The sequence below is a fragment of the Aulonocara sp. 'chitande type north' Nkhata Bay genome, linkage group LG23 (genome assembly GCF_057382095.1).
Source record: "Aulonocara sp. 'chitande type north' Nkhata Bay isolate Kocher_YH1m ecotype deep benthic linkage group LG23, A_spYH_male_GT1.1, whole genome shotgun sequence".
Taxonomy (NCBI): domain Eukaryota; kingdom Metazoa; phylum Chordata; class Actinopteri; order Cichliformes; family Cichlidae; genus Aulonocara; species Aulonocara sp. 'chitande type north' Nkhata Bay.
The window spans coordinates 28,391,295-28,535,473 of NC_141365.1; positions in this window are offsets into that span (position 1 = coordinate 28,391,295).

Here is a 144,179-nt window from a genome sequence, read left to right on the forward strand (position 1 = left end):
ATAAAGAAAGAGTTGGAAGTGTGTCATTAGCTTCTGGATAAATGAAGCAAGGAATGAATGCAAGATTTTGAGAAGCGCACAACTCCAGGGCTGGGAAATAAACCTAATGTGGAAGTGCTCAAATCTGCAGTTCCTCTGATGGCCACTAGAAGCTGCTTTCAAAAGTGACTCAGTCTCCATAGACACCCAAGTCAAAACTTTACAGCAGACTTAAGCATGTCTAAAACCTGTCACATTAACAATAAACTCCTTTACAACAACCACCGAACCAACCATTACCTTCCGCTGGTCCGAATCATGCTAACGGCAGTCTAAGTGGGGGACATTATTCTCCATAGCCACACTTTCCAGTTCCTCCTGAAGGTGTCTCCTCCCAGAACACCTCCAAAGGTGACATCCCAACCAGACGCCCAAACCACCTCAACTGGCTAAGGGCAGGGTAACCTCACCTGGAAGCTGGAAATCAGGGCCCTCTTTTGAAGCCAGGGCCAGTAGAGAAGCTCGAAGGTGAGCGACTGTTGGTAAGGCCTGTCTTCATTGGGCTTGGTCTACCACTCATTGAAAAAATAAAAAAGAACATGGCTCCACCAACATGTATCAGTTTGTGAATATGGGGACTGGGCATGTAGACTCTCAGCAGATTCTTCAATTTTTTTTCACATTTTTTGGTAAATTTTTATGTAACCTACTAAATTTTACAGGTGCATTTGATTTCACTGACAAGTGGATGCTAACACAGGTGACTGGAGTTAATTCTCAGCCATTTCTCATGGAGCTTTTGGGGACATTGGTGCCTTTTTTGCAGTCGTTTGACAAATAATAGATTGTGTTGTGTGGTTAATTGTACAAACGTCCTGTCTGATAGGTCTGTGCTCCGGTTTTTAACATTTTTATTTATTTATTAACTTTTTTTGTATTGCACTAATCAGCAGTCACACACAGTCTGTGGATCTACCCTGCTAACAAAGCTTAGTTCACTGGCCGCTTTCTGGCTCCAAGATGGCATTGACTAATATGCTTAACTTGAGGCTTCACAAACATTGTGATGTCAGAGAGGCCATGTCCCTCTTTAATACACAGTTTATGAATTTATTCATTTGAATAACAGAAAGAGGGACTGGATGGATGAATGATTTTGCAGATGCAAAGGAGCAAAGATGGGGAGAATGGTGGACGGATGGAAAAAGGGAACAAAGAAAGTCAAAAAAAAGTTTAATAAACTGTGGGCAGTGATGTAGGTGGGAAGGACGGAGAGAGGGGGTGACAGAAGGAAATGAACCTGCTGACAAATAAATGAGTGAATGAACAGACAAATTAATTTGGGGGCAAAAAGAGGATGATTGTAAACTAGTTTCTGGCTGTTAATCAGCTTCATATGTGAGATGCTTATACCAATCTGTATCGGTGGTGGCATAACCAAAGGCCTAGTGCTCCCAGAGCAGTCATTCAAGTTGATTGGCCAGCCGCTGACCCATTCAGAGTTTCCACCAGTCACAGTCAGGAGTTTACTAAGCAGCATTTGCTCCATCCAGTAACTTTTTGTTTTAATTGTGCATCCCAAATATTTAACATGTAAGGAAAGGTACGTGGCCACTAACAAAAAGACTAGCTTCAACGCTTTACTTAATAATTGACCACCAATAACCACCTTTATTCTTCAGCACAGTCTGAACTCTCTTAAGCAGCTTTCTTGTCATTTCTTTAAGTAGTCTTCGGGAATAGTTCTCCAGGCTTCTTGAAGGACATTCAAAGCTCTTCTTTGGATGTTTCTGTCTTTTGTTCTGTTCTCTGTCAACATGATCCCACACTGCTTCAATAATGTTGAGGTCTGGGCTCTGGGGAGGCCGATCCATGACTGATAGTGCTCCACTGTGTGTTTTTTCTAACCAGGTATGATTTTACTGCATTGACAGTGTTTGGGATCATTGTCATGATGAAAAATGAAGCTGTTGCCAATCAGATGCTTTCCAGATGGTATTATATGGTGGATTAAAGCCTGGTGGTATGGTCTGTGTTCATAATTCACCAATTTTGACAAGATCTCCAACATCACTGACTGAAATGCAGCTCAAACCATGACAGACCCTCCACCATGTTTTACAGATGGCTGTAGACACTCACTGCTGTATCTCTCTCCCGGCCTCTGTACGTGGAGGATCTGAAGCAAAGGATCTAAATGATCTGAAGCAAAGATTTTGATTGATTGATTAATCACTCCATAAAACCACAAAATGTCATCCCTTGAGTTAGATGGCTTTATTGTGGTTAGGTAATTGATGGGCTAGCATTAAAGTGTTAAAGTTAAAGTGTTAACAAGCAAATAACATTCCTCTTCTTCATTACACCAGAAATGAAGAAGTTTTAAAAAGGTTTGCCTCACCAATGCAGCCAACACATTTCAACAGAATCGACTTTTTCTTTCTTTCTTCAAACCAACTGCTTCTTTGTAGCAGTTAGTTTGCAGATAAGTCTCCCTCTTCATGCAAACTACTTGGTCGCTATTGTGATTAAAGCAATTGCGAGGAGATTTTCAGCACTGTCTATCTCTTTGTGACAAATATCAACTAGTGACAGCAAGCAGCTTCCCACAACCACCATCCAAGGGACACACATTATTCCCTGGCAACCACTGGTTACCAGGGGTCTTTGACCGGTCTCTAGTACTTCTATCCATTTGATGAAGAAAAACATATTTTATGCTTTAGTAAATTAAGTTTAACAGCACATATCTGTTTTTTGTTTTGTTTGTTTGGGGGGGGGGGGGTGTTTTGGGAGGGGGGGGGGGGTATTAGAATCCAGATGGTTTTCCTGGAAGCCTCGTTTTTTGGGTGAGCTGCATGTATGTCTACACTGCTATTGGAAATGTTTAAAAATCAGCACACAGAACCTTCAGTTGATTAAAAGGTATTCGGTCTCTGGTCCAGCCTCCGTGTCAGCATCCTCATCACCTGCTTCGCCTGGCCCAGCTTCCGTGTCAGCATCCTCATCAGCTGCTTCGCCTGGCCCAGCTTCAGCATCCTCATCAGCTGCTTCGTCTGGTCCAGCCACTGCTTCGTCTGGTCCAGCCTCCGTGTCTCCATCCTCGTCTGGTCCAGCCTCCGTGTCTCCATCCTCGTCTGGTCCAGCCTCCGTGTCTCCATCCACGCCAGCTGCAGCCTCGCCTGGTCCGGCTTCGCCTTCAGCTTCGCCTTCAGCTTCGCCGGGTCCAGCCTCCGCATCCGCTTCAGCGTCGTCTGGTCCAGCTCCCGCGTCCTCATCCTCGTCTGGTCCAGCTCCCGCGTCCTCATCCTCGTCTGGTCCAGCTCCCGCATCACCAGCTTCGTTTGGCCCCGCCTCTGCATCAGCCTCACCTGGTTCGGCCCCGCCTCTGCATCAGCCTCACCTGGTTCAGCCTCCGCATTCGCTTCAGCGTCGCCTGGCCCAGCTTCGGCTTCAGCCTCTGCCTCATCTGATCCAACCTCCGCTTCGCCTGGGGCTGCAGGGGCCACGCAGCCTTCGGGTCCCCTCCTACCACCTCCACATTGTCGGTCATCTGCCAGGCCGCTTGTTGGGCATCATCACCACCGTGGCCGCCCTCCGGACTTCTGTTGCCGCCACTGCCTTCTGCGTGGCCGGCCTCCAGGCTTGCATTCCCGCCGCCGTTGCCATCCGCACGGTCGGCCCCCAGAACTGCTTCCTCGCCGCCGTTGTCATCCGCACGGTCGGCCCCCAAAACTGCTTCCTCGCCGCCGTTGCCGTCCGCACGGTCAGCCCCCAGAACTGCTTCCTCGCCACCGTTGCCGTCCGCACGGTCGGCCTCCAGAACTGTTCGCACGTCGCCACCGTTGCCGTGTGCACGGTCGGCCCCCTGGACTTTTTTGTAGACTCTTGGTGAGCTCTGGTTTCGTTTTGTTTTTGATATGCTTTCCTGCGTTTTTTGGACTCTGGTGCTCCTTGTTTTTTTTTGCTTGGGCCTGTCCCTCCATCCTGGACCCCCTCCGCCCGCCCTGGCCTGGTGCTTTGTTGTGCTTTTTTTTGTTTGGGGCTGTCGGGAGCCAGCCCTTAGAGGGGGGGTACTGTCACGGTTCTGGGTCCGTTGGACCCAGTATTTTGAGTTTATTATGTTTTGGTTTATTTCTGCTTCATGGATTGTTTTCTTCTCGTAGTGATGATGATGATGATTATTTCTTGTTTCTGTTTATCCGTGCTTAAGGATTTGTTCTCAGTTATATCTCACGTTTAGTTTAGTTCAGATTCCATGTGTCATTCTGTCTGTCTCTCAGTGTTAAGTCTGCATGCTTGTTTTGTAATTCATGTTTCCTGTTTTATTGTGAAAGTCTTTGTCTTATGTTAGTGTGTGCAGCTTAGCTCCCCCGTCTCGTTAGCCCTGATCTCTCCCAGCTGTGTCTCCCTCCTGTTGCCGATTCCCCCGTTACTACCCTGTGTATATAAGCCCTGTGTTTTCCCATGCTCAGTGTCGCGTCGTACCCTCAGAATTATGCCTGTGTGTCCTTGGTCTCAGTGTTCCATCCTCACTCCATGTTTGTTTTTCTGCCAGCAATAAAGCTGAGGTTTTTTGAGTTTCAATTCTGTGTTTGAGTCCTGCATTTGGATCCTCATCTCTGCTTGCCCGCACACAGAGCCCTGACAGTATTTGGAAATTGGTGTATTGTTTGGTCTGCTTAAACTCTGATATAATGAGAAGACGTTAGCTGATATTATGCTCCAGAGTGAATGCGATTCCAGTGAATCAAGCCATCAACCTCCATTTACCGCTGTGACTCGATGACTCAGGTAAGTTAAAAACAAAAGGCAGATAACTCTGAGTGTCTGTGGGTTCACGGGGCGTCACACATTTCAGAATATGTTGCTGTCAGTTTAATATTCCTGGCCTGCGGGGAGGTGAAGATCAGGTGACTGGGGTATAAATAGGCCATCGGTTCATCTCGGCCGACTCGCTGACAGGATCAGAGTGACTGAGGACTGACTCTAATGTCACTCGAAATCAGGACAGTTGTCGCTGAGGGACCCTTCGAGTCGGCGGTGAGCTTTCGGCGTGTCCCCTGGATGCAGACGCGGAGAATGAGGTTTACATCTGTTTTCTCTGAAGTGATGGGGAGGTCACCGGGATCGGGCCCGAGGGAAGGTCAAAGGGCCAGCAAGGAGGTCTGGAGGTACGGGAGCAGGCAGCCGTTTCACCGCTGCTGCTTGAGGCGGTGCATACCTGAACAGATGTAACTGCCAGACTCAAATATACATGAATGTTTCTGCAGGGTAAATAAACACAGAGTACGCTTCAGTTTACAGGAAATCACAATCCCTGAAGTGCACGCCTCAGATCTGGTCTGCCAGTTTAGCATCTAGGTAAACAACTACCCTTCTTTTAATTCATTTTTAACCACTTTTTAACAAGGTACATGTGAGCAAATCCACATCCACAGCGTTGGCCTGGGGAAATATTTGCAGGAGGTGGGAGAAATACACCGTTACAGCTGGAGGATACGTATGTTTACCATGTTTGCGAGCTTCAAACAAAGTACTGCTGAGGGGGAGATTGGGGAATTCAAACTGCTGATAAAAAGATATAATACTCTAATGTTTAACACCTTTTAAATGTCTTGATTAACATACAAAGAAACCTGTGTGCTCAACCCCCCCATCCCTCAGTTTATTGCTGTCTCTAAAGCAGCGTTTAGATAACTGAGGGACAGTAAAACTCTCCAATGAATGCTGTTGAAATTTACTTAACAAGTCCTTGATGCAGGCATCTTTGCAGGTTTTACAGACTATCCCTTTGAAGGTTTTACTCACCATAACATCCTGAGAAATCACAAGCATATATAATAACAGTGCAGTCAAATAACACTAACTTTTTTATTTTTGAGAAAGCTCATTATTGTAGTCTCTAACCTTCTTAGCTGGAGTAATTTTGTTGAAAAACAATAAGAAGATACCCACACTTTGCTTTCTCATAAGTAGTTTTCCCTTAGAATGAAATGATCTTTCGAATTAAACAAATTGGTTACAAGACAACAGAGAACAGGTGTGTTTTTTTGCACTTTTTCTGCAGTAATTGTTATCCATGTGCATGTGCCTCTAGATGATTGTGCTGTCTTTATTAAAATATGATATAATCACTTGCAAATCCCTGCTCCCAAAGCAATAACATACCATGAACATCTTGATTCCTCCGTAAAAAAAACCCCCAAACATCTCAGATACACCTACAGTGTGTACTCATAAAAACTCAAGAAAACAAGCGGAATAATAACTTATTCATAGAGATTACAAAACGTGGTTATGCTGCATTTTTAACAGCAGCTAAAACCGAGGTCCTTTGCAAGTCTGATATATCCTCGTGCGTTTCAGCGATCTGTCAAGGTAATGTTAGAGCCGCAGTGACAGCATCAGCTGCTCAGCGCTGCTTTTTTCATTTTTGGAGGCGCTGCGAACAGGAGAAATGGTTGGAAAAGCAGGTGTCTCTGCCAGATTATTGAGGCAATAATCAACAACAAAGGTGGTAATTTATAACAGTGAATCCTTTAGATTTTACATTCAGCTGGAAATTTATTACCCTTTAATTCTTGGCTTACCGTTTCCTGCGAATTTTAACTGTTTATATTTTATGTTGACATAATGGCTCAGTCACAGTAGAGTAAAAGCAGGACAGCAGCCTCATTGCGACTATAAAAAATTGGTGTTTGCCCAGCTTTTCACTGAACTGAATTGCTACTAGTTGCAGCAACCACCTGGTCACCCAAAGGCTGAGCATGCAACACCCCCAACATCTGGGCGACCACTTTAGATTGTGCCGGTCGCCTGGTTGATGGCAACCTGACTGTCAACAAACTGCATTCAGTTGAGAATAACTCTTGTGCAATGCATCTCTTTACAGCAGAGATTTATGATGATTTGCCAGAGTTTATTGTTGTCTTATCACCAATAAATTCCCAAAGATTTGATGCTCAAGATTTAAATTTTACTTTGAAAAGACATTAAATTAATTCTATGATGTTATGGATCCCTCTACAGTGCCTCTGGGGTGGTCCACTGCAGGGTATTTAGAGGGGTTAGGATGATGCATGACTCATAATGAGTGATAATTGGTTAGGTTCTGACAGGAGGAGTGAATCAGAGGCACAGCAGTGCCAGAGCCATTGACTAAGTAACTTAGTTTTTTTCCCTCGTCTTATCCTAATTTCAATTAAATGAATAATTCTTAATGTTGTTTTATTATTATTATGTTATTTGTTGTTTCTTTATCCTTCATTGTTTTATACACAACACTAATCTTCCATATTTCTATATACAAAGTTGCTCCTACAAAATAAAATCATTTAGAGTTTTAAAACTGTCTGGTTTCTATTGTGGTGGAACTGTAGTGCCTGGGCTCCTCACATTAATTCATTTCAGTTTAGTTTTATTTATATAGTTCAAATCACAACAACAGTCACCTCAAGGCAATATACATCGTAAAGACCGTACGATAATACAGAGAAAACCTCAACAATTAGACAAACCCCTGTGAGCAAGCACTTGGTGACTGTGAGAAAGAAAACCCTCCTTTTAACAGGAAGAAAACTCTGACATTAATAACATAAATTCTAGACCTCATTAATTTCCAAACCCTGGTTACCCTCAACATACATGTCAACAATTATCTGATTTAATCATGTCATATTCTGAGTATCTGGTTTTTTATCTTGTGCATCATTTTTAATGAATTATTCACTTCCAGTAACCTTTTTATTAAATTAATTAAAGATTAACTATCCAGGGCACTTTTTAGCCTGCATAGAAATGACTTAGGACAATATGTTTCACCGGATCAGCAAACAGCATTTTAGCGGCACATGTACTGTAAATAACACAAACCACTTTACTGTTTTGATGCATAAAGACAGAGTTCAGAAGACGTTAGATTTCCTTTCCTATTTCTCTACATCTTGGCTTATAAAATTCTTAGCGCTTTATCCATTATGCCATTCTCCCGGAATCCCTTGGAAATTCACCGCACCCTTTATAATTACTGCACCAACTGCCGACTGACAAGGCTCATTTGCCTTCGCTGGAAGAGGTTGTCTCTTTCCTTAGGTACCTCTGTTGTGCTGCTGCCCTCCCCTTGTCACTACAAATTCCCATCTTTACCTACGCAGCCGGTGGCATCTTCAAATATGGATACTCGGCCTGTTAAAGTGAGCGCTGTCAAGATAAACAGGGGTAGGGATGCTCAAAGGGGATTAGATTTCCAGGCAGATTTTCTTCTGTTTAAATTGATACCGCACAAGCAAGGCTCGCTTTGAGAAAGATGGGCCTGTTTCAAATAGTGAGGAATATATCAGAGGAGACACTGAGGAGGAATCTATTTTCACCATCATATTTGCTGTAAGACATCTGTCCACATGTTCAAGGAGCTTGTAGAAATTAATATTTACCGTGTGGAATATGATGCCAGCACATATGCCCCCCTTTCATATTTAATGTATTAAAGGTACAATCTGTGATCCAGATGCAAACAAAAAAGGCTGTCTTGAGCAATAAGAGTGAGAGTCAGCAACACGAGAAAGACAGAATTTTTTTTTTTTTTTTTATGTATTCGCTATAAAACCAGCCCTAACTTTATTTATTGGGTTTAAAAGGACGTGGCCTTAAATGCCAGCCAATATCAACAATCTGCTTGGATTAGTGCTGTGACAGAAGAGGTAAAGGGCACCAAGTGAAGTGCAACCTACAGCATCATGTGTCCAATATTAGCACATCAAGGTTCAAGTGCTGTGCAATCTGCTCATGCTGTCGACATGTCGCGGTACATTACGGTCACCTGGGAGGAACACTCAGCTGATAGCTCATACATTAGGCATGAGCTATATCATGTTTAATGTATGATGCTGGCTGCAAACATGACATTTCATGGGTGTCAGTTATAAAAGGAGGATTTTGGTTTTGTTCTGGGTTGATGTGTTGATTTTTAAACATGGCCAAACAACATTGTCACTGTTGCGAGGAGCCTGGCCACAAAGGAGTTGTAGCAAGGGTCAAGTTGCAAAAGTAACCTGATGACAGGTTTATCAAAAAACAGTTGAATTTAGCATGATGTGGTCATTTCCAGCTTCTTGTATTTGTGTCTGGTATTAGCCCTCTATGCAGCCCCTCAGCACCCAAGTGTTTAAATCTTTTTATGGTCTCAGTCATATTGGCCTGGAGGCCAGTCAGCAACCCCTATCAGTGCAGGAAGAAAACACCCACTTCATACTGGGCCCTTTTGTCCAGTATAAAGTTGCATGACCAAACACGTGGGGGTGGGCGGTGGGGTAGGGTCCAGACCCACAGCTCTTTCTGTGACTGAGATGACCACATCAGATCTCATGTCAGCCAGGTCCATTAAGAGCGGTCTTAAGCGTGAGCTTTGTTGCTCATGGAGATTATTTGTACCTATCTAACTGTTTATTATGAGCATTCACTGGAAAAGAGGAATAGGTCTGATGTGAGATCTGCGAAAAATGACCAGAAAAGAAACTCATATAAAAAAAATATTCTTTATGCATTTTTTATTTCCATGTGGTCCTCCAAACCTGAGGTTTTTAGGCCCACTGGATGATCTTTTTATCCAGTTGGATAATTACTCTGCTCATTGTCCATTTATTGCCCCTTCTGTCTTTACCATGTTCCTCATTTTTTCATGACAGATGGCTGAGACAGACAGGTAGCTGGTATGAGGACAACAACAGAATATGTAATTTCTACCCCTCCCTGTCGTCTGTGTTCCCCCTGCAATCACAACAAAAAGAGGATGTCTTCCCATCCAGTGTCTCCTCTGTTAACGTCGGCTCCGTCTGTCTCTGCAAAGTGAGCACATGGTTCATGCATAAATCAGCAGCACGGTGATCCCAGGTTGTCCCCTGATGCACCGCCTCCGGTGATCTGGCTACCGGAGCCGTGCCATTACGCTGGCGCATTGAGCCAGCCGCCACTAAACAAATATGAAACCATGCCACTTTGTGTCACAATTTTTTACATCCAACAGAGGTCACGTGAAACGCGAGGGAACCTTTTTCGCCCATCTGTGAGCTAAAAACGTTAAAAAGGTGGGCGAGCCTCGCGGGAGGAACGCAGAAGCAGGAAGAGCGAGGATGTGAGCCATTACGGCTGTGCATGTGACACCGCTATCTAAGATGCATGACCCCCGTAGCCATTTCAAATATTTACACTCTTACCTGTGTATCCCAAACCACAAAACGGGGCTTCAATTTATAAAATATGGTGACAAAATGGGCCTGGTTGTCATTGCAATAATTCGATACTGTTACTGGCAGCCCCTCAACAATCCACACAACAGGTCAGTGCACTCAAATCGTATTTTGCTTAGAAATGAATTAAAGTGGAGCAGGTGTACCAGTACTCTATACTGGTACATCTGAAACTGGGTTGAGTTTGCCATAAGGTAATTAAACTTACAATAAAATGCCTTGTTTTTACTTTACCATATATCTGCTTGACAGGATCCATGTAAGTACAGAATATAAATTCAGATCATAAATAGTTTGTCAGCATCAGCATCATCATGTATTCCCTTTTCATATCTCACTAACTGTTTAGTGTTATTTCAGCTGCTGTTCGATCTACTGGTTTCAGTAAGGTTGCATCTAAAGACTGATACATCTCTTTTGGGGCCACAAGGTGTTTTCCCAGTTGTTCCACTTGGTGGGAGGCAACCTGTCTCCAAATGACTGGAGACTTTGAACAGCCTGGTGAAGGTTTATAACAGTTTACTAACAACTGCAATCAATCAGCAGGATCAGTGATTGAATGGAAATTGTTTGTGTTACATTGGGCGATCAGCCGCAGACTTTCCGGGGATAAGTTGATTGCACATGTCACCTGGTCGGCGGCAACCTGATTGCCAACACATCAATCCGAGCCTCAAATGAGTTGTGTCTTTTTGCAATAAGGGATTTAACTCAACTTGTTGTCAACTAGTTGTATTCTGGTAATATTCCTATTCATAAATGTCATTTTGGAATTAAATCACCATCCTGCATCAGCTATGTCACTATCTCTGGATTTCTCTTTTAAATCTACGAGGTTCTGGCTGTCACAGCAGTCTGTGTCGCTGTATTGATGCACCAAAACTATTTCGAAGACAACAACTGACTGTCAGTGGCTGTAGACTCAGTCCCTGCCTTAGAAGGGACCATTTCAAAGTCAACAAAATCCCTCACACTCAGTTTCAACAATTTTGGCCATGTGCCAGTTGCTGCTTTGCTTTTGTGAGTGTAGCTCAAAACATTAATACCATCATTATTACTCACACCTGTACCAGTGAACACAGAGAAGCTCAGCCATTAGTTGTTATTGAAGAACATATTTTTTGGTTAGATGCATTTTTCCCTACCAGGAGGCTGATCAGGACCCTCTTGGGTCCCCAAGTTTAACAGACTCCAAGTCCACCATCTCAGACTGCAGCTGGTGATTAATTTCTGCTATCCCTGTTCTACTCTCTGTCCTGCAGGTGGAGAACTTGGAGGTAGCATCAAAGCTGCACAGCAGACCAAGGACTTCTATCTCAAATAGTCGAAGATGGTGGAGTTTGAGTCTGTAAACAGGATGAACTCAAACTCAGTGAGAGCCCTCTTGGGATGTTGGGGGCTGGATTAGGATCGTCTGGGCTTCAAGATGGATTCTGTGAGATTGTCAGAAAACTCTTAATTTCCCACCGAATTTCATGGTGGTGGCAATAAAGAGTCACAAAACTAATCAAAGAGTGAATGGAGCGTGACTCCTCTTAACCATCCAGAAAGATGGATTTTAGTTTGTTTTGGTCTTTATTGACTGCTGTTGTTGGCAGGTTTGTGAGTGAGGAGTAGCTGACAATGCCTTTACTCCTGTGTATTCACCCGCAGGGAAATCCAGGAAATTGATGAATGCAGGGTGGGCTCCAAGTGATTATCCAGACCTGGACCTGTTCTCTAATAAGCATTCAGCATCACACCTTGGCTGGCCTGAACCTCCTTTTGCTGTGTTTCAACCACATCAGCTGTTAATTGGTTTATTTTCTCAAGCAGATGAAACTTGTTTCAGAGTAAAAGGAGAGCCGGTGAATGAGCTGGGGAGGAAGGAGGGTGTGGGGTACTGGAGGTTGGAGAAGTCACTTTTGATGATATTACGTTTTAATTATTTCTGTAAATACAGGAGGCTGGGGCTCCTGGGCGACCCTGTCAGTCGATTTTTCATTACACGTGTGGTTGTAAGGTGTCTGGGTCCAGCCAGCCGTCTAGCTGACGTTCCACCGGCGGCCATGAGGGAATAACACCCCCCTCCAGCACACACACACCCCTCTCTTCTTTCATCTTGTTAATGGACATTCCTCCACAAACGTCGGCGAGTCTACCTGACTGCAATCCTTTAAAGTTTAATTCACTCTACATTTAGCTCTGGTCATAAATACCATATTAGGTAGCAGCAGCATGTTTTATGTGCTCCCTATGGTCGTGCTTTTGTTTTAATGAAGCCATTTGCAACTTATGAGCAAAAAATAGGGAGAGAAAGTCGCATATTAGATGGGATAGATCAGTCAAACCTATTCCCACTCTGTGTTTTATACATGGGCTAGAATAAAATGAGGCCAATGCCCATCCACCAGTGAGGAAGGAGGACTCTATTTTGACATCCTTTTCAGTCCTTGATGATTTAAAGGGCTCTTTTATCAGAGAGTGACTGGTGGTTTACTGCAAATCATTGACTCAATCACATTATTCATCTGCTACCATAAATTATTAGAAATTTGTCTGGCTGATGCTGCTGTACTTATGTAATATGCCAATTGTTGGATATGGGAACTTCCTCCGTAACTGTACACACTAAATATTTGGTTTGATTGAGCCTATTGAGACTTAAACCACAACTCTGGCTGTATTTTGCTCTTCCTAATATAAAAACATGCTTACTGAGAAGAAAGAAAGCCTAATTTCAAGGACTTCTATCACAAATTGTAGGTTTCCTATAACAGCTTTGAACAATTTAGTCATTTAGGTTGGGATAGTTGGCACAGTTGTCCTTTCTCACATGTAGAACACAACAGGAAATAGTCTGTTTGAGATATAGTCAACTACAGGGAACACTCTGTGGGGTTTAGGCAAGATAGTTTCCTGGATAAAAATCAAAAATCATTCATACCAACTGTGAAGCACGGTGGTGGAGGTGTGATGATTTGGGCTTTGCTTTGCAGCCACATGGCCTGGATATCTTGCAGTAATTAGCTCAACCATGAACTCCTCTGTATACCAAAGTATTCTAGAATCAAATATGAGGCCGTCTGTCCAACAGCTAAAGCTCGGCCCAAAATGGGTCACGCAACAGGACAATGATCCAATGGCTTTGGCTGCAATGGTTCGGGCAAATTCCAGACTTCAACATTACTCAAACATGGTGGTGGGACCTTAATGAACTTGCCCGCAAACATCCCAGTACAGCTGTCCTTGATGAAGCAAAGCAACACTGTGCAGAAGAGTGGGCCAAAATTCCTCCACAGTGATGTGAGTGACTGATAAAGTCCTACAGAAAAGGTTCTTCTACAAGCTGCTGAATCATGGTGTGAACTTAGTTTTTCACAGGACTGCATAAAGTTGAGCATGAGTGTATATTCTGCTTGCAAGAGATAATTGCACTAGACAATGAGCACTTTTCATTGAAGGCTCACATCATGTAAACTCTGTATTAAGGAGCTGGCAGATTGAAGACCTGCACCTCTATTGTTTAGTGTCTACAAACAAACTCTACTGCATCAAAAGCATCTCAGTGACTTTCAATCAGTGTCTGTGTACAAATCTTAAGTCAAGGCATTAGTGACTCTATTCAGGAAGTGCGCTTTCAACGCTAATCATCACAGAGGCAAATCAATCAATTAGCAAATAAAATGACACAGAGCAGAAAAATCACCCCAAACAATTCAATCTGTTGCGTTTGTGTTTTTCCAATCCCACAACCCTAATGTGTTCAAAGTTACATCAAATAACAGAAACTGCAATTACAGGTTCAGTTTTATCTGTTGCTTCAACATTAATATGGAAAACTGTAATTCCATCTCTTTAAAACTCTCTCTTACAACTTGTGAATGAAACTGGGAATGCACAGAGCAGAATTAAGAAGAAAAGTAATTATATGACTTTTACTGCATTTTCTAAAACAATGTATAGATTTTGCATGCCATAGAGATCCACAAATACCATAGAGAGCAACAGCAACAACATTAATTGCACCATTTAAATCAAATGAATCAAACAACGCCTTCAGAACCTGTCAGAAAAAATCCACTTCCCAGTTTATTTCACCACGGCCGATGATAATTAACATGTAAGCAACTGCAGAGGTCATTCTGACACCTACTTTAAACTATAAATACACATCAAGCCAAGTACATATATTTCTGCTTTATTAATCATATTTGTAAGTCTTCAAAAATATTATGTCCAGTAGTAAATATTTATTAATTTATTTTTATTTATATATTGATTTTTTGTATAATTCTTCAACTCTTGTATCTTATTTTGAAAAAGTATTCTAATAGATAAATACAAGTTTACTACTTCAATAAGAAAAAAAAGTGTGAGATTTTTATGACACATACAAACATTTAAACTATAATCCCTCTCTAGAATTTCTTATATTTCTTTTCCATATGGGGTTGCCTGTCGAATGCAGCAGCTGTAGTGCAGGATCTCTCTTTTCACCCATCCTTGAGATCCTGTTGGTCTGGAAGCGTGCCGTGTCATCTTCTGTTGTGATCCTTATTAGTTTGCCTACGAGTGTCACCGTGACAAATGCCTTACATTTATTTGTACATATGCTGTGTGCTGGGGAGACTTTTTGTGAACCCAGACTGTTTTGGAAACTGTTGAGTGAGTAAGCAAGAAAAAAAAAGTTGCCTACACTTTCTTTTTCCTTTCAGTTGGAGCCATGTGGAAGACATCTTATCGCCACAAACATGCAATCTTTACAGCTTCAGATCTCCACATATTAAGAGAGGCGGGTGCTTATTGTGTATGCTAAAGACGGCAATAACAAATGCAAATTTATGGAGTGGTTAAGTGTCACCTCACTTTAAACGTAAGGAAGGCGTCCAAAATACGCTCCCCACACCCCCACCCCCTTCTTCACTTATTCAGAATGAATCTTGCATCAAAGTTATCGGGTGGGGCTTTGAACGGTGGGATGTCACATCTTTTGTTTCCTCTAATATCCCTGGAAAATCTGGTTAAAATTGGAGGAGACAGCAACGAGCTGGTTTTCTCTGCCGGTTGCAGAGATTCCTCACTGTTTTCACAGCTGTCTTGCTTGCAGGACGCGGTTGAAGGTGGTAGCGGAGGAGGGAATCAACCCAAGTGTAAAGATGAGAAATGAGAAGCAAAAGGGATAAACCAATACAATGAGTGTCTCACACCAGCGGCAGAGGCAGAAAAAAATAGAAAAGTTAGAGCGCTGTGGATCGTCTGCAAGGAGTTATAAACTCATGAGAGTCCTAGCAGTGCAAACAGTAAATAAAGACAATATGTTATCATCAGACAGGAAGTGACCAAAGGTTGCAAACCCAAGTTCAAATGACTTTAAACCAAAGACGCCAAACAGCTCAAATGATTATTAGTGACTCCATTCACATCTGATCGGTTATTGTTGGGCATGCGACTGGATGGCAGCTGCTCGCAGGTAATGTCCCCCTCATGTCGCCGTTATTAGGCCTCTGGTCAACAGCCAAACACAGCAGCTGTCCATCCAACACCAACCTATAAACCCCCGCCACTGCCCCCCCCCCCCCCCCCCCCCAGTTCCTCTTCATAAACAATAATATGCAGGCAAATGGGGTGGCCAATGTCAGACGTGGCCAGACAAACACGTCGAAGGTCATCGCTGCCACCCAGTTGTTATTCCTCAATGACTCAATTTTAAAGCTCTGCTTATGAAAGCAGGAGAGCAAAATGCTCACAGGACAAGGCTTCACTCGGCAATATCAAAGTGCACCAAAACTGAAAAAAATTATAAAAATAATAATAATTAAAGTAAATAATAAGTATACAGGAAACGTCTCATACCTATCATATTAGTTTAATCAAAAGGTTTTGATACACATTGAGAGTAAATTATTTTATTTTTTATTGCTGATTAATCTGTTGATTGCTTTATCGGTAACTAAAATGAAATGAACATCCTTCCCAAGGACCAGAATGAGCTCCTGAAATGCTCTGTCCACAACCAAAAACATCAAGTAACCATCAACTTTTTAAAAACTATGTTCACAGAACCTTTAACCTTTAAGAAATATAAAAGTTGAGTCTTTTATGACCTTATACTCCTTTCTCACCTTTCTCGCGTCATCTCTATACTTTAAAACATTGTTAACTTCAAGACTGAGCTAACTCAGTGCTTCCCAATAAACGTCCTTTAATGTTTAGTCACATTAGAGTAAAAACAGAGTTGAAACCACGTTACAACTTGGAAAAATTGGTGATGGCCATTGATTACACTGAAGTGGTTGCATTCAGGGACCAACAGCTAGTAGTTGTGGTAATCAGTTTCAATCTCAAGGTGATACCTCAGGTTGCCTAAGGGGAGGCAATCTGTCTCAAACAACTCGGACTGAGCGGATTCTGAATGTAAACAGTTCATGTGAAAATCTTTTTTGATGTCTTGAGGAACCAAAGTCGCTTTACAGACAGCAACTGACTGCAACTGCTTGCAGACTAGAGGTAGACAGATATCGATCCAAATATCGATAGACCGATACCAACTTTGATATTGGTATTGGATCGATAGTAGTGTGATAGGATCTATACTTTGTTTCTATCCCTTTCATTTCAGTATGTAACCCACTGAATTGTATTAAATTAATCATTTTGGGGGGAATTAAAAAATATACCTCAGACATGCACTATGAAAAATGTCTGAACCTTTTCGTGTTGACTGTTCAGTTTGACTGTTATGCTGATTAAACTGGCCGAACCATCTAACCATTACTGTTAGCTTACTTTCTATACCATCCATAATTACTGTTAGCTGTTACTGCATTTAACAGCTATTCATTGTCTTCAGTGACTACTTTTAAGCATTTACGCACTGATTTTAGCTCACAATTGTGCTTATTTATCAAAACTGTTACCTGTTATCCACAATTACAGGTAGCTATCTACAACCATAATTTTTGTTACACAGTATTTTAGCTAATACAGGGATGTCAAACTGAAGCTGTAAAGCTTATGAAAATACAGTTAAAAGTTCAAAAATGTGTGCCCTTCTTCTCATTTTCAAGTCATCCAGTGGGCCAGACTGGAGTCTTTCCCAGGCCAATTCTGGCCCATGGGACTTATGTTTGACACCCCTGAGCTAGCAGTTTCTATTATTAACAATTTCAGATGTTCAGTTTTTTCAACAATTTTTTTTCTAATTTATGCCTATAGATCTTTTTTTATATAACTTATTCACTGCTTCAATTTCTGTTGCTTATCTATCACTTTTGTTTTATTGTTAACTTTTACTCAAAGCTACTCCTGTCCATGGAAGTATTTAATTTAATTTAAATTAACTGATTTTTTTGTGTATAGTTTAGCAAATCTGTCCACTGACTCCTAAAGCATCCCTCCTGGGTACTTGACTTGTGACTGGGAGTCACTGGGTTAACACATTAGCCAAAGTAGATAATACCATTATATTAATTGGATAATTCTTTTAACTGGGTCTTAATGGCCGGCCTTTGGCTCACGCCACAAATAAAACATACATAAGTGTATTAATGGGATTATTTTCTATTATTCTCTTCTGGACAGAGAAGGTAAACACAGGTCACTCCAAACTGTCATGCCTCTGGTTATTTCCCATTTCCCTCATTCCCTTCTGACTCATGTACCTTGAAAGAGCTGCACAGCTGTGACAGGTTAGCACTCCATGTGACAAAGTGCCACCCCTGCTACCTTTTTTTGCCTTGAATAATCTGGGGACATTGGCCTAACGTGATGTGACATTTGAAATGGGCATTGCAGGTTTCTGTTGATAAATGATTCACGCAGGCGGCCCAGGAGACCTGGAGTTAATGCCATCTCTGTGGCGGCGATCTAAAACTTTGACTCAGATCCAGCTCCGTCCTCCAGGGGATGGACAAATGGACATGGCCAACGTCTCTGTGATGCCCCCGGTCTCCATTACCGACCCCAGAAAAAGGAAAATAACAGACATGAGAGACCATAATGATCCAGTGTCAGAATGCAAAGTGCCGCATAGCTGCTTTTATGTGTGTGTTTTCCCCCCATTGCAGGGAGGAGGAAGTTGTGATTCTTTTTACTGCCACACAGCTTTAGGTGCACTAACAGCATCCGAAGGTCCCTTAGAGAGGCCTAATGTGAATTTAATGACCTGACGCTGGGCGAATGACAAGTACGCAAGGTGAAGGTGACAACCTTTTTTTCCATCTATATGATTTTTCCCCCCGTCCAACTCCCTCACCGCTCCCCAGGTCTTGTTTTCCGAAAGCCGGGGTGATGTTACATCTATTATACCACTGTGCATCGTTGGCAGTCACCGCTGTGAATTTAAACAATAGTGAGAGCTCCCTCCAAATCTACATGCTTTCTGCATTATGCAAAAACTTCCCCTCTCCTTTGTCCACAGTGACATTTGCTTAGAGACAGCCTCACATTTTGTGGTTGTTTGCTTCTGCCAGCCACTCATGTTGCAGTTTACATCCATGTTTGTCCAGACTTGACCTGTGACCACCAAATTCTGCTCGGCTCATCCTTCAGCCCAGCATTTTAACATTTGTGCCAAACCTGAAGGACCTTTTAGAGGATATTCCTGAGAGGGAGGTACACGAGTTACATCCAGAAACATGTTTCATGAGGTTAAAATGACCTTGACCGTTCACCACTGGCAACAAATCAGTTTCTTGGGTTATCATGTTAAACTTTAATACGGTGACCTAAGGCCAAATATGTGTTTGCTGGTGTCATGGTGACTTTTGACCACTAAAATAGATTCAGGTAGTTTGTGAAATTTGCAGAAATTATTGTTTAAAGTTGTTCTATACAAGTTGAGTTATGGCAATCATGTGTCTTTTGGGCTCATAGTGGACTCCGCCCCCAAAATTCTGTTCAGTTAATCCTTTAGGCCAACATTTAATGTTAAAGAAACTCTCAGAGGTGATCCTTTTGGCTTTTAGCTATCTTGAACTTTTCAATCGAATCACCTTGAGTCCAAATTAAAATTTGACTCGTGGGCAAATATGTGGTTGGTGGAGTCATGGTGACCTTTGAAATCGAATAAGTTCATCTTGTGTTTGACCCCATGTGTTTAATGACCATCTAATTCTAATCAGCTTCTCTTTTATTCTGTATTTAAACACTATAAGGGACTTCCTTTGAGTCACTAGATGTTAGTTGAGGTTAAGTTGATCTTGACCAATAAAACCAAATCAGTTCATCCCTGAAATCAACTAAATATTCACTAAATTGTCCAGAAAAGCCTCTTTGATGTGCTCAACTTATGGCCAAGTAGGGCTACTTTGAGTCTTTGAGTCCGCCTAAACATTTGTACCAAACTTGAAACCCCCAAGTTGTTTAGGGGATATCACAGAATTAAATAGGACAAAGACAGGAAGTAAAGCAACCCATCGCCTATTGTCAAACACTGAGATCTTGAAATCTAAAAACAAGAATGAATGAATAACTACAACACATCCTCAAAATAATGGCATGTGCTTGTACACGTTTTGGAAAGATCCTATTCTATAATCACAACATCAAAAATCAGGACCCTAAAAACTGATTTTTATCCATATAGGGAAGCAACTGCCAGCAGTCCACAAGCGTACCCTCTACTGCTTCACTGACAGCCATTAAATTTAATTACAGTAATCCCTCCTGGGAACAAAGAACTTAGGGAAAGGTTCTTAATTTTTAAGTCAACTAAATAAAAGATCAGCACAGACTTTTCCAATATTTAACTCAAACCACAATATTTTTCTAACTTAAATCCAATATTTTAATTACTTACTACGAGACTTGTGCAAAAAGTGTGCATGTGAAAGCTGAGCCAGGCTAAGACCACCTATAAACTGTAATTTACTTCTACCTTTGATGTCATACAGCTAGAAATTGGGGTTATTTGGTTCTGCCAATTAGGTGTAAAACAATTATCGTAATAGATATTCCAATCTGCTAAATGCAATGTCAATAAAATCCACATAATATATAAGGTGAAGCAGCCACTCCCGAGAATAAAATCCCCGTCCTCTGACATGCTTACAGAGATAAATTTCCCACTGAGCATTACAACCATTAAGTGCATATATGGTCATTGAATCTAATGGTCATCATGATCACATAATGTACTTCAGAGGGCTCCCGGCAGCACAAACAAATTTATTTTCGACAAAAACTCTTTTCATACTTCTACAGGAAACCTTGCATTCACATAACACTTAGCCACGACCAGCTGAAATCTGATTAATGCTTAAACCAATTACAGCTTCCCCCAATTAGAGGACATTACCAGGTTAAGAGCTCTAATTTATCTTGCTCGTTTTTTTTTCATTAAGTATCTGTGGACATTCGTCAGCAGGTTTATGGACATACTTTGGTCTGGGGGACAACGCCGACACCCCCCATCACTTCAAAACACGTAAAGAAAAAAATGCTGGTGTGATTGTTTGGCTGACATCGTGATCCAAGTTTCTAATTAAGAAACACGGAGCAGCGTGTCAAGCGCAGATGCATCACTCTGCTCCTCAGCCGTAATGTTGCCCTGTAATGCCCTGTGTGGTCTCAATTAAACTTTCCATGATGTAGAATAACAGCATTACAGCAAACCAAGACACGCATTCATATACTTGTAATTAAATAAAATCCAAATCAAGATCAGAGACGAGTGAGCTTGAGCTACATTCATTTAGACGGATGGAGCGCTGACCTCTTGGTTGATTCTTAAAGGGGCAGAGCCCAAAGGTCACTGTCATTGTTATTTTAAGGCAGAGCTTTACATTTAGAGCCCACTTTGCTGGTTGAAGAAGAGCCTGTACGGGTCTTTTTAGGTGTTCATTCACTTCTTTTTATCTCTTGATCCACACAGACAGAACCAGGGATCGATACCTCACAGCTGGCACGAATTATATAACTGGCAGAAAAATATTCTTGTTTGTTTTAAAAACCATACATCAAACAGAAAGAAATAACAATAAAATAAATAAATAAATGAAAGAGATAAAAATGAATCAGTAAATATTAAAACATGAAAAAAATAGACAATAAAATACTATTAACAAAGTACAGAGGATTAAGAGCGACCAAAAGCTGACTAAAACTGCCTACAAGCTGACTCTGGTACTACTCCTAAAATGCCTTGGAAAAAAACGGTGTGCTTTAAAAGTGATTTGAAAATTTCAAGTGTTGTGGCCAGCCTAATATGGTGGGGCAACTTATTCCATAATTTGGGGGCCACAACAGCGAAAGCTCGGTCCCCCCGGTGTTTCAGTCTCAACATGGGGACAGCAAGGACTGACTATACACTCCTTTGTGGAGTGTATAGTAGAAGGTCTGACAGGTAAGTAGGAGTCAGGCCATTTAAACTTTAAACTTTAATAGGAAACAATAAAATTTAAAAATGAATTCTAAAATGGACAGGCAACCAGCGTAAAGAGGCAAGAACACGGGCAATGAACACAGGTCTGAGTTCATGATAGTTAGTTTTGAAAGTGCATTTTCTGAATAGCAGCACAAGTTGAGAAACTGATGGGGGCTGTGGAGGCATTTTGGACCACTCTTCTTTACAGCGTCGCTTCAGTTCACTGAGGTTTGCACGGATTCATTCATTGAACAGCTCTCTTTAAGTTCACCTACAGCATTTGAATCAGGCTTAGGTCTGGACTTTGACTGGGTCCCTGCAACATCTTGATCCTTTTCTCTGTTTTTAGCCTTCCTGTTGTATCCGAAGGACATTGTTCCAGAAGTCTTCTGGTTTGTTCAGATGCACTAAAATTTTGCTATGCTGTCATGTTCTTTTAAAAGAGAAGAGGCTTACTCCTGGCAACTTTTTCATACAAGCCATACTTGTTCAGCCTTTTTCTAATTGTACTGTTATGAACTTAAACATTTAACATGCTAACCAATGCCTGTAGAGTCTCAAATGTCACTCTTGCTTTGAATTTTTTTGGGACGTCTACTCCTGGGAAGAATGTGGTGACACTTGCTAATGATCATTTAAAAATCTCAATCTTGAAAATTTGCTAAGACAATATTTCAGTCTTTATTAACATTGAATTTATCGCTTTGTTAAGCAAATAGAGATTGAAAATGAAAAGAAAGAAAATGAAAAGAAAAGTTGCTGCACACATCTTTACTACAAAACAGAATATAAAATCCTGAGCAAGAAAAAACATGTAATTTAACCCTTTAAGACCTACCATAGAACCAAGTCCGCCAGAGCTTATATTATATTTTTACATGGTGTGGAGCCATTTTTGGGAGCATTTCAAGTTGCTATACATCAATACAACAATTATAGCCCAAATTTTAATAATATGTATTCATTAAGTGCATAGTAATTACATAAATTGCAAAAAAGTGCAATAAACTACAAAAAAATTGAAAATCGTTTTTGTTTTTTTAACATATATTTCTAGTTAGAGAAATTCAAGAGGCTTATCCCTCAAAACTGTAAATACAAAAAAGTTGCACAAAATAGTTTCCCACCACAGGAAATTTATTTTAAGTGTCTTCATAGTTTTATTTTTGAAATACACCAATTTTTATATACTGCAGGAAAAACGAAAATAAATATTATACTGCAAATTTGCAAAAAAGCAGCATATGCATCCAAATAAACTATTTCCAGCAGTGCAATATGAGTCCTAAGCATCCCAGAAACAACGCAGAAAGTCATAAAGTCAAAGATAACTTTTAAAAACACCAGTATAGGCCCTGAGGCCCTGATGGTAAAAAAAAAAACTACATTTCCGCGAAAATTACGTCACATCCGGTTTCGGGCAGGAAATGGCGGACATGCAAAAGTTCGCGCTGACGTCTATTCCAACATAGGAAGTGTTTCTGGAATATTATGTTTTTGTTGCTGCAAGTGCTTTTTATGCAATTTTTGCAAAGCTATATGTGGAAGGAAACTGTGACCTAGGACAAGCTGATGGCATAAGATGTAAGTACAACTCCTCTGGTTTCATATGCAAAAAAAATTATTGCGCTAGCTTACGTGGTTGCAGAGCTACCGGGATTTAAAAATAGTTATGCAAAACAGAGCGTGCCCGCTGACCGGCTTTAAAGGGTTAAGCTGCCTCTAAGTGTTCTTCTTGAAATATTAGCAGCAATATTAATGTACTCAAATTGTATGCAACAGGTTTTCGGGGAGTTATTTATCAAGTTGGTAACACAGATGTCTCATGTATCAAATATGACACAAATAAATCTCTTAAAACATGGCCAAGCACCGCAGAATGCACAATGTGGAAATGTGGATGGATAATAATGGAGTGGGGAGTGGATTACTTAGAAACTAAACTGTGTTATGGGTGGTTTTATGACACTTTATACTATTAAAGCATATATAATAGGGGGGACAAAATCTCAGTTGTGGAAAAGATGTCATTTAGTAAACAAGCGACACACAAATGGAAGTTAAAAAGGCAAAAAGAAGAATGAGTCCTCTTGTGTTTCCTTTCATGTTATCGAAGCTGTTTTTGGGTTCGTTTTTGCAGGATTTAAACAGATAACTACACATAAGGCCATATTATCTGTCAGATGTCAGATGTCAACTATTAAAAGAGGTGCCAGAACCACATATAAGACTAAACACAGCTAAAGTACATGCAGCAGTGACATCAAAACAAACAAGTTTGATCAGAAAAACATGGAAAACAACTGAAATTGTCCTTCGTGTCACTCATCAATTAATGAGAGCCATCTGATCGTGCTTCGGCTCCCCTGTTTCATTTGTAAATCATTTGTTGACACCCTCCCAGCAGCCAATGCGCAGAGGTCAGGCAGATGGAGAGCAACCACTACCGCCCTCCCCCTCTCCAATGCTATCTACCTGCATGGGACCCCAGCCCCATGGTCGTTGCCCTGGATGGAGGTTGTGATGGTATTGGGGTGGTGTCAGTGGTGTTGTCATTTGCCCCAGCATGTCGTGCTGATGCTAATGGACTCACGCAGGAGTCCAAGCTAGATTGGTTATTTCGGTCTTAATTCAGCCATTAACATTTCATTAATGCACTGTCCTACTGCTCGCCTGCACCCCTGCCTGCTGGCTGCTGCCTGCTGATGACTGACACAAGCTGCAAAACACCACTTTCACTCAAGGTGGATGGGATCTTCTGTATGCATTCTATGCTCCATGGGCACTCCCCCTCCGAAAAAGTATGTATTATATATGAGACAGGCAAAGTTTAGGTTTCACTCAGCAAAAACATAATCATCAAATGCTGTAAAATACACACTCATGGAGACAGTTACAATATTTGACGTTATCATTTATGATTCATCTTTTGTGAACTAATTTGGGTTTCTTTTTCATTAAAGCTAGTGTTAGTTAAGGCACTAAAAGACACCCGATTAGGTTTAGACAATATAAACTAATCAAGTTTAGACAGTGTAAACTATTCTGCTGGCTTTAGGCGCTAACAACGACTTGGCTAGGTTTAGGCGCTAAAAACAACTAGGTTAAGTTTAGAAGATTAAGGTTTTGGTGAAAATACAGCAGTTGTTGCTTTTTCCGTAGCTTACCGTAGTTTGCTTGGTGGTCAGAATAACACGTACCTTATGAAGCCTATGGACAAGATATGTGCTGCAGCTAGCAAATATACATTTTCTGGAATAAATGAGTTCCAAATTTGGAACTCATTTATCATTACACGCAAAGGCGTGTAATGATAAAAAAAAAATACACAGACAATAATAAAGATGTCATGTCACATTATTTTGCAGATGATGTGGTTCTGTTGGCTTCATCGGGTGAAGGCCTCCAGCTCGCACTGGAACGGTTCGCAGCCGAGTGTGAAGCAGCAGGAATGAGGATCAGCACCTCCAAATCTGAGGCCATGGTTCTCAGCCGGAAAAGGGTGGAGTGCCCACTCCGGGTCGGGGATGAGTTCCTGCCACAAGTGGAGGAGTTCAAGTATCTCGGGGTCTTGTTCGCGAGTGATGGGAGAAGGGAGCCGGAGATCGACAGACGGATTGGGGCTGCAGCTGCAGTAATGCGGACGCTGCACCGGTCCGTCGTGGTGAAGAGGGAGCTGAGTGTAAAAGCGAAGCTCTCAATTTACCGGTCGATCTACGTCCCTACCCTCACCTATGGCCACGAGCTGTGGGTAGTGACCGAAAGAACGAGATCGCGGATACAAGCGGCAGAAATGAGCTTCCTCCGAAGGGTGGCTGGCCTCTCCCTTAGAGATAGGGTGAGAAGTTCGGCCATCCAGGAGGGGCTCAGAGTAGAGCAGCTGCTGCTCCACATCGAAAGGAGCCAGCTGAGGTGGTTCGGGCATCTGACAAGGATGCCCCCTGGGCGCCTCCTGGGTGAGGTGTTCCAGGCATGTCCCACCGGGAGGAGGCCCCGGGGCAGACCCAGGACACGCTGGAGAGATTATATCTCTCGGCTGGCCTGGGAACGCCTTGGTATTCCCCCGGATAAGCTGGAGGAGGTGGCTGGGGAGAGGGAGGTCTGGGCCTCTTTGCTTAGGCTGCTGCCCCCGCGACCCGGCCCCGGACAAAGCGGATGAAGATGGATGGATGGATGGATGGATGTCACATTATTGTGACTTTAACCTTTGACCTGCATATCTGCAAATGTAAATTTTCCTGCTGAGCCAGGTATTAGAGCTTAGTCTACACTTGTACTATTAGTTTCTACATACACAGTACAGGAATATTTGTGTATGCAAATCACTCTCACTCTGTTATGCTCAAGGCAGTATCAGTTGCTAAGGTATCCGCCTGATAATGAACACAGCACGTCTGTGAGTGTGTGTGTGTGAGTGTGTGTGTGTGTGTGTGTGTGTGTGTGTGTGTGTGTGTGCAGGCTCCATCCAACAAGTTTAACACAATATTCTAATTAGACATCTATGTTTATTTAATGCGTCCTGAGTAAATTAGTTGTATAAAATTATGACTAATTAAGTGCTGCATTAATAACTGAAGCGCAATGGCAGCCTTTCTGCCGCTGCACAGAGACGGGCACATAGGTAATCATCGTATCTGTGCCATTCATTAAGCTTTTTGATCATCCTGACATGACATATGATAATTCACACTCTCATCTACATGCCGAGGCTGCTGCATATTTTAGACTCGGTTTGGAAACATGGAATATTTGAACGCAGCAACACCTACTCTTACCTAGTTTTGCTTCTATGATTTCTGACATACACTGTAAAAAATTGACTCGATAGTAAAGATTAGATAGTAAATCTCATTTAGCTGGGTTTTCCAGAAGAGCCTGACAGGCCAGGTTGGCTTCCGCTTTCTATAAGAGAGAGCGCTTTTACTTGTATAAAATTGTGTTGGTTATCTTTAAATGTCTTTATAGTAACACATTATGCATTTAGAAGCACAAACTAAAGGACTCACCGACGAGCTCCTCAACAAGGCCTGGTCCTGATAACCTAATCCCATATAAGGTGACATAGACCTGAGTGATTCCTCCAGGTGTCTACTACACAACTGCCGCAGCAATACAGTAGTGATCTAATGAAAAGGATTCTAGTTGTAAAGTGAAGCAGGTGGAATGTTGCAGAATCTGCAGTAATGCAAATGTTGTAGCGGTCTGCTGCGATTTAAAGATCTACATTCCCAGCCTGTTCTGTGGTCTTGAGCTGTAAATAGTGACTGAAAGAATGAGATCGTGGATGCCAGCAGTGTTAGAGATAGGATCAGTCACTCAGACACTGGTAGAACTCGTAGTCCACTTTAGGAGTAGGTTGAGGTGGTCCAGCATCCACTTGAAAGCCTCCAGGAGAGCTCCTACGTGAGGTGTTTTGGCCATGTCCAACTGGGATAAGGCCACAAGAAAGACTCAGAACATGCTGGAGAGATTACATCCCTTGGTTAGCATCCCCTAGAAGAGCTGGAGAAGGTGAACGTCTGGCCATCTGCAGTTAGACTGCTGTCCCTGTGACCTGGACCCAGGTAAGTGGTAGAAAATGCATGGATCTTCTTCTATGTTCATGAGCTGTGACCCATAGAAAAAGCATGATGAATTTCTGATCAAATCCTCTTTAAAATGCTTTTTATATGATGTAAAGTTACTAAGAAGAACTATATCAACTCTTTCATCATTTCTCTTATTCACATATGGACTGCTATTTATATTTACTGGTCTAACTCGGCACCCCGACTACTCCACACTGCAAGATGAAGTCACCCTTTCACATACTCTGAAGTCCCTATAGCATTAGCACAGTGGTTCCCAAACTGTTTTTGCTGGGCACACACACACACAAACACATCCTCCAACCACACACACCCGTATTTTGTTTTCAAACTACATTGCGGTTCATTTCACACCTCAAACATTTAGTAAACAATTAAACAAATAAAAGTAAACTGCAATAAATAACAGGTAAACTACTAACTCTTTTATGCTACGGCCACACCTACACGGGTATTTTTGAAAACGCAGCTGTTTCTATGCATTTGGACCTTTCGTCCAAACGTAAACGGCGTTTCGAATCACCGAAAACTGCGATTTTTAAAACTCAGTTTTTGCGTTTACGTGTGGGCGAGGAATACAGAGTTCATCACGCAACGTCAAAGGTATGTGCCTTTTTTAACGTCACGCTGTTATTGTTTACATGAGATGAATTGCAGAATGACAGATAGAGACAAAATACTGTTACTGTTAATCTGACTATCTTCAGGTTTTACACGCTTACATATACACACGCAGTTACTGTTCCTCCGTTTACAAAGGCAGAGGCGTCACGGTGTGATTATTTTACGTGTAGTTTTTTTCCTGTGTAATAATATTCAACATTGCCATCAATACATTTTTCAAAAAATGACTCTCAAAATGGGTTAAAAAACATAAACAACTGTGGGATCCTGTTTGTCCGTGATTTAAACCGGGGGAACAAATCATGGCAGGATCAGCCTGATATTATTTGTATCCCACTGTAACTTTACTGTATAAATAGCTAACATCTCCAAAATGTCTGGAGTAGTTAGTTATTATGAGAAGTGTTTGTGAACTAAAAATCAAGAATGTGGGATACTGTTTGTCCGTGATTTGGAGAGCCCAGCGCCTGCTCCCGACGCAAGGAAAGCTAATTCTGTCGGGGAGACCTACCTTGGCACTTGTGCAGGTGAAGCCAAAGGGAAGATATGCTTCACCATATTTTCTAGTTTTTGGCTTGAAAGGTTGGTTTGGAAACATATTTGGCGATGCTTTATCTCCTGCTTTGCGTTTGTGTGGGAGCCCCGTCAAAAACCTGTCCATTATGCTAGCAGTGTCCAAGCATTCTTTCCCCCCCCCCCCCCCCCCTCAACCCCCTCTGCGCCCGCCCCCTCCCCCCCAGGGGGCAGGCCCTACACTTTGGGAACCTCTGCATTAGCACATGCAAGCAAAGTGACAGGATGTAAACTTCACACATGAACTGTTTTAGGACTGACCGTCGGACCTGTGGGTGCCATCCAATCATCGCAGTTTACTCTCCACACAGTGTGTTTGCCTCCAACCAAGGCCTGCGCAAAAGTGAGGGCTATTCTGTCAGTGCGCCCCAGGGCAGCTGTGGCTACAACGTAGCTTGCCATTGCCAGTGTGTGAATGTGTGTGTGAATGGGTGAATGACTGAATGTAGTGTAAAGCGCTTTGGGGTCCTTAGGGACTGAGTAAAGCGCTATACAAATGCAGGCCATTTATTCTTGCATCAGTTCATAGTCATTGCAATTCCTGCATAAACAACCACAAAGGGATCTAAGGGATTCGTCCAGACATAATGAAGTTCTGTACTTTTTCTTCAATATTTCAGGCATGTTTTTATATCTCTACTCAACACCTTCCAAGAGTAGGAATGCCGAATGTACTCCCGCTGTCTTATCTGTCGTGTTTAGGTTTTAAACTGCAGGAACATGTTTTGAAAAAGATGAGAAGTGGAAATAATGTGAAAAGTGTCAAATGCAATACTTCCCCAACCAGCTTGTAACATTTGGGCCTCAATGACAAAAAGACAGACTATTGGCACAGTCCTAAAACACATTTGATATTTCTGGATCAGTGAAGCTGTAGGTAGGCTGTTCATCTGTCATTACTTAACAGTGAGCGCGGGGAGAAGGAAAAAAACAAAGTGCTACACGAGTGATGAATATCCGGCTTTATCAGATATGTGTGTGATATATGAGACCGGTTGATAATCGACACTTAGTTCTGCCATATGGTTGGACCCGCCTGCCAAGGTACAAGGACTCAAAATATGGAGGTAAGCTCTCGGAGGGGAGAGAATAGGCAGCCTGTTTCCAAACGGATGGAAGAGAACGCGGCTGTGTTTTAAAACAATGACCTGAGTAGCTCTCGCGTCCTTTTCAAGGACACGTGAGCAAAATATGTTAAAAGACACACATAGACTGCTGAGATAATAGCTTAAACTGCTGTTTAAAAAAATAAAAGCACCGTATGAAAAGTCAGCTATGTCAACTATAGAAACCCTTTCAAACGGCTTCAATGGTACAGTAAGTTTTCATATAAGCCTTGGAGGTAATTGTCAGGTAAACTTACAACACAAATGATGTGGGGTTTTTGTCCATATGGAAAACATTTGGAAAGCTGTTACATGAGCGTAGTCACTTTACCTCGTGTCAGACAACTTGGCTGTGCCAAAGATGGCAATCAAAGCGCTCTTTGAGCACAGAGGGCTCAGGGTTTAGTGATGGATGAAGATGCTGGAGCCAGACGATTCGCAGAGTCCGTCACCAGTTTGTTTATTCGGAGGCAATTTTGTTTTCTGTGTGGGATTTGAGAGTTGGAAATTCTTATTGCTGTATTGTATAGCCAATATTAAGTCCTCTACCAGGTTTCAGCCTGCTGGGCCTAAGTTGACCCACGCTCATCATCAACACGAGAGATTTTTGCTCTTTTTAAACAGAAATCTACATCTCTTTAGTTAGGTACCCTATCTTATTATCCTACTCTTTGCTTTAACTGTTTTTATGAATAAAAATGTTATGATATAAGTAGATGTCTAGCCATCATAGTAGTCTAATTAAAGAACCTGACAGTGCATATGTATACATACTGGTGGCACAAGCTAGCACAAGCCATAACTAGCCAATTTTTACCCACGTGTGCTTGAGGTGCAAGCTATACTCTACATATTACACTTAATTTTGAGCTAATCAGTATAATGCGTCTATACTGCATATTGCTACCAAATATACCTACACAGCTGGTGATGCAGATTTAATGCAGTACCATGAATTACGGGTGTAACTGTATCCAGCTAGCTCATAATGCTGATACAATAAGCTTGTATTCTGTCAGTGTTGACATGCTGGTTTTAATGGTAATCAGTTCTAAAACATAAAAGTAAAAGTTACTTTTGTCCATGATTTATCAGCTCAGTTTCTCTCATGATATGAAAGCAATGCAGACATAACAGCACACAAACATGTATGCAAACAACAACCTCCAACACAACGAAGCAGGCTCAACACAGGGATTTGACACTAAAGTTACACTTTACATGTGATTTGCACCCTGATCATATGTCACCACCACATTTAGAACCTAGAAGGTGTGCTCCATCTGGTTTCTGCATTTGCTTTTCTTTTCCTTTATTCAATAAGTGATGTGCTTCGATGAAAGTGCTGCACGCAGATCATTGATTAGTTATTGGATGGATGGAAATTTATAGCCCTCTGCTCAACCCTGGGTGGGTACTATGATCCGACCACCCTGAGAGTGCTGTCATGTCCATTAAATGGTCCCAGTTTTGTGACTGACATGCCAAAATAACTGACACACATGCAGGTACGACTAACATTTAGAGACTATTTTTCTTTAAGAGCTTTGACATTTCTTGGACTTCAGGCCCTGAGGCAGCTCGGTACTGGAGGGCAAATCTCCAGCTGTCTGCTCCTCCATCATAAGTTATTCTAGATGAAGTGAAAAAAAAATACTCGAAATGTTTATCATGTGACTGAAGAATTGGGTAATTTGAAGAAAAAACCTCCCCTCCCGTGTCTCATGATGTTCTCAAGACTTTGCCGCTGGCACCGATCAGAGCTGAAGCTTTGAACTCAGGGAGGATTCATCTTTGTTGGCTTATTATTCAAATAATTACCACTGTCTAACGAAGACCAATAAACAGTCGATCAAAAAAGAGCCAGGTCTTCCAGAATAAACACAAACGCCAGAATCTTGTCATCCTACACTCAGGCAGCGGGCGGGGGGGGGGGTCTTGTGATAGGCTCAATGGATTTCAGATGGACAGGAAGTGTAGGCTTTGAAATCTCTGTAATTCCAGGTGGCCGGGGAGTGTTTTGGCAGGCCAACCTGCGCGAGGCCCGCAGATTCGCCAAGAAAAGGGGACCTGGAGTAGGTGGAATGTTAATCAGAGAGGAGAACATGTGTGACAAAGGGAAAAGGATGGAAAACACATGTCCCATTTCACACTTATTTACCTTCGACTGCCAAACCCCTGCCAGATAAAAGGAAGAAGGGGGGGGGGGGGGCAACGGCAAAGGTGGAACCCTTTAAAGTTTACCTCTTTGATGAAGACGCCAACTCTTTGGTAGCATTTCAAACAACTCAGGGAGAGAGGAAAGAGGAAACCTTGGCGGGATTGAAAGTTGGGCCTTGGCGGTGCAGCGGTCCGCTGACAAAAAGCTATGTGTAAAGACGAGGGGAGGGGATTCCGATAGGCTGCCATTAAAGACAGACAGAAAGGCATTGTTCTGCACGCACTGAGCATCCAGTGAAGTGAGCTGACGCTCTTTCCTCAAATGGTGTCTCACAGTTAAAAAATTTAATTGATTTATTTAATGCCTTGAAGTATCAGTAGACGCCCCCCCCCCCCCCCCCTCGTAGGTTGAACACACAGCAATTATTCAATTATTACATGTGCACTCCTGGTGACACACATTGCAAAAAATATGATGTGGAAAATAAAGTCATAAATTCTTTTTAATCAGTGTGTAATGAGGCAGCTTCATGTCTTCCTATAAGATGTTTGAAGCACGTCTTCTGTTGTATTTTTAATGGCTGCTGCGAGGCGAGTTTCCCCTGAAGGGACAATAAAATAAAGTGAGGCAAAGTGCAGCATAAGCTGCGCTACAGAGGTGCTACTGTGGGCTCTGCTGCAAAAACGGACCGTCTCTTGACTCTGTTAATCAGTTTCTGAGCAAAACCGCCCTTGTGCATCCCACTTTAAGTCATTGTTTTTAACCATTCGTAGTCCCAACACCTAAAATCTCTCAGATCTAAACAAGTATTGTCACCACGTTTTATGTCCAACTTTCAAGAAGTTGCCAAGAAACAAAAATAGGGGCGATTTACCCACTCACGCGCCCCATCCTGCGGAGACTCGGGAGAAAATATGACACCAGTTTTTGATTCCCCTAGCGTCTTTCCCCACCCCACTGCCCACCCCGACATCTCAAACTGGAGAACATAAGCGCACTTTGAAAAGACTGTTAAAAAGTGAGCGTGATTGGAGTTGAAAAGTTTGCCCGCCGTAATGGTGGCCGTTTGAGATAAGTGTAACTTATTTCATTTGTCGGCGGTGTCACATGCTCGCGCCGCTTTGAAGTGGCAAATTAATGACAAGTGAGAACAGTAGCCATTCTGCAAAGAGAATGACCTCTTTTCTAATGGCTGCGTGGCACAGCGAGAGAGTCATCTGTCGGCCCCATCTCATTATGTGAATCGAGCAGTTTGAAAAGTGTCTTAAGGCTGTTTAGGAATAAAAGGGACATTTAAATGCAGAGCACTTTGAAAATTACAGATCCTTCAAAATACTTTCCGCGGACGCGTCGCTTCTCCGCCACCGACTCCCATTTTTTTCTTCCTCTTGTTAACTCTGCTTTGAGACTATGCCGGCGTGGCATTCGGGGAAAAGAATTTGGAGATAACCTCCCACTCTTACCCCCCCCAACCACCACCCCCATCCTCCCTCTCCTCATACACACACATTCACACAACCTCCCCCCAAGTTTCCACTTTTCTATAGTAAACAGGATTCTCCTAAAACTTTGCCCCCCTTCTTCTTACTTCAGTGAAAAACCACATTCAGACTGGAAACAGTGCATCTCTTGTTCTAATTGTATGTGTGATATCCAAACTGCCTGCCATCTATCTCGCACTGTCCTCGGGCCTTTTTTGGGCCCTTTTATAATTCATGATTGAGATGATAATGGCTGACACTGACGATTCTGTTCCTTATTGAAGCTGCCAGTCCTGAATTTGTCATGTATATTTAAATTTGACTGAATCTCTGTTCTGAGACATATTAGATTTTTGAGAGTGAAAATCTTTTGAAACTGCATATTTACCAATGCGGGGAGCTTCTAATGAATAAATACAATTTGCAGAGGAAATATGATTGTGTAGCCGAGCTTGCGGATGAATTCTGCAGCAGCGGGCAGGAGTCGCCGTGAGAGACGGATGCCTTGCTCCATTTGCTTTGTGTTAAAGCGCGCTGGTCGCATCTGCTTCTTCAGCGGTGACCTATCAAACTTCTGTTTCCAGTGGACTGTGATACTGCAGCTCCTCACGCACGCATAGGCGTGAGCCTTAAATTAATATTCAGATATAATTCCACCCGTACACGGCTCTTTAATAACGCTGTGCATGTGCAGCATCGGGCTGCGCTTTTAAAAAACACACACACCACATCCAGCGAGGGCTTGAGATTAGACAGAAACAGTCCATCCCAGGCCACTTACACTAAACCGGGATGTCACCATATCAGGATTTATAAAATAATTCACTTCAGTGATATCACTGGTTGTCTTTTATTTAAAAAAAATTGAATGCTGTGTTATTTTGGGACTTTTTAGCTAATTTATTATACTCATAATAAGAGCAAATGCACATATGAAGCACAAATTTCACTCTCTTTGTTTTTAAAATGAATTTTCTGGCCTTTATTTGACCGTTTAGCACTGAAGAGCAGAGAAGACATGCAGCAAAGGGCCTCAGGTTGGTGTAAGGATGCCCGTCTGCTCAACCAGTGAGCTAAAACTCGCCAGTCAACCTGAGTCAATCTGTGCCTGTTGGTATGCATCGTCAACACATCTCTTTGCCATAACTGACTCAACTCAACTGGTTTTATTCTGATTATATTCCTATATAAAAGCAGGTCTGCTGTGTGGTGCTGTGTGTCTGTTCACACTGATGCCGTTTTTATGCTCACACTGAAAATGATGTCATATCTGTTGGCGCGAGTCACTGTTTGGGTCTTGCTTCAGCCGGTTTTTAATGATTTTCCACTACAGAAACTCAGAGGTACACAAATATTCAAAGGAAGCTGTTGGAACAGTTTGAAAACAGGTATCGGGTATACTGGTGCCTTGCAGGTGCCAAGCTCAGAACTTCACATTCACAATAATTTTGCTTGTGCCACAGTCTCCAACCTCTGTTCCCCCTTGTATGACTGTAACATAAGCTCCAATACAAACAGTGTGGGTGTTTTTAAGCTAACTTTCTTGGCTGACTTGGTCACTGACAGACATTTAGCACCTACACCTCTCTGCTGACAGTTTGTACATTCTGTATGTTACATGTAGACACGCAGATAGTCATCCCAATCTGAAGGATGTGGAGAGAGCGTGCATGTGGTGAGTGTATAGGCCAGGGGTAGAGGTCTGTCAGGCCAGAACAACCCTGAGGTCACTGGGAGATATCCCACTGTGTGTGTTTCTACACTGTTCTTCCTACCATGAGGACACTCTGATTACCAACGTGCACTTTCTTAATAACAGTTTAATGCTCACGCTGAAACTTAAGACTTAAAAAAGACACTGGCGGCTAATTACGTGAGCCCTAAGATGCAGATAGACAGAAGCCTCCCTTATTCTGGCTCGAGGATCCTATATGACATTTTCCAGGATCTGTGACAGTGAACAGACTCCTTGCTGTGACGTGACGGATGGTGACCTCAACACTGCAAAGCTGATTGTAAACGAAGAGAAGTTACAGGCCTGTCTGACCAGATTATTAGAGTCTTTCTGGTCTTTTTCCTTCCCTTTGCCTCTCAAAAACACCTTCTCATGCCTGCTGATTTTCTTTTAAATGTATGCAGATGAAGAGTCGAATGCATTGGGACTTTTAATTACATAGACTGAAATATGAGTATATTCCACCCAGCGCACCTCGGAGTAAGTCAGTGAAAAAAACTTCCTTCCGACTTATTTCAGAGGCCAACCTGAACATCTTGTATTCAAAGCCTCGCTCTTTCTCCTCCGCGTTTGGTTTTCCTAATTATTATTTGATTGCTCATTAGACGCTGTGTTCGCCGTGCGCACATCTGCTCATGAAACCTTTTTTTGTGTGTGTGTGTGTGTGTGTGTGTGTGTGTGTGTGTGTGTGCGTCTAATTTCTCATACGCGAGAGAAACAACCGTCTCCCTTTAATTACACCGCCGTGCCAGCGTTTGTTAACGCTCCTCCGAGGATGCACGTGGACAAATGTAATACAAGGCCGTTTACAAGACGACGTGTTTCGGCGTGGACTTAACGCCGGGCTCAGCGCGTGTAGAATATTTTGGGAAATGCAGAGTTTTCATTAAACTAACCCCGACCCTCTCATTTCTAGCAGCTGTCCCTGCGGATACACACCCTGTTTCCCTTTTCTTACAGGGTATGATGTGTGGATGAAGGCTCTTTCCAGCACCATAATGACTGTACACCAAGATTTTCAAGGGCCCGCTCATGACAATCCCATTTTCTGTGTAATTTCATGGTTGTCTTCTTGAATGAAGATATTGGCTGCTCTGAAGCACGAGGTCAGAGTCTCCCTGCTCCGTTTTCTGGATTGTTCCGGAGTATGTTTCCCTTCACTTGATGAAAAGTAATTCATCATTTACACCCCTGAATTCTGCCACTTTTTTCCTTTTTTTTCTTTCTCTCTCCCTTTTCCACCCCTCCCTCCTCACCGCGCTATCGTCTCCCTTTCCAGTAACAACTTTCTTCACCTCCCCTCCTCGCCCCTACTTCCTGTTCAGACTCCCCAGCGGTACCTATGGCGGTGTTGAGAGATAGATAGGTTCAACGACGCCGGCGGGTCAGCCATCCCTGGGAACAGGTTAGCCCCCGCAGGCCTCGGCGCTGCCCTCCACCCGTGATAGAGTTTGTCACCTCTCTACCTCTGGAAGTCAAATCCTGTCAACTCAGGCATCCTTCAGTATCCCCGAAGTAGCTTTGGCACCCAGTGGGGCATGTGAGCTTAAAATTGATTTCTTCTTTCTCTCCCACCCCCCCTTCTCCTTGCTCTCTGTGTTTTTTCTTCTCCTCCAGATCTGCCAGGTTCCCTTAAGGGAGGCGGTTGACAGCCAGCTGAAGGACTCAGCCAATCACGAGGTGGCAGCGGTGTAAGAGACACCTAGGGAAACTCCTGGAGCCAGAGGGGGCAAAGGTTTCTGACATGTTTGAGGAAGAGAAAGAGTTGGTTTTTCTTGTTTTTTTTTCCTCCTTTCAATCCCACCTCTCTTCCTGCGTGGCCTCCTGACTTGCTCCGCCAGAGTGAAATTAATTGACTCAAGGGACCTCCAAACTCACTTTTAATTGTTTTCATTCCCTCGCTATCATTCCTGCCAAAAGAAAGTACAAACATGTTTCTTCAAGACCACCCCCCCTACATACACACACACACACACATCTTTTGCAAACATTGTGTTTTTCATGCAAAGCGAAGTTTAGATTTCTTTTAATCATTCTGTAATTGGGTCGATCCCTTATGCAGCTTTCCCTCTCTCTCTCTGCCTGAATATATGTAATCGTGTGTATGTGTGAGCCCACGTTTATTAGCGTTTTTCAAAGCAGCTAGCACGATGAGAGCTCACGTGACTTCCCCCAGTTTTTTTTTTTTTTTAGTTTTTTTTTTATGCCAGCTGGTAACATCTGCAGGGCGTCCAGAGTCCAATCAGGGAGTCTTTAATACTGAGAAGAGAGGAAACCCTTGAGACTTAAGAGAGACGGAACCTGATCATCCTGTCTCATCAAGGCTCGGGCTCTCCTGTGACCCTTCCACGCTGAATAAAAACCTCCCTCCACAGCTCCTCAGAAACTAATTCCCGGGTACTTAAGGAAGTACAATGAGCTCAGATTGGTATCATCAGTAAATTACACCTACAGCTCAGGCACCGCTGTCTGAATTCACAGAGCAGATGCTCCTTCACGGTGACAGGAGATTATGTTAAGGTACATATGTTAAGGGCATGATGACACACCTCCAATAGCTGTGTAATGGGACCTTTAGACTGGTCACTTCAAAGGCTTTTTTTCCCTCCTCCGAGGCATTGCGGGATTATCGCTGCTCTGCAGGAGCTAAATTAGGCAGCGACTACAAAAACAGTCAGGGTGTATTAAGTTGTTTTTACCTGGGAAGTGATAAATAAACATGACCTTTTAGCTAAGAAGGCATGACGAAAACGGCTCAACTTTGAATTGAAGAAAAACTTTGTATCTTTAGTTCAGATTAATTTCCATATTGATTAGGCTTACTCTAAATGTTTCTCCGAATGGGTAAATTGGATTAAAATAGTTGCCGTTTATCTACTTCCTGCCCTTTAACAGAAATTTTTCCAAACATAAACTGGAAAGAAAGCAAAATATGACAGAATCTGATATCAAAACAACCACAGCACTAAAATTAGCTTGAAATGAGCTAAATGCTCTTGGATTTTCCCCTCATTAATTCTGCCGTTTGCTTATAAGGTGACAGTTTGAAGGTTTTGTACTGATACGAAACACAGGAAGGTCTACGTGCCTGCTTCAAGTCCTTTCATCTTCCTCTGAAAACATGGCTCATGCCCTCAGCAGACAAACTCAGACGCACACGTCTTGCACATCTTCGCCTCGGAGCCACTGGAGCTGCACCCAGGTGGCGCAGAGCAGGCGAAGCAGGGCATCAGGAGAAGGGGGATATCTGGAGATCTGTGCGTTTGCCATGGCTGAGCGAACTGAGTGTGGCTGCGCGCTATTTGAAAGAAAAAAAATATATGCACAGATGGATTTTCAGGGTTGCAGGGGCGATAAAAAATGGGGCAGAGTCACATGTCCCTCAGCGATGATAAAGACAGTTGGCAGAGATAGTCGCGACTGTGTTCATGGCCATGGCTGCGAGTCAGGTGTCACTCAGGTGATGCATGGTGACATTTATAGCATCCTGTCAGATTAGCTTTATTTATTTACTTGCCTCACATTGTTTATGACATGAGGATATTAATGAACTCCTGATCATACTCTGAGGTAGCGTGATAATATCGATGGAAGCAAAAGAGAGAAATGTAGTCTGAATTTCCACAGAGCTGCAATTTACACTTCAAGCTGATTGAAGTTTTACAGAGAAGTGATTCCCTCTCAATTTTTCAAATTAAAAAAAAGAAATATTTTTTTACTATTAATATTTTAATATTATTTTACCTCACAGCACCCACAGTATGTCAGATTTACCTGAAAAACTTCCAGAGGAAAGATGAACTTCTAAGGCCTCAATCAACAGATCTAGAAACTAGTCAGCCATCCCATGGCAACCTCTGGTCACCAGAGGAATATGTGTATTCCCTGACAGGTTAAAGTAGGTCACAAAGAGGGTGCTGTACACAGAACAGAATGCTTTGGTTGTCAGCTGGTTGATGCGGTCGCCCATAGTTCACATAGACGAAGCTAATTTATCTACAGATACTCACAAAATGCTCACCAAAATGCTACTGAAACTGCAGAACATGCAATGGAGGCCGTTCAAAGTAAATGTTGGGCCTCATTAAATGCAATTGTCGAATCGATAAGGACCAACATTTACTTTGAACACAAAGTTCTCTATTTCCACTTCCACTTTGCACTTTTCACAGCAGCTCACAGAGCAATCAGTGAGTCTTTACAAACAAATCTGCAACTTTCATTCAAATTACAGGAAATCACGATAATCTGCTACCAAACCAGTTACAAGGAGGTTTTCAGTGCACCCAGCAAACACCCACAAACTGGTCCTGGGTGAACTGTCTCCCGGCCAGTGTGACTGGGGCCTGAAGTAGCTTAGTTAAAATAAAATAGTTTCATCTAAAAAATGCCTAATTTTTTAGATGAAACTAATTTCAGCTTTAGAGGGGTGAACTGTGGGGTGTTCATTGTGTATTACATGAGGCAGTCAAGAAAAAGGAACACTGACCTAATTTGAAGTTAAATTAAACACTATTATAACAAATAGGTAAACTCACAAAAATGTCACTAGGAAAGGACTAGGTTTTCTCTTAGAAAACTAAGAGTACATGTTAACAATATTTAACATCTAACCTTAACCCTAATAAACTATTAAGACACAGAGATGCCAGCTTTTTTCACATCAATGTGCCCCATACACCGCACAGTTACAGGAACCCTGAACAACGACAACAACAACCAGGAGTTATTGATCACCACAAGGGTCTCAGTCAGAGTGGCCACTCCGTTGCTAAACCTTTACAGTGCGTTTAAGCACACAAACACCAGAAACCGCATCACATAGCCACAAGAATCAAGGCCAAACATCTAATAATAAGAGTACTAAAATAAGGATTTGGTTATATTACCTTATAATAGCTAAGTATAATAAGTTATTATTAATCTCTCTCTCTCTCTCTTTCAAAGCGTGTCTTTGTTCTGCCAGAAGTTTCTTCCCGTTAAAAGGGAGTTTTTCTTTCCCACTGTTGCCAAAGTGCGAGGCGGTTGTCTAGTTGTTGGGGTTTGCACTTTACAATATAAAGCACCTTCAGGTGACTGTTGTTGTGATTTGCTGCTATATAAATAAAATTGAAGTATATGTAACTGAATTACTTTTTGTATTTCTTTTTTACTTTTTGTATTTTTAAAAAATTATCTTTTATTTATACAGGTGATCCCACTGACACTCGGTGTGTTGATTAAAAGCCAGACCTGTTTCAGACACTTTTAATTAGTGTAACAATAATCTTCCCAAAAACGTGTTTTTATTCTTATTGTTAAACATCAAGAGCCTTTGTGGATTTTACTTAGAAAACTAAAATTCTAATTATTAATTGAAATGAGTACACATATCTATCCTGGTCAATATGTGAGCAAAAAGAAGAGATAGCTTAAAATCATTAAGGAAAAAACAAGTGAAAACACCAAATTTAAATGACTTTGGAACAATATTTGCATTTAGATTGGTAATCATGAGATAATATTACTTTTCAATATATAAGAAATGTTAGCTTGATCTTGTCCAGTGTGTCAAAGGTGGAATATACCCACACAATTTGAGTCGAAATTGTTTTATTTTTATTGAGCAGATCGTTGATTAGTGTCTATATGTTTGTTACATCAATTTATGAAAAGGCACAAAGAACAGATTTAATTAAATATTCTATATCTCTGAATACTTACCTCTAAAATTGCTGCGCGCTGAAAGGAAGAAAATATATTCTGTGATGATGTATTTGCCACTTCATGCCTTCACCTCAGTTAAGATTTTACTGCCATTCTTTCATTTCTGGATGTTCCCTTACGTGACCACTTATGTGTGGAGTAAATTTCCTGACCTTTCACGACGCCATTTATAAATCTCGCAAGCCTGGCTGCATTTTCCCGATTTCGAGTTTTTCCCCCACGAGAAAATTTGTTCCACAAGCATCGGTGCTACCTGTTATAAGAAGTGTAAAGTTGCAGGTAAATTTTCTTCCCCTGCATGATTTTAGGAGAGTCTCTCTGCTACAGAGGCTTTCACACTGTCTCGATGCCCATTAGTCCCGTCCACCCGGCCAGCCACCTCTGCATTACCACCTCATTTCATACACTAAAATGCTTTACCTTCAGGAGTGTGAAAGCTGTCGGGTTATCTGTCCTCCCCTCCGTCTTCGCTGCTCTCACACCTCTGCCTCGTGCCTGCTTTTAACCGCTGTGAATAGGCTCGCAGTCCACACTCACGGTGTTTTGGCCCTTCAAATGAGATTGGACAAGAGTCATATTCTGATAAAAATGATCCTTAACCCGGCAGTTTACAGTTAGCTTGCAGGTGCAGTACCTTCCTTATCCCTTTAGTCCTTAAAAGCAGGGCCAAAGTGCTGCTAGGCTTCCATCAGCACATATTCTGCAGCCTTTCACTCCAAATGTGGCCAATACAACCAACACTGCTGTGTGTCACTGACCCTGAAATAAAACTCCCCATTAGATTATGGTACTTGAATTGATTGCATTAAACTTTTAGTAGGTGACAAACTCCACTACCGAGGAATAATATGTTTGGTGATTATATCTGGAGGCTGACTTGGAGTTTTCACTTTCACAATATTCTTATATAACAGCCAGGTTGCAGAGTGCTTATGTTATTTTGTAGTTAAATGGTTCTGGCTGGACTCTGAATGTAAGTAGTTCATGTGAATTTCTGTAAATGCAGATAGCAACAGACTGCAATTTGATTCCATTCAGTTTCAAACTGATAACAGACTGACTCCATTTTACTGCAATTTTATCGCTGTTGATAAACCAAAGTTGCTTTTAAGACAGCAACTGACTGCATGTGGTGCCAGACCTGATCCTCATCTTCAAAGCAACAATTTCAAATGTAACAAAATCACAATTTCATTGCACACTAGGGCTGCCACAAATGATTATTTTGATTTTCGACTAGTCACCGATTATTTTTGCGATTAGTCGACTAATCAGATCATGCATCAATTGGATCAACCAGCAGCATCTGCTCTTATATAACTATCATTAGCTTACAGCTTTAAGTGTTTAAGGTATGTGCTAACTAAAAATAAAGACAAGATGATAGTTTATTAAATTTTAATGAAATTTGCAGATTGTTTCGGTGAAGTTTAATAAACTCCTTGCTATCTAAAATATAACAGGACACCGGAGTATATTCTCGAGCATCTCACACTTCTGATAATCAGTTGTCTGCTTGACGTTTATTCAGCTGTGTAAAAACTATAACTTTAATCTCAGCCAAACCGATTTACTCAGGAATAAATAAAATACTAAAAAAAAGCCAAACAATAACATTTTAAGTTATCCAAGTGACTTATATATGTTTAACCTGAGTAGCGAAAGATGGCAGTGGGTTTGAAAACGATTTGCCGGGAGTCCGGTGTTCTCACGGGCTGTAGTGAGCCTTGCCCCCGGCTAGCTATCAAGCTAGTGGGTAACAGACGTCTCTGAAAACATCGGAGCAGTTTTGAAAATATGTGATGTCTTGATAAACTGAGCAGATATTTGAGGTTTACACAGCTACATTCTCACCTGAAAATATGTTAAACGTTTATTTTGTGACCCAGAAAGAATAATAAGAGTAATATTAAAACTAACTAGCTGCCGCCATTGTTGGAAACTGAGCTGGGCCGCGCTATGAATTCTGGGACAGAGCTACTTCTTCTTTTGGGTTTAATGGCAGCTGGCATCCTTGTACATGCAGTGCTGCCATCTTCTGTTTCAGTCCGTTATTACACTCTTAAATCCTACTACTTATTCCTGCGTCTTTTGTGATCTTACAAAGCTTCAAACGACGCGTCGACTATTAAATTAGTCGTCGACGATTTTGATAGTCGACGTAATCGTGACTAGTCGACTAATCGCGGCAGCCCTATTGCACACACAGTTGCAATCACATTGGTTGTGCTGCAGTCTCCAATGTTTTCCCAAAATGTGGCTTTACAATAACTTTCTATCTTTAAGAATAAGAAGAATGATAGTTATATGTCTCCATTCTGGCTTCAAAGCAGCAACAGAACACAGCAGCCATCAGAATAACAGACATGAGCTAAATTAAGCAAAGAGAATAAGCTGGGGTCGAGTTGGGTTGCAAAGCAACTTGGACAAGTAGCAGAAACTGTAGAAAAAGTAAAGCAACATAAAACCCAAACCCTGCCAATAAGATTCTGTGGTTTGGTATTGAGATGAACTGTAATCAGGTGATGTACCAAGATTGGACACTGTTGTCTTCGTAGGCTGCTTGATATAACGGTGCAATCAATTTTACAGTAACTCTGCTTACAACTTCTTCACTTTCTCCAAAGTATAAGATATCCCCTGGGCTGTGACTCCAAATCATTTTGAAAAGCATAAACCTTTATTCCCTCATTCATTTCCATTTCTTTCCACCTTCCTTTCATTTTTACCCAACTACATTGTAACTGTACCACTGAGCCTGCTTCCACGGTTTCTACAGCTGTTTTACTCCACTCTTATTCTCCCAGCTCGAGAAGCCTTCCCCCCGCCCTTGGGTGAGGTGAACGGGGTGCTGGGTTGGTGGGGGTGATGCATGGCATAGGAGGCGCTCTGGTGCGATAAGCGAAACCTCGTGGGACGACAGTGAACTTGTTCGCAGCGGTACGCCGCTATCCCGCAGCCACTGATGAGCCTGATAGGTTTAATTGGGGTGGTCCATTTCCCATCCAGCCTTCTCTACCCCCCACCCCTCCTCACCTCCTCCCACTACTCTTCGGATCCACTCCTTGTCATTTATACCGGAACCATGACTGTAGGCGGATGGCAGGGAGGGAGGGGAGGTGAGGTGAGAGGGGGGGGAGAAGAACAAGATCCCCCTACAAAACAGAGATAAAGAAAAAATGTAATACTTCCACATTTTCCACTGCTCCTTTCATCATTATTCAAAAATTAGTTTTTAATGCAATGAGTAGCTCCAATCATGTTAAGGTCTGCATGATTCAGATAGTATCATAATTACAATTAGATTACATTACCGCAATCAGAGAAAGGGAGGATCGTTAAGAGAAGGAATATAAATTGCTTTAGTTTTACAAGTACTGAGCAAGCAGAAATTTGAATTAATCTCCACTTAAACATCTTCCCCCTTACAGAACTGCAAAGCATGCTGGTTTCTTCTAGGCCATCAATACAAATTAAGAGAGAAGTATGATTTTTTTCTCCCCTCTTTTTGAGGGTCTTAACATTTGAAGTTTTGCATTGAGAGCTAATGTTCACTTCACACTAGGAGAACATGTTTGGGTTCAAAACTTTCTTAACAGGGACGGACTGCTTCGCTTTCAAGATGAGACTTGTGCAAATTTACATGTCAGCCTGTTTATCTTTGTAGAAATGCGAAAGTTTACACACAGAACGGGATGTGCCATGGCATAAGGCAGTCAGCTGGACTGGAGAGTGTGTGAAAGACAACTTCTAAACATCTGAGAATACATCATCGTCTACTCTATATGTGGCTGATAACTGATACAGCAGATGGAAACACGTATTTGAAACGTCACAAACAGCAATCAGTTGATCCAGCAGAGTCAGGTAGAGCTTAAAGGAGCAATCCACAACTTGTGACAATAAAACAAGATTATTTTTATACTGTAATGTCATATTATCATAAAGAAGTGCATGTAAAAGAAATATCTTAGAAATATATTTGTGTGTGTGTGTGTGTGTGTGTGTGTGTGTGTGTGTGTGTGTGTGTGTGTGTGTAAGAAAAAAAATTTTTTTCATATATTGGATTTTTCAATCACCAAATATCAATATCGCTCTTAAAAATCTTATATCGGTTCAGCTCCAGTGTTTTCTCTGCACCACGGTCAGTCTGTCAACAAAGACTTCCACTGTAAGTTTTTGAAGGTTTCAAGGGACAGCGTTCAGTAGAAAGTACGTGATTTGTTTGCATTTGGACACACCTGCCCTTAGTGCTGTGCGATATGACCAAAATCTCACATATAAGACATATATCGTCCTGATAACGATATAAATCACAAAAATGTAACATTTTCTGTAAATTCTGTGAATCTCGGGCAGCTCCACTTGCGTGAAATGTTTCCAGCTGGGCGTCGTGTACATGGAGTCGAGTGTTTTAACTGATGCATGAAACTATACATTTTTAGACATAAGTTGTAACGGCCGCCATTTTCTTTGTGAGTATTTATTACACAGTGTGCTGCGGGGAAAAGCCTGTTCTAACGTTTGAGTCTAAGGTTTATTTTTAGCACCTGGCGGCTCTTTTTGCTTCTCATCCGTAAACACTCTGCATACTCTTTCACGTGATTCAGTTTATTTTGAAAAGTTTCAACGGGATCTTGAGCTTTATTGTGAAAGGTTTATGTGGAAAATAAACAAGCGGACACGCAATGGTTTTACCATTGTTGTTGCAAACGGCAAACGACAAGGCATAAAAACAGGCGCTTCTCTGTCTGTAGTGTGGTTATATTAAATATAAGAGAAAGAGAGAACTTTAAGACATTAATATAGCCACTACAGTGACCATCAAAACCATGAAAAAATATTGCCGTAAACAGTTTATTTTGCGACACCACAAAACAAACAATACAAACGATGAAACTATAGACGTTTTTATATCGTCATCCGATATATATTGTAACGATGGTTAAGTGTTACTGGACAGTGACATGTTGGTTTTCTCTGCACACTGTTGTTGTTCCTTTAAGATTCATGTTTGGTTGGGCTGCAGGAAGTAGTGAGGGTGGTGTACAGGAAGGGGTGGGGGGACCTGGTTGTTCTGTGTGTGTGCCAGGCTGAAGAGAGGTGTAGTTCGAGAGCGCTTCCCCCTGAGTTAACAACCCGCTGGCTTATGTGCCGAATAAACGGACAAACTGAGACCCCAACCGTCTGGTTCTTGTGAACGTTACAATATCGTTATATTGAACAGCCCTACCTGCCCTTCTCGCCAGATCGACATTACTGTGACTGCATCTTCTCCTTGAAAATAGTATAAGGAATATCATGTGAGGGAAAATGCAGCTCATCTAATGGCCACTTGAGACCAGTTCCAAAATTGAGTCAATCTCCAGCTTCATACCAGAAATTAACATTTTTTTAAAAAGCAGTTTTGGTCTCTATTCACCTTTGTTATCACTGTATGGGGGTAATTTAGGGAACATGTTTAGACTATTCTGACACTGATTTTTGTTTAGCTGTTAATTTTGCCACCAACTGGCCCAGTTTTGAGTGAATATGCATGCCTGAATGATGGCATCTTAACGGTCTGTATGCCACCTTGCTCATTAAGCTTACTAGCGTTAGCTGATAACTTCGCCTTGTTGTCCAAATACAGTAACCTCTGGCTTCAAGAAAGTGTTAACTGTGCAATGACTGCATTATTTCACTTGAAACTGATGAGACAAACCAGAGCTGGAAGGTTAAGGGAGTTCTCTGTATGTAGAAAGTGCTTATATATACATGCGTACATGTCAGCAGACGTAAATGCACAACTGTCCTTCTGCAGTGCATCACTGTGCGCCCATTACACTACCAGAACTGACAGTCAATGTCCTCGCTGTCCTTTCCAAGTGAGAATGTGTCTCAAAGCCTGTTTGGTCACATTGTGTGGGATTATCCCCCAACTGCAGAATACAATGCAATACAAATCACTGAGAGACAGAAATATAAACCATCAGTGGGGGATGATTAGGTCTGAAGTTAGCAAATCCCTGATCCACTAATGAATTAAGACTCCAGTAAAGAGCAGCATCCCTTTCTTGGTGACAGTTTCTCTGAGCTACTCCGTTCACTTTCCTCACAAACAACAGTTTTGCTTAATCGTACTTAACGCATGAATGACGAATTGAAACAAAGCACTTTTCCCTCTCCTGTTCAGCTCGCACAATTTGCAGTTTGTGCAATTAATAACGCACATGATCGCCTTAGTTATATCTGCATACACTTTTTGGGAGGTCTGCCCATTTGCTGGATATCAATTACCTTTTTTTCCCTGCCTCCTATTTATTCCCTTCTTAAGCCACGATTGGAGATTAATGTGCACTTCTAAATTACCACACATGCCGGCCATTTATCAGCTGCGAGAACAATCCTGCAGATTCATCCCAACGCTAAGTGGCGGAATATTCATGAAATAGTGGGGAAAAAAGAGTAATTTCGTACACCCTTTGATGATTAAAAAAACGGGGGGAATTTCTCACTCTTGCTCATTTACTTTGTGGGGTTTTTGTCATTGTTTTCTTGTGCGGCCACTCAGAAAAGGACAGGCTTCATTGTGGAGGCAAATCCTTCTTAATTTAGCTGAAAATATGGACTTATATTTATGGGTGTGAGGAGGGGGGGAGAAAAAAAAAGAAGAGGCGATACATTACGGTCAAACAATGTGATAATGGCGATAGCACGGTGCATTGTGCTTGTTTGTAAAGCCGTGGTGCAGAGGCCCATAATAGACCAGCATTCAATCCCTGACTTCAGTAATGACTTCAGTAAACAGAGCTTTCAAAATGAGTTTCTAAATCAGTGCATAGAGGCAGGAGGAAAAAAAACAACAACAAAAAAAACAGGGGGCTGGGGGCTTCTGGTCCTCGACACCCTGGCTTTAATCAGGCATTAGGAAAAGGGAGTGAAGATGTTATGAAAATGCGGCGCTGGCCTTTGTTCAGCGTCTGTCATGGCATTGACTTCCCTGACACAATGCTACAATGCATGACGGATCAAAGTAATTAAAGTTCCAATAATTTACCTTCCTCTGTTGCGTGTCAAGTCTGCCAGACTGGCTGCTCTCAGGCCCTTCATTGATTTCCTCACCGCTATCAGAGCGCGATCCTTAAAGACAGAAAAGACACGAGGGCAGGCTGTGTGTGTGTGTGTGTGTGTGTGCTTTAATAACTTTCCATGCTCATATAATAGCAACGCTTCAGATGTTTAACCATTAATGATCACAGACAGATGACGGAGATAGAGAGACAAGTGCGTCTGAACCCTCCTCACCCATTGCCTCCCTGTCAAATCACTCTTCTTCTGCTCCTGTTCTCTGAAGTTGCCTGTCAAGCGTGCACACGCGCATTAAGTTTCCTCACCGGCTCAGAGCGGTCGAACTCGGAGTCTCGTCTGCTTCACCTTGTTAAAACTTCGGAATCTGGGAGGAAACTCGGCTTTATCCGCAAATCCGCGGGAGATTCAGACACCGGTATGCGAGGATTGTGAAATCATTATCGGTACACAGAGGAGTAATTCTGTCTGCGGTCTAGGCCCCAGATTGATGTGTAATGCTTAGGAGAGACTCCCCGTGTCGATGTCGCCGTCATCGTGGCAGCCCTGTTTCACCACAGCAGTCAGAATAAAAACTTCCCTCACTCATGTTCTTGAGGTTACTCTGTCTCTGTCGTTCTCCCTCCCTCGTTTTTCCCCTCTAAGGCACGACAATGTGTCATTGTCATCGCGGTTTTTACACTGTGGCATGAGGTGCTAGTGGATGGAGAGAAGAAGACGGGGGGGGGGGGGGGGGGGAGGGGGGGGGGAAGGGGGGGGTCCTCTTTTGGAGGCTTACCCCCCACCACCGCAACCACCACCACCAACCATCTCTCCTCCCTTGACGAAAGTTAAATGGTTGAAGTATTCCTGTTCTGAGATGTGATTAGCATGTCACACATTAAAAATGCCATATTAAATAATCCCATCCTTCAGGCTTTACTTCCTCACCAGGTATTAGCTTAGACGGAGAATAATCCTAAGCTATTTGGAAGTAGGGAATCCACATAAAGATCTTGGCACTCGGTGTTTGAATTTTTTCCATCTGCCTGGTAGGTGCGATGCTCAACCGACTTACAGTGCAGACAGCGGAGGAAGCCGAGATGGGGCGCTTAGAGCTCACCGCCACGCCGCCAGGTTTTCTGCTTCTAATCTTGTCTCTCTTCTCAGTCGAGACTTCAAGATTTTCCCCCACAACTCGAGGTTCGGTGGTTGAGTGCGTTTATGCAAGTGACGGGTGTCTGAATTGAAGCTTTTCATACTGTATGCTCAGGTCAACTATTATTTTGAGTGTTTTAAGTAAAGAGAGCTCACCTTAAGACCTAATTCATCCCAGTTTGGAAGATATCATCTGTAGGAACAAAATATTAAGGCAAACTTCTCATCAGGGGTAGGTGGACACTTCTTTCTGTCCAGTGATTCATTTAAAGGGTGTCATTCGGTAGAAAAGAAATAGTTCCTGTAGGGCTTGAGGATTTCTGGGAAGGTAGGCAACACCTCCAAAGCTGGGTAAGTCGCACTGAATCACTCTAGATGACTACAGGTCAGAGGGAAATGTGTGTAACCTCAGTTTGAGGAGAACTGTTACTGATACTGAAGCAATAAAAGCTTAAAATCATAAGTAAGCACCTTTCAAGAACAAAATTCTCCAAGTAATCGTGAAAAGGCATAAGTGCAACAATTAAAATACTGGATACAACTGAGTCTTAAACTTTAGTATCTGCAGATCTTTAGTCCAATGACAGTAAGTTCGGCAACTTAGGAACCCCAGCCTCAAAAGTCTCCTTAGCTTGGACTGATGTACCACCAGCAAGCGTTGGTCAGCAGACATCAGGGGCCTGATAATTATACATGGATGTAAAAGCTCACTAATGTAGAGTGGCTGAAGGTGCTCACGAAAACATGTCAAGCAGCTTTTTGATAATGATATTTATCAAGATGAAGAAGAGCTACTGGGAAAAAATATTTTCTACCTGGGATGTCACACCAGTTATAACTTTACCAGTTACTTAAAGCACTCCTTTTCTGCTTTGTGACCGTGTTTGTTCTCCCTGTCAAATGAACGATATCCTGGGGCAAGTGTGGCTCATACTTTGCAAAGTAATGTGATGTACTGGCAGCTGTTGAACTCTTTTAGTTTATCAGATATGCAGCTCTCACTCTCAGACATGCCCAGGCTTATGTCATTGTTTTTAGTAACTTTATACTAGTATAACTGCGAACAATTTGATATGGCAGAGCCCTAGCTGGCACTGATAATAATTTATGAAACAAAAGCTGGCCTGTAATATATCATATGAACGGGCATTGAGAGAGTTGTGCAACACACTTTTTATTTTTGCAATTTGGCGCTCTAGTCACGCTGACACCATAACAATCTGAAGTCAGCACGTTGTAATACAAACATCATAAAACATCAAAGCTGTTGCACTCTGTCCTGGGTATACCCCACCTCTCACTCAGTCACAGCTGGATAGGCTCCGGTCCCAGACCCTGACCACAAATTTGATAAGTGATTAATAAAATGGATGAATGGGTAAAAAATAACGCCACTCAAAAGTACCCAGAACAGATTTGACTGTTGATTCTTCCTGGTAACTACAGAAATGTAATTACATTTAGATAATACTCTAAAACAACTCCCTAAAGAATGGCCTTGGGTTGTTGAATGATGGCTTTGAGCACCACAAGTTTAAAGTGCCACTTAGTTATACTGAAGAAGAAGGCAGACATCTCTACAAGTCACCAGCCAACCCACATAAAAAACAATCAATATAGAGATCCTGGCCCTTTAAAACTCTCGCATCACCAAAATCCCAAACATATATAAATAAAAAAAGAGTCAAAAATGAAAAAGGTGACACTTTTTATTGTAAGATATACAAATGGCAAGATAAATTGCTTTTTCTAATCTCTTGCAATCAAAATACAATTCCAATGTCATGATTGCACATTTGATGCAAGTCAAGGTTATTAAGGGTTCTAACTATCTGGGTAGATTTCTTCTTTTTGAAGTGATTTAAAAACCTGATAAGTTCATAGTTCATGTGACTTTATGAAGAACTCATTTACATCTAATGGAAACATAAACAGATTACACAACTGCAGGACAGAAGTCTTTATCTTCTGTCGCCCGGAGGAGAGATGAAATGATGTTGCAATCAGAAAGTACACAGTGTTCTCCCCATGTTGTTTTATTGTATCAAGAGTGTGATGATGGTAAATCTGATCAAAAGGGGCCCTTAAGGTCGATTCAGCTGATGGAGACTGATTGGTGTGATAATTTGAAATTTGCCAGACATCGTGGAAGAGTAATTTCAGCTCATATACTGGAAACTATACAATAAATTTAAATATTTCACACTGAAGCATGTGAACAAGTCAACGGGCGCGGTGTCAATGTCAGACAAAGAGAGCTTTAAAATCGGTGGGTTTGTTTTCGTCTCTGCTTGGAGGTCATCGCCCCGTGGCTGTGGATGGCTAATTATCATCCTGCAAATGGGTCACAGTTGTCATTACTTTGGGTCACATGATTGTATTCATCCAACATGTTTTTCTGTCTTTTTTTAACTCGCGATGACAATGGAGCTACAGTGATGGGGAAACTCCTCAGAACTTCCCCCTGGAGTTAAACATTTGTTACGCGGTCACAAGTCACGTCAGTTCAGCGGTACGCTGCACACACATCAGGTCACAAACTAGTTTATTTGTGTAAAATATACATTAGCTGGGCTTAAACTTATGAACTGAAAACAGTTTCATGACATTAAGAGACCGTATGTCACGTCTTTTATGTTATAAACTACACACTAAGCAGTACTGAAACAGTGAAGAGTGCAACTAAAACAGGAAGTGGAGAACATTCACCTTTAAATTAAAAGGTGCACCTTTTGTCAGCTGCAGTAAGCCATAGCTTTTATTTTGAAGGTGACGTTTGCTGTTTCCAGTTTGCAACACACCTTTTCAATGTTTCAGTGGTACTTAGAAACTATTTGGCAAGTTTTTAGACACAAGTCATTTTGCATTAAAACTACAGGCAACTACAAACGATCACACAGAGTTTTTTGTAACCACTTTGCAACCAATTTCACCAAATGACAGTCAGCAACCTCCAACACCCACTTCCCAGTGGGGAATACCCATTTTTTCCTAGCAACTGGAGGTTGCCAACTGGTCTTTAGGCCTGTGTAACTGAGGCCTAAAACAGTACACTATCAATGTGTGATGCTTTGGTGACTATGTCCCAACAGATCAAGACATGCCACAGTCAAATGCTGTTAAACTTTTGTTTTCTCTCTTGGTTTGGGTGGATTCATTCCCAAATACTCATCAAGTGTTCAGCCCTATAAGAGAAAACAGGCTGTTTACTTGTACTCTCTAAAAACACAAGTGTTACTAAAACAATTGGTATGACAACATATGTTTACAGGATTTAGGTATCATTGTCACTTGGGATCATAGCGAGCTAACATCCACTGTGGGTACAGTGGCTTTGAATGTCAAGCCATCCAACCAGACCGCATCCCAAAGAGGACATAAGGATTTACGTGGTAACGTCAAGCTTTGCTCTGGAGAGCCAGCAGTCATTGTTGGTGTGACCACAAGAGCACACTTATAATTATACTCTTAGCCATTTGAGGGAACAACAGATGCTGATTCTTGTTAAGACAGCCCCCAGGTATCTATTAAAAGAGTTCAAAGACAACAACAAACGACCTATAACACTGTATCACAACCTCTCCCAAATATGGGTCTATTATGCAGCTAATTATAAATGGACAAATGAGCCTATTTTCTAATTTTTGTGGATAGTAAGTCAAAAATGAAGCTCGGAGCAGAGTTGGAGGCAAACATGGAGAACAATCTCTACTCATTCAGCTCTCCGAAGCAGAGATGTTGTGAAAGTGTAAAAATAAGAGCATAAAATCATAGTAGATGATGGATAAAAAAAATTTCTGCACAGCTGTTTCTTTCTGCTTTTCGTAATTTTTGGAGCCAGAGCGAAGACTGTGACCTCAGGGAGAGCGTGAACACAGAGACAAAACAAGGCATTTTACTACTGAGTTTAGACTGTCCACGGGCACAAGTGCTGACAGGATATAAATAATGTTGACACACACACCATCGTTTCAGTACTGGCTACTGCGGCTGTGCTCGAGTTTTCATAGTGAAACTTTTTTGCTTCTGTCTGGGAGGAACAAAAATCAACGAGGGCCATCACAGTGAAATTTAGCAAACAAAATAGTAAACAAACCTATAAGAGATTTTTACTAATAAATGAATCAAGTGAATGGGATTTATGCTTTAATGCTTCTATTAATTCTCTTCGGCTATATTCATAACTAAAGCCAGGTGGCAGATGATGCTTGAAGGAAAACAAATACCCATTTGTGTTTGTTGCATCGGTGAACATTGTCCATCCACCGTGGGCTTTTTATGACGTGACCCAGGGGAAAAAAAAAACCTCCTTCAGTGTATCTAAATGCTAAATCCAGGCTGGGGAGGGTGTGTGTGAGTTTTTTTTCTTTTTCCCTCCAAAGTGCAAACAGAAGAGCTCTTTTCAAGGGATTTGATTACAAAGAAAACCAGGCAGAGTTTAGATTCCCCGCACTTTTATTTGTGTAATTCAAGAGGCGTGTAATGCTGTTAATACACTCGCTGTGGCGAGTGTTGCACAAAGACACTGGAAACGATGCTCCCTCTTCTATTTGTCTTTGACAATGTACGGATGGATTACGCCCAGAAACCATGAGTTATTCAATTTCCACCTGGAAAAGCTTAGCTGGCGTTCATCATATTATGAGCGTATCTGCTCGATTGGATATAATTCACACCTCAACGGAAGCTTACACCTGCTTGAGGGAATTAGGGCTGAGGCCTTTAATAAACGTTTAAACCTGTCAGACAAATGAGATAAGTGCATTCATGACCTGTTCCTCCCGTTCGCCGCCTTAATTCCGTCTGAGGGGATCCCGCGCCATACCTGAGGAAAGCGTGGCTCTGCGCTGCTTTAAGGAAGGAGCCCTTCGAAGCAGCGGGGTGCCAATTCACCGTCAAAAGCAATTAGGAATATATTTGACGAAGGTCACCGGGTGTCAAGGAAAGTGACAGGAATGACGGTATTTAGAGAGGAGGAAGAGAGGGGAGGTAAATGCTAGTGCTACTTTTTTTTTCCTTCCTCGTCATCCATTATAAAGGCCTCCTCTAGAGCGAGTTTCTGTGTGTGTGTGTGAGGGTAGAGGGAGGGGTAAGGGCCATGAGTGGGGCCCCGCCGAAAAAGACAGTAAGCGGATGCTAACTTCCCACTGAGAGAATTTCTCCAGGTCGAATGCAAAACGTTCCCGACTAATCATCCGCGCAGTGGAAACGCCAGCTGCGGCCCGTGGTAGGATTATCATTCTCATAGACCTCTTACCGAGCTTTTAGCTAAATGAAAAATCTGCTCCATAGCCTAGGGAGAAGGCAGCGTGCAGATAAGAAGGAAGAGTGTTTACCAAGAGGCAGCGCCGGTGAAAAACAGAACAGGTTTTTTCCTTTCCTCTGCAATGTAAAAATGGTAGGGGAAGAGATCATTAAGCTGGGAAAGAGGGAGGGGAGCAGGGTGAGGAGGGGGGAAAAAACAGCAACTGAAAGAAAATAGACTCGAAAGGAGAAAAGATCAATGTATTTACACGATTCATTTGTGACAAAGTTCTTCTGGGCTCATTAATTTAATGTTTCTGTCTACCTTCTGTCCTGAGGGCAACATGCAATTTGTTATTCTATTGTTCCCCCCCACACACACACACACACACACTCCTTTCCCCTGCTTCCTCGCTGCTAATATTTTCCATTACAAAGCTGACTTATAATCCTTGATCTCAAATGGCGGTGGCGGCGGCGGTGGTGGCGGAGGATAATCAAATCGCCTTCTTCATCAGGCCCGCTGCCGGACCGGCCGCCACCTTTGGGCGTGATCAAATGAAATAATCAGTTTTAAAAGGAGGCAGAGGTCAGCCACGAGTGTGGTAATCTTATGAGGCTCTTTGCCCTCCCCCAGACACACACACACACACAGAGCCAACCTAAGGGTAATGGATCTCTATTAGCGCTCTATTACCGACATCTGTAACAACGGAGCGGTGCGCCAAACACTGCTAACAAGGGCAATGTATTTGGAAGTCACTAGTCTGCTCCCTCCGGACGCTGCCTCTCATTACGAAGCTATCAGGACCACTCTGTTTGCCCGGACACTGCGGTGGGCGGGGGTGGGTGGAGGGAGAGAGGAGGAGTGAAGATGGGGCAAAAGAGGAGGGAGGAGGGGGGGGGGCACTGAAATAACAATTAAAGGCCTCTGCGGCAGTCCCACCACGGAGCTGTTAGGGGGTTTTGGGGGGTGGGAGTCCCCAGGGTGCCCTAGAGGTCCAGTTGCTCTTGACCCTGCCTCCTCTGATCTGACAATGCCTAAGCAGGGAGGTTAGTTTATTATTACGGGACCTAAGTCACAATTGACTGTGAGGTTTGGAGTCAAACGTGAGTGGGAAAGTGCATAAATGATTTACAAGCCGAGGGATTCATATAAATATTAGTGAGGAATGCCACTGAAGTCCCCCTCCCTGGCTGATTTCTCATGCTCCGCTCTAGCCTTAATCAAATAAACCTCAGAGTCTTAAAGGAGACCAAACCAATTTTGCTTTGGAAAATAAAGCAGCCTTTCTGTGAACTAGTTCAAAGTGATTACTCTGATTATAGCTCAGTGTAGAAGCATTAGATACGCTCTCTGTCAGTGATATTTTGATCTTGACACGGGTGTTTTTTGAACTGTAGGATCAGGGTGACGAGAGTCCCGATATTAAAGACATAGCCCGAGGGCGAAAGACGGGGCCTATCTTAGGAATAAAAGGTTACGATCGCTTCCTGGCAATGAGGAAGGCAGCTGAAGGTGTCGCTCTAAAGCCGCAACTGAAGTTAAATAAAGGAAAACACTAAAATGCTCAACCCTGCTGACACTGTCGGTCACAATGCGTTTAGATAAACACACACAAACACACACGCACTTGAAAAAAAGAAGGATTTAGAATAAGTCCATCACAGCAGTGCTCGGCGCCTGATGCTGACCGTATGTAGGCTGTCAAACAATGTGGAAATATCCCCAGCACGATGAGGCTTAATCCAATTGGCATTGGAGCCAAACTTGTAAACTAATCTAAGCATTAGCCCAGCTGGCACCGCGCACCCAAACACTCCTCTGGAACCTGGAGTTTGGAGCTGTTTGTCGCCCGTCACTGATAAGAGCCCCCTGCAAGCCCTCTGAAAAAGTGGGCTTAGCCCCTATTCTTTTCAGCTGGAATCACTTTAGTCCATTTATCACTCTACCTGTCTCTGAGACCTATTTAAGATTAAGGTCAGCGAGAAGGGGGGAAGAAGAAGGGAAAAAAAGGCTCCCCTCTCTCAGTTCTTTGGGTACTTTTAAAATTCATAAGTCAAGAGGCTTAGGCTTTCTCAGCGCAATTCTTCATAACAATGAGATTTCTAATATTTTATGTAAGAATAGCTGACAGGAGATTTTTTTTCCACCCCCCGCTCTCCCCTTCTTTGCTCTGTTTCACCCTATCAGAAGTATAAACACGCCAGCGGTTTGACAAGATGAGAAGACGAGCGCGCTCCCTCCTGACGGACACAAATCCCGCCCAATCACATCACATGCATATCCCAACGACGGAGCCGGAGAGGTGAGCTCTCCTCCCGCATCTGTGCAAATTTAAGTAGCGATAAACCTTTTCAATATGCATCCAGATTCCGTGTCTGCTTCTTAAGATGCTCTGAGTTACACAATCTTTGAGGTCTAACTTAAAGCACGGCAGCTGCCACTTCTTCTGCTCCTGCTGTGGTTTTTAAACACTGAATTCACTATAGTTGAGCTCTTAAGCTCCGGTACAGATACAGCAGTTATTGATCACTTATGCCAATGTTGTTCCTTATCATGGCTAGACTTCTAAAGTCGGGAGTTGCGATGAAATGATGCTCAAGCACGGCACTGACTGACACGCTCAGTCATAGATATATATAAACATGCAGATGTTGTATTGTGGCCACCATATTGTTAAGGTGGAGCTTGGCTTTGCAAAATTAAACATAACACATTTGTATTTAAATGCTATACTACATGTATTTATGAAAGAGGATACTTATCAATTCAATAGTTTTTTAAAAATTTAGTAATTAGAAAATTCTTTTTAAATTTACGTTTTCATACACAGTAAAGGAAATTTTATAGAAAGTGCAATGGTCCAGGTTTAAAAGGCAGGAATTTAACATCCATATTTATTAAACCACGCAATGAATCTTACCATTTTCGAAAAGTTCCATAAAAAATGGATAATATACTGCCAATAAATTACTGCTCTGTTTTTGGAAGTTGTTTTACAGTGTAATAAATGTGGCGCTTTTTTCTTATTTGTGCTGTAAAGACTGAATGCAAAAATACAACAAATGTGATCATTTAAGTTCATTAACTGCTGTCCAGTCATGTCAAAACTGAACCACTCTCTCATTCGATGTCTTCTCTTTAGTGCAGCGATCCACCGATTTATATTTTAAAGAATCGACAAAAACATTAAATCCATGTGAGCAACGCTATTCAGCTCGAAATACTCTTATAGCTATAACTCAGGTACATACATCAGTTACCTGTTATTCTATATGTTTTGTTAGTGAAATGAAACATTTGGATGATTTAGATCGACTTAACACAACACTATAGACAACTTTGTGACTGACAAATTTACTCAAATATATATAAAAATAACTTCTTGATTTAATCTAAAAAATTCGATTCTGGGCTGATTGATAACTAAAGTTGCACAAAATCTGAAAAATCTAAAAAACAATTATTTCTTTTTCGAACTAACATAAAAAATAGGATTATTTCCAGCGACGAGTCGAGTTGAACGTGTTTGTATTTATGTTTGTTTGCATGTCTGTAGCAATAGAAATGAAGAATGAAGCTATTTGAAATTAAACTAATCTGTAGATCAACGGATCTATTCCACCAATCCCTTCCCAGTGGTTATACTTAAGTGCTGTAGAGTTGTGACACGATAGCTTTAGGCTACGCCCACATATACATGCTTATTTTGGTAAACACAGCTTTTTCCTTTTCCTTTGTTCACATGTCAACTGTGTTTTGGATGCCAGAGTTGCAGGTGAGACCAAAACTTAACTTACCTTGACTTTAGTCTAGAAGGCTGTGCATTATTATGACATCCATCCATTCAGACCTTCAGTCAATGGAAAACAGTGCATTGGAGTGAATGTAATGGTTTTACAGTTCCTTTAGCTTTCAATGATTTGATGCTTATCCAGGGTACAAAAGATGTAAAAATAAAAATGCCCGTTTGGATAATGGTTGCATTAAAAAAAGAAAACTAACAACTACAGTTTCTTTTCTTTTCTTGTTCCCTTGTTGTAAAATATTCAAAATACTGTTAAATTAAAGGTTTATTTCTGGCTTTTTAGTCTATACTAGACAGGAAAGTAAAAAAACATCACGCAGGATGTGTTTCTTTTTAAAAGAAAGTTACTACAGCCTGTGAGATTCTGAATTTTTAAATAAAAAGGGGGCTAGATCAGGTTCCATTTTAATGAATGGGGTGGACTGAACCCAGTTTGATCTCAAGTGGGGGAGACCAGGAAAACCAAAATAATAACTTAAAGAAACTACACCTTCTTCTTTTTTTCTTTCAGGCATGTAAACCAAATAAGTTCATCCTGAAATCATTCTCTTAAAACAGACAGGATATAAGACTGCCTCAGACGAGGCTGTAATTGCAAAGAATCAGCGCGGCCCTTTGGCTTGACCTCTTTATTTTGTACGGCAGGTCAAAGGTCATGTCTCTGCCAAGGGGTTTCAGGCTTCTGGCTGGAATGAAATTAACAGTTTAAACAACCATTGACCTGATGTGATCCGTTCCTAATGGCTCGTGAGATACTTCCTGTTTCAAAATAATCCAGGTGTGATAATTAGTGGACTTATTCTGGCCACATGTTTGGTGTCATACAGACTGAACAGTTTATTTATTGTTTCAACTGTTTAAAAAAAAGTTTTCAAGAGTTGTTTTGTACATCTAAGCAGTTAAATAAATCTGTAACATTCAAACACTGCAATCTGAGCGAGATTCAAATCAACCAAAAAAAAAAGAAAAAATAGGATGAAAAGTACAAATTCAAACTCCAAGGAAAAAAGGGGGCGCTAGCTTACGCGCCCACACACTCATCCTGTTAACAATCTATACTGCAGTCCATTCCTGTAATGCAGAGTAAATCCCAGAGCAGTTCAGCAGTGCAGTTAGCCTACAAGTAAAAGCAAATGCCTTGCAGTCTTGGCTGCTCGCCACCAGCTGGTGCTCCAGTCAGCTGTAGGTAAAGGGAAGGAGGGAGGGAAAAGGGAAAAAAAAGAACATGTTTTACATACTTGCAAAGCCAAGGGATTGGTTTTGGACCGGTGTCAAATTTCTCCGAAAAACTCGGGGAATCTCTGAGTGCTTCTCGCAACTCGGATGGCGGTGGATGTCTGCCACGGGGTCACGTACAGCTCGAAGTGCAGAGCGTGCACGCACATACACACACACAGAGTACAGTGTGTGGTTTGGTAACACATGAAAAAGATTTTAAGAAGTATTTCTGCTGCAAGTTAGAGAAGTAATAACACTGCATTAGACGTCTTTAGCTACCTCTAGGAATGCAAAACAAGCTTGATTCGCAGGTGCTTTAGGGGCTGTTTCAGGGTCAGAAAGCATATTTTCACCTACATCAGATCGTCCACACGTTCTTTTCTTTCTGTCAACTTTAGAAAACAAAGCTGTGTTTAAAAAGTTTGCATTAAAAAACCTGAAAAAAAGGTCATTTTTTATCCAGGTCTGTATTTGGGTCGCCGTATTTATGAGAGATTCAGGGGGGCAGTAGGAGAGGAGGAGGGGACACTTGGTGACGTGGTGGTATCATTCTATTTTTTATTTTTTTGGGGGGGCACCAATAAATAAATATGCCAAGCTGCTTTCTCCCCCCCTTTTTAAAGGAAGAAAAGAGAGATTTACATGACCAATAAAATATTCGTGTGTAGGTGATATTTGGGCCGGGGCGTGAGAGAAAATGCCTCTAAGATGAATTGAATAATCCCCCCCCCCCCCCCCCCCCTTATTGAAGCTAAATAAGAAAATTGAAAGCACAAATGTAGAAATTAATTTCTTCTCTGTGGCTTTTTTTTAGCTTTCAAGTGGGAGGAACGGAGATCTTCTGTTAAGCATTTTGTCTAATTGAATATTTTTGAATCAGGGCAAACTTTTTTTTCCTTCCTTACACTAATAATCGCTTCACTTTAACACTTTAAGTCTTCCCCCCCCTCCGCTTTTATAGCCATCTAATTCTGAGGCAGAAGTTGCTGTTGTTTCCCATTATGCCTCAGTAAATTCTTGGCAAGGACACGTTGGTAAATCACACAAGTCAGCGTTACCCTGCAGTCCTCTACGTGAACAGTTCATCCCTCAAAATTCCTAATTTCATGTCTAATGACGCCTATTGTGGCAGTTGGCTTGTAATTTTCCTGCTCCATCCCTTAACCCAAGCGTCAGTGTCTTGTGTAAGGTGCGGCGGGCTGGCCTCGGCTTCATTTTCGACACATAATGTAATGAATGCCACTTCAATTAGCGCAATCATTTCACGTTCCAAATGGAAACGCTTGCCGGCAAATGACAGCCTAATCTCGGCCACGCCGGATTTTCTCCTCCTGCCGTAAGAAAAAGAGGTTGGGGAGGGGGAGAAAAGTTCATTTTGAGTAGAGTAGTTAACAATACCTCCTCATCACCTTGAGGCCATATTTAAATTTGCCATTGAAAACTGAACCCTCTTTCTCTCCTCTTTCTTCCCGTCTCAGTCGTTTGGTTTCTCCCCCCAATCAAAATGAAACAACCTAGGCCCCGGCTAATTAAGTGTGTGAATATCTGGACCCTAATTAACATATTTGTGAGACAGGCAGACGTAGGGAGGGCCTCCCGTGTTTGCTCACAGCTTGAGCAGCGTCGCTGTGTCTTCAGTTAAAAAGGAAGACGAGGCGTTGCTCGGGCTCCAGGTCTGCCCAGGCCCCTCCGAACATGGAGGGTGAGGCAGGAGGGGGGGGGAGAGAAAATGCCAGTAATTGGATGACCGTCTTATTATCCCTTTGTTGGTTGCAATTCCCTGATTAGCATTTTGGAATATTTTAAATTATAATCCAGGAATTAGGGGATTTTTCTTCTTTCTTTTTTTTTACTTCCTCCCCCTTACCAGCTTTCTCCAATTAGCTCTGACGCTAAGCAGGAGGATGAGCCCGCTGAGGTTTCTAACACATGCAGCCAGGTAGAAGTCTCTTTGTGTTATTAAACGCTTCGATCCATAACTACATGGGGAAAGCTTTTGGGGCTCAGAATTGCCTTCACCTGGATTTATTTATCACCGGCGAGCTCACGCAGGGCTTTGTGTTTCACATAACAGCGCAGACTATTTAAAACACTTCATATTTTGCAGCCCTGTACGCCCCACGCCCTCTCATCCATCAAATATTTACGCATTAAATTGTGCATTTCACAAAGTCTCCATTGTTGCTGAGAGGTGATTATCTCCACTGATTTCTGACTTCTCCGTATTTCTGGGTGCTTCCTGTTTATTTGGGTCAATGGAAAGCTCCAAACTGCAGCTGTTTTTTTCTTAGCAGTAAACTCGCATCTCTGAAATCTTTTGTTCTGATTGTTTCGGTGACCCGAGGCATTGTGGATGCGTGCCTGAAGTTTCGTGACTCGGTTAGGTGGTTGACGGGTGTGTGCGTGTGTGTGCATTCCTGTTTGGCTCATGTGGATGTAAATACAGATGTATGTGGGCGTAAGCGAGAGGTTCTGCACAGCATGCGCACTTCTACACGCTCAAGAGAGGGAGAAACTGTGTGTGTGTGAAGTGTATACATATATATATATATATATATATATATATATATATATATATATATATATATATATATATATATATATATATATATATATATATATATATATATGTGTGTGTGTGTGTGTTGTGGGGGTGGGGTGGGGGGTTGCAGAGCAGCGGCCCATGTCGTCCCAGGCCTCCTTCAGTTAATTGGAAACGTAAATTGTTGAGTCAGCGTCAGCGCTCTAATCAGGAGCTTGTCTCTAAAACTAAGGGGACTAAATTTAAATCACAGCCAACCAAACTCGTCACTGTTTGCAAGGATCACGTTGAAGAGAGAGGTGTGGAGAGCGTACATTTGTTGTGAAGGACACAAGTCAATTCAAGAGGATGGAGCCGAGTCCTTAAAGTGAATTATACAGCCGGGCAATCAGCTCGGCCTTTTACTGCAGCATCTAAAAATAAGTTCTGTGGATGAGCAGAAGAAGAGATGCATTTCTTTTCTAGCTGTGATGGTTTAAGAAGGAGGGGTTAACCCTTCCTGTGGCTTCTCGAGGTGTCAGCTCAATCGCCCTCGCAGCAGGGGCACTTCCAGGATTTTTAAAATGGGGTGCCACCAACCTACTTGAGGGGCTAGATTAGAAGTTTTATTTCTTGTGACACTGACCTTTTACCTTGTGGTCATTCTAGTAATGTGTTTTCAATACTGTAATTTAGTTCATGTTTTGATTTTTCTAAGTAGTAGTAGTTTTAGTTCCATCTGGATTTCTATGAATGTTCCTCACTCTGTCTGAGCTGTTAGGGTCTGTTACCCCAGCTCCTCTATATGTATGGCAGGTCTCGTCTGTGTTTTGGGTTTGTTTTTCGGTTATTTGCTGTTTTACTTTTTGTGCACCATTCCCCACCGGTGTCCCATTGTCAGTCAGTTTTCTGTGTGTGTATAGTCCTGAGTCTCCCACTGAAAACACTACGTCCAGATGAACAGAATCAACTTTTGGAGATTTACTTACCTGGATGATTGAGCATCAAGACGATATATAGTCCTGTATTTCTTTCTTGTATGTTCCTTCAAGTGTAGCTCCATTGTTATTTTTGGATTTATCACCTGGCCCTGGTTTATTGTTTGGGTTTTTAGGTTTTACTTTTCTTTTCTTTCTTTCTAAGTATTACTTATCACAGTGAGAAGTAATACTTACAATGATTATTCATCACTTTTAGAGGGCAAAATTGCACATTTTGTGCCACATCTTCACAAATACATATCAGATGGAAATTAGAGACATTGTGCGACATTCTGATATTTTCTTGAGATCGTCAAGACAAACTTGTTTTGCATGCTGTCAGTTATTGTTCTTGGGAGATCCAAATGAGGCCAAACTTTGAATGAGGAAGTCAAAATTGTCAGTTATTCTGCCTTGAACTGATTGATATTTTTAAACAGCCTTTTTGCATAGCTCTGTGCAGATATACATAGCCCATATGCTGTCCAACATACATAAAAGCATGTGCATTCCTGTCATTCTTTAACAATAGGACTCATCACCACAATGGCACCCACAATCCCTTGACAGTACTGACATGCATTCAGTGTGATAAAATGGGAAATATTATGTGACATTTTAAACAATGGGAACATATTTCAACAAGTCAGTGGATCCAAGGTTAAGACCTTTCTTGGATTCTCTCTGCAGGATGGCAAAAGGAAAGTCGCCGTTCCGAGTTATCCCATTTGAAAATGTGCACATATTTACACTTACGCTCCAGAAAAAACAACTAGCTCCAAGTAGCCACTCTCTCGATGCTGCTCCGGCTCTCCTGTAAAGCCTCTTAAGCCATTTTTCAAACACCAAGAGATCCTCACATGGCTCTTACCACACGTATGATTTATTACATTCACCTAATACAAGAAAATGTCATCCTTTCTATGGCAAGACGTGTCCTGACAATACCAGTCAACGGCGCTTTGAATCGCACGCCTTCTTTTGTGGCGCTCCCCGATGCCAAATTGCATTTGTTCCAAGTGTCACGTTAATGTATGAAAAGTTTAAGATGTCACTGGCGTAATCTGACAGCAGAGGTTTTAGTTAAAGCAAACGTGTCATATTGTACTTCTATTAGCAGGTCGCCATTGCACTATTAGTGACATCCCCAAGTCACTGGCGTGTCACCTTAATTTAAAGTTAAGCACTGTGACAGTTTAATATGCCAGGGAGATGAAAGCCCCCTCTGTTTCGGCGCCACGTCAAACCTTTTTCAAATGGGCGATAAATAGGGCTTATTGTTTCAGCAATTGAGAGGAACTGTCTGTCTAATGTGCCTTTATTCCAACCGCCGCCACCCCACCCTCCTCCTTCTCCTCCTCTGTCGTCCTCCACCTCCTCTCCTCTCTCCCTTATGAAGATTTTGTTTTCAAGCTTGAGCGGCGCTACCTAGAGGTTGAAGATTACGCTTTGAACACAGGCTGAGTGTCTGTCAGCCAAGGGTCGAGCGCGGCTAAGTTGAAGAAGAATAAGAAGAGAGGGGGGTGGGGGAGGGGAGGGGTGAGGGAGATGACTTTAAACTAGAAGACAAATCGCTGTGTTGTCTCTAAGCCGCTTCCTGTCTTCCTCTCTTCTTTCACTCCTCACAGACCTCTGAACTTTGACTCAGTTTACGAAGGACAAAAGTCGACCATGCTGCCAAATCCAGATCAGTCCTTCAAATGTGCTTCACTCGCACGAAAACTGACCTGGCAGGGTTTGCAGGGAGCTTTCTCCACCTTCTACCAACTTCTGCCTGGCTTTTTACCTTGAGGCCGCTTCCTTCCCCAGTGACTGCCGAATCGTACTTACAAACGGCCGCCAATAATTTCGGCAGCGGCAGCGGGCGGCCTCTTTGGAACGTGGAAACGCCTCGCCGTGGGTGTCCTCTGACACATCATTAGTGCTGGCGAGCTGAGAGTGACACAGGTTGCTCGCTGAAGAGAAACCAACTCCCCCATTAGAAGAGCAGCAAAGGCCATCCCCTCCTTCCCCCTCCTCCTCATCTGTCCTCGGGCTACAGGTGGGCAATTTTTGATGGCTGCACAAAAAAGGAGCCTGGGGGATCCTGGAGCTGAGATAAGGAGGACTATTAGACCAGGCAACAGTGGAGGTGTTGGGCAGCGAGGATGTGGTGGTGGGGGTGGCCACGTCAGGCGAGTCCGTTTGTTTTTCCACGCTCCCTCCTTTCCCTCCTATACCCCCCCTCCCTTTCTATCTTTTTATGCGAGGTGGAGGAAAAACGAGGTGCCGTGAAGCTTGAAAGAGTGCCTGACATCTGAAGTCTTCTGATAGCTCCCCGCGATGCTCGGGAAAAAAATTAACTCTGACGCCCAGATCAAGCCTCAGGAGCTTAATTACATCAAAGAGAAAAGGATCCTTGTTAGATTCAATCCAAACAAAAAGAGAGAGAGAGAGAAAGAGAGAGAAAATGATCAGTACTTTTCAAGGCTTTGTTTGACATTGAGAAGACGTGAATGTAAAAATAAGAGAAAGTGTGTGTGTGTGTGTGTGTGTGTGTGTGTGTGTGTGTGTGTGTGTGTGTGTGTGTGTGTGTAGGGGATAGAAAAAGAGGAAGTTTGTCGTGCAGAAAGGCTCAGAGGAAGAGAAGAAGAGCAGGGATTATCAAAAGAAGACAAGTCATTTGAGGGGCCGTACATGACGCCGATGCAAGGACGCGTCAAGTTGAAATAAAGTGACCAATGTGAAGGTCCAAAAGAAGACAAAAGAAACAAGTAAAAAGGAAGAAAAAAAGGTAGTTTCACAGGGGCCCTCTCCTCCCCCTCGGCCATCCTATTGACAGGGATGACAACGGTCCCATGACGCACCATTATCCTTGACCGTCAAGCCGACATCAAATGGGCAGGGAGCTGTCCCTGTCAAGGCCTCTCAAAAAGTACAGAGAAAGAAGAGATGGAAGAAGAAGAAGAAGAAGCAGAGACAGAGGAGAACAAGAGGAGAGCTCGTTACATACGTTCCTTTCCACCTTGCTTTGTCAAAACAGGCTTATTCAGTGTGTACACAAGCCTTGAGGGATGTTTCTTTCAAAGGCGAGGGAAAGAAAGGCGGGAGACAGGATAAAGAATCAGACATTCAGACACGAATCCAATGACTTGTTCCCTCTTCAAGGGGGCGATGCTCTGCATATGTTTACGTAAACCTTTACTTCACACTTGAAATGATGGGGGGGGGGGGGGGGGGGGGCTTGAAGGGGGAAAAAAGTGTGGTGGGTTGTGATGGAGGGAGCTTTGAAGCGAGATAAAACACGCCGCTCCTCTGCAACGCATGTCGTCTCATCTTTGTGATGTTAAAAGCAAATTGATAAACAAGGGCTCTCGCTTTCAAGGGGTCCTGTCACGAATTCAGGGTGCAGAGGCTTCTCACTTTCATCAGCTGAAGAGTCCCCACATGAGTAAACTCTTGCTTAGCCGCCGTGCAACTTTCCTTGTTCTGATGCCGCTCATTATTATATACCATTTTGTCTCAAATCAAAAAGGTCTCGCTGGCTCCAGGCGGGCACTTCATAGCCATAACCAATCACCTTTCCAAATATTTGCGCCAGTTTGAAAAAGCAAGAAATTGAGGCTCTTGTAGAAAATGAGTCTCTGTGCCCCTTCAGGAAGAAATGAACACTGAGAGGCTTATACGAGCGTGGTGGTGTTGGTGGTGGCGGTGATGATGTGTGTTTTTTGAGACACTCACAGTGCAGGGACCTGAGGCTGGTAGAGCACACAGGCAAGAGATGATAAAACGTGAGATAATTTGGTTTAATTTGGTGTATAAATTGTGTTATTCCTACAGTTTATCCAAACACAAAAATTAGTTTTGCAGAGGGTTATCATCTTCTTCTATTCTGGGCAATACGATGAATAAATCCTTATTACTTTAATTCATAATTTTCACCACAAATCATAGTGTTAGAGTAATATTAGCTGTGTTATTTTCTAAAGGTTTATGGTCAATTTTGAAAATGTTAGCTGGGCGTATTGAAAGTCACAATTACATAAAATAATCTATTCAAGATAAATACAAAATCTGTATTAATGATCTCTAATGTGTAGCTTTCATGTCCAGTATAATCTAAATGTACCTTACAAAGGCTTAGGTGGGTGTGCAATCATTTCTGATCATCAGCCTACACACAGCCCCACACACCGCCTTCCCCCAGCCACCCTCGGGCTGATGCACTCTTGTCATTGTAAGAGCCTTAACTCCCCTAATGGAAGATTATCCACTGCTGCAAGGTTAAAATCAATCAGTATTACACAGGGAAAAAGTAGCAAACACAGACGCCCACACTGTACATGGATTATTTCCACACTGCAACTTATTTAGTCACATGATGGATGCCTTAATAGCTGAGTGAGACATAAGAAAAGAAAACAAAATGAAAATGTAAAAGAAAAGTAAAAGAACCTGTGGATACCTAACCTACACTGTACTTAAATGCATTAAAATGGTCACTTTAGGAAAATATTAGACTAAATTCTGAATTTAATAATACAAATGAATATGCGGGTGACCTTTTGACCTTAAAGAATACATTGCAATAAAGATGGACAGACATCGTAACGTTGGCGCCATATTCATGATGACTTTGTAGACCCAAAAGCTGGACACCAGAGATGGTAGTTAAACACAAACCAAACCTTCAATGTGAAAAATATCAGATTCAGTTCAAATTCTATTAATTATTAAGTGGAACAGCAGGGAATCCAAATATCGAGGACATTTACGAAAACAAGTTTGGGAAAGATGGGAATATACAGCCAAGGACACAGAGCTAAGTGGACAATAACAACAAATACAGAAGAAATAATCAGGCAGATCAAATTTAAGGTTGAATATGTTTGAGCGTACTGGTCAGCCTCTGTTGCCATGGCAACGTAGACTGATTTGGTATGGTTGCGCTGGTTGAGTAAGCAGACTAAGCGACACGCTATGAGCACGTGCGCCAAAGTTTAACAAACTATCCTCCTGTTCGGATAAGAAACGCCAGTGCTGTAATTATTTTGCGTAGAATACGATGAAATACAATAAAAATAATCAAAGATAAGAAGACAAGGAAAGTAAAACCTGGAGCAACATACAGAGGATAAAACAGGTAAACAGCCAACACAGAGACTTTACAACAACACTTTTTAGCTGAGCAAACAACTAGCAGCTACAGCTGCCTATTTTAGCATCAATCTGTCAGTCAAAGTAGCCAGAGCTAATGAAATATAAACGGGTGAGTTCTTTAATAGAATTCAGTGCAGTTTATATTAGCAGGGAAATCAGCACTAGAGACCAAATATGCAATTGTAGCAGACTATAAACAGGTTTATTTCTGCTATAAACTAGGCCATTTTCACACAGGAGTCTGTGGGGGTCGATGTAAACCTATTTTAGATTTCTGTGGGAAATCTGCGTCGTACCTATTGGCGTAACTGAAAACCACTTTTAACCCTGCGCCATAACCTGCCGTGCATCTCCCGAGAAATGTAACTGCAAGTCGGGTCGACAGAGCCCGCAATGACTGAAGGACGGCTCGGGCTTAAAATGGGTTTCGAGTTACATCATAAGTTACATCATAGATTTCCGGCAGAAGTCTAATTCACGCTTTACTTTTGGAGTCATGCTCTAGTGGCCATCAAAGGAACAGCAGTTTTGTCACTTTGACGTTGACAGTCTTTTTGTCCTTGAAGTTACAGCTTATTTTGAATTTGCTTTGATAAGAACAAAATTAATGGGTAGATAGGAGCTTCATATCTCTCTGAACATATATAATTTATCTGCATAAATTCTTATATTTGTTTGTTATCCTCATATCAGTGAGGCTACCTGTTTAAATGACGGATTTATCACTAGTAATTTAAAGAATTCATAAAAATAGACAAAGATTTGTTTTTGCTCTGTTTATCATGCAGCCCTGCATAGTGCCCCAACACCAAGCTGAATTACAACAAACAACTCAAATAATAATAAGGTTATGGCGTATGCAAATCAGAGGAAGTTCATCTGTCATTTCTGTCACCCTCAAAATGTAACTAATAAGAATACAGACAAACAATGCCAGTTTTAACTGCTGAGCACAAGTTATATGCCAGTCCTGGCTGCAAACACCATCTGAAAACCCTCCAAGTACATTTCTTAAGAAATGCCTGACTTGAGCAGTAGTGCGTCAGAGATGCAAACCATTTGGGTACCCAGACAGCCTGAAGCAAATGCTCTGAGTAATTAAGAGTTGGGATTTTAATTTGGCCGTGGACTGAGAAGAGTGAGGCCGTCTGCTCCCAATCTGGACACTGACACCAAAACTCAGGATGAGTCAACATCACAGTTTGAAGCGCCACAGACGATGATGATAATGGCATTTCGTGACATCCAGTTTTATTCGGCTGACAGTTTATGCATCGCATAACTCCCTAACAACACCGCAAATAGGTATATACACATGTTTTAACTGATATTAAGTTGTTTTTAGCACAGAGGCAGAGTTTGGTGAGAAATGCGTGCAACTAGACACAAAGTGTACCTTATGAACAGCTCAAATGAAATCCTTCTGTGCAACCTTATGTCAGCCGTGAGAGGGGTGATGATTTGTTCATATTTTCCAGGTATTTGCCCTCTCTCTTTTTTGAAGTCATATATGAAGCCTGCTGGTTTCATTAATATTTCATGTAAAGGTTCCATAATGGTATGAGAAAATTACCCGAGCATTCGAGGTATTTGATTGGCCTTTTGGTCAACGAATTATTTCGAAACTTTTCCTAAAGGGTAAAGTAACTCCCATCCTGCTCCTGGACTCATTAAAGTCAGTAACTTTTGGCGTGTGATTACCTATCAATGACACCAATCAACAGAAATCTGGGGCAGATTTGGCTCATTTTTTGGACCTGTACTACCTACACCGCGACCACAGGATTTTGTACTCTGCAGAGTAGGCCCCCACTAACAACCTCGTTGGCATTCAGCTCTGAAAGATTCATGAGAGGGCCAGTGAGACGGGCCGGTCTAATCATGGAAAAAACACCACAGGCCATCGGCCCGGCTTGCAGCCACTGAATTCAGTGAGACACCCTTAATAGTGTGCTTAACCTTTGAACGAGACGTGTGAGGCCAAATCCTGTCAGGGTCCCATCTAGCCGACAAGGCCTCAGTCAGTGAATGAGCTTTAACCATCAGTAGCCAGATCAACCACAGGCCTCCGGGTGTACAGGCACCCTCACTGGGCGTCACACTGGACACACTCCTGCTAGATGGAGCCTTCATCCCCCTCAGATCCTCAGATGAGGGAGGAAAAGAGCAGTGGGTGGTAGTAGCATCATGGTAGGGTGTCTGTCTTTGTCAGAACCGTTGTGGTCTCCTGGGGAATTTCACACCACCCTTCGAGGCAAAACCACTTGTACCTACATCTATTATAAAAAGATGGTGAAGCTACTGGTCCTGCAATAAGAATATACTGAATAGGATCATGCTTCTCCTACCGTTATGGACCTTTTCTCTAACCAAAGAAAGAAGTGCTAGTAGAAAGCATAGCTGGGCTCATGTGGGAGCTCATTTATAAAAGTATTAATAAATTTATACTAGAACTTAGTCTTAAGATTCCCGATGGTGCTCTTAGGCTTGAATAGTAAAATATGCTGAGCATATATAACACTGCTTAAGTGGATTTCAAAAATCCCATTTGTAAGTTACACACCTGTAATCTGTATGTCTGACAGCAGCAGTGTTGGGATTTTCCTTCCTATAATGGCAGCACAAAGGAGAATGCAGTCCTTTAAGGCTATGGACAGAAAAAGCATGTATTTGGTAGACTGAATTGTGGGTTTGCACAGCCGATGAAGCAGTAATCAAGGTGATGCAAAAAGACAAAAGTACAAAGGTCATCAGAGGCTTGGATCAGACTGTAATGTGATTTGATCCAAGGGTGTCAAATACTGCCTTGATACAGTCCTGTGACAGACTGCCATCCTGTCCTCTGTCTCCCCCTATGATACCTGGGATAGGATCCAGCTCCCCAGTGACCCCGATTTGAGTAAGAACTTTGCCAATGCAGACTCGTTGCAGTTCATCAAATACTTGTGTTCCTGTTTGCACCCTTTGTAAGAAGACGGTCCATGACATCGGTGTATTTCTAGAAGAATTCCTCTGCACATTAAAGCAAGCAGAAAACAGCACTGAAGCACCTCTGATACAGGATCACTTTCATCAGAATACCTCAGTGTTCTCTAAAACATAATGCAAATAAACTGCTGGAGGCCAGTGACCAGATCTGTGGAGCTCTGCATGGGAAAAAAAAACCCTCTGTAATTGCAGTGTTTTGTTTCAGGGGTCATATACTGCGCTGTATCATCCCCCAGGCCCCCCACACTAATCGTATTTTGTTCAGTTAAAAACCTGTTGTTGTTCGCCCTTCAGCGGCCCTGAGTGAAGAGTGCACTGTCTGGCAATTACTGATGAACTTTTCAAAGTATTCATAATTGGATTGGGCGCAGTATAAAGTTAAGATGGTTATTTTTGTTGTGCATATTCAAGGAACAGGCTGTGGAAAAATGATGTTTATGGCTTCTGAAGAAACATTTGGCAGCCAACGGTCATTAAGAGGAGTCCCGCCAAGTGAAAAGTTGCACTCTTTACCAAAATACACACGAAATCAAGACATAAATACTCAGAGGGGAAATGCTGCACGCTTGCCTGAACTAACTCCAGCTCTCTATCATAATTTCATTAATTGCTCCTGAAGTCTATGATATAGCGAGCAATGCACCAACTGTGAAGAGAGCAAACATATTTCCTGGGCCAAATGTGCACAGGAAAAAACAGTTTTATTTTGAACATATCCAGTCATATTGTATCCTGTGTCATTTGTTGAGTTAATGCGTGCAGCAGAAAGACACCAGAAAAATATATTTTTCAGTTTATTCACTTAGCAAGTCCCGGTTATTATAAAAGCAGCGCAACGCTAAAAATCATCACATTAATTTCTAAGAAAAGCGATACAATTTAAGTCTCATGGAGTTGGATATTGCAACTCATTATTTTTATGAAAACTGTCCAAAACACGTTCATAGCACTGACTGCTGAAATTTATCAAGAGACACATCCTGTCTTCATCTCATTTTAAATTCCTGATTTAATCATTTTTGACTGCAGTTCATCAAGTTTTTGTACCCTGATCCGTTAAAGAGTGAAAAATGTCAGGATTTGTTGTTTATTAAAGTACTAATTTATCTTCAGATTTACCTGAAATAAAGATAGAAAATCATATTGTTATTAGTGATCTCCAAAGGAAGAGGGCTGGCCGGGTGGATAGGTCATCAAACAATGTGGCTTGATGAAGATGAATATATTCAGGGATGCTATTTTTCATCAGAAAGGGAAAACTACATACTTTCATTTATTGCACATTTAAATCTGTCTGTTTGGTTCTCAGTATTTTAGCCGTCAGTTTCACAGCAGCCCTCAGCAACCCCTTGCAAGGTACTCCTAAATGGTCCACAAGGGCTAAAGCCCCATTCAGTCAACCACTAGAGTCCGGTCAGTGAACCTCTAGCAAACAAGTGTCACTAAGGAAAGGTGTGAATTACACAACCGGTTGGTGAGTGGTTGCTAGCGGTTGCAGGGAGTTGCTATCAACTTACAAAGCTCTCAAGACCGTTTAACATTCATGTCATGTCATCTACATTTTTAGGAAAGAAGTTACAACAGAAAAGTACGTCTACAGACCCTGCTTAGATTAAGCAATTCTATCTTCTGTATCTGGAAGAAGAGTACTGTACAGATTAACCATATCATTGAACCTTGCTCGCCTTGCTGTTTATTGATACTGTATTAATCTGGACCCTAAGCTTCACACTTTAATCACTTTGTAAACTTCTGTAAGGCTGAGATGACAATAAAGTTTACTTTAACTCTGTTTTCCCACAGATTGCCGTAGTTTGCATGGAAGATGCTGACTTGTCTGCAAACACTTGCAAACCACCAAAAGGAGGTTTTTGGTGCTGCAGCCTCTTTGTGATTGAGTTCACCTAGCAACAGCCAGCAACTTCTAATTGGGGAATTCACATTTTTCCCTAATTGGAGGTCGCTAGGACATCGCCTCTCTAGGCCCACTTGATGTTTTTGTTTTATGTACTAACTAGCCTTCTGCTGCCTGCTCTGTGTGAGAGTCAAAGTGGGACGTACCCAGCACCACAGCCAAGACATTTGATGCTGTCATGAGGTTTGACCCCCTGCTTCCAAGCATTTGTCGAGCAGATTTTTGAACTCCATTATATTTGCTTCATCTCTGGCCATTACTCTGTCCATCGTTTTGCTCATTTAAGTATATGTCCCATTTCTGCTGCCTTCAAAGATGCCAACTTGCCAGCTAGCTCAGCATTTCTGCTTTTATTTCCTCTCAAAGAGTGGATACACTATTTTTTTGATTATGTCATAATCTTCGGATTTATTTGTATTAGTGTGTGATTCAACATTATGCTGGGAGAGTAGATGCTACTGTACAAGCAAAAGAAACGTGCAACCAAAGATAACTGCAGAAGTCCATTGTAGCTCACATTTAGATTTTCAGCACAGTGAGCTAAAACTAACGTGTCTCATTTCTGCCGCAACTATTTTGCGAGCAGTTTGGATGGGTGGAGGAACAGCTGAATAATTTCCAATGCCTGAAATGCTCATCCTCCCTTATATCAATATTTCTCACTATTTATCAGAGGTGGGTAAGTATTGCAGAACAAACTTTTACTTGTTATTTTATTGTAAATATTTCAGGGAGTTTAATTAAGTAATTGTTTTCTGGCAACTTTATATTTTTACTCTCTACATTTTAACACAAATATCTAAAACTTTTTTACATAAAAAAAATTGTACAATAATGCAAACGGGAATATAGGTGCGAATATAGCACTAAATTCCTGTTTGCATTAAAGTGGGCTCAACAAATATCAGCAAACACACATACTGTTTCTGTGTCTGCTATCTGAATGTACAGCTGCTGTAGTTACCATCAAGAGAAAAAAATTGAAATAATACCACTCGGAGACGGAGAAAGATTTGAGGAAGACGGGAGAGTGGATGAAGAAGAGAGGGTATATTTAAAGGTAAGGACAGCTCAGTGGTGTTTCGATAAGCTGGAAATTTAAAGCTTACATGTACAGGGAGTGCAGAATTATTAGGCAAATGAGTATTTTGTCCACTTCATCCTCTTCATGCATGTTGTCTTACTCCAAGCTGTATAGGCTCGAAAGCCTACTACCAATTAAGCATATTAGGTGATGTGCATCTCTGTAATGAGAAGGGGTGTGGTCTAATGACATCAACACCCTATATCAGGTGTGCATAATTATTAGGCAACGTCCTTTCCTTTGGCAAAATGGGTCAAAAGAAGGACTTGACAGGCTCAGAAAAGTCAAAAATAGTGAGATATCTTGCAGAGGGATGCAGCAGTCTCAAAATTGCAAAGCTTCTGAAGCGTGATCATCGAACAATCAAGCGTTTCATTCAAAATAGTCAACAGGGTCGCAAGAAGCGTGTGGAAAAACTAAGGCGCAAAATAACTGCCCATGAACTGAGAAAAGTCAAGCGTGCAGCTGCCAAGATGCCACTTGCCACCAGTTGGGCCATATTTCAGAGCTGCAACATCGCTGGAGTGCCCAAAAGCACAAGGTGTGCAATACTCAGAGACATGGCCAAGGTAAGAAAGGCTGAAAGACGACCACCACTGAACAAGACACACAAGCTGAAACGTCCAGACTGGGCCAAGAAATATCTCAAGACTGATTTTTCTAAGGTTTTATGGACTGATGAAATGAGAGTGAGTCTTGATGGGCCAGATGGATGGGCCCGTGGCTGGATTGGTAAAGGGCAGAGAGCTCCAGTCCGACTCAGACGCCAGCAAGGTGGAGGTGGAGTACTGGTTTGGGCTGGTATCATCAAAGAGGAGCTTGTGGGGCCTTTTCGGGTTGAGGATGGAGTCAAGCTCAACTCCCAGTCCTACTGCCAGTTTCTGGAAGACACCTTCTTCAAGCAGTGGTACAGGAAGAAGTCTGCATCCTTCAAGAAAAACATGATTTTCATGCAGGACAATGCTCCATCACACGCGTCCAAGTACTCCACAGCGTGGCTGGCAAGAAAGGGTATAAAAGAAGAAAAACTAATGACATGGCCTCCTTGTTCACCTGATCTGAACCCCATTGAGAACCTGTGGTCCATCATCAAATGTGAGATTTACAAGGAGGGACAACAGTACACCTCTCTGAACAGTGTCTGGGAGGCTGTGGTTGCTGCTGCACGCAATGTTGATGGTGAACAGATCAAAACACTGACAGAATCCATGGATGGCAGGCTTTTGAGTGTCCTTGCAAAGAAAGGTGGCTATATTGGTCGCTGATTTGTTTTTGTTTTGTTTTTGAATGTCAGAAATGTATATTTGTGAATGTGGAGATGTTATATTGGTGTCACTGGTAAAAATAAATAATTGAAACGGGTATATATTTGTTTTTTGTTAAGTTGCCTAATAATTCTGCACAGTAATAGTCACCTGCACACACAGATATCCCCCTAAAATAGCTAAAACTAAAAACAAACTAAAAACTACTTCCAAAAACATTCAGCTTTGATATTAATGAGTTTTTTGGGTTCATTGAGAACATGGTTGTTGTTCAATAATAAAATTATTCCTCAAAAATACAACTTGCCTAATAATTCTGCACTCCCTGTAAAGTCCTCATTCATTTCAGGACTTGTAATCACATACGCCTGACGTGCTGCTGAAGCTAATGTCTTTATATTGTAAAACGTTTGTGAAACAAACTAACACTGTGTTATTTAAAAGTACTGTGGTGAACTGGCGTGCTGGCCTGGAGCACAGTAACAATAGCTTTTGTGGTCTGGGTAACACATCAGTTTGAATTTACCTGATGATTCACTCACACCTTGTGAGGTTTCTGTGCTGCTTCCTCATTAGGCTTGAGAGAGGTCGTTATCGTTCTCGGATATACAGCCTGGTGTTTCTTGGTGTTTGGGTTTGTTGGAGTTTGGTTAGCATCTCACATCCGGACACTGAACACGCAACTGACTCCACTGATCTTTTAGCTGCTTTAGTTTTGCTATGTTAAATTAACATTTCGCTTACATATTACTTTTACTTCAATAAAGGGTCAGAAGTGCAGATACCTGGGTTAAGAAATACTCTAGTAAAAGTTGAAGTACTAAGTGAACAATGCCTGTACTTTTGCCACCTCTGCTATTTATCTGCATCTCCTAAAAAGCCTATTCGTGTTGCACTGTGAACCTTGCCTCACTGGTATTTCCATAACAATAAATGCTCTTCAAATTACGACCAAAGCTCAGCTCTGTGTTCTGTTACTTTTGTGTGCTCATTTGCAGAGTTGCATATAGCAGAGCAGCTCTCGGTCCACTCAGAAGGAGTTGGCAGGATGTGTGCCAGTGTACAGGGAGGATCAAACAAACAAAAGAGCAAAAAGAGAAGAAAAGTTTTCAACACATACAAAAAAAGAAACAGAAAGAGACGTGCCCTGACACTGGCTCTGCACTGTACCCATCCAATTTGCTTTGTTCCCAGTTACCTGCCCCTGCCATCAGAAGGGGAGCCACTGGGGGCCATATTGAGGCCATCTTTGCTCCCATGGCCCCCTTTCTCGCCACAGCCTTTAAAGTCCTGCACTGCAATGTGCATGGCCTTGATGTTTGCCTTGTACCCTACATGCAAAGCTATCATTATCCATGCCTCTTGACAATCGCAGGCCCTGTCTTTGTTACATCTGTAGCTCTTTGCCTTGGGCTATGACATGACTGTACGGTTGATCTCTTCTCTTTTACATATTGCTCCCTGTGTCTCTCTTTCTCTGTTTTTCTCTACTCAGACTGTGTACCACGGCTGAATCCAACTCTGATTTGACGACTTGTAAAATCTTTTACCTCTCAGCCTGTGTGACACCTCTGCTGCTTTGATCTGTTCGGCAGTTTTCCAGATAACTCGCACTACAGTCGGGCAAAAATGTCTATTGATGTTCGGCAAACGTTAGCTCGCAGGTTTGCTTTATGTGCTAGTGTTTTTCACACCATCTCTAAAGGCATTTCAGACAATAACAACCCTGACTGAAAAGGGCATAAAAGTAGAAAAGATAAAAGTAAAAAGAAAGGTATATTATCCGTAACATCAAATCAACCGAGAACTGAGCATATGAGGAATTCGGTGTTAAAAGCAATCTTTGAAATAGCCACAAACTTTCTAATAATAAATACGGAACAGAATCTGCACATAACAATAACTGGACAGCATTTGTAAACTGTGAACCGGCCAATTTTTGTCTTTGATCACGCCTTCTCAGGATAATCTGACTCACAAGCACAGAGGAAACCGGAGATGGTGAATTTCTTCAGAGACACACACAGATGTGTGTTATGCATGTTATCTGGTAGTTTCATAAGCTAAACAAAAACTTTTAGGCAGCAGAAGCATTTTAACAACTGAAGACAACATGTCCAGGTTGAAGACACGCTAAAAAAACCCAACAACAGACGAGTATATCCTCAAAACAACATTAGCTAAATGGATTACATGAATTTAGAACATCATTTGCAGATGAAACCATCTGGAAGCCTGCTGTATCACAAGCTTTCTGTACACCCTCTTTGTTGTATTAGATTCTATCTTCGATGCAGACATGACTGTCACCCACTGGTTTCTCAAGTCCCATTCTGAAGCCGTAAAGGAAGCATTATAGCTGTTACAGTCAGAAGTGACCACATTTGGATGACCAGGTGGAATCAGTCGTTACCTGGTAGAAAGCTTGGCTAACAAGGTGTATTCATAAATTGTATTATTTATTTCTGCTAATTAGTGCTACTATGATTTCACTCATCAAAAATTAACCCTCAACTTCTTGGACTAGCAGGAAAGCAATGCGACAGTCAGATAACTGCAGAACATTGACTCTTATTAGCCAAGGTGAAGCCTAATGCCTCAGTCACGCTAGAGGAATTTGGAGACTATAGCACAAACCAAATGATTGCGATCATGTGCAAAGAACTTGCAATCTTGTTGCCTTTGAAATAGTTGCTTCAAAGATGGGGACCAGGTCTGCAACCACTCAGCCTGTTGCCTGCAGCAGATTTATTATTTCTGCTAGTTTATCAAAGTTAATTGATGTATTGTCACAAACAGATTGCATATAATTGCCAAACTGACCTCATTCAACTGATGGCAGACTGAATGTTTTTGTGCGCCATCTTTACGCACCAAAATCACAAATGAAGATAGATGGTGATAAAAAAGTATTAAGATCAAGTCAGTCCACTATCAGTTGTTATTGGATGAAGTCAAGGTGGCAATTACCTGCAATCTGTCTGTGATAATAAGACAAGTAATGGTGATAAATTGCAAATTTGCACCATATACATGAATTCATATAAACTACTTAGGTTCACAGTTCAGAATCTCATACATTTGATATAGAAATTCCTTGATAAATAGTTTCATAGTTGCTGCAAAATGGCAATTTATTTTCAAAGTTATACAGGCATTCAGAAACCTTGCCTAATGTAGCAATATAACCAGTACAACAATACAACCAGTTGGCAACCACTCGAGTGGAGTTCCCTATTGTAAAGACATGCGTGCAGACTAACTCTGATTGATTACAGAGTGTTGACAGTCTGTCAGCATTTATAATTACAGACTGATTATTTGCCAGCCTTTCACCATCTGACTGTGAATGTTTACATTCAGTCCATTTGCATTGTTCAGCTCCCACCAGGTCTTGCAATTGAAAAGGGTCACCATAACTACTGGCAAAAGGTCACCAAAAAAAAAAAGCCTGTAAACCTGTTTATTCCTGCTATAAAGTCTTAACATGGAAGTCTTTGGACTGAGCACCAAGTGGTCACTAGAAGACCTGCAGTTTTGGGGCATGTCTACCTCGAATAGGCATCTTTTTAATCTTTGATTTCACTGTGATGCTTAGAAATTTTGAAACATACATGGCGTGGAAAGAAGACTTGTGGAGAGACAGTACCACAGTAATGTGGCATATTTCAAAATAAGAATGATCCAGTCAACCAAATTACAGCTTTAAACTTTTTGAATCTTGTGTTTAGGTAATTAACAGACACTACAGGAAAAGAGCAGATAAAAAACTGGTTAAAGCTATATAGAGAGCTGTTTTTTTTCTATTATGGAAGTCACTGGATGCACCGAGTACTCGAAATCCAAGTCCAATCAATTATACACATCTCCAAAGTCTAAATCTACCCCAGCGTGCAGTCATTTACATTTTGTATTTCAGCCCAAACTCTAGAGCTTTTAATTAGTTTAGCGCTTATAGTCTGCCAAAGCTCATGTGACCTTCACTCTCCTCCTCTGCTTGACGTCTGGACTGTATTTTTGTTCCTCAAAATTCCTCAAAACACACCAACTAATACACGTACACACGCAGTCTAACCATACATTTTCAAATAGTTAATTCTTCTGTCAGCTATCTGGAAGTATTTTGTAATGCATGAAGCACTTTTTAAACTTTGTTTTTCCATAAATACTCTGTTTTGAAGCCGTCGCTGTTTCTGTGTTTTGCACCAAAAGATAACCCCTCACCTCCTACAATCACCCACCCCAAGTATCACACAAAACCATGTCATAGGAAGTCAACGGCTCCCTTTCTCATCAACCACAGGAGGTAGCAGCTCACTGCGTTTCTCAAGCCCACCAGTGGTCTTCAGACGAATGACCTGCAGCTGGCAGTGCTCAAAGACCTAAACGCTGCTCTGTTCTCCATGCGAGGGGAGGAGGGATGTGAAGGGGAGTGTAACCGATCGACAATTTCACATAAAAATGATTGCTGAAAATTTCGGTCTGAGCTCAGCTCTGCACACCTACTCTGAAAGGCATTATTCAAACTAGCACCAGGCTTCAAGCTCAAGCTAATCATCCTGACTGACCCATTCTTGAACACGCACTGCAAACCTAGACTTTTGTAGATATTACCTGCTGGAGATGGAATGGGTGAAGTCTGCTAAAGGTGCAGAAGTCCTTCTGAAACAACGCCCGTTAAAATATGTTTAGAGACTATTGTACAGCTGGGCTTCCTAATCTTTAGGTATTCTCTTTATATTGTTCTTCTAACTGATTATTCGTTGGCTGTGTAGGTATTCTGTTAAATATTTACTATTTTTTATTGTACCATCCAAGATACCACTATATGTACCATACCAAATAATTGCACTTTTAAAATGTATTACCGGTATATGCTTTTTATTGGCAAAGTCTAAATAAACAGCAGTATAATTTCACCATCCCAGACTAAGGATGTTGTGGGACCCATTTCAACAGCTGTTTCAAAATTATGCAGTTCACCACAGTACTTTTTCAAGAATTTTATTATAGTCCACGTAGAGAGTCTGGGCACCTGGAGGAATCCAGTAACTCTCTCTGTGATACTTGAATTTTATCGGAATGCCACCGGATAGCAACAGCTGTTGTTGCAAAAACAGATTTCTAGTCTCACATGTTGAATGAAAAATTAATGTTTTAAAATAGAGGATTATCTGTGGTATGAAACTGCACACTCACTGGCTAACAATCACAAGTTAGCCAATCAGTGTCCAGATTCACAGTCAGAACCACCTCTGGGTGATGTCACAGTTGATATCTTTTATACTCTCTGTGTCAAGGGTGGGCAAATAACTTTAACTCAGAAACTGGGACCGTTGTGGTGGGTCTCACCAGTAATCTAAACTCAACCCTGCTTTATTAGTGCAGCCCTTCTTCACAGTCCCAGTTTCTCATTTCCCCTTATGAAGACTTCGTGCTTTACCCCTTCAGTGATCCACTGAGAATATATAAAATATGGACATGTGTGGTGGGCATCCTACACATTTCACCTTACCTACAGAAGCTGCTGGGCTTCTGTAGGTAGGTGAAATGTCTAATCTGTAGAAATCTATGCCATGAAGCTCCTGGTTCACAGTTTTTTGTGCTGATTTTAATGCTAGATGAGATTTGACGCTCTGCAGTCATTCAATCCGCAGAGCGCTGGCAGCTTTAGCACTTAGTGACTTTGCTCTGTAACTTCACGGCTTAGATGCCGTGGTTCCTGAATGCTTCCATTTTGCAATAAAACCACTTACAGTTTTTGACCAATCATATTTGAATGCGCTAACTCAGCTATTAGCTAGCTATTTGTCAGCTATTAGCTACCAAATATTTAGCATTTTTGTTAGCTGTATTTATACCCAAAACGGGAAATGCTGATCTAGACAGGATTTAAAAAACTCAGATTTTAAGTTATCAAAATGTGCTCTTACTTTTTCGATTGTCTCATTCCAGCCTGCCACGGAAGATGGCTGGTGATCTCTTCCTGTTAAAACGCAGTATTTAACAGATTAAGATGTAGGAACCAATACTTTTGTCAATATAGTATAAAAATACTGAAGACAGAAGCTGTAAATACATTACTTGATATCTACAAAAATAAAATGTATTTGATGTTCTCATATATCTCAAGTTTCCATTTTTTAAACTCCAGTATGATTAAGGATGTGGTATAAGTATCATACAGGGAATATAAGGAATACACGGCCTTGCTACTGAAAGATGGCATCGGGAGAGGAAGGTTTTACTTTTAACAACAGGATGAGACAGACATGAAACAGAACATGCAGTTTCACGTAGAGATGAGAGGGGTTTTTGGCACGCCGTACATCCAAAGCTGCAGAGAGAGACAGAGAAGAGGAACACAGATGCATGCAAAGTGCTTTGATTAACTTGCATTGTCTTTCAGTGTTGCTTTGCTAACACTGCATACGGCATTTAAATGAAGTCCAAGACAGGGAGTGAGGGTTGACGCCAGAGAGCTTGTGATTCTCTCGCTCTCTCTGTCCAATGTCTATTTCAAGACCCCCAACCCCCAGTACGGGAAATTAATAATGAATGCATCCTGTCCGATTTAATTCGGCACTAATTAGGTCAGGAAAGTTTGGGAGTGAAAGGTACGGTCCAGGCCACGTGGTCGGGTCTCTCAGCGGGCAGCCACTTTCATGTGGCGAGTAAAAAGTTGAGCGTGGAACAGAGGGATGGCAGGGGCAAGGCCAGTGCCAACAGCGCCAGCACAGGGACGAAGGGCCAGGGCTGGAGACAAAGATAATAAAACCAAGAAGTGGCAGCTTCAGAAAGCCGCTGAAAAAAAAGGACATCAGGGAGATATCAACCGTGGGCCTTCGCTGAGTGGAAGAAAAAAAAAGAAGAGAGCTGTCAGTCTGTTTGTTTGGACTGCGACCGCTGAGAAATAATTATTCCCTTTTAATTACAATTTGGAGAAAAGAAATGTAGTGCTCAGGCTTAGGATGGCTCCTCTAGACAGGGAGGCTGGTGCGAGGCAAACGGAAATGCCAAGACCGCAGAGCAAAGTGCCCGAGGACTCACAAAGCAATGTTATCACCTTTACCACGCTGCCGAGCAAAAGAATAAACGACTTTGATACGACTGCGAGTGCACTTTGGCCAACTTGGGTGGCAGTGTGCAGTTAAAGCAGAAACTCTCCGGCAGGAAGAGTTCAGAGCACTGGGGGGAGGAGGAGGAGGTGGCGGGGAGGGGGGACAGATGAAGGTGACAGCTTTAGAGGTTAACCTCGATTTTAAGTCCCAGCAGGGTTGGAAAATCCCGCAAGGCTAGATATCGCTCTGATCTTTCACATCTAGCTCACAGATATTGTACCAGACAGTGCCAATAATATCTCTTCAGGACAGACTGACAGACCTAAAATGTACTTCAAAAGGTTCCCCGACATTCTTCAACTCTTTACTGAACAACGAGCTTTACTTCCGACATGTATTTTTAGCTGATAAAATAAATCTGAATAACAAATTCCTCTTCTGTATGAAGACTGGCAGAGAGTAGCAGCTCCCCTGATTCAAATGATGCCAACCTGCTTAGTGGAGGCGATCCAGATGGAGTATCAGTTCAAGTACTGTAAATCTGCCTGATTGGAGGGGTTCAGACATTTGCTGGAGAAGGGCGACTTAAAATCAAATCTAGCTGTGATGTTTTTACCTGAAAATAACTTTGAAGCCATCTCATAAAAATCAAAAAACAGTGAATATGCAGCTCTGTGACAGTCTTTGTCCCCTTCCTGGTTTCTTTTCTTCTTCTTTTTTTGCATATTTTTCATATTTCAGATCATCAAAAAAATGTTAATGCTACACAAAAATAACCTGAGTAAATACAAAAAACAATTTTTAAATGACAGCAAGAACTGCAATCAACTGGCAATGAGTCTTTCACATCTCTGTGGAGGAATTTTGGCCCACTCTTTTTTACTGAATTGTTTTCATTTAGACACACTGGAGGGTTGAATGGCATGAATGGCCTGTTTAAGGTCATGCCAAAGCATCTCAATCTGATTTAAGTCCAGACTTTGACTAGGCCACACCAAAGCCTTTTTTTTTTTTGAGCCAATCATAGGTGGACTTTCTGGTGTGTTTCAGACCATTGTCCTGCTATGTAACCCAAGTGCTCTTGATGGTTGGACATCCTCTTTCAGGATTTTCTGGTAAAGAGCTGAATTCATGGTTCCATCAGTCACACAAGTCATGCTGAAGCAGCAAAGCAGCCTCAGAACATCTCCCTACCACCACCAGGTCTGACTGCTGGTATGATGTTCTTTTTATGAAATGCTGTTAGTTTATGTCTTGGGCATCATCAACATATTTTTTGGCAAATGTGTGTTCAGGCCGAGTGAAACTGAACTCCAAAAAAATACAATTTATCACAGTTAATTCATAATTTAACGAGGAAGCAATTACTTTTTAACAGTATTAAAGCCTAAATGTGGAACATATTTTCTATTGATTACTTATTAGTGTTTTCAAGAGTAAAAAAAGATATATATATATATATATATATATATGTATAATAGAAAGAGAAAAGCTCTGTCTTTTTCCTTCTTGCGCTGCTTTAATGATATATATATATATATATATATATATATATATATAAGCTGATCTACAATACGGCAACAGTGATCAGTGAGATGCTTGGCTACAAGTTGAACAGCGACAAGGGGCAGTACCCTCCATGGAGAAGGAGGCTAGAGGGCAAGATCAAAGTAGCACGGAGGGAGGTTAGCCAACTAACGGAGTTGCAGAAAGGTGCGACAAATAAGGTGCCTAAGAAATACAGCAAGCTGTCCATACCTGAGGCCTTGGAAACTGCCAAGCAAAGACTCACAGCCTTGGCCAGCCGCTTGAGGAGGTACACCAGAGAGATAGAAGGCAGGAGAATAAACCAGCTGTTCTCCACAGAACCAGCAAAGGTGTACTCTCAGTGGCAAGGGAACAATAAGAGAACAGCACCACCAAGGCTGGAGACGGCGCAATACTGGAAGAGCATATGGGAGAAGGATGCAACCCATAACGGCAATGCTCAGTGGCTAGAGGATCTGAGGGCTGACCACAGCGACCTCCCTGAACAGGGTCCAGTAACCATCACAGTGGCAGATATCCAAGAAAGGGTCTCCAGTATGAAGAGTTGGACAGCACCAGGGCCCGACATGGTTCACGCCTACTGGCTGAAGAAGCTGACTGCACTCCACGAGCGTCTGGCAGCACAAATGAACCAGCTGCTAGTTAACGAGAGACACCCGGAATGGCTAACTGAAGGCCGGACGGTCCTGATCCCCAAGGACCCCAAGAAGGGACCGGTCCCCTCCAACTACCGACCAATAACCTGCCTCAGTACTACATGGAAGCTCCTGTCAGGCATCATGTCGGCTAAGATGAACAGGCACATGGGTCAATACATGAGCGGGACACAGAAAGGAATTGGCAAGAATACCAGAGGCGCAAAACACCAGCTACTGGTAGACAGAACAATCAGCCGAGACTGCAAGACCAGACTGACCAACCTGTGCACTGCCTGGATTGATTACAAGAAGGCCTATGACTCAATGCCCCACAGCTGGATACTGGAATGCCTAGAATTGTACAAGATCAATGGGACCCTAAGAGCCTTCATCAGGAACTCAATGGGGATGTGGCGTACAACACTAGAGGCCAACTCCAAGCCCATAGCACAAGTCACCATCAAGTGCGGGATCTACCAAGGAGATGCTCTGTCCCCACTGCTGTTCTGCATAGGCCTGAACCCCCTCAGTGAGATCATTAACAAGACTGGCTACGGATACCGACTACAGAACGGAGCAGTTGTCAGCCACCTCCTGTACATGGATGACATCAAGCTGTATGCCAAGAGTGAACGAGACATCGATTCACTGATCCACACTACCAGGCTATACAGCAATGACATTGGAATGTCGTTCGGACTGGAGAAGTGTAGTCGGATGGTAACAAAGAGAGGGAAGGTAGTCAGAACTGAGGGGATTGAACTACCAGAAGGCAACATTGCAGACATAGAGGACAGTTACAAGTACTTGGGGATCCCACAGGCGAATGGGAACCATGAAGAGGCCGCTAGAAAAGCTGCAACCACCAAGTACCTGCAGAGGGTCAGGCAAGTCCTGAGGAGTCAGCTGAATGGTAAGAACAAGATCCGGGCCATCAACACGTACGCCCTGCCCGTGATCAGGTACCCTGCTGGGGTAATAGGCTGGCCAAAGGAGGAGATAGAAGCCACTGACATAAAGACAAGAAAGCTCCTTACCATGCATGGAGGGTTTCACCCCAAATCCAGCACCCTGAGGCTGTACGCTAAGCGGAAGGAAGGGGGCCGGGGACTGGTGAGTGTCAGCACCACAGTCCAGGATGAGACAACGAACATCCAAGAATACATTAGGAAGATGGCCCCAACTGACCGAGTGCTCAGTGAATACCTCAGGCAGCAGAAACCCAAGAAAGAGGAGGGAGACGAGGAACCATCATGGAAGGACAGGCCCCTGCACAGTATGTACCACCGGCAGATAGAGGAGGTGGCTGATATCCAGAAATCCTACCAGTGGCTGGACAAAGCTGGACTGAAAGACAGCACAGAGGCACTAATCATGGCAGCACAAGAACAAGCTCTGAGCACAAGATCCATAGAGGCTGGGGTCTATCACACCAGGCAAGACCCCAGGTGCAGGCTGTGTAAAGATGCCCCAGAGACAATCCAGCACATAACAGCAGGGTGCAAGATGCTAGCAGGCAAGGCATACATGGAACGCCATAACCAAGTGGCCGGCATAGTGTACAGGAACATCTGTGCCGAGTATAACCTGGAAGTCCCGAGGTCAAAATGGGAGATGCCCCCAAGGGTGGTGGAGAATGACCGAGCTAAGATCCTGTGGGACTTCCAGATACAGACGGACAAAATGGTGGTGACTAACCAACCGGACATAGTGGTGGTAGACAAACAGAAGAAGATGGCCGTAGTGATCGATGTAGCGGTTCCGAATGACAGCAATATCAGGAAGAAGGAACACGAGAAGCTGGAGAAATACCAAGGGCTCAGAGAAGAGCTCGAGAGGATGTGGAGGGTGAAGGTAACGGTGGTCCCCGTGGTAATCGGAGCACTAGGTGCGGTGACTCCCAAGCTAGGCGAGTGGCTCCAGCAGATCCCAGGAACAACATCGGAGATCTCTGTCCAGAAGAGCGCAGTCCTGGGAACAGCTAAGATACTGCGCAGGACCCTCAAGCTCCCAGGCCTCTGGTAGAGGACCCGAGCTTGAAGGATAAACCGCCCGCAGGGGCGTGCTGGGTGTTTATATATATATATATATATATATATATATATATATATATATTAGGGGTGCAACGATATTCGTATCGATATTGAACCGTTCGATACAGTGCTTTCGGTTCGGTACGCATATGTATCAAACAATACAACATTTGTAATTTATTTTATCAATTTTCCTTCTGACGATGCTGTCTGTGTTGAGCGCTCAGTGAATCTGTGTTTGACTACTCCGCCTAGGCTGCACTGTCCAGCGCAGATCCACTGAGCGCTCAACACAGACAGCATAGTCAGAAGGAAGAGCGCAGGGCAAGCTAGCGAGACAGAAGTTAAGCTCTCCTTACAACAGGCAAATTGAACGTCATTCAGATCTGGTGTTTGGAATTATTTTGGTTTTCATGTGACGTATGACCCTGAAGGTAAGCGAGTCATGGACTAAAGTAAAACAGTATGTTGGATGTGCCATGCAATGCTCAATTACATTGGTGTGAACTAGTGTGTTAGCGCAGTTAGCTCGTTAACGTGTTGGCCGTCTAGCCCCATGCACGGAGTGATCGGCGGTAGCTCGTTAACGGAGATTTGCCGTGTTGTGGCGTTAAGGTCATTTCAACGAGATTAACCTGAAAGCACTAGCGGGAACACAACGAATATGACTGCACATTTACGCTGACATCATCGTAGTGCAAAGACAAGTGGAAGCAGACAAAAAAAAAGCAAGCATGCTACTAATTTTAGCCGAGTCATTTAGACAGCTGTTAGCACATGATTCTCCTTATGCTGCTGAGAATATAGCCCAGAAGAAGCGGATAGTATAGCTTTTATTTTGGAAAGAGACATTTCTCTGTAATAAACTCTCTTTTCCAAAGATGAGTGATTCCTCAATCAGATACAGGGCTTGCAATATCGCTAGCCCGACGTCCTGGAGCTAGCGATTTTTTCAGTCGGGCTACCAAAATCTATCTCTGCCCTGCCCGTCGGGCTATTGTAGGAAGGAAAAATATATGTCAATGCTTTTGCATTCTTTCAGAAATGTAGCTGGGTAATTATGTCATTGGCATCGGTGAGCCGCTGTCAATATGTGACATATTGAAGTCGCGTTTGAATTTGCGCTTGTTTTTTTGCTTTCACTTTGCAATCGTGCGAACTGTGTATAGAGAGCGACAGCACTGATCTGTGAGTGATGATAATTTGTGCACCAATTCCTCTGACATCGTCTTATTAATCGTTAGCTTACTATGCAAACATGACAAGTGAAATCTCCCGCAGCTTAAACATATGAGAGGTTGATCGTGCAGAGAATCGCTGAGCTTATGTGAGTGCGTGTGTAAAAGCATTTCAGTTCTGCTGAGCCAAATAAGACAGGTCAGGGTGAAGAAGTGACAGCCAAAGAAAAGCTTACCACAAAACGGAGAAGTTATGACAAATCAGACTATAAGGCAAAAAGAAAGTGCAGCTTTATGGTTTCATGGACAAAAGAATTTCTGTGGCTGCAATATGACGAGCTAAATAACCAGGGCTGCACATAAGTGGTCCGCAGGTGCGCATTCGCTGTCAAAATAAAAAACACGCACAAGGGTTAGGGTTAAATTTAAAAACTGTACTTTTGAGTTAAAATATATATTTATAATTTTAATAAATGACAAATTAAAAAGGCATGAACATTTTTTTTGTATCGAAAAAATATCGAACCGTGACACCAAAGTATCGAACCGAACCGAACCGTGAATTTTGTGTATCGTTGCACCCCTAATATATATATATATATATATATATATATATATATATATATATATATATATATATATATATATATATATCATTAAAGCAGCGCAAGAAGGAAAAAGACAGAGCTTCAAAATCAAGATTGGGAATGATCAAAAACAGTAAACTGAAATTAATTTATGATGGAAAAAGCAACATTACCAAAAATCATCCTGGTTAGTAAAGACAACAAGAAAAAAAATAATAAAAGAAAAACAATTACAGCAAATGTAACTGGTTTATTGTAACAAATAAAGGCAGTAATAATGAAAAAGCAGATATCTCCCTGCATTCATCCTGAAAAAAAACTTAGCTTAAAATTTTGAACACTTTTCTCTTTCTATTATTAATTCACACACTCACACTGATGGATTGTGTATCTTGCCCAAGGATACTTCAACATGCAGACTGGAGGAGCTGAAGATCAAACTATCACCCTTCAATAGTGGCCAGCCCGCTATACTTCCTGAGGCACAGCTTTCCTGTACACTAAAAGAAACTAATTTAATGCAATAAAGCAAATGCTGAATCCCAGACTGTGTTCAAACTATCGTGTACATGAAATCCATTATGAATATAATAGATAAATGTTTAGTGTGAGACCACCAACCAATTTCCAGCTTGAAGAAAAGGTAGTTTGTGTCATGAATAAATAAATAATAGTCATAAAAAAATATTTTTATGGTCTTGGCAACAAACTGTGACATTTTCTAAAGTCAGTAAAAACACATTTCTTAGTTGTTCATTTTAGAAGAGTTAAAAGCCTTTGTATTTAACCCAAAAGGCCACATTTTTTCATCACATTTCTCTCATGTTTTCATTCATGTCAAAGGAGATGAATCAAAGGGAGAAAAGAATTGCAGTTAATTGCATTAATACAGATATTCAGGTTTAAGTTACACTCACCAGGTTAGATAGTTTTAAGCAATAAAACTATCTCGATAAGCTCCAAAGGTTAGAACATTTTGTTTAGGATTAGAAAAAGATGGTTTTAGTTAAAATGTGACGGTTGTCAAGGTGCCGTATACAGGTGTGTATATGATTCCTTTGGAAATGCATTAGCTGCAATATGATGGAAAACAAAACAAAAAAACAAGAAAAAAAACAGAACATTTGTCCGTGTGCATGAATTTCAATGAGACCGGGTTGTCCTGAGTCATCTTTAGAACAACACTGCCAAAACCTTTTTTTTTGTGCCCTACAATAATACAACTGTGGGGGCAGATTTTCCTGCAGCTCACTGTATGTACAAGGCCAACAGTGAGGTAAAAATCCTAAAACACAGTTTCTAAAGCACAGTTAGAGAAGCTTATCAATAAATCGAGTTGTCAAGAAACACGTAGGTAAGCGGAAGAGGCAGGAATGTCTGTTAATGTCCTGCTTTGATATCCTGCCAGGTTTAAAGGATGTGATTTCTGCAGCAGAATATGAATCAGCGCCTGGGAAACCTCTCCCTCCACTGCCAGCCAAACAACACTTGTGTTTACTGCTGCGCTAAAATAGACGGAAACTGAGGAGGTAAGCAATACGTACTGTAAGGAGAAGTAAAATTCAAATCTACATGATAAACGTGTTTTTGTTGTTTTTTAAATCTGATAAAATATCCTTAAGTTCCTTTCTTTTTTTTAAACTAAATATTTCTTTCTATACAAAGCATAGATACTCATCTGTGCTTTCCTCACAAGTCAAATGAACCCTTTGTGAATTAATTTAAACAAGAGCCTACAGGAAATTGACCTCTATGGGGGGAGCAATTTTAAATGAATGAAGCCAGTTTCAATCAAGTGTGCAGTAAAAAAAGAAAATATAATAATAATGGGGAAAAAGGTTTGGAGAGCTGTGGCACGAAACAGTCGACAGTTCAACCTTTTCCTTTTACTCTGTGCTGTTATTCAAGCCCAAACCTGCTCTCAGGATTTTAATACCAGCAGACCTTTCTCCGTCCTTTGGGAGCAGAGAAAGTAGAGAGATATAATCCTTTTCCCTGTAGAAAACGCCTGCAACAGAGAAGACTAGCAGCGAATCAAATTATTCTCATAAGATGGTATGACCTTAGCTACACTTTATTCAAGGATTCTTACCTCCACAATTTAACTGCTGTTCTTTTTTTCCCCTCGACAACTTCTTGCCATGCATGAATCACAGGTTAAATGCATTCCTTTCAACGCCGCGACGGAAATATAATTATGTTTTACAAGTCGACTCTTATCTGTAGCCTCCTTCATTTCCCTGCCGACTCTCGGTGTATTTTGAGGGCTTTTCAGAAGTACTTTACGGTGTGTCAGGTTGCTGTTCCTCCGTGTAAATGCACTATTGTATCACTGAAAAGGTCTCCCCTCTCCATATCAGGGAGGCAAAAACATGGTGTAAATAACCTTTATTGCGCACTTCACTTTCTTCTAGCAGTATGAAAACTTCTATTAATAGAAGTTAAGTGGTTTTCAGCAGCTTTACAAAACCCGTAGGTTAAAATACACAAATATAGCCACTTCTATGAATACTGTACTGTGTGATGTTTAATGAATACAAAGGATTTGTAGATGCTAATCTGTAAAAGATCAAGCACATAAGATCAAAGTATGAAATCATGGTTTCTCCTAGCTCAAAATGGGTGTTTGGGGACTGAACAACAATTGGTCTTTATATAGTTAAGGCCTGAATCAAAATATGTTCAAATAATCCCTGAGAGCCTGTCTTCCTGAGTATGAAGTAGGTAGGGTAGGAGCAAAAATCCCTAATATTGGCCCTTCACCTTTTGTTTGCAAAAGGCAGCCGATCAAAAGGAAGTCGGGCGCCCTTAAATGGTCCAATGAATATTAAGCACGTCTTCAGGTTATTAAGTATGAACATCTGCTGTTCTGAGATCTTCATACTGTCATCTCACCCCCAACCGGCCGTGGCAGATGGCTGCCACTCCCTCAGCCTGGTTCTGCTTCAGGTTTCTTCCTGTTAAAAATAAGTTTTTCCTCCCCACTTTTGCCAAGTTCTTACTCATAGAGGGTTGTGCAGTTGTCGGGACTTACTCTTCTTCTCTGCTCACAGTCAGAGTTGTGTGACTCAAATGAACATATTAGGAGTACAAAAACTGTTTTGAAATTTAATATAAAGAGGTATGAAAATAGGAAAACGCATTATAGATCTACTTTAAATTTGAAAAACTGAAACAGAGCGAGTATAACCAGTGCTGTCACCCAACCTAAAGCATGCCATACTAGACAAATTAGATAATAATCACAAATGCCATCACACCACACGTTTCAATTATTTAAGGTGTTTTTGTCTTTCAGTGCTCACACAGCTGCTTGCTCCTCATAGATGGAGTTTCTCTGTTACCAGGACACTATGTCGTTGATGTCAAACACCAATACATAGCCGTTCTGTTGGTGAATGCTTCACCGCTCCCAAATTGCTCCAGCTCAGCTCCCAGTGGCCGGCAGCAGAGGGCTGCGACTATACTGGGCAGCTCCCATGTGCACACAGAGAGAAGCGGAGCGAATGCGAGACAGAAACAACACCTTCTCTGGATGAATAAAGATAAATGAGACGGGGGTCAGTTTGAGTGAGATAACTCCAGACTGTTTGTGACACATGGAGATAAAAATACTCGCGGGTTGATTCACATCTCGACTCGTGACACAAATATTATTCAGTTTCAGAGTGTGAATGAAAAAAATATATATACTTGTTTAACCGCATCGCTGCGTGCAGCAGAGTTGTGACTATGTTATAACTGCTGCAAAAAACCACAGAAAAATAAGAAATATTCATATTAAAAGGATGATTAACTGCCACAAAGCTTCAACAAAGCTTTACTCTGAGCTCCAAGAAACAAAGGATGTGATGACTTGACTACAATTATAACAATTATGCTCCTTCTCTGTGTGTGTGCAAAAGACATAAGAGGACAGGTGTCTTCAGGTAGAGGGGCCCCGACTGTGAGCTCTCCTAAGCTTTATCAGCCTGTCTTTGTCTAATCAGCTCCTATTGTTAATACTGCTGTATTCCTCATTAGCTGCCATTGTTAACAAGCACGTTTAATTATGCTAGTTACAAGACTGTTGGCAGAGCTCAAAACAAAATAATAAAATCCCCCTCCAACCCATCTTATTAAAAAGCCAGGAAGACAGAAGGGTAAGAAGAAAAGCAGGAGGAAAATAAGAAACAGGAATACTAAATGGGGGGAGAAGGGGAAAAAATGAAATACAGAAAGAGGAAAGAAACAAAGATAGACCGACAAAAATAGTCCATGTGAAACAAAACAAACACTCTTTGTGTGGGAAAATACCTGCCGGGCTGCTGCCGCCGCCACCACAGTTAGTTACCGCTGATCCTCCGGAGAGCTTCTCTCCTGGGCCGCTCCTAAAACATGACAGCAGAGGAGGAAACAAAACACGGGCGTCAGGAGTCTCAAAGCACAAAACAAATTATCCCCCAACTGTTACATAACCCGTTCAAAGGCCTTCAAACAAGGTGAGAAGAACATCACACGAATCTCAAAGTCTTTCGAGTGACTTCAAATGCAAATTTTGAAAAACACCTTTAGCAAGTCTAGCTCACTGCCTTATTTTCAGTTATTAAAAACAACAAAAGACAAGGGATCACACATGCAAAATCTGAAATGTAATGTTTATATTTAACCAACTCAGGGTGGAATATGATTTTAAACCCCTAAAATCTACATAAGGTGAGGGAAAGGGGAATCACAAAGAGATAAAGTTGCTCTGAAGTCAAAAACGCTACAGATTGGTCTAATTTAAGAATAGCACTTTCTCAGGCTGGGCATAAAGTTCAGCTCATCTAAATCTTATTTGCTGATAACTCAGCTGATACATTTCTATCCATCCAAATGGCAACTCTTATTTATGACCCACCATTAAAGCTACTCCAGCCTGACTCGAGCTGCTGTGCATCTGCAAGCCTATTGGCAAGCCACCTCCAGCCTAGTTCCTCTTTTTCATCACGTTTCCTAATCTGTGCCCTTCCTGCTTTCGCTTATGTCTGTTTCACAGGTCAGAGCCATCAAATTTAAGTGGAAATAATGTAGAGACAATCTGCTTTCGACTATGGGGGTCCTAACTGTACTGAATATTTATTGCAGTGCACATTGTTTGGATTCTAAAGGGCTAAAATGCAAGTGGTGTATTGTTCTGAAGATTTTTCAGGCTGTTTATCAACTCTTTCATAACTGTTCATTCAGCTTCATTAAGGTGGGACAGGCTCCAGCCTACAACAACCCTTAACTGAGTAAGTGTTAGAGGATGGACAGATGGATGGGCTCAGTTATAGGGAACATTTTCAAAATAGTATAAAGTACTAACATTTTGATGTGTTTTATAACAGATTATTCGTTGGTTTGACCCGTCCATCCCGTTTTAAATCAAGCTGAGCTGCGTGTAGCTAAAATGAGATTGACAGAGTTTATAGAAAAGAAAAGATTAGTTTACCAGCCCTATGTTCTGAATTTTGGCACTCCCTGTGACAAGCAATGGGTTTGACTCAAACCAAAGACACTGGACAAAGTCACTTGTTAATCACAAGACAGCCACACACAGATTTATCATCTATTTCACTCAAGTTGGACCATAACTTACCAAATTAACCACCTGGTGTACTCAAAAAGACTTAAAAGTAGGAAGTGACGCCAAAAACTCATCACAAAGGTGTCATAAATGAAGACAGCAGTGGGGTCTAAACAATTTCCCACGTGTGGGACTAATAAAGGTTATCTTATCTTATCTTATTACTCAGTCCTAGAAGCTGCCCCCTGGTGGACACTGGGGAAAATGCAGCTTTAAAGTACTTCGAACCTTCCAGGCTGAGGTTTGCCACAGCATATGAGGCAATTCCTTCCTCTGAAGAATATTTTTAAAGCTAAAAGTCCGATCTACAGGCACGTTCCCCTCTCCTGCAGTGACAGGGGCAGGATATTGTTTTGTTTTGGTGGGGGCATGCAGGGAGTAGGTGTGAATTATGCAAATGCATTCTCTGACACAAACTTGGACGGGGATTCAACGAGGAAGAAATTGGCTGAAGGAGGAATATGGCGGGTTTGGTGGCGGCAGGGCCCCTCTTCTCCCTCCTCCCCGCTCCTTGCTCTTTACCTTGAGGCAGGAGCTTATCTTATTTGCCGCCTTTTTTTTAAAGAAGTGTCAGGATTAACATAAGCACCTCCACCATTGTGCTTCCACTCAAAATAATTTTTATCCGCCTGCACTCTCAGGGGAGACAATCAGCGTTTTATCAGGTAAGCGAATACCTCTTTCTTCCCTCCTCGTGCCACAACCACCGCTAGAAATGTGCCTTTGAGGACTGCCACCACCAAGCCCCTCTGTTTGCCGGTTTATATTTAGAAATACACCACTTATTTTCCCGTCTCCAGAAAGGAGGGAGGATGACACAGAGAAGGCCTCGGGAGGGGTCTTCCACATAAACACCAGCTGGTTATAAAGGTACAAGTGAGGATACAAAAGGCAACTCTTTTCAGATTATCTCACTGCAGTGAACGCGAACCTGCTCAAGTGTACCTGTGTCTGCACCCTTCCCACCACGACGAGCACATTTTAAACACTCCCTCTTGGTTTCACCCCTTTTGCCCCGTGGAAATTGCCCATTAAGGGGATTTTTTTTATTCTCTTTTTGGCAGCTGAGGTTGACAGGAAACAGAGCAGGAAATGATATAATGGTTGCAGACCGGAGTGTTTCTCCCATGCCCAGCTGCTCCCCGTATGACCTCCGAGGCTGAGAGCTGGAAGGAGGAGGAGGAGCTGGCATGCCTGGCATTGCTGTCTCTATTCTTAACAATGGAGGGTTCAGAGTTTTATTTTCATTTCTTTGGCTGAGGTTTCTGTACGGGTGAGTGTCTGTCCATGTATGGCAACAAGGAGAGCAGAAGACTTAAAGGCTGTAGCGGTTTATGACAGTCTAACTTGGTGGTTGATTAATAAACTGATAATGACATGGTATATGCTGATGTAGGTTTACCAACACTTAGAAATAATTAAAGCACATTTCATTTCAGTTGCTCTGCTAATAAAAAATACTCCCCTCGCCCTCCTGAGAATAATCTTATCGTGGCCCTCTGGACTTCTACTTTCCAATTGCTCCCTGGAAGTCCTGTTCTGAGCACACAGAGTGTAAACATGAACTTCATTGCCAAGCCAACACAACTTTTATTAAAGGTGCTGGAAAAGTACTGGAGAGGAGATCTAGGTCTCCTGCCTCCAAAACACCAGTTCATAGCATAATACGACAAGAATGAATTTCTTAGGGCCAAATTGTTAATATGTTAAGTAGAGCCTGACTGATATAGGATTTTTTAAGACTGATACCAGTACCGATACTTGGTGGTAAAAATCAGATATATCAGCCAATATTCTTTTCTCCTTTCAGACAGAGAAAATACTGATTATTATGTGTGTTTATTAATGAGTCCTTACTAAAATTTATACTGTTTAAAAATGCTCACGTTTTAAAGTCACAATAAATCGATTACACGATGGCTGACTCTCCTCAGATCAGCTGGTTGTTGTTTGTGCTCTTCCACACTCAGGTGAACAAATTCTGCAAACATTAACTGTCTTCTGTAGTTTTTAAATTTTAATTTATTGGTCGCTATAAAGGCAGCTACCAATATACCCTCAAATAGCTAATATTGGTTGATATATCTGCAAGGGTGAGCTCTAGTATCAAGGATTTGAGTGAGGGCCATACAGTGGGGCAAAAAAGTATTTAGTCAGCCACCGATTGTGCAAGTTCCCCCACCTAAAATGATGACAGAGGTCAGTAATTTGCACCAGAGGTACACTTCAACTGTGAGAGACAGAATGTGAAAAAAAAAAATCCATGAATCCACATGGTAGGATTTGTAAAGAATTTATTCGTAAATCAGGGTGGAAAATAAGTATTTGGTCAATAACAAAAATACAACTCAATACTTTGTAACATAACCTTTGTTGGCAATAACAGAGGTCAAACGTTTACTATAGGTCTTTACCAGGTTTGCACACACAGTAGCTGGTATTTTGGCCCATTCCTCCATGCAGATCTTCTCGAGAGCAGTGATGTTTTGGGGCTGTCGCCGAGCAACACGGACTTTCAACTCCCGCCACAGATTTTCTATGGGGTTGAGGTCTGGAGACTGGCTAGGCCACTCCAGGACTTTCAAATGCTTCTTACGGAGCCACTCCTTTGTTGCCCGGGCGGTGTGTTTTGGATCATTGTCATGTTGGAAGACCCAGCCTCGTTTCATCTTCAAAGTTCTCACTGATGGAAGGAGGTTTTGGCTCAAAATCTCACGATACATGGCCCCATTCATTCTGTCCTTAACACGGATCAGTCGTCCTGTCCCCTTGGCAGAAAAACAGCCCCATAGCATGATGTTTCCACCCCCATGCTTCACAGTAGGTATGGTGTTCTTGGGATGCAACTCAGTATTCTTCTTCCTCCAAACACGACGAGTTGAGTTTATACCAAAAAGTTCTACTTTGGTTTCATCTGACCACATGACATTCTCCCAATCCTCTGCTGTATCATCCATGTGCTCTCTGGCAAACTTCAGACGGGCCTGGACGTGCACTGGCTTCAGCAGCGGAACACGTCTGGCACTGCGGGATTTGATTCCCTGCCGTTGTAGTGTGTTACTGATGGTGACCTTTGTTACTTTGGTCCCAGCTCTCTGCAGGTCATTCACCAGGTCCCCCCGTGTGGTTCTGGGATCTTTGCTCACCGTTCTCATGATCATTTTGACCCCACGGGATGAGATCTTGCGTGGAGCCCCAGATCGAGGGAGATTATCAGTGGTCTTGTATGTCTTCCATTTTCTGATGATTGCTCCCACAGTTGATTTTTTCACACCAAGCTGCTTGCCTATTGTAGATTCACTCTTCCCAGTCTGGTGCAGGTCTACAATACTTTTCCTGGTGTCCTTCGAAAGCTCTTTGGTCTTGGCCATGGCGGAGTTTGGAGTCTGACTGTTTGAGGCTGTGGACAGGTGTCTTTTATACAGATGATGAGTTCAAACAGGTGCCATTCATACAGGTAACGAGTGGGGGACAGAAAAGCTTCTTACAGAAGACGTTACAGGTCTGTGAGAGCCAGAGATTTTCCTTGTTTGAGGTGACCAAATACTTATTTTCCACCCTGATTTACGAATAAATTCTTTACAAATCCTACCATGTGGATTCATGGATTTTTTTTTCACATTCTGTCTCTCACAGTTGAAGTGTACCTCTGGTGCAAATTACTGACCTCTGTCATCATTTTAAGTGGGGGAACTTGCACAATCGGTGGCTGACTAAATACTTTTTTGCCCCACTGTATGTGAAGAGGCTCTCTCAAGGTCCTAAGATAATTCATTCATGAAAAGATAAAACGTAACACTGGAAAGTTTAGCGAACAGAATAAAGTGACATGGAAGAGAGAGGCACTGAGTAAATATCCACAGGTTAGTAGTTTGCTGACAGGCAGCAGGGGAGGCAGACTGAACACAGGTGACCCTGATGACTGGAGGGCAGAAAATCAAAAAGTGTGAAAAGTAGCACAGGGAGGGAGTAACAGTTAAACAAATACACAAGAACTAATGATAAAACCAAAACAGGAAAATCTTGAACCAGATATAATCACAAACCATGTCAAAAGCACATATAGTACACAGACAGACAGATAATACAAAGACACATTATGCACATTGACAAATTATCAAATGCAGGTGCTAGAGCAATTGCACATACTCAAATATCTAGTTTCAGAATTCTGCACACTTAAATGAATTACAGGCGTATAGGAGGAACAGTTTTTGAAAAGGTAAATTCTAACCTCTGCACACTGTCTCACAATTAATTTATTAAATCACAATATTATGGTCCAACCGACCTTCATCAGGCACAAAAAATGCACAAACATAGAATGTTATAAAAATGAAGAATAAGAATTTAGCTTAATTTTATTTCCATTCAAACTCAGTGTTGCACTCTTCAGCATTTCACAACTTCTGAGGAAGTAGCTGGCAAGTGCAAACAACATGCCATCTTCCATACAACCACTGGCAACTACAGCAAGACTTTTGCTAATTTCACCTTTCAACTCCTAGAAACCTCTTCCACCACTCTCCAACTAATTGGGGACTACAGGGTTTACTAACTGGTCTCTAGGCTTGTGTGAATGTGGCTTAAGCAGTTGTTGTCACAACAACCACCTGCAATATGTTTAGGTAACACTCCTTTTTCTGGCAAACATCTGGCAATCGCCACCTGCCAGATGGTTGCAGATTGGTCTCAAGGCTATCCAGGACCTGTGGGGTAGTATCACCCGATTTGGATCCTTGCAACTTTGTCCACTTCCCTCAAATATGCTTGAAGCTAAATTCAACCCAATCTAAATTAGGTATGAGCTGAGGTAGTTTTTTATTGCATAATCTTACACTCACAGCAGCCTCAGTCTTTTCATGTTTTTTTTTGTTAAGGTTTTGCATAGAGGCAGAACATGCAGGATTCAATTTAGTTTTCCCCATTCTACAAATAAAACTATGTAAGACAAACAGAAGTTGATTAAGGAAAGTAAACAAAGTTTGTCGTGTAACTGCAACATAACGGCTTACTTGCGACTTCCCTTTAACAATTAAAGATAATATAATTATATCATGTGCTGCATTACATCTCGCATTGTGCTGCCAAAAATGTCTTTGCATGCATGTAAGGGACTTTTTCCTGTCTGTTTGGGCCAACAGTAGGAAATTATGTCATTTTCCCCCTTCAAAGCAGAGGAAACCCTTTGATGCAACTTACAATTGGTTAATATACGTTCATGAGCAGAAAATTAAATGAGTTTCAAATAAAATAAGGTAAAGATTGTTTATTTAGGTAAAACTTCCCAAACATGCAAGTTAAATTATTTAAAGAAACAGAAGTGTTGCTGCTTAAATGCCCCACAGAGAAAGTATTTTTTAAAAGTGAGTTTACTCTTCTTGGCTTTCCTGTTCACATTTAATAACACATGGTAAATATTATATGAACTCTCTCCTGTGTTTGGATGTGTTTGGAGGGATGGACACTGAGATATTTTCACAGAATTCCTCGGCTAATTAGGCGCACAGTTTTCCATGTCATCCAAATTTATCTTGACTGGGGCAATGAGAGAGAAACCTCTAAGCCAAAGTATAATGTGAAAGTTTTGCCTCCCCAAACCCCCCAATCTGCTAAAATTTGTGCACAGAGGCTTAATTGGGGCCAAATCTTGTCAAAGCCTCTTCTAGTGAACATCCACTACAGGAGATCACCATAAGGATCCAAACTTTTAACAAACTAATACTTAGTTTCTTTCTGTTTTGAGTTTAATTCAAATCATTAATAGCACCTCTCACTGATGAAATCAAACAGAACGACAAACTACATCTTCCAAAACTACCAGAAAATTTAATGAAGGGCTCGGCTGAAACTGTTTCGAACAAAACTCTCAGCTCTCTGACTTTCAGAGGAATCCACAGCAGTATTCCTGTTTAACGCTTTATGTGTCTCATAAACTGGGAACTGAGTATATATTACTTACAGACTTTAATATCCAGTTGATTAATTAATTAATTAACTAAACATTTCAAAATAAATTTAATATAGTGACGGTCAGCTCATGTTTTCAGCTGAGATTTATGTTTATTTAATGTATAAAACCTTATGAATGATACTCAGACATGTGCAAATACAGTTACTGAATGGCTATATGCACCAGTATGTTACAGAAACTACAGCCCACCAGATCTGTGCTGCGCTTAAAAGTTACACCTTTTAATATATCTTTTTAGTCAGCTGTTTTACATGGAAATATGGCCTAAAAAGGCAGCCTAATGTTTATATTTAATATTCTTTTACCTGTTGACGCTGATGTCCCTGTCCACTGATTATGGTAGTAATTAGCTAATAATTATTCATGAATTCGTGAATGGCTACGTTCCTTTCTCTTCATTCTGGAAGAAGCAACTTTAGCCTGGTTTAATGGAAGTTCATTAAACACTCACGAAAAAGTAACCTGTTCTTTTTTTTTCATTTTTATAGGACATATAATATTTTCTATTAAGTTGTTACCATACTAAAAATTTTTTTTACATATAAGACAGTGTGTATATTCTTAACAAAACCATAATAAACAGTGTTTAATGTCTTACCCTAACCAAGTACTTTTTAAATGCCTGACTATAACCAAGTACTTTTTAATGAGTAACCATCAGCAACCTATTTGTAATTAACAACGTATTTAAAAATGATATGCAAAACTCAAACTTCCTATGCTGGCATGACAGACTCCAGCACTCCTCCAATCTCCAAATGTGCACTTTTTCTTTATTTTTAATCAGGACACATGAGAGTGGACAGATAGAAAAAGCTACAATGACATACACGTCCCCCTGTAAGTAACTCATGTTCAGTCTAAGCGTTCAGTATTCTTTAGTCCCAGGCTTACCAGGTATTTCAGTAAACTGTGTTTAAATTATATCTTTTTGTTTTTTACGTCTATATATCTATTTTAAGTCTTTTTTGCACCTTGTGAGTGAGTATTGCTTTAATTTTGTCTTGGAAAAAAGGTCATGGATTACAATAATATTGAGAAATTCATGTTGAAAAACTCCAAAAAAGTAAATGAAAATTGATACCCAAAACACAAATCAATAGATTATACGTTGTGACTAAATCACGAGCTGCTGTGAAACCTGGTTGAGTAAGAAAGTAGTGAGAGCTACACCCGAGCAGCTCATCTGTTCCAATTGCAGCTCCTTTATCTTTACTAACACATATGCTAAATATGTAGTGTCAAAACTTGCTGAGGTTTTTAAGTCACGCTTCAATTATTAAGAAAATCAATCATATTAAACAATTTAAGAGAATTTAAAAGACTGCAGAAAGATTTACTTACACGCACTGGTCACGTTTTTAGATATACACCCTCAACTCATTTTTAATGCATCTTAATGCATTTTCTTCCAACGTCAATCCCACAATTTAAGGGCCTTTAAGAGCAAATCTCTAATTAGCCAGTCACATAGCTGCAACTCAGTGCATGTAGACATAGTCTAGATGAGCTGCTGAAATTCACACCAACCATCAGAATGGGGAAAAAGACGATTTTCCAGCACAACTATCTTTAGGGTTTATTGAGCGCAGTAAGAACAGAATGGCCACACTAACAGGAAGGCAACAGTGACTTAAATAAACACCCGTTACGACCAAGGTATGCAGAAGACCGTCTCTGAATTACAGCAGCAAAAGACCACTCCAGGTGCCATTCCTGACAGCTAAGAATGGGAAACTGAGGCTACGATCCACACAGGCTCACCAAACTGAACAGGAGCAGGTTGGAAAAATATCGCCTGGTGATGAGTTACAGTTTCTGTTGCAACATTCAGATGGTAGGCAGTTCTGAAGGTAAAACCTGGTACTAGCAAAGTGAAGTGAACGGTGAGGGTATGTAGCTCCACTGATCTGGTCTGAGCAACTTTTGGTGGAAACTCTGTGCGGTTCCTAAAGTCAGTTAATTAGAAAATAAATAAGAACCACAATTTAAGGGCCTTCGACTGTTATTCATTTTAAATATTATTATAGGATAAATATTATGTCTTGTTATTAAATGGCTACCTGCCATGCAAAGCACATTTGAGTATCCGTGATTCAGGATAACGTCAATTTCCACAGGATTACTATGCATGTACTTTTGTGCTTTTGCACCACTTATTATCGAAGCCTCTGCCATCAGTCTGTGAACCAGCAACAACAAAACAGACATGTTTTTATAGATCAAACTAAACGTTCATCTTTTTCTTCCAACGTCAATACCAAAAGGGTGGAAAAACACCGAGGTCATTTTCCTGAAACAGAGATCCAGATTACAGTCGCATGTTTTTGTGCTTTTCATAATCCTTCATCCGTTCCGTTTCGAGCGGGCGCATAAAACCGCCCGTTTTTACTCGTCCGCCTAACTAATGCGTTTTGTTTTGTTCGGAGCGACTCTCAGCTGTCAGTGTTTGAAACGCGTCCTCCTGGGGTTCGGCGACACTTTCACGCTCACCGTGATAGCTGTGCATTAATGTCACTCACACGCTCGACACCCATCTATATGCTCCGACATGCACACACACGCACTCACACACCGAGATAAATATAGTGCTGGCTATCTGTGTCGCACAGGCGTGTTAGCGAACACACAGGAAGCATAGAACGACACACACCTGCATATATTTGTTTGTGTGGTCTGGAAGTGCGCACACGCAAACATACATACAAGTCTTTTTTTTTTCTTCCCCTCCTTTATTTACAATGTTGCTGTGTCAGTCTGCAGTGTTATAATCTCCGACACATTTACATAACATATATTACCCCCGCTGTGTTGACGGCCAAGTAAGTACTCAAGCTCATCCCGGCCCCTTTTCATATTTACAGCGTGACTGATTTAAGATGGACTGATTGTGGGGATTTAATTACGGGGGACACAATGGCCACACAATTCTGTTTTCTTCTCTTCCCTTCTTGCGAGGCGCTGACACGCAGCACACTCGGCTGCACACTGCCGAGGAATGTTTTACACTCCAAATGAGCTGTGCTTGCAGAAGAATTTAATTTGATCTGCTGCTGTAATTGTGCTCTCAAAAAAAAGAAGAAGAAGAGGAGGAGGGGGAAAGGAAAAGGAGAGGTGGTGGTGGAGGGTGGTTGAGGCGTGCTGGGGTGGGAGGGGTCGTGCAACTTTAAAATGTAATATGCACAAAAAGTAAATTAACTCAAGAGGAGAGGCCCTTGTGATGTGTTGACACTTGCACTCTTACAGGGGAAGAGTGGAAGGAGGAGGAGGGAGGGTACAGAAAAGAGGAGGGGGTTAAGAAGAGGAGGAAGGAGGAAAAAAAGAGGGAAGGGGGGGCCAAGAAATGGCCATGATAAAACACCACAAAGAAAAGCGTTATGAATTTTATTAATGACTTGCAAGACAGTATGCAAAACATCAAAGGTCCACAGGAAAGATTAATGACCCTGTGTGAGACTGTTTAATTACCTCCAGCTAATTAGATTCTTGACCAAATTTTTAATATCTGCGTTCGTGCCCGACGCCTAATTGAGATTCCACCGTATTTATCAATCTTTAAAAAAAAAAAATCTCAGTGGTGTGGGGGTTTTTGGTTTTGTTTTGTTCCCTTTAGCCTTTCTCCTGCTGATCTCGACACTTCGTCGCCGTTTAAAGAGCAAATAATCTCGCCCAGGTTGGACGGGGAAGGTTTCCAAAAACAAAAAAACAAGAAGCCGCGAAGGAGGACTGATGGTTATTTACTCGCTAACAGGAGGAGGGCTGCTTATCAACCTGATCTCGGTTTCTAATGAAGTGCGCTTGCTAATAAACAGACTTAGCCAGCTCTGTCAACTCTCCTTGTTGTGCCATAATTCTCTTATCTGGACCTGAGCTGCGAGAAGACGGGCTCTCCGAGGAGCCCGCTCTCCTCTCCGTCTATGTCTCGTTTCGCCTCTCCTTCCATCTCCCTCCTCCGGATAATCCGGGTGCTGTTTACCAACACACACACACACACGCACACACACACTGGGTTTCATCTAAATCGTTAGCTTTGAACTTCCAGCACACATTATCTGTTCTGTGACCCTGTTGTTGTTGTTGTTGTTGCGGCTGCTGCAATAATTGCACTTGGATTATTGCAGTGAAGTCAGAGATGACTCTTCCTCTGGGTTCTAGGCTTCTTTCTTTCTTTTTTTCGCACACACGTAACGCCGCGGCTGTTTGCTCGGCCGTTTTGCCATCTCCAAATTGTATCGGGATCATAACTTCAAGTTCATTATTAAATCTGAGCAGAGAGCAGAGCTTCCCCACCTCCAGGCTGCAACATGATTACCGAGGAAGGGGAATAAGAAAAGACTGAATTCTGTAAACTGCTCATTATGCGGACTTTTCTCGAGACTTACTCTCTTTTTTTTCACCTTTTCAGGCCTCTGCGAGTACTCAAAAAGTTATTAATTGGACTGCTCATAACTCAAGCTCGCAGGGGGGGAAACATGCAAAATTTATAAGAAGGAAAACAGTTCAAAGATTGAGATTCTATTCTTCAATTTATTTAAAACTTGTGAACTTTTAGCGCTTTAGAATTGGCATAAAGTGTCTCTGATGTCCATGTTAACTTCAGATTCACAGCGGTGCAAACGCGAACCTGATTTTCCTCAAAGGCTGGAGTGTTTCAAGTACTTCAGAAGCATCTTTGCAGAAGAAGGTGCCACAATCTGAGCCACGCACAGCACCATCTGCTGTGCAAACATCTGCATTACAGTGGTATCCCACTTCCACAGCTGACAGGCACAAACAGGCAGGGCAGCCGTTCCGGACAGCAGTTCACTGTGAAATCATATCACTGTGTCAAGTTTCACAACACTAGTTTGAGAGCGCGTGTGTGTGAAGGGGGGTTTTAGGCCTTTAATTAGAATGGATTCAATGCATCTATAAAGACCCCCACCCCTTCAACCCTTCCTTCTGCATTTCTTCTACTTTACTTTCAGTCCGTTCCACCCTCGTTCTTCCTCTCCCTCCGTCTCTACTCGCCTCCATCTGCTTCTCCGTCTCCCCTTTAAAGACGGAGATCTAAATAGGAGTAGATCACCTCCCTCGCTGGCGTTTCATTAGAGGCAATTAGAAAGCCGATGCTGCAGCGTCCCATAAGGCTCGACGGGGAGAGGCAGGACGCGGGCCGCATTAGCTCGTTGAGATGAAGTATGTATGACAACGCTTTCATCAACGTGCAACAATTCCTCGCCGACGTCTCCGAGCCGACTGTCAGAGGTACCATTCTGACAATTATGACAATTAACACTGTCAAAATAAAGCCATTAGCTTAGCGAGAGGGCAGAGCAATACACTTAATTACAGGGTTTTCTGTCAAAATGGATTCCCTTCAGACCGTTTAAAGGAGGAAAAAAAAATGAAGGAAAGACATGCGATAAGTTGAGTGTATACAGTGGAGGCCAGGGTGAAATAGCTGACATCTGCCACTGCGTTCATGCACGCCCCGGGGTCGAGGCACCCCCGAGCTGCAGCTTCCTGTCCCGTAAGCGTGACTTGCACACAGAGCGGCCTAGCATCAGATTAAGGAATAACGTGGACGTGATGTTCAAATGAGCAAAAGAATTTTATCTTGAAGGGATGATTAAACCACTTTTTCTGCTTCTTTTAATACTCATTGGTGTCTTATGGTTTATTGTTTGTTTTTCAGGTTGTAGTGGGGTTTTAATTTATCTTTATTTCTTGGGGGGGGGGGGACTACAAGGCGAGGTGGACCACAGCAAATCTATGTGTACCCTCACAGAAATGTGTTACATGAACTGTGACACAGCACAGGAGCCTGAAATTTATTTAAGTGGTAGTCCTGCTTCTAATACTACAAAGGTTTAAGCCTAAACATAAACTTAAAACACCTAGCTGACACCGAGCCTGATCTGTGTTAGCAATTAGCTTATAAATTTGTATCAGCATTTATAAGAGAAGATAAATTAAAATTTAAAACGGTAAAGAACAACTGAGTTGTGCAAGTGTTGATGTTAAATATCCCAAAAGGTTGATTCTGTTTATCTGGATGTTACTTTTCTCATTCAAGTTTCCCCGACCAGTACATTTGCACAATGACTGAAACTAGCCCACTGAATGAACAATGGGCTGTGAGGTCAGTTCCTTCAATAAAACGCTACATTCAGATGAACGGAATCAACCTTTTATGATTTTCCTACCTGGATGATTGAGCATGCATCGAGACGTTGATGTTGCATAGTTTGTGCACAACCAACTTACCTGAGCAGAAGCAAGCAGAGCGTAACTGTTGTGATAATAAAGCGTGTGATTGAACTACACTGTGATATTTTCTTAGTGGGGACTCATAAATAATTTAATTTTAAATCATCTAATATCAGTATTAGTATAGTATAAATCTGGGGTTAGACTTTAGAGGCCGGTATTTATCTGTTGTGTCATTTTTAAAAACAGTGATGAAGAGCGGCAAATCTTTTACAAATGAGTTATTTGTTATCATGAAGATTTATTAGTTTCTTGCGCACAAAAAAGGAATAAACAAGTACAAAAACAAAATAAGGAAACTAAATTAGAACATTAGCATCAGCCAAACAATTATCGCCGTAGGATTTATCAGTATGTGCCTCTCTTACAGGGAAATGCCAAACAATTGCATCCAAATAAAAATCATGATGGATTAAAAACAGCTTTAAAACTGTTGCATTATTTTATGCATTTGTTGTAACCAGTGTTGGTCAAGTTACTTGAAAAAAGTAATCAGTAACTAATTACTGATTACTTCCCCAAAAAGTAATCCCGTTACTTTACTGATTACTTATTTTCAAAAGTAATTAATTACTTAGTTACTTTTTAAAAACACGATTTACAACCTGAATAGGTGATAAAGCGATAGATCTTTCAGCCCAATTCTACTTTTTCTACATAATCCATCATACAAAATGTAATCAAATGGAAAAGTCCCTTTTTAAAACTTGTTTTATTAGTTTTAATCTTTTAACTTTATGCATCAAGCAAAAATTTAATTATATGCAACATTCTCTGACTGGAAGAAATTTGTTTAATATTTAAACCTATTTTCTGCACATTCCAGCACATAAAATTTTTGTGTGTGTGTGTGTGTGTTAACACTCACATTTTTTCAAAAAGACGCAAGTAAAACACAGCAGAAAATAAATAAAGTCAAAGACTAGCGGTCCTTTTGCTCTATTTTCACCTGTAAAGCAGGAGTACGGTAGGCGGAGGTTTACCCTGGTGCAGGTGTGCCGCAGCGGTCAGCGGAAGAATCCGGGAGTTTCTCTGTGAGTTTCCCATTACGTCGTAGCGCACTCGGTGCTTGCTTGGAAGTTTAGGGATTTTTTTCGCTGTAAAAAGAAGTTTTTTTCCCACGCATGATGGACGCTAATGTTTTTGTCACTTTTTATGGAATCAAACTCAAAATAAGGTCAGTACTTCCACGCTTTAAACGCTGCACGCTCATACTCTCTCCGCACTCGATATATTATCCATTGTTGATCTGCACACAGCTGTTGTCACGAACGTTGCACTTGCTTACGTCACTGTCATGAGACATCCTTCAAAAAATCACGGTTTTAGTAACTCAGTAACGCAGCGTTCCTACGGGAAAGTAACAGTAATCTAAGTAACGGTAGTAGCTCTTATAAACGAGCTATAACTACTAGTTACCCTCCAACAAACCACATGGTGGTTTTCTTTACCACACCTGACAGTAAAGTTAATCGATTTTAGATTGTGTTAGACAAAGTAAGAGACTTGATCTGCTGTTTTCATCATTTCCTCTACAGTGGACTGCAAGCCACCGTGGTCCTGTGCTACCAAATGTCACAGGGTGTTGTGTTTTTAAGGTGTTCTTGTTTTTTAGACATCAGCTACAGCTTTTAAGTTAGCTCATAGAGTATTATTGTTAACAGTCAGTTCATATTTTGTTACTTTATTGTTACATTGCAGTTAAGCTATCTCAATGATGCACATACTGTATGAAAACGATGTTAGTTTATTTGTATGCTTTTCTAAATTTATGTTTACTGAATGTCTTACCAACATATCCATGCTCTTATATTTTAGTTAATTTGCACAACAAAGAAAAAAAATAACTACAATAATTTAATGGGTAACATTATTACTGTGATTTTGATGCCAAAATTTCTATAGCAGCCATACGGAAACCTTTATTTGCAATTCTGTTATCGGTTCTCATCCATATCAGATGTCATCATGTTGCCTAGTAACCAACTATAGTTGATGCATTTTAGTATTTATGCACCTGTTATTTTTATTTCAAGACAATAACATCTCATTTTCATCCACTAAAAAATGGCTCATGCATAATATATTAAGTTGCCCAGCAACCACCTAGTAAATGACTGAAATTACATGTATATAGTACAGTATCAGGACCTTAGTATCACAGAGAACCCACAAAGATAGGCAAATTGTTCCCACTCAGAAGTTAAAATTTGTGTCAGTGTGTTTTAGTTAGCTATCACACCACAATGCCTATTAAAAGGAAACATTTTACCATTTTACCGCATAACTATCACCCCTATTTTTTTAATCTTTATTGTCAGTGTGATTAAGTATTACATTTTGCAAACAGACCAAATAATACTGTAGCATGGGCATGTACTACCACTCATAAAATATCAGCATCACACATTGTTTTGACCACAATAAAGAGTTTTGAGAACCCAGATGGTGATTAACACTGTATCTCTAAATGAAAAGGTACATAACCACAACCTTGGTGTTGTGTCCTCAGGAGAGCCTCACTGAACAACAAGAGGAATCTTTCAGTCTCCTTCAGGCTCTGAGTACACAGTCTGCAGAAACTGTGAAACTTTAACCACAAACTGCAGAAAGTAAATGGGATGGTTGTGGTCGCCTCAGTCTCTGAGAGAAACACAAATATACTGTAAAGGGTTGTAAGATTGAGTTTTGTCACCTTTAAAATATGCAGCGGTGGCCATCTGTCTGCAGCCGCTCCAGGGGAATCTGCTCAGCTTTGACGCGCCAAAGTGAAAATACAATTACACAATCTCCAGGGGAACTCTGGCCTGTCACTTTGTATTTACCTTGGGTTCAAGCGAATGTGTAGCTGCTCCTCCGTTGATCCATCCATCAATCCAAACATCTTCCCTGAGTGGATGAGGTCATTCCTCACGCAGCAGAAACTGCGTCTGTTTCGGCGCTTTTCCCCCCCTTGTGAAGCAGTAAGAGCAGATGTGTTTAAATGACTGTCTGCTGTTGTTTATGACATGTACCTGTTTTCAGAAATCCAAAGCAAATCAAAATCAAATTTCAGCAGGCTGTGGGCCCGGTGGGAGTGATACAATAGTATTAATGTCACGCACGTGCTACTGAGGAGGCTACAATTTGTGCGACTGGAGTCAAAACTGCTGCATGTTTTGAATTATGGGATGAATGTGAGATGATAGCATACTTCTGCAATGATAAAAGGAGTTAAGATCAGAGTAAAATCCAAACAAAGAGGCAGGAAGGTGCACTTTAGGTGAGACTTTGCAGGAAAAATGTTTCTTTTTCACACACGGGTTAATTCTTAGACTACTGTAAAATGCATATAGAACACACTGCAGGGTGGATATTCATGCAAGTTAGTGCAAATTCAATGAGGAAAAATATCTATCATAAGCTTATAATACAAAAACATAATTATGTTAATGTCGCACAATCAGTGATGGGAAGTTTCACAAACTATTAGTTAAAACTATTACCTTTAAATACTAGTCTCCACAATACATCTTTGCTTAAATACCCCACGCTTTTCAGTTTATATTCTGGGTGTTTTTTACTAAAGTGTTTATTGATATATTATTCAGATTTTCAGTTTTTATTACTGAAAAACATGTTGCATCACATGTTGACAGTGTTTTCTACAAGATATTATTATGACCACATTAAGGGAAAAAAAACAGTAGAATAATATTTCTGAGAATAAAGTCGACATTGTGACGTCAGCTCTTTTAGTCTATCAAGTAAGTTTAAGAAAGGCAAAGCTGAAAGTGACTTACTTGCAGTCTTAAAGTTGTATTCTTAACTGAGAGCTGCATTATATAAATCAGAGCCCCTGAGTAATAGTTTTAGCCTCTTTTCTTCTGAACAGATGCAACGTCCTGCACAGTCTCTCGTAGATTATTGACAATTTCAAGCAGAATCATTTAAAATGCTAAAAAGACTGTGAAAATTTGCTTCATGTCAGAATAATTAAAAACATCACATGCAGTACTGAGAAAAAGGCCTGATCCGACCCCTCATAGTTTAATATGACATTTATTGAAACCTATGCAAACAAACATAGAAATGCAGTATATTAGGCAAAAACAGTCAATATTTGGTGTGATCACCTTTATTTTTCAGCACAGTCTGAACTCTTTTAGGCAGCTTTGTTGCCATTTCTTTAAGTAGTCTTCAGGAATAGTTCTTCAGGCTTCTTGAAGGACATTCAAAGCTCTTCTTTGGATGTTTCTGCCTTTTGTTCTGTTCTCTGTTAAGTCTATTTGGAACAGATTGTCAGTCCAGTTCTTTCCCTTCCACTGACACCATTTCTGATGAGCCTTCATTGAACACTAGATGATCAGCTGAAGGTCCAGATGCATCTCTCAGGTCCTCTGTCTGTTTTTTTCCTGCGTGTTAAGGAGATGCCTTTCAGATACTGCTCATCTGCTGCATATAGTTTTCTTATTTTGTCTTTCACTTTTTATGGTTGAATAATTCACAGGTCAGTGTTAGGTGGGTTAACAAATAAAAAATAATTCCTTTGAAAATTGTCAGGTACAAGGACTGAAAATGAGTGAAAAAGCAGCAAATGTTCAAAGAAAAACTTTAAAACACCTTTAGAGAACCTGGAGAACTATTGTCTTGCTGCTTGGAAGCAAAATATAGAAAACACATCTTATCTATAAAAAGTAAAACGAGGGTACATCGGAAAGTTAAAATCCGATTTACCATCTTAATAAAAACATAAATGAAGCACTCAAAATACTAGATCAACTTTATTATCAAAATGCACGACTCACAAAAATAATCCTGATACATAAATGTATTTTTTATTGCATTTATTTGGTATTTTGACCTTAATGTTCTTCATATGTTTGCATTTTTTCATTTGGAAAAAGTTAAAGGCAAGCGAATGACTGTTTAATTAGGAAGAATGCATTATTTGCATGTCTTCTTTTAATGCAACTAATCATTGAGGAAAGGTTTATGATGATATGTAATTTAACATGTTTTATATTCGCACAAATTGCAATTTTTAATCACTTTTTTCATGTTTTGGGTGTTTTTGTGAGATGTTTTCAGCAATGTTTTATTGTTTTGCCTCATTGAGAGTTTTGCCATCTTCTGCTGGTTGTTAGCGAGCTACATGGAAAACTGAAATTACTGCTCCAAGTTTTGTTTAAAATATTCATTGTGAAGCCAGTGGTAACTTTTTTAAGGATAAAAGGATTTTAAAAAAAAAAAAAAACCATAAACCTATAAAAGCTTTGAGATACTTTTCTCTGTTTTTGCCCTTTTTTTATAATGTTATAACTGTGGGGGAAAAAACAATAATGGTAGTCTTAAAAAAATCACCATTGTTTCAAGATCTGCATTAGTTCTCTGTTCTCACTGTGTGGCATAACACGAATACAAATACAATAATGTGCATTCAAAACACCTCTTCCTGCAGGAAATCCTCATTAACAGACTGAATTTCAGCCTAAAGGTCACGGTGGTTTACTGAAGGCTGTGACCCGTAAACAACCTCTGGCTTCCAGACGTGTTCTGGGTCAAACTGCAAAGTCACAAAAGGTGAAGGGTCGAAAGTTTGGTCCAAAATCACTCTTCCGTAGTAAACACTGTTCACTGACCAAAGCGGGGACTGAAGCTGTTCCGGGTCAGCGAGAGGGTTTCTCTTAACGCCTTCCTGATTGGTTTGTAATTAATGATCTCAAACAAAGCGATATAATTGATTGGCGTTTTAAATGCCTCTGCGATTAGCATAAGGGAAACTTTAGAAGGAAAAAAAGAAAAAAGTTACTTTCGAACTGGAGCTATGAATAAACTTCAGCTCTGGCCAACGTCTTGGTGAGTAAATTGAAACATGTTCAGACAAACTGCATAAAACAAAGATGTTATTTCAGTTACAATTATGTGTAGCGTCTCATTTCTTCAATCTTATTTCCTGACTTAATCCGCGTCTTGGCGGAATCAGCGAGTCTGTAAATCAGCCCGCGGAGGGCTCGCAGTCGCTGCCGGTGCCTCTTCCCCTTTTTGGTTTTTATCAGAAAAGGAAGCTGATGAGTCCCTTCAGATAAGGATTGGAGCCCTTCGCTTAAAGCTCCATGTTAATAAATGAATATGTTCTCCATCACGCCAACCGCTTATTGTATTTCACAGGGACGAAATGCAATTTGTATCATTTCTGCGCCGCACATCAAAAGGAAGTGGGCCGAGCGCGATGACTCATTGCACCGAAAAACGCTCTGTTTCCAATCGAAGAAAATCAGATCTCAACTCTGTTTCTTCATTTCTCTTTACATCTCCATTTGTTTGATAAGGCTGTGTGTGTGAGCAGTGACGGTAAATGGGTGGATAAGTTAAGGCAAAAACGGGCGAAACAGGCCGTCAGCTTATCAATAAATGACATCATCTGCCCCCCGGACAGCTCTGCTGTCACATCGGTGGCACTCGGATTAAAGAAAAAAATAAAACAGAGGGAAAAAATGTCTTGTTTTTTTTGTACCATTAGGGCTGTGTGGATGAGTCAGTCATAGACGCTGGGGACAGTTTGTCTCCAAATGTCTGTGGAGATCAAAACTTTGCAATGTGCTGACTGCTCAAACCAGCTACTAACACCCTGAACTAAGAGTACAGCTAAAACTGTAGATTACAGTTGAATACATAACAGCAGAATTTATTTTATTAGAAGACACCCATTTTTGGAGTTGGCCAAAACAATTACTGAGACATCTTCTTGACAGCAATCCTTCCACTGAGACCATTTCTGATGAGGCTTCAGATGGATCAGCTGAAGGTCCAGATGCATCTCTGTGCAATGATCCTGTGTCGAATCATTACTGGATTTGTTCTGTTTCTTAAGGACTTGACTTTCAGATATTGTGCTGTAGTGGCCTGATATTTCTTCTTTTGTTCTCCACCTCAAATTTTTAACAACACACTTGACACCATGTTGAGATATGCCGAGTTTTTTTTTTTTTTTTTAGCTAATATCTCTTTGGAAATCACCTTGTTGGTGCAAAAATACTATTTTTCTATGAAACTGTGTTATCTTTGACATTTTTCATAGATTCAACTAAAGTAACAGGAACAAATGATCTGTTTTTGTGACAGACTGCTAGTAACAAAGTGCCTAAAGTTAGAATTTCAAATTGGTTCTTTGCTACATTGTCTGTTACGTGTCGACACAACATTGTTCATCTCTTGACTTGAAAACAACTGAAAAAACACTTGTCTGGCTCCTTGGAAGCAAAATATGAATAAATGAGGGGTCGCTCATGACTTTTGCACAATACTATAATTTTGATGTGACTTTCCTTTGGACAGCACTCATCAGCAAAAAGGTCCTGTGTTGGAATCTACCAGGATGCTCTTTCTGGATACTCTCTCACGGTCCAAAAACATGTTTGTTAGGTTAACTGGTGATTCTAAATTGGCTGTAGATGTGAATTTGAGCGTGAATGGTTGTCTGTTTCTGTGCTTCCCTGTGACACACTGGTGACCTGTCCAGGATGTGCCCTGCCCCTTGCCCGATTCTGAATTGGACCAGCATTGATTGTCAGGAACTTGAAATAAATAATTTCAAAACCCTGAACGACATATTTGGATATTTAGGGGTACTTAGGCTTCACAGAGTTTATTAAAATCCAACTTATACCAAACTTTGAGTAGAACATATAAAAAAAAACGAGACACAAGACTATTACCTTTTCTCTGTATTGAACTGAAAGTTAACATTAAGTGAAGATGGAAACCACAGCTTTGCAAACGAATGGTGACCGAGCAGAACAAGAGAAAACATTAAGATGGAAAAGGAAACACACGGTAACAAGTGAGGAGCGCAGCAGCTGACATCACCCTACACTACAGTAGCCACTACAGCACTGCTCAACTTAACAAACATTAAGCATCTTTAACACAGTGCATCAGATTATGGCTGAAACACAAGAATCTCTGTTGTAAAATATTCAGAGAGATGCCTAAATATAGACAGTATTATACAATAACACAAAAACAGACTAGAATAATCACTCTGATTAAGAAGGGAGTTACTGATGAAAGAGAAAACTCTGAATTGTAGGGGAAGAAATGGACACATTCAACTTGTGTTTTTAAATTTTACAACTTAAAATAATTATCATTTACTTCACTTTACTGGTGCGGGGAAAACCAAACTGTCCCAGCTGCCTAATATTATTGGCCTTATTTATCATCTGATATAAGCAAACCCATGACCAACAACCACCCAGGGCAGGAAGCCTTGGAAAGCCCCCTTTCGAGAACAACGATGTTGTTGTGCGTTTTGTTTGGATTTTTCAGTGTTGTTGAATTTTTATTTGAGTGGCATCATACACATCCCATTAAAGTTATAACATGCAGGGTCCACAATTAACCTCCATGAAAGAGGTTCTCAAAACGTTTTGCATGCTTAAAAAATATAGGATAACAGACCACAAGGGCATGTAGACACGAACAATATCACAACTGTATTTCTGTGCTGGGCACAACATTTCACTAGTTTAAACATATGCTCAAAGCTCAGCAGAAGACTTCTCCGGATTGGAAATAAAAGCTTGATCTCCAGAATTAAGACACCAGTCTTCTCACGTTCCCATTTAATTTCTTTTCCGTCTTTCCTCCTGTCCTTCACTGGTCCATGCATCAGTCTTTGTGAAGAGTCCTAATGTGCATTTAACATAACACAATTTTTTGAATACTCAAACCTTTTTATTCAACTGTGCAATTACCTCAAGCTGCAAAAGGTCTCGTTGTAGTGAGCAGCAATGTGCAGTTTGCAAGGACACATGGTGGTGATGATGATGGTCGAGCTCATTAGCTGTCAGCTGTCAGCCTGTAAGGCCAAGTGTTTGCGACTTCTTTTTAATGTATTTTTGAAAACAGCAGGAGTCTATGACTCTGAGCAAACCTGGAGCAAATTACACAGTGGGAGATTTTATTTCTGACTGTGACAAACTTGTGTAATTTTGACTCAGAAATTGGAAAAAGATAAACATTACACTGGTGTGTTGTTATGCTTTGAGTTAGGTTAATCAAATACAGAAAATAATTGAGGAAAAGTTATAGAATTAGATACACTTCACCAAATGTCCCTGTAAACTTACAGTACAATTCAGGAGCCTAAATTTGGCAGCCTTTAATTATATTAAGCAACAGTTTAGTACTACTATAAAAGACACATAGTCAGACAATATGTTTTACAGGCAAAATTCTATAATCTGCAGCAAAAAAATAACAGTGAGAAACTGGTATCATAATACACAATAACAGTGTGTTATTGAAAAAACGGTATTATTGAATAAGAGTGAATCTATTAAAAAAAATTACAACACAATGTTTTACAGTGTGTTAAGTAGAACAATCACAAAAAATAACATTAAGAGTTACAGTTAGAGTTAACAGGTAAGGTGTTATTCTACATCTTACCCAACATAACTTCAGTCACATCTACAACAAAGCCTGCTACTGAAAACAAAATGACAGCATGGAATAAGTATCTTACCATAAAGGTAATAGTAATAAGTAAAAGTATATCTACTTCAACAGTTTTGTACTGTAAAAATACAACAACAAAAAAGGTTAGTCCACAGTGAACCTCTTTGTTATTACTAGCCAATGTCTGCGTTCATAATGGCCAATAAATATCGATATCAATAGATATCGGTATTGGGCTTCAAAATATCAATATCAATAGATATCGGTATTGGGCTTCAAAATCCTATATCAGTCGGGATGCTATGTTTGTCTGCCTTTACATCCTGAAGAAGATGACAACGGATCCATACAAGAAAAATAAAAAACTATTGTTAGTATTTTGATGACATCCATTGTAACCACCATAATTTTTACTAAAAATGGAGAAAGAATAAGAAAATATAGAGAAAAGAAGATAAAAATACTCCAGTAGAAAATGCTTAACGGTGTAACAACTGTAAAGTACTACAGTGACTATTTTTTATTTTAGAAACATTAAAGTAAGCCACTACTCTACTAGTGAATATACTTTTATTTATTCACTCCACATAAAATGTAATAAATAAATCATATAATACAAAAACCAACTATCCATCCATTCGCTTCCGCTTATCCTTTTCAGGGTCGCGGGGGGCGCTGGAGCCTATCCCAGCTGTCATGGGGCGAGAGGCGGGGTACACCCTGGACAGGTCGCCAGTCTGTCGCAGGGCCAACACACAGGACCATTCGCACTCACTTTCACACCTAGTGGCAATTTGGATTATCCAATTAACCTATCCCCACAAGCTGCATGTCTTTGGACGGTGGGAGGAAGCCAGAGTACCCGGAGGGAACCCACACAAACACGGAGAGAACATGCAAACTCCACACAGAAAGACCCCGGCCTGATGGTGGAATTGAACTCAGGATCTTCTTGCTGTGCGGCAACAGTGCTAACCACCATGCCACCGTGCTGCCCCAAAAACCAACTATTCACATTTCAACTTTTAACTATTTACATTTTCAGCTTTTTCCTTTTACAAATTTAAAGTAAAACAACACAAAACACTGCAAGCCACAACACAATTAAATATAAATTAAAATATGAAAACAAAAAGAACATGCATATTCTCTGTCATATGGGCCTGCATGAATAAACGTTCTGAATCCTTTATCATCTGCAACTGAAACTAGTTGTGGGTGATTACTATACCTTTCTAATGTGACGTTGTTGTCCCTGGTTCTCTTTATCTCTCTCTCCCTGCTGCTCTGTTCCTGTGCTACTGCAAGTGTAACTACCGCCCCTCCCCCCTCTGCCCAGCGCAAAGCACAAGGCTCGCGTGCGGAGTGACGCAGAAAAAAAGTGCGAGAGGGTGGGTGAGAGAAAGAAAAAAAAAACACCGCTCGCAATAAGGAGCCGGCTCGCGTCGTTCGCGGCAAAGAACCGGCTCTAAGAGCCATTTCATTTGCGACCGACACATCACTATACTTTACAGTATAAGTGCTGTAATCTAGAACAGAAGTTTCCCATTTTCAAAATATTACAATGAGAAAACATTGGTTTAATATTCTTAATTACTGTAATCTACAATAATAATTTATCACGTAAAAATAGTCATAGACAGTTTAGTACTTTAAAAGTAATACAGAAAATAGTAGTCTATAACAATAGATTCATACTTTAAAATATAGTAGTAGCAGTATAGCAGTAGTAGTAATAGTCTGCCTACAGCAATCTATAGTTTTCTATTGTGAAAACAATATTACTCTATAAATACTGTATAAAATGACCGTGTCTTACTATAAAAAATATTACAGTAAATTGTTATTCTACATTGTACCTACCCTAACTAGGTATTGTACTGGAAATGCAACATTAAAGCATTAAACAAAAGGTTCAGAGGACAAAGTAAATGTTACTGTCATTATCAATCCAAACTATAATAGTTTAATAATGTAAAAAGAATTTAGGAACTGTATATTTTTATCTATATTCATTACTTTTGGTGAACAAGGTATCGGTCTGTTTGTTCTCACCCTGAATTCAGCTGCTTGTCTTTCTTGAACTATGACAGGACACCAGGTTTTATCACAGATAGAGACGCCCTGAATCTGTGCAGGGTACTCCTCACACTAGAGCTGCTGTACTTAAATTTAGAGCTAAACACTGACTGGATATGATGTAATTAATCGCAGGAGTCTTGGTCTTGGGGCCCATTACAAAACAAATATGCTGGAAACTAAGCAACACATCAACAGCAATCAACACTGATGTTGTAGCATAACTAAAATAACAATCCTGATGAGTCTAAATTAAGGACTTTTAAATATAAACTCAAAACTGCCTTCAAAAACCATTGTATTATATTTAATTTCTTTACTTTATGGACCACTAGCAAGCCTTTATGTAACATGATGATTTTACGCAGATAAATTAAATATGGGTTCATTTCTAATGTCAAGAAAAAAACACTGTAATATACCATAAGCTCACAAGCATCAGCATATATATTTGCAGTATAAAATGTACTGTGTTGGCTGAAATTTGAAATATTCCATTACATTAAAACAAAATATTGATAACCTCTTTTTTTTTACACCAACTCAAAACAGTTTTTTTACAGCGTCATAGCTGCTAAAATAAAACCACAATAAAGCTTAAACATTTTATTCTGTCTGTACAAAAGGAAATATAAACAACTTATAACAAAGATATGGCGTAAAATTTGAACATCATGCATTAAGTCCTGCCATCTGCGTAGTGCTCTCTGAAATCTATATTTCACTCTCTGCGACCTCTCCTGATCTGCGTCATAAATCATTCAGCCAGAGTTGGTGGCACGAGAGGGCATCTGAGAGTGAGGGCGGGGGGGGGGGGACTTCAAAGGCAGGTCGGACTCGGCCTGTCAGAGTGGCACGGCTGAAACAGCATTGTGTTTGCACAACAATGGAGAGCCATTACAGCAGAGACCGTTATCAGCCGAGGGGTACCAGGGACGGTTCCTGTCTCATTGTGATCCATCGGAGCAGATTGTGTTCAGGAGCAAGTTTAGACTAAACATATTAGGGCGTAAGAAGACACACCTGAGGCTTATCTGATGGGAAATGGAAGTGGCTACAATATCCCTCGCACCCCCCCTAAAAAAAAGCATCCTGCCGAGTCTTTAGATTGCGTCAGTGGTTTGTATTTCTGTGTGTGTGTGAGTGTGTTTGTGTTCTCAGACCTGCCTTTTACAGTATATTAAGTCAGTTTGTGTCAGGATGTAAGTGTATATAATGGCCCTTACTTATGTGGGAGTACTGCTTAAGTGTGATTGTCACTGTCATGTTTGTGTCAGCGTGTGTGCCTTTGTTTTCTGAAGACAACACGCGGACCAAAATCTCTCACGGAAAAGTCAGTGTGACATCTTTTAATGATAAAGCCGCAGATGAATTGTTTATGGTGCTTTTACGGGTGTGTATTACTTTGTGCGTGCTGTTTGGGGGGGGATAGCTGGAGTGAATAATTCAGAGAAAAAGCCGTTTGTTTTCAGGGGGCGAACGCAAAGACACATCTGAAACATATGGGAGGAAATCACATTGAAAGCAGTGAGCAGTAAATTAATGGTAACAGATGCCAAGATGTCTGGCTAGTGTGCTTTTTTTTTTTGGTCTCCTCTTTGCTTTTGTTTTCTCCGAGAGCTCTCGCATTCTTAATGTTGAGAAATAATACAATTAGGACTTCCTCCTAGCGTGTGAAGTTGGACATTGTCACTTCTTCCTCTGGTACCTTAGCTCGGGTATCACCCCCCACCACCACCGTTGTTTAATTGATTTTAATTCACTCGTCGCAGATGATGCCATAAATTATTGACGCTACCTTGATGATGCGGGCTTGCTTCACTGATGAGATGAAACAGAACCGCTGTTTCCTGCATCCCACCCCTCACTCCCAGAGAGGAGAATATCTCGGCATATCAGAAATATGTCTAAGCTTCAGCAGTGTGTGTACGAGGGGGTGGTGGGGTTGGGGTGGAGGGGGTTGGCCTATGTCCAAGCATGAGATGCAACAAAGACAACCTTGCTCTTAATGGCACATATCTGGGAGATGGAGGAGCCCGATACATGAAAGCGCTGTGATCATTACACTGATAGCAATTATCCTTCAGGAGGCTCTAATGGCAGCAGGCTCTCTCGCACACGCACACACACACACACACACACACACACACAAAGACAGCGACAAGCTTGCAATCAAGGGTGGCGGGCAATTAAATGCAATGCTTTTTGGTGAACCTTTAACGACGAACAAAGCCTGACGAGGAGATTTAATAAAGAACAAAAGGAAAAATCAGGACAAGAAAGGGACAAAGAGGAGGGGAGAAAAGAAAAGATATTAATGTTGTTTATTAATCTATTCTTAATGTGTTGCGGTGGACTGATGGGGGGAGGGGGGGGGGTCTCTGGAGTGGAGCCGTGGCTTTGCTTTGGCAGCAGTATGATTGAGTGCAGGGGCCAGTGTGTCAGAGGGACAAAAACAACAAGGTAATTAAAGCTTAAAGCGTGCCGTTTATGCTCCGCCATCCGTGACAGGCGTAAGGTGTCTTCCATCCAAGCCCCCCGCCAACACCCCCGCACCCCATCCCACGAATGAAAAATAAGTCAGGTAATTGTCATTGTGCACTGCATGTCATTATTTATTAAACGGGTAATTCATCTTCATGGAGACGGCAGAGGAAAGCAGGTAGGCGCTGGTTTATCTGTCGGGATTTTACAGGAGAAATGACAAACATACAAACAGCGAGAAGCGTTGCTCACTATTACACTCCCTTGAGGTTGTGTGTGCGCGTGTCTGTGTGCGTGTGTGTGGTGGCGATGGAGAGAGTGGAAAGTCACCACATGGAGAGAAATCTTTGAGTTAAAGTTTTTGAAGGCATCAGCAACACCCCCTCGTCTCTCACACACACACACAAACACACACTCCTTTTCCACAGTATATTTTTTTCTCAAAGTGGGGCGGGTTGACTAAAGAGAACGCTCCCCGTTGTTTTTCCTCGCGCGGTTACAAAGAGGCGCGTAAAAAGTTACAAGGTTGTCCCCCGTGGGGTTAGATTTCAAACAGCACCTGTCAAAGCAGATGGGGCATTTAAATAAGAGTCTTTAAGAGGTATTTGTTACAGCGGAGCTCAGGAGTACCTGCTGTGCTCGCCGATGCTTTTCACGGCTGTCGTTGCTCTCACAGAATCTGTTTGCTGTGTTTGCGGGGATAAACATCACATTAAAAAAAAAAAAAAAACAACACAAAAAAACCCACTGAGGCTACAAATTACAAGAGAGAAGACTGCATTTATGTAACTGCTGAGGCGATGGAAGCCATGTCTGCCAGTACTACTGTGCGTGCAAGTGTACAGGAAGATGTATTACATGCATTTCCATGTACATATGGATGCTTATATTGTTACTAAAAGCTGGAATCTAAAAGACAAGAGAAAGAAACTTAGGATTTTTTAAAAATGTGCACGCATGGAAGCGCATGTATTCACAGAAAGGTTTTTCAGAAAACTTTCCAGGAGTTTAAAAAGTGCATTTTTTTTATTGTCTTGAAGGCTGGACAAACATCAAATTAGAGGCTTGAAATCTTTAAATATTTTTGAGTGCTGTTCGCAGCGGAGTTAACACCCTCCAAATTCTAAAGCACACGCTGGTTTTTGAAGATGCCCACCGCAGCGTCCTGACGCCAGTCGGGGCCTCGGCCTCAGTGTGAGCGCACACCTGGCAATTCAGGCCAGTCTGTGACTAAACATCACCCCTGGACAGATGTGTCCTCACAGCCGAAGTGGTGTCCTCAGAACAAACAAACGCAACCACCTATAAGACTTGGAGGACTCCTTGGAAGCTTCAGTTAAAAGAGGTCAAAATAAACAAAAAAGTCAATCCGTGACCTTTTTAAGTCAGGAACACCGGAGTCTGCTTTTGTTTGGTATCCGCGGCGATGTCTTCTGTCCAGCCCCCCATGAGAATATAAATTCATGTTCATAGTAAGACAAAGATTTCTTGAAAAATATGTTGGATGACTTGAAAGAACCCACCCACAACACCTTGACCACGAATTTGTGGTCTAGCAGACGCCATTGTTGTAGTAGCAGCACGTCATCGACAGGTTTTATTCCTGTTATTCAAAAAAAATCATCATAACTAACACATTATTATTATTATTAATGCTATTACTCCTAAAGGTTCTGTTATTACCTTTTGTGGCAGAACTGTGAGAGATATTTTAGCATGACTCCTGTATGTATCATTAATCAGTATTAAACACTGTGTTGTATTACTATGTTTTACCTTTATTACTTAAAAAGTGTGTGTGTGTGTGTGCGGGGAGGGGGGGACTACAGCTAAATACTGGAGCAGTGTACTAATGTCAATAAAGGTGCACTCTACTTTTTCGGCTACTGTTTTCTCCCCTCACCCTCAAAAGGTCATGGTGGATACCTGCCCCACCCTGAGCCCGGATATTTCTTCCTTTTAGCAGCGGATTCTTTCATCCCACTTTTGCCAAGTGCTTGGTCACAGGGAGTGTGAATGTTGGGGTTTCTCTGTATTATTGCAGGGCCTTTACCTTACAGGATAAAGCACCTTGAGGTGACTGTTGTTTTGATTTGGTGTTACATAAATACAATTTTTATTTTATATTTTAAATATAAAATAGCAGTTCATGTCAAACCAATCTGTGACCACATTTAATTTGCTTCTGTTTGATTTGTTTCATTGTGCTGTTTTTTTGGCATATATTTTTTTTAATTTAACTATAAAGGTGTAGATGTAAATAAGCAGTTTTATTATAATCTGGATTTTTCACATCTTATATTGTTGGTGCGTTGATATCCATTAACATTACAAAAAAAGACTGGATTGAAGTTAGGCTCTATGTTCCTAGTTGTTACTGGGACAGGTTATATTGAGACATGTCACTTCAGACAGGTAACATGACATTTTTTAAATGTGCAAATAATTTATATTTTCCTTAAAAATCTCAAGAGAAAAGTGTTTTTTGTAAAAACAGGCAGATTTGTGACTGAATCAATCAACTGTTGCAAATGTGTGGCTTCATAGCTGTGCCGGCTGGAAAATCAAGCAGCGCAGGGTTCTTCTAGACCGCACCTGGTAAAGCAGGTGACCCATATGCTAAAAGGCTACTGCAGGGTTTGAGTCCACCCCAGTCTGTTTTCTCCTAGAACTGTCTATCTGCTGGTATAATAAAGGCAAAAAAAAAAAAAAAAGAATTAGCAGAACCTAGATTAGCATCTTTACTTGGACATTGTAAGTAATCTGCAATATTTTAATGAGCAGAAACAAACCATATGGACGTGGTGACATCTGAAAACTTACAAGCTCTCACAAACAGAAATAAATAAACTAAGTACTTTTTGAGCATTTGCAGAGAAGGATCTTCTTGTTTCTTCTTTGTAAAATGATGCATTTTTTAATCATAATGAAAAGGTGTAAAGCACAAAAGTCTCCTGTCTGCCACATCTACTATTTATGACTCCGCCACCACTTCAATCTCCTAAGATGGACGTAGAGAGATAACTGTTATCTCTCTACGTTCAACATCGCTGCAGTGAATGGGCGTCGTGGTGCGATGCAAGTGTCGTGTTTTATAAATGAAATATCAGAATTTTTGTGCCAGTTGATGAATTAATTTGTTGTTTCAGCACTCATCACTGCCCCACATCACTCTATACTAAACTTAAGTCCTACTGTTTGCCTCTTTTTTGACATCATTGTTGATAAAATCAGGGAACAAGTAGAGGAAGAAGAGGACCGTGGCTGACAGGCCAAGGAGTTGCCATGTTTGAGACTGATCCTCTCATGAGATGACGCTCCTGTCAAACTGGCAGCCCGCGTGCTTCATCACTTTGCACCCCGCGTTTTCCTGGGGCTGTGACCACCAGGGGACCGTGGACACGTAGCAGGGGGTCACTGTGTGATACTCCGTCCCCTCCCTTACCTTCCCGCCTATCGCCACAGTACCACACAGCTTTCTTGCTCCTTCTGTCATTTCCCTCTCTCCCTCTTTCTCTTTGGCCCTTCCCATCTTTCCATCAGCAGGAATATAAGTAGAAAAAAATCGGGGACGCCTTCTTGTTTTTTCGCATGCTAAACTTCATTCAGATTGTCAGACACTTTGGAGCTGACAAAATGCTTTCTCCGACTCCCCGTCATTCCCTCGGCTGTCACAGGAGATAATAAATAAGAATGACTCCTGCGTGGGCGGAGGCAGAAGGATCCAGACAGAACATCAAGAGATGGACAAAGTGTTTGCAGAGGCCTGTGGGGAAACTCGGGTTAAAACCACACGTCAATGTATACGAAGGCTTATAACGCGAATAGGCATTGTGACAAAGAGTTAAAGGGATGGCAGGCCTGTGTTCCAGATAATAGGACAAGCTGTCTAGAGTTCCCACTTCCTGCTTTGCTTCGGTCAATCAAGGCCTAATGTGGTGGCTGTGCAGCCGACTGGGGGTTTTAGAGTGGGGTGGGTGAGCAGATAAACTAAATACAGCCTCGCCACACAGGCCTCGCCAGACACCGGCTGTATTTACAACTCCAAACTTGAGCTTTAGAAAGGGCAACAACTTCGAATAATGAAGTCAAAGTCATCCGTCAAAAGAACGAGGAACCCAGCAAAAAGAAAAAGGTGAAGCACAGAAGTAGAAATCAGTGGTAAATCCGGCGACATCAACAGCCACATGAAAGAGACACAAACAACAGAATGCCCTTGCTTTGTGGGGGTTTGCAATACTTTACGAGTGAAGGACAATTGGTCCTCGGTGTAAAGTGAGCGCTTGGCTTTTAACGGACCTCTGCATGCCAAGTCCTCAGCAGGCGAGGCTGGGGACGCTACCTTCGCTGTCATTCAGCCCCATCTCGTCGACTAATCTTCTTGGTGCAATGAAAGAGCTTAACAGCTTTGCAACACTATCCCTCCCCAAATGTCATTATCACAATGTACTGCGCCGACCGACCGTCTCAACCGGCTCCCTGCTTATCGTTTTCTTCATGGGAAGTTGAAGGCAGGCGTCCGCTGACATTCACCAAACTCTCTCTGCAGCACTTGTCCTTAGCGCGCCAGACAAACACATTCACAGAACATTATTCAGAAGTCATTTCTGTACTTTTGAGTTTATTGCTTGTGTGCCTGTCTTTGTTGCGTGCTGAACTCAGTGTTTGTACATAGAGCCAGACCTCATTGAAACATGACATTAGTGTACTAAAAAAAATACTGAAAATACTGAGCCTAATTCATGGAAAGTTAAATATATAATTATGTAGTCACACATAAAGTATCAATCCAATAAAAGGCATTGCATTCTGCTAATATATTTCACTTTATAATGTGAAATCCAATTCAATTTTATTTATATATCACAACAACAGTCACCTCTATGTACTTTTTATTATGAGGTAAAACCCTTCAATAATACAGACACAGATATAAGGGTTTGTCAAAAACAATCAGACGATTTGCATTTTTTAAAGGGCATAGAAGCTAGTGGTAAATTTTAAAAGACATGGCTAATTATAAAGTTTTACCCACAAAATGTTCACAGATACCAAAGGTTTCCCTCTCTGGACCAGACAGCATATGGTTATACAACAGTCAAACTCATCCCATACTGTTGTGAGCATGTCTGGAGTCCCAGCAGTTGTTTTGCTACCTGCCGGCAACCACGTGAAACTCATTAATCCGGTGTTTCTAACAGTACATGTTTCACTCTTTACTGGTCCACATACTCTCAGCACAGTGTAGCAGCGTCGCATCACAGCTGATGCCGGGGTGGGCTGGTGGTGAGTTATGTGCTGTCTTCACTTTGCTAACAGATAGCTAGCAACAACAGCATAAAAGCACTTTGACATCTGAATTATTAATAATTCAAGTTTGAATGAAACCCCAGACTCTGTCCTGTAGATTTACACATTTTTCATGTAGTTCCATAGGCCCCGCCCACTTAAACTCAACGTGGGCTGCAACTGCATCCCTGTAAAGCACACATTAAGTGACTGCAACTGCTACATGCTACATACATACTATATAATGAATTTCTGAGGTACTGAGATTAAAAGTATTATAGTAATACTATAGTAATTATTTTCTCTCCATGTTTTTTCAGGTTAGCAATTAGTTAGCAAAGTGAAGACAGCGCATAACTCTGCCCACCTTGGCATCAGCTGTGATGTAACTGCTATACTGTATATTGTCACATCATTTTTACATTATTCCAAGCACCTTTTCCTCATTATTTCCTCTTCAAAAATCTAACTGTCTGACCTCAACTGATCTGTCAGTGAAGAGATATATATTTTGGGCTCTCATTGTGGGCAGCTGCTTGAAAATTATGTGTTTGTTTATCGTGGGAGTTACGTTCTAAAAATAACCTGCGATAGGTGAAATCTCTGAAGTAGCCAACTTTATTTTTTACAATAACTATAGATGCTTTAAGGCTGTAAAACCCCTCACTACACACTTTATACACTTTTCTCAGACAGGCATGAACATTTTCACACTTCAATGGTTTAAATACTTTCAAAGTTCAAACCTTCATAGAAAAATAAATCCAGTATTATTGAATGAAACCAAAGGCACCCGCGGTTGCCTTTGGCGGTGCAAAAGTTTCATCGACATCGTTGTGTTTAACGGGGAGAAAACAAACATACAGTACAGCACTTTATGTCTTGGCAAGATTTATGTAAATTTGACAAGCTGAACGCATTTTGTACTGGACAGGAGATGCGGCTGACAATGATTGACAATGGTCTACAGCCAATCAGGACGCAGAACACAATGCGCTGTAAAAGAAATAAATAAAAAATTGCACCAAAAAAAAGTCAGCGAAACAGTGAGGCCACAAAAGCTGAACCGCGTTATTGCGAGGGACCACTGTATATTTTTATGTGTTAAAGACTTTTTGTGCCATAACTTTATATTTTATGCAATCTGAGTGGAGTATAACAACAGATATGAAGTTATCATGTATCCAGTGTAAACTGCAACACTACAAATTTAGGACTTGCTCCAAAAGTGAGTCAGGCCCTATAGACTCCCATAAATATCCCACCTTACACCTGTTTTAACTGGATAATGAAACAGATTAACATGAGCGGGGCTGCTGTGACTGAGAGATAGCTAGCTTCCTAGTCGGCACTTACCTCTTAGGCTTTACCTACACTAATTCAAGTCAGTGACCTGAATCTCTCAACTATGGTTGTGCTGCTGGCACCTTCTGGCATTTTTTAATTAAAATTCATATAAATTATAACATCAGCACGCTGTCCCACTTACCATTATTTTTATTCAGTTCAGTTTATTCAAGTTCCGATCTGTGCGACCTTCACAATCAGTAAGATTCAGCCAATTAGGGATTCCTGGCTACTAGACATCTCACACGTGCATAGTATCAAACAGGTGATGATTCTGTCATCGAGTCTCCAAACAACAATTAACATCCACATCTCCTATATATTCTAAAAATATCACTTAGATCCAAAATTACCACAAATATAAAACCAGTTTACAACAAATATTTATGCTAAAGTCAATTCCGTGATGTATGGTGTTTTTTATACAATTTACATATCAAACCAAATACAGCTCAAAAAATCAAGGTCATGAGTACAAGTTGCATCGAACATCATGTTTCATGTCACACTTTTATGTTCACTTATTCTCTGTTTTAATTTCCGTGTAGTTTTACTGATATATGCAAGACTACAAGGGGAACGTATCTTATGTATCACATGAGTAAATGCACATGTAATCACATTGTTAATTAAAAGTTTTTTACCGGTATGTGGATGTCAAAAGTATGTAGTTTTACTAATGTTATGATTCTGGGTGCCACATCGATAATTTTAATTTCCAAGGGGACTCAAGAGGGTTTGACATGGATGACTATCGCGTATCAGAGTGAACCAGGTAGTCCTTTAAATTTCATCCTCCATTTAAATGGAGGATGAAATTTAAAGGATTACTCCACTGAGTGAAATGCAGCTCCAAACCATGACAGAGCCTGTTTTACAGATGGCTAGATGGCCAGTCATAAATGTCAAATTTGGGTTCATCACTCCACAGGACATCTAAAAATGTCTTCTTGACAGCCACCCTTCCACTGAGACTATTTCTGATGAGGCTTCAGTGAACAGTAGATGATCAGCTGAAGGTCCAGATGCATCTCTCAGGTCCTGTGTCAGGTCTTTGCTGGGTTTTCTTTCCTGTTTATTAGGGTCATGACATTCAGGTACTGTTCATCTGCCTGTAGATAGTTTTGTGGGCCTGAAACGTCTTCTTTTCTCCTCCACTTGCCCATTTTCCTCACACTGTGCACAATTTCCTCACACTGTGCACAAGGCAGCACGGTGGCACGGTGGTTAGCACTGTTGCCGCACAGCAAGAAGGTCCTGAGTTCAATTCCACCATCAGGCCGGGGTCTTTCTGTGTGGAGTTTGCATGTTCTCCCCGTGTTTGCGTGGGTTCTCTCCGGGTACTCCGGCTTCCTCCCACCGTCCAAAGACATGCAACTTGTGGGGATAGGTTAATTGGATAATCCAAATTGCCACTAGGTGTGAATGTGAGTGTGAATGTGGGTGTGAATGGTTGTCTGTCCCTATGTGTTAGCCCTGCGACAGACTGGCGACCTGTCCAGGGTGTACCCTGCCTCTCGCCCTATGACAGCTGGGATAGGCTCCAGCACCCCCCGCGACCCTGAAAAGGATAAGCGGAAGCGAATGGATGGATGGATGGATGGATGGATGTGCACAATTCTGAGATATTTTTCAATGAAAAGCTCTTTGGAAATCACCTTGGAAGTTAGTGCAAGATCCTTATTTTACGTGTGTTAAAAAGAAGCAGAAGCAGCCCTTGTCTAAAGAAAAACCTTGAACAAGCTTTAGAAAATGGAAAACTTTTGCTCCACCTTAAAGACCACCTCAAAATTTACGGGCCTATTTGGCTCCTTGGAAGCGTAACATAAAGAAACGAGAGGTGGCTCCACACTTTTGCACAGTACTCTAAAGCCTGTGAGCTTCCTACAATACACACAGTGCACATGCATACATCTCACTGATGTCTGGATGTGCATTGTGTTGATGGCATATTTCATCCGGATGAGGACGTCTTTCTTTACGACGGGTCCCGGCGGGGAGCCACCGATCTGCCGCTTGGTCGTGATCTCCGAACTCTTTCTCCCCGCTCACTTCACTCTTTGTTTACTCTCACACAGAGTTGGTGATGAGTGCCCAGCCCCTCCTCTTCCTCGCCCACCTACCCACCACCCACCACCTCATTACCTCCTCTACCTGATGGGCCCACTCCTCTTCCCTCCTCCCCCTCTCGCTCCCTCTCCACTTTTATTTATATATTTATTTATTTTACCCCGGCTTTGCGGGTTACCGTTTTTAATATCATCGGTGAAACATGATTATTACCTCTTAATGCTGAAATTACGGGGGCATTCTTTTTGTCATCCTCGCCGTTGCATTTTTCCCGCGTAGCACCCCGTGGCAGGAACATCTTTATCTCCCCATGTGCTCCTAGTTTTAAAACCTTTACCCCTGCTGTTTGAAAAATATTTCTCATTTTCCTCCCCCATGGCGTGGAGAAATCCCCATAGGCAAACCATTAGTGATCTTTCTGCCTTTCCCAAACACTTATTACTATCACCCGCACTCCTTGAGCTGCCTCATTGGCTTTTGGTAAATTATGCAAATAAGGTGATGTTCGAACATATAGTTTTTCTGTTTTTCTGCAACTGCGCAAGTTTGCACAGCCTTCCACCGAGCAGCCGCGGCACCATTAAAGTGACTGAGCACGTCAGCAAGATTTATGCATCAGTGACAAATTATAATGCTTTGTCGCTAATTTCCCCGCTGCTTCTTCAACGCACAGGTTTAGTTATGTGTTTGCCTTTTGGGGAGGCCTTTGGTTGTGAGTTTTAGTGTTTAGTAGGGTTTTTTTCTCCCTCTCTCTCTGCATATCAATGTGTCACTTCACTTCACATCTGCAGAGACAGGAGGCTGCAACCCAAGCGAGTCAACTGTGGTGTTTGACTCATTACAGACAATATAAAATCTATTCTGGAGTTTCACTTTTCTTCATGAGATTTGTCAGAGTGGCTCTAAAGCAGATAGAGGGGCGAGGAAGGGTTTAACTTTAAGATGGCACATTTTAGGGTACCTGCAGCTGTTTTCACATAGTTGAATGTTACATGAGAGGTAACACTGAATTCCTTTGCCTTGCCTGGAAGGTCCAAGGTAAGGTAAAAAACCTATTAATGTCATTTATTTATGAAAATGAATTCAATAAAAAGCAAAGGTGTTCATGTGCGCAAAATGCAGTACCTTACTGAAACATGACAGCAGGGTTTTAAACTCAAACTTGATCTACACGGGGTCGGACTGCATGATAAGCTAGCTTTATCTTTTATATTTAATTGTCAGTTAATTAAAAATAATATTGAACTACTTTCTTTAAAAAAACAGTATGTCGTATTACATGTGCATTACATCTCAAAGTGGAGCAAATATGCAAAGATCTAGAAATAACTATATTTTTTTATAACATTTCTGTTACACTTCTCACACTTTGCAAAGCCACCCATTGGTCTGTATTGGAAACCCTGACACCCGAGCTTTAGCGGTATGTTGTAACCTCTAATGTACTTCCTTTCTTCTCTTGTGGTTTGTACCTTACTGAGACAAATATTGAACGTCTGGTGGCAATTTTGTACCTTAATCCAAAAGTGGCCTTTACAAAAGAAGGGAACACATGGTTCGGATTCCTCCATCAGCTGATGGGTGACCATGGAAGAGCAAACAGAGAAGGGCAATAATAATATATTTTATTATAAGTAGTGTTGACTCATTTTTAAAAGGACAGGAAACTGCTCAACGTCCACATTACTTACTAGAAAGAGTATGTCATTGCAGAGCTGTTTGAATCAACACACGGTTTGGACTCAGCTGACGGAGAGGTTATCCAAATCACCGACTGTGGAGAATTATTGGTTCCTGAACACCCTCTGCACCATACACTGGACATGCAGCTGAGCACTTTCTCTAACACTTTTTTCAACTGCAGTCACACAACAAAACACACAGAAAATATTTACTACCTCTTACCACAATGCCTGCATTCATTTTTAAATTTAAACTCCTTGTTCATATCATATTATATTTAGACTGATTAGGGTCTTTACTTTGTGGTATTTTCCTTTTAATTATCTATAAGGTTAATTATTCCAACCTTTGACATAATAAACTATTGCCTGCACCCTTGGCCAACTTAGAGCCACCGAGACCTCTAAAATGTGTCCGAACCCAGATCCAACCTCTGCACTGTCATGCTGCCACATTACAGAACAGATAAAGCTGTCTAAGTGTATTAGCATTTCTTTCTTAAGATCACAATGGGAACTTTGTGTGCATGCTGAACCTCAAATTCTTTTCTGGGAATGAATCCTTTTTCTGTTGAGATGACCAGCATTAAAGCTGAATACTGTACGCTGCTTTGTTTTACATTTTATTGCCTGCTGGGGAAACTCGCACTGTTTTCTGAATGCTGCTGCTTAGTAACCATCTTTGTATGTATGCAGACTTTCTCATGGGTTTGCCTTTATATATAAATCTGTCATTGAGCTGCTTCCATTTTACCATTTTATCTACATGCACGGACAAAAACATAACCATGAATGGGGAAAACAGTGTGAGTGGTTTTAAAGTTGCCCTGAAATCTATTTCAATTTGTACCTTGTTTAATTGTAATAGTTTAAAAAGCTTTTAAACCTACTTCCCTGTTTGTCCTGAAATTATCAGAAGTGGTTACTATGGGGGGAATTCATTGCATGTTATCTGATAGCTGTAAATGGATTTACTTTTACTAAAAGTAAAACCAGTCTGATAATGAAATTCATATTTTACCTGATTTCTTGATCTAGTGAACAAACCCTGACCTACTATTTATGTCGTTTTCAGAAGAAACTGTATAAATATGAATATTGGGACCACATATGTGTATATGTATCTTTCTTGGTCTTTAAAAGGCTGCACATATTTACCTTGAGGTCCAGTAATTAGCCCTGACCAGGAACATTTGTGCAGACTCTATTTTTAGGTGCACAAATAGACTTTTTTACCATACCCCTCTTTCGGGAAGTGAAGCACATAAATATTTCCTCATTTTACATTTTAATAGTCTGAGTGTCGGAAAAACCTAATTGAAAAATCACATTAAGCATAGATGAATCCTGTCAGAGGGGGATCCAGCATCATTCCCTCTCCACCCAGAGCGAGCAGCATCCCACCTTGCCTTCCTTCCTCTCCTCTCGCTGCATAATTGTTTTTCATTTACTTTGAAAACAGCTAGCTGAAAAGATGGGCCGTTTCAATGAACAGATTAGGGCCTGCGAGCACAAACAAATGACAAATCCCTCTTAACCCTGTGAGCCTCTCGCTCTCCGCCCCCCCACAAACACACCTCACCCCGTCAAACATTCGGGCTCTGGCAATGTTATTAAACACAACTTTGTAGATTTACTTCCTTCAAAAGTGCCATTTAACCAGGCGGCGGGCAGGAAGGAAGCAGCGCTGCGAGGGGAATTACAGGTTGCCAGCGTTTCGTCTTTGCGGAGGAGTGACAGGGCCGTCATTTTGCCGGCGGGGCCACCTCCCGTGTTGTTGTGACAACCGGTCATTATACATCGCCGAGATGCTCTCAGCTGCAGGTTTCAGCCCAGATGCAAATGGACGCAAATGGGCTCCGACCGCGACCAAGCTAATAACGTCCTTTTCATCAGCTTTGCTTCCTTTTTTTTTGTTTTTTTTTTCCTTTCTGCTCTTCTCTCAGCCTCCTCCCTCTCCTTTCTCCTGCCCCCCCCTCACCCCTACCACACACACACACTCATCCTTAAGGTGCACAGTTGAGAACACACTATCAATAATGTATTTTAAGACACTTCAGGTTATTTGTATTGAAGTTAAAAATAACTTAAATCTAACACCTGATATTAAGATTAATAAAGATGAAGCTGAGGGATAGGTGGAGTAAAGTGTCTTGCATATGAAATAATTATTGACTTTTTGATATTTTTTTAACAATTGGTAATTAAGCTACATATTCATTTTCTTTTTTATGTTCCTTTAACATCTAACTTAAATACTTGGAAGAACATAGAACTCTAATCTTTTTTGGACATCTTTACCCACGCTATATTTAATGGATGCTCTAAATCTTTATATAACATTTTTAGCATTTTTTTTGGTCTTTTTTCCCCCACCAGTTGGCAAGTAAATAAATGACATTTTATATTTCTTTTTCAGATCACACGTAAGTCAAATAACTTGCTAGAATAGAAGGTTAGGAGGATTGAAAAATGAAGCTTTCAGCTTTTCCCATGCTACATTTAGTGCGTGCCCTTAATCTTTCCAAAAAAAAATTGAGTACACGAGGAGGAAAGAGGAAAAACACCCTTTTAAAAAATGTCACAGTCCTTTAGGACATGTTGGCGCCGTGTTAGCACCTGGAAATATTAAAACAAGCTGGGATACTTGTCAGATTCATGGGCTGATTCCTGTGTTTCAAGATTAATTTGGCTAAGAGCCAGTGCTAATGCTTTTTATTGTTGTTGTTATTTTACGTAGTCCCCCTTACATGCTAGGGAAACAATTAAGTCTTCATTAAAAACTCACATTTTAAATCACTCTGTTAAAATCAACCTCAAAACCGAGATGAACAGGAGACACTGATATCTGCAAATATCAGGTAACGTATTGACCTATTAGACAGACACATACTTTATTGATCCCACAAGGGACATTTTTGTGTTACAGCAGCATGACAAAGAGTAAAAATACTACAGTCTACAATACACAACAAATAAACAACAGTTAGGGGGTAAGGGGTTTATTCTATGAGAGAGTGTATAATGATATCTTTTCATCCTTAAAAACAAAACTAGATGTGACCAAACAATCAAAAAAAAAAAAAATTCAGATTAAAATGAAGCAAAAGAAAAACACATTATTTGTAGGTGGAATTTAACATTTTTCTCATCTTCACAAATTTTAATTATGTTACTCTCACAGGATGATAATTATAAAGCTTATGTTAATTTAAAGAGTTCATTCAAATAACAGCGATTTCGCACTGATTACCTGCTCATGCACAATGCTCGTTTTGTTGTAAATATCTCATTCTTCTTCTTGTATTTATTTACAAGCCGAGTCTTTACATCCTTTCAATGGTTTACCTGAGTGAACTGCTCATTTCATCTACTAATCCCTGAGCTGTTTCAACACTAACTCACGACCTTCCTTCTCCACTGTCACTGTGCAGGACACGCTGCAGAAGTATACACATACTTCTACATCTTGTAATATTGTCAGATCCGGTGTAGGGCTTTTGTTATTTCTTTTTTGTTAATTTAAACCTAAAAATCTGTTGATTAGAAAGCATAAACAACACCAATGCAACGTTAGCATGGTGGGACAAGCAGACTTAGGTAACCACATCTTTGTTTAAAGTGTGTGAATGCACACTTAGTTTGACGAGTGTTAAAGTCGTTTCCAGCGTCTCTTTGTTTGGTTATTTCACTTTCTCTTGTTTCTTGGATAAAAAGATGCCATCAAATGGAACCCTGCTTTGTGCTGCTATTTATCCAGAGAGAGGGGGAAAAAAGAGAATTATCATATTGCTTTTGGTAATGCCTACTCTCATTCTGGGGGTCAGATTTGATTTGAGTAGTAGTCCATTAGCACAAGTAAAATGCTAGTGTTTTGGATAAACAGAAGCAGCAGGGGACAGCTTTTTGCAGACAGGAACTGTCTTTCTTCTGCAGGTCTTTTGGTTTAATGGGACAAAATGTGACAGGTACACACAAACCAGCCGCCGCTCAGCAGAGCTGAGCCGCAAAGTTAATATGCAGTGTTTCCTAAAGCCGAGAGCGCGGCACTGCAAACCCTTCAGAGTTAATAGGTCTGTAAGCGATGATTATTTTGGATTGAAAAATCTCCCCTGACAGAGCTGATGTGGCAGCACAACACTACATACAGTGTTCGGGAAGGTATTACGGTCGTGCGATAAACAGGCAAAAAGGATATACTGCATGTTGTTGTACATTCATGATGAGGTTGAGTTGCTATATTTTTATATTTAAGATGCAGTTGATGCATATTTAAATATTTTGGAGTCCGTGAAGCTGCTAACTTGGAACGGTAAAATGAGTAAAGAAATTGTAAAATTATTGTTAAATTAAGATGTTATACATTTTTACCAGCAAGGAGATTGTGTGATTGGTCCTTTTTGTTGTTGTTGTTGTTTGTGTTTTTTCAGGATTACTCAAAAATGTTACTTGCACATTTTAGTTGATTTTTTTTTAAAGTTTATAACTTTATTTATATTATTATATTTTTTAAATGTATATAACTTTATTGTACTTTTTCACTAATGGTGTGACCAAGCACCACCTTCTGGACCCAATCGTTTTTACAAAGGTTCTTTTCCATTTGTAACAAAATTGGTCCTTTTGCCCCTTCTCTTTATAAATACATACCACCCAGAAACAAGAAAATGTTGGGACTTTGTATTTTCTCGAAAAAAATCATGTAAGGTGTGCGGGGACTTCAAAAACACCACCAGCAAACCACTTTTTTTAGGGTTTCCATTGAAGTTGAGATATCAAGACCAACTTCTGGTTCAAGACTTCCTGTTCGGTTCAACACCCCCTGTTTATGAATTCGGATTGGTTTAAAGAAGCTAATTAAAACAAAATAGTCTGGACTGCAGTTTAGCAAATGTAATCATTGGATTGTTCTCCACATGCATTGCAACCAAAGCTTCCTCCTGCATAATTGGAGGTTCCCAGAATCTTTTTTTGCCTTCAGATTTGTACATCTGTAGACCAAGATTATAATAGTTACCCAAACCACATAAAAAATAACATCTAAATGTGAAAAACATTTTAGTAGACTAAACAACACAAATGTCTTTGTTAATTTGGTCAAAATAATAGTCCAAAGTCTTCATGTTTTACTTTATCTTTTGTTAACTTTAAAACTTCAAAAACCTTCCAGATTAACATGTAAGAAAGAGAATTCATTTGTCTTTGTTTAATTTGCATGTTTTTTGTTTTTTTTACTTGAATAAATTAAACTGGGTCTGTCTGAATAGTAATCATTCAAAAATTATTGAAATTAATATCAAAAATTCTCTAAGTTTGCAAGAAACTGTCCATCAATCAGAATCCGCACAGCGCATCACTAAAGGGGGCAAATATGGCTGCTGTAGCTCACTTGGTTGAGCAGACACACCGTATGCCGAAAGGCTACAGAGGTCTGGCTTTAATTTTGTCCCAGACTGTTTCATGTGTCATTCCCATTTGCTCTTTCCTTACTTGGGAAAGGTTGCGTCAGGTCGTACACCAAGGAGTGGAGGGGTTTCCCCTCATAGCTGAGTAGTTTGCTGTACAAGGCAATGCAAAATTGTGGGGGTTTTTCATGTTCCGTTCATGCATCAGAAACTGTTTGGACATCATTTTTAAGAGATTTTTGCAGACAGTGAAGTTAAGATAACAAGCACTGGAAATATTAGAAAGTCTGTGGCTTTTTCAGGCTTTTCCCGTCCCTGCCTACTAATGTCAACAGAGAACAAACTTTGGCGGATGTTTTAGAGAGTGATATGTCTACGTCACTGAATCATCTGTCTGCATTGCTGTATTATTTCACTCTTCTGAACTTCTTAAATTTTACATTCTTGCAATCATGGCAGCAAAGACTTATATTATCAATGAAACTAGGAATACACCAAGAAGCACTGAGAGAGAGTACAAGCCTCTACCAAAGCAGCTGTCTGGGCAGTTTGAGTCAAATGTGTCATATCTTAAATCTTTACACGTATACGGTACTTTCTATATTTTGACCACAAACACCAACCTTGTAAAAATCATAATTTCTAAGTTATAAGGCTTTTTGTCAAAACATTGAGTTGACCTTGAAGACATTGGTGGATGCAAGCCAAAATTTAATGGATTGTTAGCATGAACTCGCTCTACAGCCCTACGAAGTGGCGGATGTAATGAACTGAACCGATGTCAAACATATAAAGCTAAAAGAAAATAATAATTTACGTTCAGTCTAAGGCTGATAACCCTTTCTAGAGAGTCACTAAAGAACAGAATGCCACAAATAAAGGATGCGGTCCTTGGTAATTTCAGTATTAATAAGCTGAATTAGAATTACAAGTCTGTTACGTGTTATGACTTTTGCTTTTTTTGCAGTTTTCGAGCTAAAATACAAAACTATAAAGTTAATACTAGCTGACGAAAACCGAGTTGTTGTTACACATTAACTGAATTTTCTGATGCTTAGCATTCGCATGCACCAACTTTTAAAACTATCTGGAACATGATATGACGGTTTTTTGAGCCATCAGTGCCATTAATCCTAGATGAATTGTGATCCAAAAATAAATAAATAAAAAGGCTATCCGTCAGTAGAGAGAAGGCCTTCCCCTCAAGGGTCTTATCCAAAGTCAGCCCAACATGGGAGGCGTGGATTTAAAGAGCACTGATTACCATTGTGAATTATCTTTTCCATAGCAGGCATGCGCGAGCCGCTTTGAAATGCCACAGTGAGAAAAATCCTCCAAACATGGATAACGCCATTTAAGGAGAAGTCCGAGCTTTATCTCGGCACATAACAAGCCAAGCATTCATAAACTGCAGCTTCAATTAGATAATTGGATTGCTGCTGGAAGATTAATTGCGTATTATTACACTTTATACTTTGTGGGGGCTGGACTGCAGCGTGAACCCGCATCAGTGGACAAGCGCTAGCCAACTCTAATTCATCACACCGTCTTTAAATAAATAAAAAAATCTGATGTTTGATGTCCACAAAGAGCACAAAAGTCTCATGTGTCTTTCTCTGTTACAGATATAAATGTTTGCGGTAGTTAATTTTTGTCTTTACAGGAATCCACATCTAAAAAGGTTAAATTGGGCAATACAGACCAAAGCATAACAAACACCATTATGTCAATGTCCTTGAGAAGATCGAGGCACGTTACTGTAAGGGAAAGAGAGAGAAAATAGGATTTAGGATGTCTGGGCCAGAATTTATACTTCCTTGTTCTGCGATAAAGTGCTTTATAATCTGGAAATAGAGTTTCCTTTAAAATATTACGTTTGAAGGCAGAGGATAGAGGAGGGCCGAGGGAGGCGGAGGAGGGGGAGGAAAAAAAGCAGAGCTCAAAGCAGGCCTCATAATCTAATAAATTGATTTGCAATATCCTCTGAAACTGTGAACTGATAAATGTAGCTTCTCATGTCGCCCCGCCTCGTCCCCCCTGCTCTCTGCGTAATGTGCTTCGGTGCATTGAAAAGACAAAAGGACAGCCCCGCTAGTTTTGAAAACTATCCCGGTCGCCTTAATGTAAGCGCTCATCTGGGCCTCGCCACTGGTCACCCAAGGATTAGTGGATGCTGTTAACTCCTAAGCTCGCTTTCTCTCGTTTCTCTCTCTCTCTCTGCGACCCGCCCTCCCTCCTCTCTCTCTTTTTTTCCACTCTTCTATTCTTTGACCAAACAGTAGTATGCACTCGAGACGAGGCATTAAACAGGGGGTACAGATTATCCTTGGATATGAACTCCCGTATTCTTGGGATTGCTGGACAGCTCTAGCCAAAATGAACAATAAGCATTCGACTCGGGGTCTGCAGCTGGTATCGTCTGCGCTGGCTGATTGCGGCATCACACAAAATAAGATCCGGCGACTTCACAGAGCCGCCACAACGCCACGCGGCCCCAACGTGTTAAAAAATAGAACTAATCTGAGGCCCCTGAGGAGACCCCTCCTGCCCCGCCCCCGACTGACTCTTCAGGGCGGGAGGGGAGATTTACCACCCATGACTCTGCTTGGCGGTTGTGGAAGATACCACCCTACTCCACACCCTAGCCAAAACATTACGGTGCACAAAAGAGGGCGAGAAAAATATAACAAAATGTGATTTGCACCCAAATCCTCTCAAGTCCTCGGAGTGTGGCGCAAAGCGTCTCTTTGCAGGAGCCGAACAGATCTCCCACAGGTGCCGCGTCTCCTAATGGCTTATTTATTATCATCGCCGTCAGCCACGTCGTCTTATCAGACGTTTTTGTTCGCTCGCGAGGTGTACCTGAGACTCGGAGAGGCCTTTTCGAGGGATTACCGCCAATCTGGACCGGTGACAAAACCGGCGAGAAGAAGCGACTAAGACGAAGAGAAAGACAGCAGCTCTGGGTTTGGCACTCTAGTTTGGACCACACAGATCACCGGGGACCCTCGCATGAAAACATCCTCTTGTCCGTGTATTTAATAAATGCCACTTGACATTGGGAGAGGCTTTAGCGGCATCCCTCCTCTCCACCCTCCTCCTCCTCCATGCTTTGGAGGCATGAGGACTTGCTGTGGATTTGGGCAGTTGGCGGGGCCTATCTCCACACTGGCAGGAAGCATCGGGGATTTCATGGCTGTTTGCCCGCCCTAGTGCTTTTCCTCTGCCTACACGCCCCACTTGGGCAGACAGTTTCATTTTTTTTGTTGTTTTTTTCTGCAGTCTGAGTTGTTTGGATCACAAAGATATTTACATTTATCCCAGCCAGTATATATGTGACCTCTGAGCATGAGGAAATATAAGGCAAACACAACTTTTAAGCTTCTAAAGGCACTTTAAAGGAGGAATACAAATGTTTTATTACAGATTTAAATGCATTATAATGTCTATGACATATTTAGCTCTTTCTAGTTCGAGTTATGCGTTTAGAACCTCTGATCAATTTGTCTTACTGCGTGTTTTGTAGCTAAAGAGGTTGGCAAAAACAAAAAGCTTTTATGTTTAAGGATCCCTCTGATCGGAAAAAGCTACCTTTAAGTATCCACTTTTTATCATGTGTATGTCATCTACTCCTTTATTTTGGTTATTGTACTTTATTTGTTATCTAACTTCATTGTTCATTAAATTTGGTCTTTTTAAGGCTGTAGTTTCATTTACTTTGTCAATCTGTGGCTTCATGTGATTTCTGTCTGTATTATATACTGATTGTTTCTGTCTCATGGGGTTTATCCAGATATGATGACATTTACATTTCTTCTCATAGTAGAAAGATAAAAAAAATTGTCCTTTTCATGTTCGGGTCTAAGACATATAAAGGAATATGGCTTTTGAATGATACTGACATTTGTAATTATCAAGTAATCTGCTTTTTCACTCCAGTTCTTGTACCTGACCATTTTCAGAGGAAAGCTTTGTTTATTAAGACCCTTAACGCTGACCTATGAGTCACTGAAGCATAAAAAGGGCCACTAACACAAAGAGATGTGTCTATGCATAACAGAGAACTTAGCAAAGGGTCACTTTGTTATTAGCAGCCTATTACAAAAGCAAGTTTGCATTCCTTTAGTTGTCTGTGAAACTACAGAAACGGCTTTAAAAATGCCAAACACAGATCAAAGACAGAAAACAGTATTCCTAAATTTGTGCGTTTGCGGTTTTATTGTCCGATTAAATAAAAATACTCTTCGCACCATTATGAAGTTTGTTTCCACCACGGAAAGTAAATAATAAATACATAAAGTATTTATATATTTATTAAGTTCAACTTTCAGGTTATTACAGAAAATTTTCAACTTACTGACTCTAACTTCTGAGAGAATAACTAAAACTTGAGAAAATAACCTGAATTTTTTTGTTATTAAGTCGCATTTTGAACTTTTAGACTTACGTTATATTTTACATTATATTCAAATATTTGAAAATCATGAGCATCCCTATTTTTACTCCTTGCTGCTATTTTTACCCTCTCCTCATCTGAATTTTAAACCTTTGATAACATTTTTGCACATTTCACTGTTTTGTTGCTGTTCATGTTCAACGAAACTCTATTTATTGTTGTTTTCCTGCTCTGTGAAACAATTTGGGCTATGAAAGGTGTTGTGTAAATGAGGCTGAGTTCAGCTGGCTTACACATACATCTGGAAGAGATCTGATTGCAGAGTATTTCGGGCACATACCACATGGGTGCAAAGCAGTGCCTGGCTTGATTCCCGACTGCAAATGTCATTCCTCCACTAGCTGTTTTTGTCTCTTTAAAAGAAGCATAAAATTCCCCCTGGATAATCTATTTGTGCGGGGTCCCTGAGAACAGTGCTAAGAAGAAAGTGAAACATCACCAGCGCTTAAATCTGCTGAGACAGGATGGCACAATAACAGTTGTTTCAAGAAGCCCGTTTCCCAAAGTGGAGCAATCCAATGACCCCTCCATGAGGAACACTTGGTGACAGTGAGGAGGAAAAACTCCCTTTTAAGAGGAAAAGCTGAGAGGGCTGCCGTTTCCTGTGATATCGTTTAACTATTGTTTCATGCACAGGTGCTTTCAAGCTTCAAAAGAGCACATCATGAGGGTGGGGGTGGGGTTAAGAGGTGCATTATTGTGGCTGCAGGGCTCCAACATCTGCATAGCCTCGGAGAGCATCCAGCCTGCTCGACCAGCCAGCAGCTGTGGCCGCCTCTGCACAGCCTATGGGCAGTTACGCCTGGATTCTGGCATCATTTTTTTTCCTTTTTCTTCTTGTTGTTCTCGCTCTTCGTAAAACTTTTAATGTTCCTATGTGTGTGTGTGTGTGTGTGTGTTTTATTTTTTTAATGTGAAAGAAAAGAATAAATAACCGGGCCTCTGATTTGGCTGCGTGATTACGTCTCTGCGCACCACAGACTGCGCGGAAAATCCAAAATAGTCCCAAACCTGCGTTCTCACACGGAGTACAGCTGGGGTGTGTCAAAGCCCACAGCACCACTAATGCAATGTTTGACTGCCAAACAATACTGAGCCTACACACACACACACATGCTTACACACAGGGAATATTGAGTCTCATCTCTCCAAGGCCGGATGATATCACCCACCCATGCTTCTCCACCTTTTCACACACAATTACCAACCAGCAAAGAACTCTCTTCCCCCTCTCTCGCTCCGTCTCTCTCAGCTGGAATGGCAAACGCTATAATTACAGCAATCACCTCAACACAAGCTGCGCTTCTGCTCACGCTCCGTGGACGTCGGTTCACAGCCCGAGCCGGGTCGCATCGCCTTGTGGAAGATAGGGACCGCCATGATGGATGGGCAGACGCTTTCCAGGCCGCTGGTCATCATCATCAGCTTCCCCCATTTCCTGCTTCGCGCTGACCCCTTTCCTGGACCCCATCAGCCACGGGATGGGTCCGGGCGTTCGGTCACATGGGGAGGGAGGGAGGCCGTGTGAGATCAGAGCTCACACAGCAGATTAATGTGGGTAAACACTCCAGGAATTGTCACTTTTCCTGAGGTTACTTAACCGCAGAGTAAATAAGAGTAATCGCAATAATAATACATTTTTATTGGTGCAGCAGTTTTCGCAGCAGAGATAAAGTGCTTAGACAAGCCTAATAATAAATAAGCCCGACACAAATTAATAACAGGAGAAGCAGCTACACGGCTCAGGGTAGGTAAACACTACAGGATTTCCTTGACATAAGCAAACATTTATGAAACAAAAAAGCCCACGAGGTGCCTGATGATGGAGCTGAATATTCATGATGAGCAAAGAGCCCAGATTTCTGCTCATATTCAATAAAATTACTCCCCCTAAAAAATATCTGTTACTGACAGTAAGAACAAAAAAAAGGACAATTTTTAAATATTTACCTTGGATTACCATCCCTATCATTTCACGCTGGCTGTTATTTTCCCCCCTGACGATCTAAAAACCGCAAACCCCAGCGTGGCATTTATTACCGATACCTTTGTTTTCACTGCAGTGTGAACAACGGAGCAGGTCTGCTCTTATTTGTCTGGGTTTCTCAGGGCGGACGGGAAAAACGCCGTGAGAGAAAAATTACGATATTCGTTTCAATTAGGACGACTCGTCCTCGCTGTAATCTATCAAAGTCAGCCTCCGTTTCCTCCGCAAAATGAAACGCGAGCTCTTAACTCGATGTTGTATAATGTTCTGCGGCCTCCACATGAACTCTGTCTGAAGACAGCAAAAAAAAGAGTGAATGTGGTGAATTAAAAAAATATTTTAGAAACAGGCTTATTTGGCACATCAGCTCGAACTGATCTGGACGAGTGCTATTATTTCTTACTGGGAACCACACTCTTCCATCCTTCCTCCCATCCCTCCATGCATCCTTCTCCTCACTCCGAGACATGTAATTTGTGTACATGGCCTCTGGTGTTGTTTTAGGCCTGGCTCCAAAGCCACTCTAAAAAGGTATGTGGCTTTGGCGGGGGAGAATAAACAGCCACCTCATTTCATTCTCCCACGTCTCGGGACAGTCGTCTCTGCTCCTCTCGCCCCCACAGCCCGATTCCAAAGAAAAGCACACATAAAACACGGCACTTTGGGGAAATCAAGAGGCAGGAGAGGGAGTCGAGGGCCGAATGGCTAAAAAAGGTTATGGGGTGGATATTGGAGTCGTTTAAACAAACGGCAACACGGGAAAAAATGCAGATACACCAGTCTAGACATCTTGCTTGTTTAATGTTTGTGATTTTTAGGTGCAATTACAGAGGAATATTAGGGCCGTGGGAGGTTTAAAATAATAACAGCGGGGGGAGAAAGGATGCAGGTGAGGGTGTAAACATGTACAGATCTAACTTTCAGCTTTCAATTTATAACTCATAAGGAAAATTGTAGAAAGGCACAAAACAAGCCGGACAGATAAGACTGGTCTGTATTTGAAGCTGTCTTTGTGTTACTGGCTTCATAAACATAAACTGTACAATTATCAGCGCGGGACAGGATTTCTTCACAGATAGCAGTGAATATTTGATCCAAATATGGACCACATCGGCCACATTAGCACTGACTCAGTGGAGCTCGGCTGCAGCTCCGCTTCATGTGAGTGACATCTCAGTCACAAGTGCCAAAAATAGCTAAAATTAGGCCCAAATGAGGCTACTGTTTCAGCTTCTGCTGCGAGCATGCAGGTCAGCCCGGACATGACAACATGTCAGCTGTTAGAGCAGGGTTTCCTCAAAGTGCAGAAGCTTTGAGGAAGTTAAGTGTTTTTCCCCAACTATGAAAGAAAGAAACGTGTCTCTAGAGGATAAATAATAATATAATATACTATTAAGTTAAGTTTGGGGATGCTTTTTAGTTGCATTGTCTGACTTCTTGGGTAATCCTAACTGAAGGCTCAGACAACATAACTGACCAGTTCTGCTCTTGGACCCGCATTTTTAGGATGGTGTAAGAACAACACCAACACAGGGATATCAGATCAGGCAGTCAGGTACCATTTGTATGTGCAGAGGAGCACCGTACAAATGCAGCTGCTGATTGAGTATGCTTTGTCTGCCTCGTTCCTGGGTGCCTGGTGGGTGTCAAACTCTGTTTATCGTCACTCTGGTCCAATAATTCTACTGCCCGCCTTGCGTGAGCCCATCAGCCTCTGTTCTTTTTAAATCTTAGTGCTCAGCCTTATCTCTGCATCCACCAGTCCAGAGGTTCTAACTTCTACCAATGTCGGGACTCTCCTGTGCAGTTTCATCAGAATCTAACTGGTAAATAGCTTATTACTCACACTCTGTGGTTCACTGAATACCATTCTTCTTCTTCTTCTCACCCTATCGCTAGCATCCTGCTCTGCATGTCTCCCTTCACTACAAGAAGTATTGTTCAGTTCTTTCAGACAATATCACCTTAATGAGATGGTATCATTTATTTAATGGTAATTTAAACAGCCTTCAATTACATGAGAAACTGTAAAGCTGTTTATAAAAAGATATGAATATGAAAGGTTATATTTCACTCTTCTTAAAGTTACAAATTGCTTCATAGAAAAAAAACTGTCACAAAAGCAGACAATAATTGGAACCAAATTAAACCAAGTAA